The sequence below is a fragment of the Hakea prostrata genome, chromosome 1, assembly GCF_041222555.1.
Source record: "Hakea prostrata isolate BN-2017 chromosome 1, UWA_Hpros_2, whole genome shotgun sequence".
In the NCBI taxonomy this organism is placed as follows: Eukaryota; Viridiplantae; Streptophyta; class Magnoliopsida; order Proteales; family Proteaceae; genus Hakea; species Hakea prostrata.
In genome coordinates this window covers 27,230,821-27,374,999 of record NC_142600.1, presented here as the reverse complement: position 1 = coordinate 27,374,999, position 144,179 = coordinate 27,230,821, and the positions used below count along the sequence as shown (strand labels likewise).

Here is a 144,179-nt window from a genome sequence, read left to right as displayed (position 1 = left end):
GAAAAGAAATGATAAAAGTGTCCCCTTTTCCCAGCTTTTCTGTGTCTTTGTTCTTAGGCCCAAGAAAAATGATCAGAAGAGAGCCCTGATATCACTAACCAACAGAAAATATGCATCTCTAAAAGTAATGGTCGAGCATAATTCAGGTTCTAAATTCACAAAATGAGAGCCAGTAACATTTCAAACATTTCAATGCTAAAAAGAAATATAAATTGGAAATTTAAGACACATAAGTTCCCTTGCAACCATCAGCTTTAAGGTTCAAAACATGGAAATAACCTCTCCATGAAGCAGCGGTAAGACTGCATTTATTGCCCCTCCCAAACCCTGCAGTACCAGGAGCCTCATGCACTGAGATATTCCTTATTGAGTATCCAGCCTTTAGATCACCTCAAGGCAACACTTGCAGGAAGTAAGGGACCATGTTCTTCAAAAAGTACTCCAAAAGAACATTATCCTCCATAATTCCATACCAAAACAGTACTTGATATAATTAAGGGCAGCAGCTTCCTGCTTCTATAAGTAAAGCTGAACCCAGTTTTCCCTCTATAATAAACCGCCAAAACTGCTCCTAAAGTAAAGAGGCAAAACCTTAATTCAAATGCAACAATCCCAATCTAATCCAACACAATATGCCAAGATGGTAAGCAGCCTCTCAAAAGTTTTTATACCTTCTAGTTAAACTTTAAAGAGAGGCAAGCGCTGTTGCATAGTAAATGGTGATTGTTACCCAGTGTACGGTATGAGGCAAAACAAGGAACTGGAGAATCACTAATCAATCTATGCCATCTCTTGGTCAATCGCAAAGTCTAAATGTCCTATTTGTTTGTAATCTTGGACACGAACTATTCAGAAACAGGCAGAACCGAAGCAGATTCAATTGGACTAACTGGACCAAGTTATACAATCCAACTGGTCTTTTGGAAGGACCAAAAAGAGGGCAAAACACAGTCCACATGGAATTCAATATGAAATTGAAAGTTTTCAATTCAACCAAAAAGTATATGGAGAAACCTAACACATTGTTATCCAAATGATTCATCGTGACAAAAACAAATAGCTTCAATATTTCAGGAAGGGCATTATATAAAAATGGCTACTAGAGAACCTCATAATGGATGCTTCTTGACTAGACAAGCCATTGATTCAAGCACAAGTCATTACCATAACTATCAGATACATTTGCTTGACCAGCACCTTACTATGCATAGCATCACTGGAGACCTATTTTTAAAAATCAGTTATTTGGTTAACATGGTCACAATCAGTATTAAGGGGCATCTTCCTCCATGCAGCAGCCAGCAATCTTCCATACACATTTTGTCAACTGCTGCCCATAAGGGTCTGGGCTGTGTGACTGTGTTTCAGTCCCAGTGTGGCTGATCATCCTACCAGGCCATGACTTAACACGACTCAAACATGTAGCTTCCACATTGATAGGGTAGTGCTCTAACCGACTGAAATACAATCCCAACGATTTGAGGAGTACAACATACATATCCATATGATTTTATCCAAACCACTCCTATTTATAATTGCAGTCTTGTAAGATATACATGATCAATATATAGATATCCACATAAATATAGACTGAGGAGGACACCAACAGCAACATCAACTCAGCCTTATCCCAACTAAATGCGGTTGGCTACAGGGATCCTATCAAAACAAAATTGGGAAGCAAAAGGGAAAGGAAAGTAAGCAGAATAAAGAAACAAGATAAGAAAAGTAAGAAATGGAAATTGAAAAACAAAGATTTAATCCTTGACTACTGGTCAATCAATTAGAGCAATTATGATCTGGACACCAATTTGGCAAGTGTTCGGATCTATTATAAAAATGCCCTATGACACATTGGACCTACTATAACGTAGGTCAGCAATGCTAACGGACCCTTTTAATCTTGTAAAACCCTTTCTCAGCAGCGGCAAGTGGAAGAGCCATAACTAAATTATCAAAATTACTCCAGGTATAACACACTGATCTTACCCAATAGTTCACATTAACAGGAAAGTTTGGTGCCTAAACTTTGGCTCTTTGCCAACTGGAGATTTAGTATAGCATGTTCCAAGGGGCTGTTCATCCACTAAAGCAGTACAGAAGCTGAGTTTGAATATCGTGAGATAGTTTGGCCATATCCAGTGTATGCATTAAACCATTGAGAGGACCATCCCAGAGCAGAGAGGAGCAGTTCCAATATATTCAAAAGGCAACCTTTTTCCTCAGTAACCATTATTTCCATTTTTGGAATCCCATTGGCCATCTTTGGGTGAACCTTGAGAAATCCCTCCTGTTCTTGGCAGTCTCTCCAACTCTACTAGGGCGGCGGCCTCTCTCCTCCAGCTCACGGGCTCGTCCCCTGTCTCCTTCCTGATTAAGTACCATGGGTTGCCCCTCATCCCTAGTAGGTTCACCAATCATCACTACTCCCCTATGCTTGACCAAATTCACAAAATCCTGCAATTCTAGAAAGATAAGCGTCTATCCCTTTCTAGAAAGACTGCCCTCATCAAATCAATCTTCCAATCTTCCTACCTTTCCCTTCCCAAAGCTGCAATCTGTGCCAAAGAAGGCCTGTTCTAAGCTTTTTTGTGGAAAGGCCAACAATCCTCTCAGTTCCTTCACCCCATCAACTGGTCCTCTATTTGCCTTCCCAAATTTGAGGGTGTTCTGGGATTTCACAGAATCTGAAACTATAACATTGCCAACTTGATGAAACTCATCTCTAAGATATCCTCTAAGCATCCATCTGGGTTGACTGGGTGTATTACTCCTATCTTATGAGTTTTGATTCCCTCTGGACAGCCCCCACTAGTTTTATTACTTGGTTTAATCATGTCTGCCTAAGTCTGGTTACAAGGACAAATTACTGACTGCTTATGGTTTATTTCAGTCAAATAGGAGTCCATGTCCAAAAGGTTTTTAAGTTCCCTTTCTTTAAGAAGTTTATTTCCTATTTCTATTATGACTTGTAAGACTGTTTAGCACTATTTATACCCCCTGGAGGGAAGAATAAAGATAGTTAAGAAGATGATCAATTCTTCCTTATGTTTTGAATATTAATATGGTGTCTTGCTGCTCAAGTCAGTTTTCCATAATTTGGCCAGAGAAAAGTTCATGATTGAGGAAACCTTAAGGTTCTAGCTAAGATCAAGCCTAGAACCTTGCTGTGTTGGCTGAACTGACAGCTTCAGAACTCAATTATCAGTCGCTCCAAAGCATCTACAAGTCTTCCCATCTAGGTACCAGGAAGCCTACGCCCCCATCACTCTTTCCTCCCACCTTTCCTTTATTTTCTTGAACTCACAGACTCTCTGAGAAACCCAAAATTCAATTTTTTTTTTTTTTTTTGGGGGGGTTTTTTAACCATTCGGTTGGTCCCAGCGCGACCATCATCCCCATGCACCATCCTCTACCTTCAAAAATCAAAACCAAGCTCTAACCGCTCATCATCCCCATGCACCATCCTCTACCTTCAAAACCAAGCTACAACCTATGCCCTAAAACCCTAAAAACCAGTCACTACTCCTAAAACCCTAAAAACAAAGAATCCCCATATATTAAAGCTTATCCCTTCAAACCCAATCATACTTGGAGGATCATGTATCCCTATATCCTTTCCTAAGCCGCCTCCAAATGTCAGCCCGAACTAGAAAGCCATAAACTAGATCTAACAGTTCAATGATTTGAAACCCTAATTTCTCCCTCCAAGATCAAGAAAATCTATAACTCTGTTTTGGCCCACTGAAACCCTTCAAACTTTGGAAGAATTACCTACCCTATAATCCTCATCAGGTTTCACAAGGATCTGAAACCTAGAAACCCCCATCTACGCCATATAGAGATATCTCATTTCTCCCCATTTCAAGAAAGCACCCTTGGCCTTCAAACCTGACCTATCTCTTTGAAGTCTAACCTACCCATCCCACTTGAGATCTCCAAGCCAATATATTTTAAACACCTCCAATAGGTGATGTAGCCCAAGATTGAAGAGGATCAACTAGAGCCCAACTTTCCAAGATCTTAAAAAAGTTAGGGTTGAGGGTTTTCTAGGACTCTGGGACAGTTTCTTGGGATACACAACAAAATAGGTTATAGTGGTTGGAAGAGGTTGAAACTTGGAGAGAAGTTAGGGAAATGGTCCATAAGGATGATCCTTAATGTTTAGGACGGTTCTAATGATCATTTTGGTGTGGATCTTGAAATTTGAATATTTTTGGAGAGTACAAAAATAGAAAGAACCCCCCCCCCCCCCCCAAAAAAAAAAAAAAAAAAAAAAAGGAATTCAAGATTGGGGATTTTAAAAGGTTAGAAGAAGAATCCCGGGGATGCGGTGAGTCAACTAACAACTGATTTGAAATAGCTAGTGGGATGCTTGAAGAGACCATGATTTCTGAAAATTTCGAGCCAGCAAATGGAGAAAAATCTCATAAAAAATGAGGGAGAAGGGGAGAAAAGATGAAGATTCAATTCATCAATTCATGACCCAATTGAGCAATTACATCTACATTTACAGCCATATTGACTGACACAATTCCAAACTCAATTTGGGAGTCAAAATTAGAAACTCCAAAAATAGACTCCTTTGTGAAAATTTCGAGCCATCAGATGGAGAAATATCTCATAAAAAATGAGGGAGAAGGGGAGAGAAGATGAAGATTCAGATTCATCAATTCATGACCCAATTGAGCAATTACATCTACATTTACAGCCATATTGGCTGACACAATTCCAAACTCAATTTGGGAGTCAAAATTAGAAACTCCAAAATACATTCCTATACAAAAGAAGGGTCAAACCCAAGCATTAACCTGTTAGGTGACCTAAATAACTAAGAAACTGAAATTTAAAGGAAATAGATTTACAATAGGTACCTAGCAAAAGTGATGAAATAAATCTCGCTTTCCTACTTTCTACCCATATTTCGGGCCCATCAAATTGGCTTATTACTAATTAACCAATTTTACCAAAAAAAAGAAAAACAAATTAAACCATGGAATAAGCCAAAATACACATATGACCCAATCCTAGATTATTTCTGAAGAAAGAAGCCTTTGGGGATGATTCTGCATCATCAGTAGTCATAGAAGACATCCCATTCTAGCCCAAATCACAAAACCTTACCTATTATATCCAACAAGTTTGTTTGGATCAAGATTTTGGGGGAATTGGCTCTTATTGATCATCTATCAACTAGGACCACATAAAGTCCAGTTACCATAAGATGGAGTATTAAACATTCAGGGCTCATCAAATCAATGCTATACCCCCTCTTTCTGTAAATGATGAGGAAAACAAGGATTTTATGCAAGTGAAAAAGTAAACTGATATATACCATAATCACTCAAGAGTTGCCTCTTGAAATCTTAAAAGTATTTTTAATTGAGTCATATGAATACCTTAGTTGGGTTATCTCCATAGTTTGCAACTGCAAGTGGTACAGCTTCTCGACTGAGTCCTGATGCAATGTATTTGCTCACAACTGGATCTGGGATGGATGAGCCCTTTTGGGGATGGGGGGAAAAAGAAAATAAAATAAAATAAAATTATGCCCATTCCATTTTGAAATTAGCAGACGGTCACATGAAGTGATCCTACTTAATGAAATCATTAGTTTTACATCCACATGAAAGCATTTCATCATCAGGTCAACAAATAGCCTGACATATCTATGTGGCCCCATAAGTACAGTTAAGGTTGAGGAAGTTATGGCTAAGTAGCTACTTAAGAACAAAATTTTCACTTAAAGATTTAATCAAAGATGAACTATTATTGTCACAAGGTTCTATTACTCATCCAACAAGAAATGTATTCATCCACATGAACAGATGATGTGTCCATTCTGACTGCTAGATAGAGAGGATAGCCATGTTTTGAATTTCCTAGTCTAATTTAATCAAATTATCTCCATGTCTTAGGATTCATGTAATGCATATATGGCAGTGCTCCAGACACAATTGTGTACTCTCCCAATTCTGAGAGGGAGCAGTTTGTCACAAGCCCGTTCCATCATAGGCCAACAGGTCTAGTTTGGAAGGGCCATACATGGGCTAGTCCAAAGAAGAGTTACAAATGGGCTAAGCTTAGCCCACATTCTAGAATGTCCTACACAAGGGGAGACCTAGAAGAATCCAAGTCCTTGTAAATATCTTGTATCTAGAACTCTCCTAGAAGGTTCTCCACCGTTAGATGGAGGACATGTGTAAATAACCCTCACCATTCGTTGTACACTAGTTCACCTATAAATAGAGGAGTCTCACTTGTATAAATCATCAAGCAACCAAGCAAGTGAGGTGTAAGCTTGTAAGCAAGGTTTTAAGCAATACAAGTCATTCTTTCTCTTAAGTCTCTCTTCAAGTTCTCTCCTACTCACTCACTTAAGGGATTAAAGGCTGAATTAGTCCTAGTCATGTGCTAAGAGCTGGAACAGTTGGCTTAGTCGAATACCAAGGCTGTGATAATTTTGTTTCAGAGCTTCAGTTGCAAGTAGCCAAGCTTGTGGAGAAACACCATGGCTAGCAAGTTTGAGGTTCTAAATAGCAAGCAAGTCCGCATAGGGGTGTAAATGGATAACCAAAATCCGCTCCCAAATTCACATCCATATCCGTTTAGGGGTATCCAAATCCGTTCAATTACTAATAGAATGCGGATATGGTAATACCTTTCCCACTGATTATTTTCCATCCGATAAAATTACCTGATTAAGTTACTTATTTGCATTTATTTTCTTATTTTTATAAATTTTTTACTTGAGATATGTGAATAATTTTGTACATTTTCTACTAAAATAAATACCAAAATTGTTAAATTCCTAAATGCCAAACCTAACCCTCAAAAATAAAATGGTAAAGATGTCAATGGATTGCGGAAAACTTGTATTCAATCTTATCCTTACCCGTTTAGAAGAATCTACTTAAAAAAATAATTATCCGACTATCATCCGAATTCACCGAATTCGTCCAAAAATCAATAGGATATTATTCGAATCCATCCGAATATAATAGGATGCAGATGTGGTATTAACACTATCTGATCCTAATCCGATCCGTTTACACCCCTAAGTCCATGGGAGGGGGCCCCACGCAAACAAGGAGAAGCAAAGTAAGGAGGAGCTCGATGAACAAGTCGATGAGATCAAGGAGTCCTTCTTGGGTGCTCTCAATGCTATTGCACACCACCAACAACAACAACTTGAGGCCCTCCAAGCTCGAGTGTTGAAGAGGGTGGCCTAAGTGGAAACTCATGTTGAGGAGTTGAGTGGGGAATTGGCGACATGCAAGAGGGCGATGGTTGAAGGGACCATATGACGAGAGGCGCCAAAGGCAAAAGTGCCAAGGCATTTAAGGGAAAGGGAGGCCCAAGAGGTCAATAACTTCTTATGGCACATGGAGAGTTACTTTTGAGGCAATGGCGACTAAGGAAAAGCCCTAATAAGATAAGGACCTTGACACTCTACCTCATTGAGACAACTACTCTATGGTGGCAGAGAAGGCATGGCGGCATGCCACGAGGTACTTATCACCATAGATGCATAGGACTCCTCAAGAAGAAAACTGAGGCAAATTTACCCGAGAATGTGGCCTTTTTGGCTAGGAGGAATATCAAGCTATTAAAACACATGGGGTCTATTTAGGACTATGTCAAGGAGTTCTCTACACTAATGTTGGAGGTCCCGAGTATGACCAAAGAGGAACTTCTCTTCAACTTCATGGATGGTCTCCAAGGTTGGGCCTCGTAATAGCTACAATATCGTGGCATGCAAGACCTTGCAACGGTTTATAGCAACAGCGGACTCATTGGTGCAGTTCAAGAGAGACGAAAACCCTAAAAGCCAAGAAGAGTATGGTGGCAAAGGTGGGGGAGACAAAAGGGTCCAAGGCTGATCACTCCAAGGAAGGCACAAGCAAGCCCTCCTTAAGCAAGAAAGGTAAACGAGACAAGAAGAAGTTCACACATAAGGATAAGCGTTTCCTATGTGATGTCCACATTGGGCAAGGGATTGCCCAACAGGAAAGAGTCTCAACACACTGCTCAAAGACAACGGTGCGGATGACACACACATGGGGTCATTACAACAATTAGGTGCGATCAAGGCCAAGGCAACATAAGTCAAGGCCCCTACCTCACCAAAGGGGTCAATGTACATGGAGGCAAGTGTCAATGGTAAGACGATGAGAGCCATGGTTGACACAAGAGTTACACACAATTTTGTCTCGACAGAGAAGGCAAAGAGATTGAGACTAGAGATGTCCAAGGAAGATGGCTCAAAGCCATTAACTCGCGAGCTCGCCCTATCAACATTGTTGCTCAAGGGGTTGAGATGACCATTGGGGCATGGGAAGGGTGCTGTAGACTTGTCGATGGTGCCCATGGATGGCTTTCAAGTGGTGTTGGGCATAGACTTCCTAAAGCAAGTCAAGGCCATACCGATGCCTTTCACTAACACAGTGTGCATTATGGGGGGAATGAGCACCATGTATGATCCCAATGGTGCAAGGATCAAAGGTAGGACCAAAGCTCCTATCCACCATACAGTTGGAGAAAGGAGTCAAGAAGGGGGGGGTCACCTACTTAGCAACGCCACTGGATGACAAGGAGGATGTTCCTAAGGAGGTTTTGCCTAAGGAGTTGTGAAGACTTTAAGGAGTTCAAGGATGTGATGCCCCTGAAGCTATCTACGAGGCTACCACCTAGGAGGGAGGCGGACCATGCAATCAAGGAAGCAACTCAAGGAGCTATTCAATGCAGGCTTCATTCAACCTACAAAATCTCCCTACGACGCACCAGTGTTGCTCCAAAGGAAGCATGATGGGTCGCTATGGCCATGCATTGATTATAGGGTGTTAAATAAGGTAACAATCAATAACAAATGCCCCATTCCTTTGTTTAAATATTTGTTTGATAAGCTTGGAGGTGCAAGGTATTTCACCAAATTAAACTTGCGGTCTGGACATTATCAAGTCCGTATTGCAGAGGGAAATGAGCCGAAGACCGCTTGTGTGACTTGGTATAGAGCATATGAGCTCCTTGTCATGCCCTTTGGCCTCACCAATGCACCAGCCACATGTTGTACTTGGATGACATTGTCATCTATAGTAACACACTAGAAGAGCATGCTTAACATCTAAGGTTTGTTATCCAAACACTAAAGGAGAACCGACTATATGTCAAGAAGGAGAGGTGCTCGTTTACGCAAGAAGAGGTAACCTTTTTGGGCCACAATGTAGGGGTAGAACGCTAGGATGGAAGAGAGCAAGGTGCAAGCTATTCAAGAATGGGAAGCGCCCACCAAGGTTAGTGAGTTGAGGTTAGTGAGTTGAGGTCATTTCTTGGCCTTGTGAATTACTATTGGCAATTTATAGTAGGGTATTCCAAGAGGGCAGCCTCAGTGATGGGCCTCTTAAAGAAGAAGGCGTGGAAATGGTCTAACTTATGCCGAGACGCCTTTGATGACTTGAAGAAGGCAATGATGGAGGAAGCGTAGCTTCCCTTGCCAAACAATGGCAAGCCATTCGAGGTGCATACTGATGCATTTGACTTTGCCATTGGAGGGGTGTTGATGCAAGAGAGGCATCACATTGCCTATGAGCACCGCAAGCTCAATGACACAGGTGGCGTTACACCATCGACAAGAAGGAGATGACCGCAATGGTACTTACCTAAGGACATGGTGTCACTATCTATTAGGGATGAGGTTCGTGGTGAAGACTCACAACATTGCCACTAGTTACTTCCAAAACCCATAAGAAGTTGAATTCGAGGCAAGCTAGGTAGCAAGACTTCTTGGCGGAATTTGACTTTGTCTTCGAGTACAAGCCAGGTAGAGCCAATAACATGGTAGATACACTAAGTAGAAAAGCAGAGTTAACTTCTCTTAGCCAGTTGGAAGAAGAACTATTGAGCTTGATCAAAGAGGGTCTTAAGCACGATCTTGTGACTAAGTACTTGCCCTAGCCAAAGAGGGAAAGACAAGGAAGTTTGGGGAGAAAAACGGGGTGATATACCCCAAGAAGAGGAGAATGTATGTTCCTAAGTGAACAACCAAAGGAAGGATCTCATTTGGGAATGCCACGACACCAAGCGGACCCGACATCCAAGGCAATGGTGCACTCGCACACTATTGGAGGCGGTATACCATTGGCCTCAGATGAAGGATGACATTAAAGCCTATGTAAGAACGTGTCTTGTGTGACAACAAGAAAAGGTGGAGCAACAACCACCAAGGGGGTTATTAGAGCCATTACCTACACACACCCGAGCATGGGAGAGTGTATCTATTGACTTCATGAACACTCTACCCAAGTTCGAAGGTTGTGGGTCAATTATGATGATTATGGAGAGATTTTCCAACTATGGTATAGTTGTGGTGGCACCAAGGGATTGCACGATGGAAGAGGCGCCAAGGCTATTGTCAAGAATGTCATCAAGTATTAGGGTGTGCCAGCAATCATAAGTACTCGTGACCCGCACTTCAGGAGGAAGTTTTGCAGGGAGTTGTTCAAGTTGTTGGGCACAACAGTACAACACCTGACAAGCTTCCACTTGTAAACGGATGGGAAAATGGAGTGTCAATTGTACTAGAGTTATATTTGCAGCATTTTGTGAGTGCCAACAGTGGGATTGGGCCAAGGTGCTCAATGCAACTTAATTCTCCTACAATCTTCAAAGGAGCGAGGCAACTAATCAAAGTCCATTTGAGATCACCACAAGGCAACAACCATTGATGCCGCACGTGATGATGATGGGTTACATGAGAAAGAACCCTTCAACATACAAATTTGCCAAGCAGTGGCAAGAGAAGGTGGATGTGGGCCATGTGGCTAAGTCGTACTTAAACAAAGCTACCAAGAAGATGAAGAAGTGGGCCAACAAAGATAGACGAAAGTTTCGAGGATGGGGACTTAGTCATGGTGAAGCTACTGCCTAAACAACTCAAGTCCCTAAGAAAGGTGCACAAGGGGCTAGTCTGTTAGTATGAAGGCCCGTTCAAGATCAAGAAGAAGATGGGGAAGGTTTCCCATCAATTGAGCTTACCAACTAAGCTAGAGATACACCCAATCTTCCATGCAAGCATGCTCAAGCCATATCATGGAGACATGGAGGACCCAAGTCGTGGAACTTCAATGAGAGCACTAATGAGTGTGACCAAATCCTATGAAAAGGAGGCCAAGTACATGATTGTGGATAGAGTTATGCGGAAGTGAGGAGTACCTACTAGTCGAGAGTATATGGTGAAGTGGAAGGGACTCTCAATGGCAGTTCCAATATCAAATAAATAAGATTTCGTGAGAAAGACTCGACAAGGACGTTGATGGATTAGGCAGGGGAGAATCTCGCAGCCTGTTCCATCATAGGCCCATAGGTCTAGTTTGAGAGGGCTACACGTGGCTTAGTGCAAAGAAGGGCTACTAATGAAGCCAAACCTAACCTGCATTCTAGAAGATCCTACACAAGAGGAGAAATTTAGAAGAATTCAAGTCCTTGTAAATATCTTGTATCCAGAATTCTCCTAGAAGGTTCTCCATCGTTGGCTTTATGGAGGACACGTGTAAATAATCCTGGCCGTTTGTTGTACACTAGTTCACCTATAATTAGGGATGAGTCTCAATTGTAGAAATCATCAAGCAACCAAGCAAGTGAGATGTAAGCTTGTAAGCAAGGTTCTAAGCAATATAAATCATTCTTTCTCTCAAGTCTCTCTTCAAGTTCTCTCCTACTCACTCACTTAAGGGTTAAAGGCTGACTTAGTACAAGTCATGTGCTAATTGCCGACACGGTTGGCTTAGTTGAATGTTGAGGCCATAACAAGATGGTTTAGATAAAAAAATAAAACGTGTACAAAAATAGAGTTTAGAGAAATCTAGTAATTCCTAGAAACATTACATTCCTCTGTTACATGGATGAGTATCCTTTAAAAATTAAAGAGTGAACCGGCTGCTTCATTGACTGCCCCCCAGTTGATCTCCTTCAACCTACAGCTACAGCAATTTGTATGCAAAGTAACTAGAAGCAAAACTATACAAACCAAAACTCGAAAATAGAGGCTCACCAAGCAACAATAAGCACTAAGATCTCGAGTAATTAGGATGGTAAGGTCATTTATTTCTACTTGAATGAGCTTTTTGTTTCCACCACTATTGGGAATAATGTGTACACAGTGCAGCTTTTGGACCCCTCTTTCCACCTGATAAGTGTGCTATCAGTATGTTATCTTCTTATATCCCAGTCATTTAAGCTCATCAGTTGTTCCATTCAAGTGGTACTTGGTTTTTTTCCCCTCTTTTGATCTATTCAGATTGTCAATCAAAGAATGGTTGGGGGATGAAGGTAGGGAGCAGGTCAGCTATGGAAAGTACAGAATCCATATTCATCAAGCTAGACCATAGTTGTTTAGTGATATTGAGAACAACCATGGCTCACAACCTCCCACAAAGGCTAGTTAAGATATTACAAGTAAAGACACCAAGAGTAATATAAGTTTCATATTCATCAAATCAGAACATATTTGTTTAGCGATACTGGAAACACCATGACTCACAGCCTCGCTCTAATTAAGGTACTATAAGTAAAGACACATAAGGTAGCTGTCAATGATGACGAAATGCATCATAGTATAGCTACTTCATCTATAAATGCACCTCAAACTGCAATTAGTCTTTCTCTCTATACTAGGAAAAAAAACAACAATAAGGAAATACCATACCAAAGATGGAGTTGATGGAATTGACTCCGCAGGTTTAGATGAGATGTGTTCCATCACGAGTCTGCTCCAATTAGGGTTCTCCTTCTCTGCTTCAGCAAGTACTCGTTTTTCAAGGTCAAAGTCAAACTGAAATGTGCTCCGCGGAACATCTCGGACTTGAGACAACTGGGGCTGTGGGTGCATTTTGACATGCAAACAAAATCCAATGAATAATCATATGCAACCATTCAAAATAAAGGTTAAATATTTCAGCTTGAATTTCTATCAGCTCATAAGTTCTCTTCCTATTCCAAGTGAATGGAAGACCACCTAAGGACACAAATAACAGATTCTGAGTATTCACATATGCTTATACCAATTGTTTCTATCTATCAAACGAGAAAACAAATGAATCATAGTGTAGATGGAAGCACTCACTGGGGGAGTAATTCGGTACTCGGGTTTTATTTGAACCCTAATGCCAAATCCAGCTGTAGAGCAAAAAGATTAGAATTTAGCGAAACCAAGTCAATTTTTGTCCAAGAACGAAGAACTTTCCACCACAGTGGAACCCTAATATTCATAAATTGGTCGTCAATCGAAGTCTCATGTTACGGATTAATTGAACAATCTTCTTTGGGAAATTATACATCGAAAACAAAATAACTGCAAGAAGTATATGACAATTATGGGGAAAAAACGGAACTGATACAAGGAAGGAGAAGCGTTCAACTTACATGAAGCGGATGAGGGTGCAGAAGAGTGGTTATAAGAACCGGCCCGGGCTGCCGGAGGAATAACGGGAGGGCCACCGGACTGACTAACTCTGGGATAGAGAGAAGAAGAACCATATTGCGAATGGTTCGATGAAGTGCTCGTGTTAGATGATGATGATGCTGCTCTGTACATTGGGACGTGTGTATCGTATGCTGAACCCCTCTCTTCTGGTAATCGCTATCCAAAATTGGAACACAGTATTTAGAAGGGTAATCACATAAACAGATTGCAGAACGCAAATGGGTCAAGAGAAAGAGAAGTTACATCGACACGGATATCTGTGGAGCTTCGACGAAAGAACTCTGGTCAAGCAACCGACGTCACGTCACGTCACGTCACGTCACTCCTCGAGTCGTCGAAGAAATACAGGGAGACCAGCATGGATTATTGGACCAAAGGATAAAAACCCGGAATCTGTTTTAATTGGTCCGGCCGATCTGATTCTAATCAATTTAATCCTTGATCCAGGAAAACAAGGCTTAAAGTATCCCATGATACGTTGCCATACTGGCCGATATGTATCTATATTGGATATTACCGATACAATACAAATTGATGTCTTTCTATTGGATCGAACTAAAATCATTGGCCATTACGACACAATACTTGATAAAGATAATATATCACTTAAAATCACATGACTAATATGATACTCGATACCAATACTTTAAACCTTACTGAAAAATATTGTATTCGGTTCTATCCAATAGTTTGTCCTCATATTTGAAGATTTCAACACCACATTGGAACCACCCTCCTATTAAAAAAAGAATTTCTGATTGCAATAATTTCATGAGAAGCTTTCCAAAAGAAATGTTTTATTTTTGGGAGAGTGGGAATCAGCCAAATTTGTTTCCAAAAATTAGAAGAGGAGGAAGAACAGGCACTATTTCCATGTGCATCCACGGTAGCCAAACACTGATAGTAAGCAAATCTCCAAAAAAATTTTACCATGAGTGCTCTTTTCCCAATCCATGAACCAAAAGTATCTTCGGAAAGAATTGGTATAGTGGGAATGGCCTCTATTTCCATAGGAGAGAAAAGAGAAGTAAGAAGTTGGAGATTCCATTATGACTATTGCCATATAGTCAAATCTTGAACCCAAATTGGACCATAGACAGTAGGAGGTGAGCTGATACATTTGAAAGGACGGGATGGAAGCCAAGGATCCTTGTAGATCTGTATATTTGCCCCATTTCCCACTTGTCTAAGGATACCAAATTTCAATACATCCCTTCCAGCAAGGACACTTCTTCATCCCCAAGAGCATCCCCTAGGTAGAGTACATTCACTGAAAGGAGCATCCTTAATGTATTAAGCATACATTACCTGTGCCCATAGAGAGTTAGGGCTGGTAAGCAGTCTCCAGCTCTATTTTGCTAGAAAAGCTTTGTTGAAACAATGAACATCCCTAAATCCAAACCCCTCCTATTCTTACTTTTGCATAATGTATCCCAATTAACCCAGTGTATTGCTCTCCTTTGATCATTTTTCCACGAAAATTGTCTAATTTTTGTATTCATTTTAGAACACAATTCATTTGGGATAAGGAAACATGACATGGCATATATTGGCAATGCAAAAGCAACAACCTTAATGAGAATTTCCTTGCATGCTTGGGACAATAGTTTCCCTTTCCAATTGAAGAGTTTGGAGTCTAGTCTATTTAGGATGAAAGAAAAAGTTTTTAGATTTGGATTTTTCTTATAAAAGAAGGAAGACCAAGATAGACTCCATGGGATTGAACCTCTTTAATGTCAAAAGTTGAGACAATATCATCCTAATAGGTTGGGGGTTTTGTTTGCTAAACATCACAACTGATTTATCAGTATTGAAGTGCAATCCTGACACCAACTCATAATCCTGTAGCAAGGCATTAATTCAGGATGCATCGGAAATTGAGTCAAGGGAGAAAAGCATGCAATCATCCGCAAAGAACAAATGATTTATTTTAAGGGCATTTCGGGAGATCTTGATACCAAGCAATCTAGGAATCCCTAAGTTGGAGGTAAGTCTCTAGGATAAAGTTTCCTGACAAAGAATGAAGATATATGGACTCAATGGGCACCCCTTGTCTTATACCTTTGTTGGGGTAGATTTTCTTGAAGAGAACACTATTTATTTTGATATGGTATTCCACAATGGTAATACACTGCATAACCCATTGTACCCATTGTGGTGCAAAACCCAGGTGTCTTAAGGTTTTCAATGTATGACCACTCCAATTTGTCATAGGCTTTGCACAGATCCAATTTAAGAACCATATAACCAGATGATGATCTAGATTTTTTTTAAGAAAATGAAGATATTCATGTGCAAAGTAGATATTATCTGAAATGGCTCAGCCTGGAACAAATGCACTTTGATTTTGACTAATAATAGACCTAAGAATAGGTTTGAGTCTATTAGCCAATAATTTTGCAATGACTTTGTAAGGAATGGTGCATAAATTGATCAGCCTAAAGTGAGATACCTCCTGAGATGGGCTCTCCTAAAAATGAGGGAAATAATTGTTCTATTAAGACTTCTAAGCATGTAACCCTATTGAAAAAATGTTGGATCCCTTGGGTCAGATCTGAGCCAATTACCTCCCAATGTCTCTGGAAAAATCTTGCTGGGAGTCCATCAATTCCTAGGGCCTTTGTTCCCTTCATTTGGAAAAGGGTCTTTTTTATTTCTTTAGACGAGGAGGGAACAAAGAGAGATATTATCTAAAGTTGATATGCATGGAGGAGTGCTATTAAGAAACTTATGATCAGGTTGGGGAGAGGAGGTTGTGAAAAGAGAAGAGAAGTGTGAGCAAATCTCAGCATGAATTTGGGAATCCTCATTTAACTCGAGGCCATTACTATCTTTCAATTTATTTATGGTATTCTCTTGTCTTCTTTGGGTTGTGGAAGCATGGAAGAATTTTGTGTTCGGTCCCCTTCTTTTAACCATAGGACTCTGGACCTCAGACACCATAATTTTTCCTCAGCCAATAATTGTTTTTCAATTTCTCTCTTTAGGTCTAACTCTTCCCTAGCGAAGGCCTCTGATGGTGATTTTGTTGACATACTTCCAACAAATGGATAAGTTTTTGAATTTCAATGGAAGAATTTTGGAAAGTGGCCTTACTCCAACTCCTTAAAACTTTTGTACAAATTTTTTATTTTATTATGGAGTTTATAACAAGGGGAACCTAGATTAGGGCCTTTCCTCAAGATTTACTTGAGTCAACAGGTCTGGATGATCCTCCCATTTAGTCTCATAATGAAATCTCATAGTTCTTTTGTTTGCAGGAAACTAATAAACCTCCATTGGAGTATGATCAAAACCTACCATAGCATGTCTATGACCTTGAACACTATCAAATAGGTCGAGAAAATCAAGATTTATAAAGGCCCTATCTAAGCACTCTTTAACAAGATCCCTCCCTTGTCTTTTATTTGACTATGAAAATTTAGGGCCTGTACATTTGATTTTCAAAAGATTACAGTCCTCAATAACTGTTCTAAATCTATCCATTTGGCCTTGTGGTCTTGGGATTCCTCAATCTTGTCTTCATTAGAAATAATTTCATTAAAATCACCAAGGACAAGCCAAAGGGTACTTATCGATTCACCCAAATTTGAAAGATCATACCATATTTTATCTCCATTCTTTGCTTGAGGATGCACATAAACCAAAGTCACTCTGAACTCTACATTAAGAGAGGGAGCTAGAATTAGCAAATCAACCATATGAGAGGAGGAAAATAACACAGTGACAGAGATGTGACCATTCCAAAAGATGCTTATACCACATGATAAACCTATGGGATTAACAAAAAAGTAACCACTGTAGTTTATTTTTCTGGCAACTCTAAACATTTCACTATCTCTCTATTTTGTTTCCATTAGTATTACCAAACTTGGTTTTCCTTTCCTGAACAATTTATGTTGGTAATGTTGAGTCAGGGGAGGGCCAATCCCCTGACAATTTCAAAATAAGAACTTCATTGCTCCTCGGAAGGCTGATCAAGGCAATCTGCCTAACCCTGTCCAAAAGAAGTGCGCCATATCCATGAGCTCTCATGAAATGTCGACGTCGACCTACAAATCTCACACCAAATCCACAGGCTAAAGCATTTAGCCCAAAATCCCTCTGCTCTAAACAAGCAATATATGCGTTTTCTTCCTCAATCCTTAGTCTTTTAAGCATCTTGGTTACCTGTTCAGAAGAAGCAGCTCTTTTCCTACTACTATTCTGTCCCAAGTCCCCTTGTTCCTACCCTGCTTCCAATATCTCCTCAATATGTGCTCTCGGTCCATGATTAGGAACTATGGTTGATGCTGTACATATAGTTGTGTCACTGTGAGAGCTGAACATGAAGCTTCAATAGGATCCACCATCGCCTCAGATATCTGAATGTTAATTATGCTATCGCTGTTATAAACTCCCAGATTACTCACTTGTAACTGCATTTGTTCCTCACTAACTTCATCCACATTATTTTGTATAGTTGGGAATTAGAAGGTGATGCAATTTGGAGTACCGGGTCCTCAAAGGTTTGATTTGGTATATGACTTTGTTGTTGTGAAGGAATTCATGTCCCAGAATAAATTGCAGCTTGAGACCTCTCTGTTGTTTGTGCCTGCGAATGGGCTATTTCTTGAAAGTCCTGTGAATGATTTATTTGATGGGTTTGGCCCATAATTGATGAATTCCCAGAGTATTGCATTTGAGGTAATTGAGTATATTTGTTGGGCCAAGCTTGTTGATGCAAATTAGTGAGAGTAGGACGTACCTGGGTTTCCATTAAGAATGGGCCAGAAGAGCTTACATTCAAGCCCATATTGGATATAGAATTGTGTAAGTGGGCTAATCCAATTGTTCTAAGCCGGTTCTGAATTGGTTCATTTCCTAATCAGTTTCTTAGGTTAACTAATTTATTTCTAAAATACCCAAATTGCACTCTATCTCTTTGATTTGCAAAGCTATCGGTGTCGTCAAGAAAGGAGGAAGAGCAGTCTCTATATTGGCGAATTTGATTGCAGGATTAACTAAATCCATTATATAGCCTTTGATTTGTGTGGGCAGCTCAATCTGTTGTTCTCCCAACTGATTTGGAGAAAGGAGGTGTGCTCGATTAAAGTGATTTTAGCAAGAAGAAACTTGACAGTCCAGTTGGAAGGTCGCAACATTGAGCTTCCTGCACAAATCCAATCCCCAAATACTGAAGCACATATTTCACCACAAACAGGTTCTTTTAGTCCAGCGAAAATAGGAACCCCATCTCTATCAATTCTTGCTTTGATTGCACAACTTCTTTGATCACGGCCAAAAAAACCACAGTAATAGCAAAGAGATGGAAATTTTTTATACTACAAATCGTCGAAAGATTCTAACACCAGGCTTTAGAGGAGCTCTAATTGATTTGTAGAATCGGATTGAAAGGGATCTTCCAAAATCACTCAAATTATTATGAGGTTTAACCTCCATAAATTCACCCAGATTTCCCCCAATTAGAGTGGCTCCCTCCGTGTTGTACACTGACGGTGGAAGATGCATAGCAAAAACCCATATGGCAAAAGTATTAAAGCTAACTCTATCCACTGGGACATTTGATTCCATTTTTTAAGCATTAGCAGGTGATTTCTTACAAGCCATGGACTATTGTTGAGAGCAATATTCATTTCTTCTTGGTTCACAAGTTGAATAAAAAAACAATGCCGCCCAACCTGTTTAACTTCTAAATCCCTGGGAAGACTCCAAACATATGCTAAGGTGAAAGATATTGTTGAAGCACTGATGTGTTTGTTTGATACAATCTACCCAATAATTACAAATTCTTTGTTTGGATTATTTATTTGTAGCAAGGAGGTTAAGTCTAGTGGTTCTTCTTCAGGTAAGATAATATCCGAAGAGAAAGGCACCGCATCTGGAGGTGGGTCATGGTCAAGGGCATTTCTACCCAGCGAGGTCTCCATCTAAAACTGTAGAATAAACAAACTCCTGATGTCGAAATTGTGATTGCAGATTCAAGAATAAAAAACACACTAGAACAAAGAATAGGGTTAGTAGTTCAAAGAGCTGAATATTTTATTTTATAGAAGTACTAAAACACACAATGGAAATGGGAATGGGAATTTGAAAAGCAAGGAGACAAAACTTTAATGGAGACTTCAATATTCACCTACCACAGGAACAAAGAAAAAGACACCCAAAAAAAAAAAAGACAGAAAAAGCTACCCCTCACAAGAGTGATAAACCTCAGATTTTCTAGGAAAAAGAAACGAAAAATAAGGTTAAAAAGTCAAGCCTCAATCTGGATAAACCAGAACATCAAAAACTTTCTGGCGAAAGTTCAAAATGTCTCCAATGAAAGATGCTATAAAACCCTACTTAGAGGGTATGCACAGAGGACTTCAGGGCCTCTCTAAGGCTATACCAAACTCTTCACATGCTAGACTAGTGGGGTGAGTCCTATTGCTCCACTAGCTTCTTATGCTGCTGCTTCTCAGGCATCTTATTTTTCGCTCTCTTCCCCCCCCCCCTTTCGTTCTTTGGCTTTTGCACTTTGATGTAATTGGTACTTTGTATCCCAAGGGCTTCTCTTTTAAATGAATAAAGCTCTTCACCAAAAAAAAAAGTCCTATTGCTCCACCAATACCCCTACTTATAATTGAATAAAAATGCATTAACGCCCACTTAGAGGGGTGGCAATCTCAATCCTAAGCTAGTCAAATTGACCTGTTGATTCTAATCAATCAGCCGAATCAAATCAAACTCTCTGTAGTGGTTTTACTTATGGCACATTGGTGGCAACCTCCTGTTATAGAGGCAGCAAGTCCAAGAAGGTCTTAGGTTCAAACTTCAGTCCCTCCACAACTTCAATCCTTGTGACTAGTTACATGATGACAAAAGAAAATCATCTCTCTATTATTATATAAAAGATATAATCACATTGGATTCTTATGATGCAACATAACAATTTATGTTTAGAAGGAATGGTGTAGAGTAGTTCAATTGTACCATTACAAGGAAAGTTACAAGTTGCAACCCCCCATTTTGTCTATGAGAGTTGAGTTTCACTCAACAAGAAAACTCCCTTAGAAGTTATAATACAATTACCAGCATCCAAAAAAACTAATAGATACAAAATCTACAATATACCCCAAGAAATTTTGTATAGTCTATCCATCAATGCTATTACAAAGATTTTTTTAAGTTTTTTGTCCTCAAGGTGGAACCATTGTAGTTCAGAAGCTAATCTTTGTCTCTGTTCATTTTTTTTTTTTTTTCCTTCTTCAAAATTAATCTAGTTTGTACTTAAGAAAAAAAATCAACTCAACTTGAGAATTCATATCTAAGGTCTCTTTTTGTTGAAGAATGAAAAAGGAAGAAAGACGAATAAAAATTTATATGGCTTAGCCTCCAATTTAGAGAACCTATATCCACGGTATGAAAGCCTTCATCTCATCAATTTACTGATGATGGTGTTTAATTATCTTTATATAGCCATTACAATTTGGAAATAACTTAGAGTTAGAATCTAATGCAATCATATTTATTTTGTTCCTTATTGAATTAGGAAGTTGAGTTTTAATAGAACTCTTTCAAATAACAATTTCTCCAATACTCAAAGGGCGAAGATATCCTCTAAGGCCAACTTGGACAAAGATGAAAACTTGTTGTAACACATGAAAGCTCAAATCGAATCTGTATCAGAGTAGTTCCGTGGTCTGACAGATGATATAGGGATGCAAGCTAATCTTTTTTGAGAAACTGGAGACAGTGGTGGTTCCATAACAAAATGAACAACTATAGAGACAAATTCCATGTTAAATTGGTTGTAATCAAAATGACCATTGTTCATAGTCTCCCCTGAATCTTAACCTTAGAAAAACACACGTGAGCTTCATCAAAGGAAACATCATGAGAAATAAGTAATTCATTGTTGACAGGTTTATAACATTTATAGCCTTCTTAGCAATAGAGTAACCCCAAAAACACGCATTTGTAGACATGAGAATCAAAATTGCCACCCCTACTTGGTTGAGATAGAATGTGGCAAGTGCTACCAAAAATTAGAAGATGGGAGGTTAATTGGTCTACCAAGTAAGACCTCTATAGGCGATTTAAAATCAAACACTTTATCAGGAACTCTATTAATCAAATAGCTACTTGTAAGGACTGCATCATCCCAATAAGTGGTGGGAGCATTGGCAGAAAGCAAGAGTGTATGGGTGACTTCAGGTGTATGACAATTCTTCCATTCAACAACTCCACATGATGATTGGTGAAAGATGCTTTGGGCCTTAAGAAATTCTAGAAATGGTCTGCTATACTAAAATTCATATATATGAGGCTCTATAGAGTTAAAAATTAATGTTATCACCATGTTATCACTGGCCTTCCACTCCTCAATTTTAGAATCTTTAGTTGAGGGGGGTTAGATAGTTCCATTAATATGACCAACTATTGATTGATCTTTAAGGACCAATGTGACTGCTCTAGCCCATAATAAAAAAACAAAATTACAGTTAAAAACAATAGTAGTAAGCCGATTATTTCTTAGCAACAACTTTACTTAAATTGGAAGCCATAATAGAATGAAGCTAACAAGATTTTAATAGCTCAACTAGTTAACAAGCCCTTAATATATCTTTTTATCTCTTTCAAATACCAAGGTTCAAACCACCGAACCCCCTTTTTCCTTAACAGCAAAAACCAACACAGAATGCCTCCTCTTTTCCTTTTTTCAAAACGTTTCCCTTTTTCTCTTTTTATTTGGAAAAAAAGTCAAACCTATCAATGCAACTTTCTTCAACTTTTGTTTTTGTTTTTGTTTATTTTTTTTCCCTCCACCAAACATATTGAAAGTGCCCGAAAGCAAAATAGAACTTATCTAAGCCCGAAGAGGTGAAACCCAGCCCTAACCTTGACCCGGAAAAACCCTGTTGTTTGTAGGACCGATAACTCGAAGTAAAGCAAGAAGTCAGCTTTGGGCCATCCCAGTGGAGGACTTGGTGTCTGGCTTTGAATCCATGAGTGTTGATGACAATGTGTTATTTATGGAAACTGAATCTTGATGAAGATCGGATTAGTTGATGGACTTGGAGTATTCTCTATCATGGTTTGAAGGCATTTCTACCTATTAGGTAAGTCACTTGGTGTGTGTGCAAAACCCCTTTATGTTTGGATTTGTTCTGAGCCTTCAATTCCCTGTTTTGAACTTGTTGGACTAATTGGTGGACTCATTGGTCGACTGGACCAGTCAACCAATCCACTCGACCAATGGGTTCTGTCTTTGGTAATTAGGTCTTGCTTGCTCTATTTAAGTCCAATCTCGAGTCTACTTCGTATTTTCTGCCTCCAAACTCTTTGGAACGAACCAAAGACCTCTGCAAGTCATCTCCCTTGCACTCTTGGTGTTTATCTTGATGGATCTTCGTCAAAACTTGTGTTCTTATACAAAAAGGTATGTTTACACTCTCTTCTTCTTCATCATCCTTGTTTTCTTTCCTTTTTGAGTTGAGACAGAAGAGGAGATGCTGCATTCTCTGTTGCAAACATCTCTGAACTTATCTCTCATGATCTTCCTAAGGATTAATGGCTAAAGCAATGTCTGTAATCATTGATCATTGCAAGCTTTTGAAGGAATCATGATCTAAATCATGATCTTGTCTTCGTTTGTCTTTGATTTAAATTCTGATCTTCTTAGATCTATTTTATTGACCATATTAGTAGTCAATCGCTGTGTTTTCCTTACATGATCCATGATCTATCAATCTCTAGTTGTTTCTCCTCTATCATACCATGCTTTCTTCAAGTATCATGACTGATACATCTATGGTAAGTTTTGTTTCCTTATTTAGATTCGAGTTCTTAGATCTATTTCTTGAAGACCTATGTATGCCTTCTATGATATCTTTATCAAAATCAATGATTCATTCTCCTATTGTTCGTGTCTATGATTTGTATTTTTAATTCTTCAAGAACCATGATTAATCTAATTATGGTAACTTTTATTTCCTAATTTGTAACTCTAAAACTTGATTCGATTGATGTTTTGAAGTCCTCTTTATGTTAGGATACTACCAATGTAGTTTACCCCTTGTTTAGTACCCTTTTGAACCACCAAATTCGGTTCTTTATTCTTAAAACTCCGATTTTGTAGGCCACTTGTCTCGTTGGTCGATCGATTGGTCGATCGACAGACCAATCCAATCGACCAATGAGTACAACAACTCCGCATTTGGTCTGTTTTGGATGTTTTGATATCTTTTCTTTTAGGGATCTTTCCTAATATGTTGTATACACTTGTCTAGGACCTTCTTCTCAAGTTTTTCAAGGTCTTACTTGAATTCTTAAGATTCCTTTGCAAGTTATAAAAGGTAAGGATGGTTACTTCCTTAACAACATAAATTGTATATCTTAGTTTCTATATTTGGATCTTGTTAGTTTATTTCATTAATTAGATTCTTACAATGTTATACTACTGTTGTACTGTCTTGGTATCAGTAGCATTACTTGTTTATATTAAATAGATTGATGTATGATTTACTTACCAGTTTTATACAAGTTGAATGTTATTGTTGAATTCTTTCCATATATGAAGTTACCATATATGTGAGGTTATGGATTGATGCTTGTGTATGCTTAAGTATGGTTCGGGAAGGAGAGGTGTCCTCTTGACACTTCTGTCCTAGGACTACTACGGGAATATTATGGGACGTTTCCGGAGATGCCCTTTGGACACCTTCCTAAACTGTTGGATGACATATTTAGGACTTTGTCTAGTAGTGTTTGGCTAGGATGTCCCGTTATGTCGACCCTAATCGGAGGGGTATTGAGACCGAACGACCCGTGGTAACAATGGGGATTCATGGGCGCTCAAGACCGGTAACCAACCCGTGAGAGGACAAGAATCACATTGTGAGGACCATTTATCGATAGGGTTGCATATGGTTAGACTTGGGCTCACGGGCGCTTAAGACTGGTAACCAATCCGTGAGGGGACGTGAGAGCTTCCCGTTTACCATATGTGGATAACCAATAGGGTTGATGAGTCCGTAGTCAGGGACTATGAGGACTCTAGTGTGAAGGATACCGGAAAGGATCGCCAGGGGCGAGGAATGGACGTATCTGGATCTGACTTGATATGACTAAGTAGAAGACTTGCATTTGGCTAGGCTTTACCCTGACATGCGCCAGTACTTAGACCAATGGTGCTGTGAGAGAGCGGTGACCTATACCCCCAGCCATGGAATGTCCCGAGGGATGCCGGACCCACTACCAAAAGGCGTTGTGTGATGAGACCTCCCAAAGAAGTATGGTGCTATGACTTAAAGCATGTCTGCCAATAGAGACCAGCATACATAGAGTTAGATTCATACATTCATTGCTTGTCTCATACCATATTGCATTTATGTTTGCTTTGAAATCCTGCCATTTATGTTATTACGGTTTAACTGCCTTACTGAGTTTCTTTGAAACTCATTCATTTTGTACAATGTTTTGTTAGATTATTCTACAGGTTCTGAGTATCATGACTGCTCGTATGAAGAAGCACAAGGAGAAGAGGCATATCTCCAGGAAGGTGATTGCGGTTACGACAATTACACTGAAGATTCCGCGGGTGGTTATGCTCCGTACAATGCTTAGTCCGACCATAGAATGGAAGCGCCCTTGTGCCATTTATGAGATTTATACTTATAGAAACGTTGTCTATAAGATTGAGAACAATTTAGTTACCTATTGTACCTGCTATTGGGATTATATTTTATCTTGTTCCTTTTCTTTTAGAACTACTTTTCCGCTGGTTGTAGAGTGGGATTCCGCCTCACTTTACTTATTGATTTAGACATTTTGATTATCTTTCGTACTCTGATCATATACATGGTGTATTCTTTCCTTATTTGGATCTTTGGTTTATCTGTTGCACATCGATTATTATTGTTCATGATTATGTTATTGTTTATGTGGGAGGTTGATTACTCGATACCTGATCTTTGGGGCTGTGGATCACACTCTCGGGTATGCCAGTTAGGGTACCGGCTGGGAGGATGTGACACAAGATATAAGGAAGTAGGATTGTCAGTCACTGGAACAAAGCAGTGATGCAGCAATTGCAGAGGCGATAGGCTATTTTTTCCCTTCTTTTTCTTAGTACAAATAGATGGTGCAATCGGCTGGACAAAGACATTAGACTACAACGTTGAAACAAGTTGTTCATTGAAATATTTTGCAACCCCTTTTCTCTACCCTTTTTTTCTAATCTGTTAGTGAAAGAAAGACTTTGGAGACAAATCAATTAGTGGCCCCTCACGTAGTTCCAAACTCTTAAAAGTCAAATTAATCAATTCCCATTTTTCTCGTTCTATCTTAGAGTACCCATTCACTCAAAACTCATTTGCTTCCATTTCTACTTTCCGTAGGCACGCCTATGCTTTTTCCAACCATTCAATGACCCCCTCACGTAGCTCTTCTAAATTTCAAATAGTACTCAAGATTGCCTCCTCTTTTCCTTTTTTCAAAATATTTCCCATTTGCTCTTTTTATTTGAAAAAAACCAAACCTATCAATGCAACTTTTTTCTTTTTTTCACCAAACAAACAAAATGTACCAGAAAGCATAATAGAACTCATATGAGCGTTGAGGTATACGAAAGCAGGATTGTAGGTTGTTGGAATAGAGCAACGATGAAGTAATTACAAAGGTGATATGCTTTTTTTTCCTAATAAAAATAGACGGTGCAGTCGGCACGATAAAGACAATGGAATGCAGTACTGAAATAAGTTGTTCGCTAGAACGTTCTGCAACCCCTTTACTCTACCATTTTTCTACAAATCTATCGATGGAAGAGAGACTTTGGAGATGAATCAATTAATGGCGAAAGGACATCAAAAGTTTTCAGGAGGTGGGCTCTGATACCATATTGAAATTCCTTCTCTCCACAATCAAGGACATGACAGGAAAAAATAAAGAAAGACAAACAAGAATTTACATGGTTTAGCCTCTAATATAGAGAATCTACATCCACAGTATGAAAACCATTATTTCATCAAGTTACCGATGAGGGTGTTTAATTATTTTTATATAACCATTACAATTGAGAGATAACTCAGAGTTAGAGTCCAATGCAATCATATTTGTTTTGTTCCTCATTGAATTAAGAAATTGAGTTTTAATAAAATTCTCTTGAAGTTTCTCCAACACCTTTCATGAGTTTTGAATAAAAGTGACAATAGTTGTAGGTTTCATGTAAAAAGGATTTGAGCCTTTTTTACAGGGTCGTCTGTTGACCTAATGCACCAACCATCTTTTACCGTATGTATAACATCAAAGTTGATTCTGTGAAGTTTTCTTTTTGTGGTGGGAATAGAACTGCAACTTGGAATATTAGAGATCCCACAACTACTTGTAAGGGTCCAAAGTGAAATGTTATTGGGTTACACACTTGAGTTGGTGTTTAGCCTTCTACAAAGATACAAGTTTTTTGCCCAATCTAATATTTAATTCCAATATATATATTGGATAATATATATATTGGATATATATAAAGCCAGCCCATTTATATAAACCCTATAAATATTGGAATTAAATATTAGACTGGGCGAAAAACTTGTATTTTTGTAGAAGGCTAAACACCAACTCAAGTGTGTAATAGAGAGTTAATTTGGGGTGTGTTAAGATTTTCGAACTAGTCATGTTAAAAAATGGGTCATGCTTGGGCTTGACTCCAATGCTAAATAGATTTTCCAAATAATTTAGTTTATCAATCTTTTTAGAAAGTTCATCTCTAAAGATGTACATATCATGAATGCATACCAAATGCAACATACCATGAACGCATACCAAATGCAACATACCATGAACGCATACAAAATGCAACATAAACTAGTTCAAAGTGCAGATTGAGTTAGAGCCGAATTGAAATCTATCCCAGTTTGAGTTTAAACAATGGGTATGCATTGTTTAGTATCTATAAATTTAACTTAAAAGGGGTGGTGAATAGGTTACTACTAGTGGATTAGTCTAATTTTTTGGTTAATTGACAATTTAAGATTACTTTGACAAGTGAAAAAATTGTGCAACTTACAATCAACCATAACACAATGATTTTACTATAGTATTTCAACATTGTAAGTCTACATTCACTCTTCTCTTGGCCTCTAGAGATAATCTACTAATAGTTCTTTTTCAATATGGTAGGCAAAAATCAAACTAATATTTGTTCACTAGGGAAGAGTATAATTTTCAATTTTTGTTCACCGACAAAAGTACCTTTACAATTCTAGTTTAACTTAAATTAAAATTATAATAATAAATAAAAATAAAAATATAGGATATTACTTATCTAGAGGTGTGACACCTTATCTATTAAGTGACTGTGATGCAAGTGAGTGAATGCACAAATGAGAATGATCTTGCAGCAACACTTGGGGATTGATGATCCCAAAAAGCCTGCTATCATCGTAGCGTTGATCAACAAGTTGAAGGCTTCACTTTATGGAATGATAGCTCATTGTACACCCAAGGGTGGGAGGCTAGAACTCTTGAATTGGTGAGAATATTTAGCTTTGATCACTTAGGAGTTTGGAGGTTATAAGCGCTTGGTCAATTGAAGGTTTTGGATATATATATAATGTCCTAAAAACCCTTTTGGCCTAAGTCCCAACAAATAGAAAACAGTAAAAATTTTACTGAAACATTGAGCCTTTTGGTACAAATGGCTTGCTGTTTGAGGAATATAGCTGTTGCAATATAACCATTAAACTCAAACAGCTAGTCATTTGTCCCCTTTTACCAAACGGATCCAATCTATTTTACAAAAGCGAGCTATTTATTTTAAAAGGCTCACTGCATCCAAACAGCTAGTTGTTTCTTAATATACAATATGCCATTTAGGATAGCAGAGCCTTGGTTTTTTCTAGGGTTTGTCCTCGTAACTAACCCTATGTCCAAGTTAACTCTACCTAGCATGTCGTTGATTTGTCTCGTAATACAATGATCATTATAATGATGAGTGCAATTACAGAAGGTCTTTATTCTTGGTGTCCTTATTCTTGATTCTTCAATTCCTCACATGGTTTTCATCGAGTACGCATGCCTTGGTCCTGCTCATGTCATTTGGGATTAACCTTTACCCATGTCTTGAGTCCTTTCACTTGTGTCTTGATCAATCTTGCCTAGGTTCCATTTGCTTGATTTTGTTCATTTGGCTCGATCTATTTAGATACATCTTAATCAAGATATTAATACATTGTATTTATAATCATCAAAATTAATTAGAGGTTGATGTGGTGTTCTATATCCACTGGGGAATGCCACATCAACCTCTAATTTATTTTGATGACAACAAACATAAAACATTGATGTCTTAAATTGCTTAAGATGTGTTTGATTAGATCAGGCAAATGAACTACATCAATAAAATGGAACTAAGGTAAGGAGGATTGACCTGGAATACGTAAAAGTTAACGCACTAATGCATCATTTTCATGCTATTGTTAGATTGACCTGGAACATGTTAGGGATGATTGATTTAAACTTAGTATTAGTTAGGAGGACCAAAAACCAAAGAAAAATCAAGTAGTGTGCTACTGAACTAAACAACATGCCTTTTATCTAGAAATGGCTAGCCATTTAGAAACAACAAGTTGTTTATTGCATATTATTTTCTAATAAATTTTTATACACTTGTCACAAATAGAAAGCAATCCGTCTGGCAAAAGGCAAGCCATTTGAATCCAATGATTATATTGCAACAGTCATATTGCTGAAACGGTTGTTTGTTCTAAATAGCAAGCCTTTCAACAAAATTTTGATTGTTAGGGAGCTGTTGGGACTTAAACTCGAGGGGATTTTTGCACCTTATAAATACCCAAAACCTCTTGGAATTAAGAACTCTACCACGTGTCAATATTACATACTTTTCTAAGTGATTAAAGCTTACTTTCACACTATATTCAAGTATTGCAGCCTTTCACCCTTGTGCACACCTTAAAGCATCATTGGAATCAAGCATATCAAGATTGATGAAGGCTAAGGTGATTGAAGGCTAGCTGGGACTTGGGAGTTCAAGCAATCCCAACATGGTACATACATTGTATTTGTGCATTCATATCCACATTGCATCACATTCATTCAATGGGTAAGCTGTCACACTCCTTAATAGGTAACATTCTAAATTTGTAATTTTTGTTCTTGTTGTAATTCTAATTCAAGGTTGAATTAAGAATTGTAAAGGATACTCTTGCCCATCAAGAAAAACTGTAAGTGGTGCTATTGCCCCAGGAAACAAAGAGTTATAAGAATTTGATTTTCTACTCACCATATTGAAAGTACATCACGAGTGAATAGCCTCTTGAGGCCAAGAGAGGAATGGACGTAGACTTTTTAAGTCAAACCACTATAAAATCTTGTACTGTAGGTGCTTTTGAATTTGCATATATTAAAAATGGGGCCAATCCACTAGTAGTATCCTATTCATCCCTCCCTTTAGGTTACATTTATGGTATCATATTATATCGTGTGATACTCTAAACCATGGGTAGAAGGGTAATGCTAGTGATGGAGTGTAGCAGTAATGACACAATGACGGTAAAATCGAAGTTGTTGCAACATTGATGGTAGCAATAGTGGCAATAGGCTCATTAGGAGACGAAAGATAGTATTCTGATCAAAATCAAATGAGAAGACACACTGTTGAGACAAAAATCAAAACCAAAACAGGCTTTAATACATGCAAAAATGGTTCCTATGATGATACCAAGAAACACCTAAAAACTTGAACAATGATCCTAGACCAGCCTTTATTTTAAGGGTTATTTTCTTTTGTAAAATAGTCTTTCATTGAGAAAAGCAAGGAGAACACAAGGCATAAGACTTGCAAATAGCAAAGGAGTGGAGTTTGGCCAAGTTGTCTTTCTTGCAGCAGACGAGGCCTTCAAAATCAAGTGGTCAACCACATTGTTACCATTTTTGGAAATAAAAGAAAATTACATCTAGAGAATGAGAATGGAGTTCTATAATGTCAAAAAGTGCTTCATTAATGGTCGAGGGAGCTACCCTCTTTTAGAGAAAAACATCAGTACGACATGGTGGGTATAGAGGGATAGGTAAAAATTAACAAAATGGTCCATCAAATCCATGTCAACCAAGCATGGTTAGGTGACTTAGGTCTATCTACCACATTTGAAATATTATGGTATGAATCAATGGAAATGCACATGCATCAAAGCAATGCCCTTTGAAATTTGGTAGAGAAACACATGGGTTTTACATCCCAAAGAAAAAATGGCCATATAAGCAGTAAATTAGGTCTTTGGAGAGATAAAAGTAAGGCACGCAAGATTCTTTGTTCTTAAAAGTTAGGTATTTGATAACCAACATGTACAATTCATTTGCTAACAGGTAAATTTCTGGATAAGTCAACTAGGTCATGTGAGAGATAATAGTGATTCATGTGACTAAGGTTCCCCCCCCTCCTCCCCCAACCTCAAAAAAGGGAGAAAAAATCATGGTTGAATTTTTGTTCGAAAGTTCGTAATTTGGTATTCCCATTGGTTCGAATCAACAAAAAATATTCGTTAATTAAGAAGAAAATGTATCTTTGAGATTTTCTTTTCATCTTTTTTTTGCAGAGATCAGAGTTTGTGATAAGGCAAGAGTCTCATCGCTTGTTTAAATCATTTGTGATTAGGCATTCTTCTCTACGACCACTTCTACTTAGAGGTGGCTTTATATACTATATAAACAGCAGGTTTTGCCTTTAGCTTAAAGGGATTCAAATTGGCCTTAATCTATTTACCCATAAGCATATCGATTAACTAATTAATTACTGATTATGATTTTGGAATCCCTCATTAATCTATGGCAGATATGACACTTACAAGCAGGAAAGACAGCTTTAATTGTATGGATAAGCACTAAGCTGGTTTGTCTTAATAATTAATTATGATTAGTGTACTTGTAATTGAAAGTTTAACTAGCAATAATTTAAGAGATAAGTCCAAACAGCGAACAAGGCAAGAAAGTATAAAATTTTTTCCAACAAAAGAATGCACGCTTAGCACCAGTGAACGTCATTAGCGCCTTAGAAATAAGATTATTAGGGTGGGAAAGTTGAATATTAAGTTGTGTTGGTCCCCCAAAAAGAGAAGAAAAGGGGGGAATAGTAATGTGGATTGGGGATTTTAGAGGTGAGGGTGGGGGCCCATGGGCCATCATTGTTTTAACTTTTTACCAAGTACCCCGGGGAAGGTTGGGCGTGGGGGTGGATTAATCAATAAGTCCATTCACTCTTTTCTCTTTGAAAATTTTTAATTTGATAAAACTCAATATATAATCATAATTTCAACCCAAAGAAAATGAATAACTATACTTTGTCGTTCAATAGTGAAACATGTGCCATACACATTTCCCTTACATTTAAAATGATTTTTATCTCCTGAAATGATATGTTTTCATTGACACTATTTTGGTGCTGATGTGGATAAAATATTATTGAACCCGGTTGAACCTGGGTCTACCTTCGGTTCAGTCTTTAACCCCGGTTGAAGACGGCCCGACCCCACGGTCGGGCTCAAACATCCGATCAAATCATTATAGCGTGATGAGGAAGGAACCATAGGGTTCCAAAGATAAGCACGACCCCGAGGAATTCGAAAAACGTGATTGAGTTATAAATGGAGTACACAATCGTGTTATACATGGAAACTACCACTGATAAGGGGAAGAGATTGTATCTCATAAGGAAATTGCTTCCACCCCAAGAAAAGGAGTAAAACCCTTCAATTGAACGGCCACCAAGAAGGATCATGAATGAATCCAACGACTGAGAACAAGAGGTAAAACCTATATAAACAAGTAACCTACGCACATATGAGATCTGAATCGTTTACCTTACTATCATATTCAATTTCTGCTATGCAATTAGCCAGAGCTTTATGATCAATTCCTTAATCGACCTAGTCTTCGGAGGTGGCCTCCCGACCCCAGGATCCGGCCACGTCTAACATTGTTTTACGGTTCATCTTCAGGAATATCAAGGCTGCATAGATTTTGAATGCAACAGATACTATTTTTTTTTTTTTTAATGGTTATTAATGTTGAGGAGTGTGAAAATCCAATAAGCAGTTATCCAAGGATTGCTCAATCAATAATGAATGGCATTTCTTAGTAAAGAAGTCACAGGTTTTTTTGTATATATAATTGTTCGCATCCCATAATAAACAGTTATTAATACCTAAAAAAAATGAAAACTCATAAGTATCCGATGGTTGATATATCAATTAAACATCTCAAGACACGCACAAGAATATCTAGACCGCACGCCGTTGGACGCTTTTTTGAATTCTTGCACTCGAAAGAAAGAAGCCAAGACAAATATTGACTAAGCTTTCTTAAAAGAACATTACATTATTTCCCAGCTTAATTCAAAGACATAAGAACAAAATCATAATAATGTATTTATGATGTCATGTGCAAATATTGTTTTTTTCCATATAATTGAATTAACTTGGCAATGAAACATTAGGAGATGGTTCACTGATTCCATTCCTGCCCCCTTCCTCATTTGGATTTGTCACCTCAAAGTAAGGGTGTCAATGGCTTTCTGGACTTGTCCTCTTTGGTTTTTTTTTTTTAAATGAATTGTGAAGTTATACGGTATCTATTAGTCTTAGGGGTGTCAATATTCAACCCGAACCGCTGAAACCGGATTGAACTAGCCCATTATAATCCGAACCGAACCTCAATGGATTGTGTTTGGGTGGGGGACCCTCAGCTCGAACGGTTTTAGGCTGGGCCGGGCTAGCTCGTGTGCAGCTCGCTAGCCCGAACCACAGCCCGTTAACCTGTTAGTATAAATTAAAATTAAAATATTAAATGAAGTAATGAACCATTGTATTTGAAAAATAATAACCCTTACGGTTCACTGGTTCAACGTTTCACATTCTTCAAATTTCAAGTTTTCATTTAATTTAAGTTTTATCGAACCAGCAAACCCTTTATTTCATTTATACCAAACCGGCAAACCCTTTATTTTCATTCAATGATTCAATTTTAAGTTTTACGCCTTAATGGTTTCACCGTTTCTTCTTCCTCTTTCTCTTTTATAGTTTTGTGTGTGATAAGCTAGGACTTGGAGTTGAGGAAAAACAAAAATAAATTGGGTAAATATCACTTACCTCCCCTCTTAGCTGGACAAATAGCACTTACACCCCCTCTTAGTTGGATAATATCACTTACCTCCCCTTTTACCTAGTAAATATATCAAACACCTCCCCTCTGTTAACTTTTTCTGTTAAATTTAACTTTTACCGTTAAATATTTTTTTAAAACCCAAAACTACCCTTGGCTAAAAATATATATTTTTTATGTTAAATCCTAAATTATCTAATCACCTTAATAGTTAAAATACTAATTACCCTCAATTAAAATAATTATTAAAAACCAAAACACTATAGTTAAAATCAAATTATCTTTAATTATTAAAAACCCAACATACCTTTTTTTTTTTTAAATTTTATCAAACTTTTTGGAAAAAAAAACACGTACTAGTATCAAGTAAAATTAAAAATACAATAAAAAAAGGTATGTTGATAAAATTAAAAATGTGGGTTTTTTAATTGTTTGATAAATTATTTAAAAAAAAGGTATGTTGGAATTTTAATAATTAAAGATAATTTGGGTTTTAACTATGATGTTTTAATTTTTAATAATTATTTTAATTGAGAGTAATTTAGTAGTTTAATTACTATGGTGATTACGGTAATTTAGGATTTAAAATAAAAAATATTTTTAGCCAAGGGTAATTTGGGATTTTAGGAAAATATTTAACGGTAAAAGTTAAATTTAACCGAGAAAGTTAACAGAGGGGAGGTGTTTGATATATTTGCTAGGTAAGAGGGGAGAGTAAGTGATATTATCCAACTAAGAGGGGGTGTAAGTGCTATTTGTCCAACTAAGAGGTGAGATAAGTGGTATTTACCCAAATAAATTTCAATTTAGTTCAAACTATTAGTCCAAACCGCTATTCAACCTGAACCCAAACAACATCAAAGCTAAACTGCACCAAAACCTATTATCTTTTAAATGGACTATGTTTGGGCTGAGGGGTTTTCAGCCTGAAACCGTTTTAAACCACACCGTTGACATCCCTAACTAGCCTCAATAAAATTTGAACTTTAACCTCCTATTTGGAATTATTGATTTTTTTTTTCAAACCACACCAAACCCTGATTCTAAAATTTAAAACAATGGTAGTATGCATTTTATATATATATATTTACTTTTATATTAAAATCTAAATTTTGGTAGCATATATATATATTTAAATGATTTTATCTCGGATAATAAGAAGAGGTGATGGTGCAAGTGATGATGAGTGCCGTTTATCTTTGGGGAGGAGAATATGATGATGATGCCCACCGCACGCCTCTCTCTCTCTCTCTCTCAAACCAAGAAATCAATTCAAGAATCTCTCAAGTGTGAAAATGCAGAGTTTCCCCAAAACATGAAAAAGGAAGTGAAAAGAAAATCCAAAATGGAGCAATGCGCGCGTATTTTAGCAACCATCATCATCATATTTTATCGTTTATTATCACTGCACCTTAATCTTCCGACCATGAATGCCTCCATTATAATTCATGGACATTGGACATGCTCATCATCATCATCATCGTTTTTAGATTCTCCTCCATCTTTCTACATCATAACAACTTCCCTCGTCTGCCATTTTTATCCACCATTACTCAACTCTACTTTAGGGCTTACTAGAAACTCTTAAGCACAATCATGACAGTGGTTTATTTTTTTATTTATTAAATAATTTATTTTTCAATATAAGGTTTATTCGGATTAGCTTGCACACACCACGATTACATCCTCAGGGGAACTTTTATATAATTAATATAGAAAGGGGTTCGCCCCTGGCTCCAAGGAGATTCAAACTCTGACTCTCATGTGGAAGCGTTAGTCTTTTGCTAATTGAGCCACCCCTCGGGGTTAATCATTAGGTTTTCTTTTTGGTCACTAGCATGGTTTAAAATATCTCAACATAGGATATGTTATTAATCAATACATTTCTATATTAGATACAATCGATACCATATATCTCACGTATTTAGTTGCACCCAATATGTATTGGTGATCAACCAGTACAACAAAATATTCAATACAAAACAATATGTCTCTTAAATTCACTAGACCGATATAATACTTGATACCAATACTTTGAATCTCAACTCATCAGTATGTGCTGACACTAGACGGCTAAAGGGTAAATTAGTCAGAAAATTAATTCACTTATGAGTAAATTTATCTAATACCACTAAACTCACCGGAGGGGCCATGGCCCCTCCCCCGGATTTTTTTGAAAATTTAAATGCCTACATATTTTCCTAAGTTTTCTCACTTTATGTGTGAAATACCACTATTTGGCCCCCTCCAAAAATTAAAAATAAAAATTTAAGATATAGATGATGGGTACAAATGTCATTCTTAATCATAATCAAATGGTTATCATTAAACCCCTAGTTTTAAGGAATAAATGTTAAATTCAAATTAAAAACTAACTCATGATCCATGAATTTCTCATATATTCTCTCTCATATTTTCATTCCTATTTATTCTCTCATGAATCTCCTCTTTTATTCATATTTCTTCTCTCTTTTTTTTTTTCTCACACGTCTCACAAAATATTGGAGTAGTTAACAGACATTGGAATTTTCCACTCTCTCTTTCTCAAATTATTCCTCTGTCTCGCAATTTTTCTAGTATTCATTTCATAAAGTATAATATTATTATTTTTATTTAGTTGTTCTTTCTTTCTCATAAACTTTGATTCTACTAATAGCAATTTGAATCTCGTTAGAATTCAGCCATTGATTTTATCAGATCTAATCATAATTATTGATTTTTTTTCCTAAAATTTCATTCCTATTAATGGAAATTCAAATCTCGCTTAAAATTTCAGCTTAATTTACCTAAATTTTTAATGTAGGCCCCACACGTCAAAATATAAATTTTTTTATGAGATGGGACCCATAGTGAGTCCTGCGTTGGCCTAGGTATATTCGCCACCCCCCAATGTTCAATCTTGGCTCCGCCCCTGACTAAACTATTAGAACTCTTGAACCATTGTAATTTCTAAGAGTACAAGTTTGGCCTTCATGGCTTAAATCTTATATTTGTCTACTAGAATAAGGTATAAGTTCAAAATTCTAGCATTAAGATGATTCAAGTTGGTCCTAGAACTAGGATTAATATTGGATTGAGGTTGAATGTTAGACGTGATGCAGGCCATCCTACCTTTTTGCAACAGAAAAAGAAAAAAAATCTAGAGAGACCAAGAATGTACTGTTGCGACATGACTCAGAAGGCTGGGAGAAAAATGAGTGGCAGAGATAAGGGAAAATGTGAGACACCAAGACTGCTTTTGTTTGCAAAGGTGGGGTGGAAAAAATGGATGGAAAAAAAAATGTGGGACCCATGTGTATGGGGTGAGGGAGAAGAAAAGGAAAAGAAATGATTTTGTGGAAAAGTGATAGTGGTGAGTCCCACTTTTTACTTTTTTCAACTTTCTCACAAAGTCCCATCAAATATGTGGGGTTTTAAAATGGTTTGGAGATGAAAAATTGTATTGCTACATCACCAGAAGGCAGAAAGGTTTCATTGTCTCTCATTTTCCCGCCTCCAAGCAATTAAACAATTTATCATTATGGGATTTAAGGGAAAAGTAAGAAATCTACACTTTTTTCAAGAATTTTCTCACCCCACCTTTATTCTAAAAAATAAACTCAACCTGAGAGTAAATGAGAAACTTGGGTGAAAAATCAATATAAAGAACCAAGAATGAGATGGATTTGAACCATCAAATCCTGGAGCCCCTGATTTTAATCATGTCCATCATAATCATCATGCCATATGTTTGGTCTGAAATGCAGATCATGAAAATCAAAAAAGAGATTGACAGAATGAGTTTAATACCCAAAAAAAAGTGAAAACAAACTCCAGAAGTAAACAAATAAATTAATGGATTTGACTCAGTTATAAACCCTAAATCCCATGTAAAGGTTGTGATGGTAGTGGCCAACTAGCCTCGAAAGTGCTACAGTTTGTAGCCTTGAACTGGTTACAGTGGAAGCATGCTTCAAAGGGCTAAGCTAGGGCAGTGTTTGTTGTTTCTTAATAACAAATGATTGTCGATGATGCTTCCTTCCTTACTACAGGGTACAAAGGAGAGAGAGAGAAGAATGAGGAAGAGCAGCAGGTGCAGCAGATAATGAGAACCAGTCATCATCAGTATCACCAACCTCTAAATACAAATCCACACCAGTAAAGAGTAAACATCTTCCACCACTCTCTCCCTGTTATCCTTTTTGGGGTTGGAGAATATCCAAGTGAATTTTTGATTTCCCAGCCACCACCTCTACTTATATTCTGCACGCCATCCCTTAACTCTCCATTACCCACAACACCCCAAATCTTTCTCTTTGAGTGCATCTCTCTTTCCCCCACTCCTCTGTGATTTGAACTTGGAGAAGTGCGAGGCATGGGTGATATTTCTTCTGGTTCCAATGGAAATGGAGTTCGATTCACCTAGCTGCAGTACTTAGAATTGAGAGTTGAAGATTTGAGATGATTGGATGATTTTATGTATTTATATAATGAATTGTAGACTTTAAATGATTTGGTTTATATGAGTTTTCAGATTTCTAGTTTTGTAGTTTTCGCCTAGAACATGGGTCGATTAAGAACATTAGTTTAGGTGATGTTTTATGTCAAAATAACACTCCCAATGTGTTTATTAGCTTCAAATTAAGTTCCACGTCAAATTTCAGGCTAAAATGACTCCAAATGCCCTCTCGAAACAAGAGGTCGATTTTTCATCGAATCCTCTCAAAAAGTTGTCCGTAATTTCAACCGGTGTCGCCAGCCACCAACACGGTACACCAGCCAAAATTTCAAACATTGGTTTTATGTGATGAGGTGAAGTTATCTAGTCATTCCTGTTGGTTGAGCCAAATACTCAAAATATGGGAAGTATTGGCATAGGTAAACTATTTATGCAGTCGAAATCACCCTGTTAAAAAAAGGATCCATGAGGGATTAGTTGCACCCTCCTTCCTTGAATTAGTCAGTCATTTTGTTATCATTCAAGCCTTGGAGGCAAAATTTCAATGCATGATGCAGATGTTTTGAAAACTATTGATATTGATATGTAACCATTACCATATCGATGGAATAATATAAATAAAAATTAAAATACAAGATAACACCATTTTTAAGTAAAATCAAAGAAAAATGTTTATATCAGTTTTTTTTTTCCAAAAAAAAAAAAAAAATCATTGAGTTTTGATGATGATGGCGTATATAATCCATTGGAAAAGAAAAAGAAGAAAATTAGAGCGACCAAGAATGCACTGTTGTGACAAGACGCACAAGATTGAGAAAAATGAATAGCGCAGATAAGGGAGAATGTGAGAGTAAATGAAAATGTTGTGTGAGAAATCAATATAAAGAAGGTAATTTTAATCTCGACCGCTGAGGTTTGGTCTATGCTATTTTTAGTCTAAAAAAAATTAAGACTTTGCATCTCCCTCTCTTGTGCTATTGAAAAAGTCAATTTAAAGACAATTATCACATTTATAACTAATTTGCCCTTAATATTATTTTTAAGTAATTTTCATTTTGACCCCCTAAAGTTTGGTCTATGTCATTTTTAGTTTTAAAAAACTAAGATTTTGCATATGTTTGCCTTTTGCTATAGAAAAAGTCAATTTAAGGACAAATTATCACTTTTATGACCAATTTGCTCTAATTATTTTTTTAATATAAATTTTTACATACACAGCCCCACCTGCCATGAAACTCGTGACTCCCATTTTAGTCAAAAAGTTACATAAAAATTATGGAATTCAAATAAATTTCAAAATATGACTAAAATACCCTTATAAGGGTATAGACTAAGGGTGTCAATTGCGTACCAAAACTGTTTAATTGTACTAGACCGCACCGTCTAAAACTGTACGTACCATACCATTCAAAATTCGGTATGGTACGTACCAAACTGAATTTCTTCGTACGGTTCCGGTTTTAGGTACTTATATCGTTGATATGTACCAAATTAAGGGACATAAATTGTAATTTTATAATTAAAACACTTTACCTTTACCCTATTTCAGTTTTTTGTTTTGTCATTCACTCCTCTTCTTAAATTTACTTGTTTTATCTCTGTTAATTTCAAATTCTATTGATTGGTGGATCACAATTTCATTAGGATCTTAATGAACTAATAACAAAAGTGGCATAAGTTCATTCGTACCAAAATGGTACCGCACTAGATACCGTGTTTAAACCGTCTTCCTGTACCGATTTAATACCAAAACTATACCTAACCGTTTTTGTAAATACCGAACCGTACCGTACTGTTTAAATTATGTACAGTACAGATCTGGTTCACGGTTTCGGTATTCAAAGTTGGTACCGTACCAAAACTGTACCAAAGTACCGAAACCATACCGATTGACACTCTTAGTATATAGATTAGAGGCACTTGAGTTATTTTAATATATAATGATATTTTGGTCATATTTTAAAATTTATTTGAATTCTAAAACTATTCTGTAATTTTTGGACTAAATGGGAGCCATGAGTTTTATGGCTGGTGGGAGTGTGTATGTAAAAAATTAAAATTAAAAAATAAAGGGGCAAATTAATCATAAAAGTGATAATTTGTTCTTAAATTGATTTTTTTCTATAATATGGGAGAGATGGATGTAAAATTTTAGTTTTTTTTGATTAAAAATGACATAGACCAAATCTCACGGAGTTCAAATGAAAATTACCAAAAAAAATGGACAAATTGATCATAAAGTGAAAATTTATCTTTAAATTGATTTTCTCTATAGCACTCGAGAGGCAAATGCAAAGCCTCAATGTTTTTTGAACTAAAAATATAATAGACTAAACCTCAAGGTCCGGATGAAAATTAATGAAAATTACCAAGAATGGGACCGATTTGAACCATCAAATCCTGGAGCCCCTGATTTTAGTCATGTCCATCATAATCATCATGCCATATGTTTGGTCTGAAATGCCGATCATGAAAATCACAAAAGAGATTGACAGAATGAATTTAATACCCAAAAGGTTAAAACAAACTCCAAAAATAAGCAAATAAATAAATGAATTTGACTCGGTTATAAACTTAGAAACTCTAAATCCCATGTAAATATTACTGTCAAGGTGATGATGGCAGTGGCCTACTAGCCTCGAAAATGCTACAGTTTGTAGCCTTGAACTGGTTACAGGGGAAGCATGCTTCAAGGGCTAAGCTAGCCCAGTGTTTGTTGTTGTTTCTTAATAACAAATGATTGTTGTTGATGATGCTTCCTTCCTTACTGCAGGGTGCAAAGGTCCCCCCATTTCTGGGCCTGGGCCAGGGCCACACTACTAGCTCCCACAGAGCAGCAGGTGCAGCAGATAATGAGAACCAGTCATCATCAGTGTCACCAACCTCTAAATCCACGCCAGTAAACATCTTCCACCTCTCTCTCTCTCTCTTCTCTCCCTGTTATCCTTATTGGGTTTGGAGAATATCCAAGTGATTTTTTTTTTCTTTCTTTTTTGCACAATTTGGATTTCCCAGCCACCACCTCTACTTATATTCTGCACGCCATCCCCCTAACTCTCCATTACCCACAACACTCCATCTCTTTCTCCTTTGAGTGCATCTCTCTTTCTCTGTTTTGTGTCTGTTCTTCTCCACTCCTCTGTGATTTGAACTTGGGAGAAGTGCAAGAAATGGGTGATATTTCTTCTGGTTCCAATGGAAATGGCAATAGCAATGGCAATGGTGTTCATGGAAATGGCCATCATGCATGGCAGGGTGGCATTAGGAAGAGTTGTTGGTATGAAGAAGAGATTGAGCAGGACTTGAGATGGTGTTTTTCTCTCAAAAGGTATATACATGTATGTTTTTGCACATTTTAGTTCCTCATGTATAATGCTTCTTCCAGTTCCTTTCTTCTTCTTCTTCTCTTTCTTTCAATATTCTCCATTAGAATAATCACTTCTCAAGAACCCAAACATTATTTGTTTCCCTTCCTGTTCATTGACAACTTCCCGCATAGAGCTTCTACTTTGGAGATCATGGTCTGTAGCTATCAGTGTTGATGGGTTAGAAGAAGAAAGAACGAGAATTTGTTTATTTATTTAAAAAAAAAAAAGAGACTTGTTAGTTTCTCTGAGACAAATCATGGAGAAGCTTCAAGAAGGACAAAGAGAACAAACACCTTTTCAAGTGTTCAAATTGAGACAAAACTGAGTGGGAGCTTTCCGCAATCCTGTTATCAGTAACTAGTTTTCTCATCAACCCATCTCCTAAGAAGGGATTGAAGGAACTCAAAAGCAACTTTTGGTTGTTTTGGGTAATTACTTTATTCAATAGTGTGGTCAGGTAAAAGGTAGACACGATTCATAGGAATAAGATATTTAGGTACTAATACTTTTTTAGGTACAAGTTCTAACTCGTAATCTTTTGTTCCAACTTCCAACCGACCAGCATATTGCATACAGGGGCTAGTCAGTACCAGGACATAGCACTTTTGGATACAAAGCCCTTTGGAAAGGTTTCATCTACTTTGTTGTCTTAAGTAGTTTCTTCTAATTTTTATTCATTTTCTGATTGAATATTTCTCTTAATTTCTGCTGTAGGCTCTGGTTATCGATGGAAAGCTTCAGAGTACAGAGTTGGATGAATTCATCTACCATGAATCACTTGTTCATCCTGCACTTCTTCACCATCCCAAGTACTATCTCCCTCCTTCAACTTCTCTTTGAACTTAAATATCTAAATGAAATTTAAAGAATCTGGTTTTCTGTTCTCAGTCCAAGAAGCATATTTATTATGGGAGGAGGTGAAGGCTCCACTGCAAGAGAGATCCTGAGGCATAAATATGTTGAGAAAGTGGTCATGTGTGACATAGATGAGGTAACCCTCCTAATTTCTCTCCATAGGGTGAGATTCACTTCTTACTTTCTCTCACATTTTAGGGTTTGTATAAGTCTACTTTGACTTTAATTCCTATGCTTTTGCTTGCTTAATTGTGGATTAGGAAGTAGTGGATTTCTGCAAGTCATACCTGGCTGTCAATAGGGAAGCTTTCTGTGATTCAAGACTCCAACTTGTTATCAATGATGCCAGGTTCATAAATTTCTTTGTTAATCTTCATTTCTGGTACAATCTATCTTGTAATACTGGTGGTTGTTGAGATAAACTCTTCTTGCACACTTGTAACAGGGCTGAGCTTGAGAAAAGAGAAGATTACTTTGATGTGATCATAGGAGACCTGGCAGACCCAATAGAGGGAGGTCCTTGCTACCAACTCTACACTAAATCCTTCTATGAAACCACTGTCAAACCTAGACTCAACGATGGCGGAATTTTCGTTACTCAGGTCTGTATTGCCAGCACCAGAAACAGAGGAGTCTCTCAGAAAACAGAGCTTGGAAATTAACTTGCTTCATAATCTCTGTTTCTGCAGGCAGGGCCAGCTGGTGTGTTTAGCCATACTGAGGTTTTCTCTTGCATTTACAACACCTTAAGACAGGTTTTCAAATGTTAGTAACATCAAAGACCAATTCCTTTTCATACTAACCAATGGTTTCTCAGTCACAAATTAAATGAGTCTTCATGTCTGACAAATTGAATGGTTCTACTTGCAGATGTTGTGCCATACTCAGCTCATATTCCTTCCTATGCTGATACCTGGGGATGGGTCATGGTATATCAGAAAATGATCTCTTCTTCCTTTGTTTTTCGTTCTCTTCTCTGCAATATGTACTAGGGAACTGCAGCACCATAGTCCAATTTTAAATTCAGAACTGCATTAGTAATAATTTAGTAATCACTGAACTTGGTATCTGGTGGTTGGGGGAGTTGCAGGCATCGGATTTACCATTTACAGCAGATGCTGAAGAGTTAGATGCTAGAACCAAGCAGAGGATTAAGGGGGAGAACAGATATCTTGATGGGAACACATTCATGTCAGCTTCAATCTTAAGCAAAGCTGTTAGAAAAACGTGAGTCTCCTATTTCTTTGTTTCTGAGCTTCTGCAACTGTAGTTCTTCCTCCCTTCTATTGTCTGCTAAGACATGTGATTGATCAATGTATTGACAGATTGGCTAAGGAGACTCAAATATACACAGAAGGAACGGCAAGGTTCATCTATGGCCACGGCACTGCTCACAAATCCAATCACCATGCTTAGAAGAGATTGAAGGAAAACCCAACAGAAGCGAACAACCCAAAATTATTGAAATTACCCTTCTTGCTTTATCATCCTTCACCTTCCTCCCCACTTTCAAATTTTTGTGCTGTTTAAACTTGAATGGAGAGATACAATGGCAGGGCCAAATTATATAAGTTTTGGCATTTTACACAATAGTACACTGTCAATGGCTTGTTTCTGTTGAAACTCCTAGATAATTACTGAACCCAACTACAGATAAAAAGAACTTGCAAGCATGAGAAAGCCATAACAATCGCACATAAACGATCTACTAGATTCACTCTAGGAAAGAGGATTTTTAAAATGAACTTGATCAGTAACAGATTAACAGTTTGCTGCAGCCCAGTTTACAGCTTCCTACTTCCAACACACAATTTCTACAAATTTCAGTGAATCTTAGAAACCAATTGAACTGACTTACCCAAGAAATTCCTTTTTCCGATAGGTTCATACCCTAGCTCTGTTTTTGTAAATCTGACTGAAGAGATGTTTCTTAGACTAATCTAAGTGGAACCAATAAGGGAAAGTAGCCATCACATTCTGCTCTGCCATGCCTACCACGTATGAATGGATTTGTTTCGGTTCAGCGCCATCAATATGCGGAAGTTTATGTTATATCACTCTGAACTGAAGCAAAATCCCATAGGAATCCAATCTTTTTTGACCTTAGAAACTGTTGACAGACTATATTCTGGAGGAAACATCAAGAACTTTGTGAGTGCCAGCGCCAAATCAGAGTAGCAAGCAAGAATAAAGCAGTTGAAATATCTAATAACAGACAAGGAAATTATCATATGGTAATCTATCTTTTAGAACCGTGACATGCATGGGTATGCTTATGAAGATGCGCATGCATTGCCAACTACTTTTGTTACTGCAAGGGATGGTAGATCCACATCATTTGATAACCATAATGTCACCATCTAGACTGGATGTAACCCACAAAGAAGCCAAAGTCAGATATGATATAACCCAAAAAGAAGCCAAAAGCCAGATCTGCCTCCAACAAATGGATAGGCCGGGATAGATTAAGTTAAATTGGTGGTTAGGGTTCGACAAAATCTAGGGGGTTTGAGGCTAGGTTTAGGTAGGAGTTGTTGGGAAAAATACTGAAAGAGAGTTCACTATTTTTCTCCTGGGTAGAAGATCGACAGAGATAAGTAAAAAAAAAAGTGATTCGTGAATAGTGCCTGTGTGGGGCCCACATGAATAGTACTTGTACGTGACCCATGTGAAAGATAATAAAATAAATAATCACAAAAGAAATACAGACACAAAAATATGTGGTTTGACTTTGCCTACATTCACGAATGTAATAAAACTTTTCACTGTAGAAAGTAGAAATACAACACTTGTACAGTACTTCAATAGCAGCAGAGCACTTCGCTCTTCATCAACATAGCAGATCAAAAAAGGAGTTCAAAAGTATCAAATGGAGAGCTCCTTCATTGAATTTCATTAAAATCAATGTTGATGGAGCTGCAATCAGCAAGGGTTCCAACAACTTCCAGTCTGGATTTGGTGGTATTGCTCGTGATCACTTGGGTCACACTCTCTTCACTTTCTATTGTAAAGGAGAAAACTCAAAAGCCATTCAAATGGAAGCTGCTGCGATACGAGAAGGAATGAAGCTAGCTATCTCCCTTAATTTAAAGAAAGTCATTATTGAAAGGGACAATGAAGCTGTTGTTAGTCTGATTAACAACAAATTAGAGACTCCACCTTGGATGATCAGCCATTACATACATGATATCTTCAATCTTTCCAATCAGTTTGATGTACTAATTGTGAATCATACACATAGAGAAGGAAACTTTGTAGCTGACAGATTAGCTTCTTATGCTGTAGCTTCTCAGGCTTCTTCTTTTTCTTTCTCTCCCCCCTTTTGTTCTTTGGCTGTTGCATTTTGATGTAATTGGTACTTTGTATTCCAGGGGCTTTTCTTTTAAATAAATTTAGTTTCTTCACAAAAAAAAAAAAAAAAAAAAAAACACTTGTACAGTACTTGGATTTATAATTAAATCCAACTCTGTATCCAAAACTGGATACCCTTGTAGATCTTCTCTCAACTCACACTCTCAACCCTTGAAGAGTTTCAAACTACTACTCCAACACATAAAGTACCTCACTCAAACCCCCCAGAACTCTTGCCTTAATGAGTTTTCTCGTGAGTTCTCTTACTCACTCCTCCACTTTAGGCAAACACTCATCTATTTATAGATGGGGAGGTGACCGATGAGAGAGAAACAAAACCTCTCACATTAATTGCATTTGTCTTCATGCAATTAATAACATTTTGATATTTACATCTTTGTATTTAGAAGGAGATAAGGAGAGAAGAAAACTCTCTTCTTTAACTTCTTTTAACATATGATTTTTCTCTTTGTCAACAAAGAGAGTTTGGTTTGTCCTCTTGTGAGGCAAAATATGCTTGGGTTGTCTACTCACTATTACTTTAGAGATGATCTTGAAGCCCACATTGTATGTTTATAGGTCCGAAGTCCCCAACAGATTTTGGATTTTCTGTTTTTAAGGTATGATTAATCATGGTTGAGAAAGAACCCAAGGTGAAAAAGTCTTTGAGCATGTTGCAAACATCCGATATATGTTCCCATGAGAATTGGTAGAATAGCGTTGGAAATCCATCAGGGCCTGGAGATTTGAGCCCATTTTGCCTAAACACTGCTGTATGAATCTCTGGGGTAGGTTTAGGTAAGACAGTTTTGTCTTCACCCAAGACCCTATCTTTGATTAGTGAGAAGTAATCAGAATTCAAATGAGGATGAGAAGAAGTGTAAAATTTGTTTAAAATGACTCGAAAAAGCTGCTGCTAGTTGTGATTGTTCTATTAAAAAGAGATCTTGAAAGTTAATGCCTCTGATTTTATTTCCAAACTCTTTTGTCCATGGTTGTTTGGTTAAAAGAATCTAATGTTTCTATCTCCCTTGAGTGTCCATAACAATCTCAATTTTGTTGGTTTTTACGGTTAGCCAAGAAAGCTAGCATTTGCAGAAGAGCACAGTGACCCACATACAGGTCTCAAACCAAGCTTTCAGGGCCCATCAACAATACTAGGGATCGATGTCGAGTGGAGTAGCTAAACCAACTGAGCAAGAAAAAATGGACACTGTACCATGTTCTTGTTTGACAGAATTTGCTATCTTTTCTTGTTTGAGAGGGAATATAGGAAACATTTACTATTTATTCTTGTCTGAGATACAACTGGATCAATAGTTCAAAACATTCATTATCTACTATGATTAAGACACTCCCCAGATTAACTTTTTTATTGCTTCTAACAAACAGATCTAGGTGTTCATTCATCATGAACACATAGTTTCCCACAATCGAAGTCGGCCTTTCTTAATAGCAACTTGGGAAGGAAGTGTGACAACAATTTATTTCTCAAGAAGGTTATTATTTTCCCATTACTCTGTTGTATAAAACCCACTGCATAAGCTGTACTGATGAGTTCAAAGCTCCTCCATTTTCTTTCAGTTGAAAACCTTTCCAAAGCCTTCTTGATGTTGTTGTATTCTTCTTCTTCAGCCTCCACATTGATTTCTACTTTTGGTTTGGTTGACCAGGCTTCTGCAAGACACCTTGCTAAAACAATACCATCTTCCAATGCTGAACATCCACCTTGACCGAGGTCTGGAGTCATAGGGTGGAGAGCATCACCAGCCACACACACATTTTCTTTGCATACATTTCCCCATAGCACATTAAATGGCAATCTGAACCTTAAAGGAGAGGAGATGATGCTTTCCAAGTCAGTCTTCTCTACTACCTCCTTCACATCTTTAGGTACTTTCCCAAGGCTGCTCAGCACAAACTGCTTCATTTTTGTGGGATTCTCTTCTTTGTCATCGTCTACAACCATCCAAATGAAGTTATGTGAGGATGCAATCCTTCAAATCCAAATGCATATTTGCTTATGACCACATAGAGATGAAACCACAAAATATGAATGGCTTACATTGGCCTGATGAAGATGTCCAAGTAAAAAACCAGTAAATGGATTTTTGGTCGCCAGGAAGGAAACCAGATCGAAAGCCGTTTCCAATGAATTGCAAGAATTTAGGTTCAAAGCCATGGCCATCTGGGAACTCTACAAATCCCCTTGTCGACCATCGGTTGGCCAAGGTTGGCCTCTGAAGACCCAACCATTGTGCCACCACCGAGTTCACACCATCACAACCAATCAACACCTGAAATTTAATAACATAGAAGTTGTCAAAGCAAACATCAAGAAATACCGGAGATTCTCTATTTACAACAATAACAAGAAGCCTTGTCTCAACTAAATGTAGTCCGCTACATGAAATCTTACCTTTCAATACACTCTATTTGAGGCCAATACTATATGAAACACCTAAGCTATGCATATTTTTTATTACCATTTCTCTTAAGGGTATCTCGTTGAATAGAGATTCTAAATTACTATAGGAACTAGATCTCCGTATTAAGAAGACGAATTTATTGATTTACCTTTGTCTTGATGATGGATCCATCTTCCAAGTGCACCAGTTTTGAATAACCTGCTTCTTCAATGGAAACAATCTTTGAGGAGAACCTGATGGTACCAGGTGGTAACTCCCTTGCAAGGGCTTCAAGTAGAACTTTCCTTCGCACACACCGAACTTCATGGTCTCCGCTACACTCAGAAAAAAGTTTTCGCCAAAGTTATGGCAGAAAGTAATAAAGGACGAGAGACGAAGCCTCAGAGAACAGTGCTATCAGAAATAGCTAAGTTATTAAAGACTCACTGTTTCCCTCGAGCATCATAAGAAACCTGAGAAACTGGAAGTCCTGAAACTGAAGAAAATGCAACAGACCTACACTTGCAATTTCGTGTTAGTATCTAATGTTTCGAACTAAAACCGAAGGAACCAAACTCGAAGATTCAAATGCCGAATCCTCTTACCCTTGAATCCTGTGATGCTGTTGGCGGATGGAATCACCGATGCCCAAGGCATCCAAGGCCTTCCAAGCATTAGTCCATGTTAAAAATGAAAACCCACTGACCCTCAGACAGTCCCATGATTCTAGAACCAAGCTTCGCGATCCCAACCTATATATCGAACTCGGGGTTAGTATTTCTGTCTGAGATAAAGGATCCATAATTGAAAATAAGATAAAATAAAAGATGGTCTCCAGAGAGAGATTGCCTGTGGAGTCCAAGGGAGGTGGTGAGACCTGCAATTCCAGCACCCACAATGACAATGTCTTCAACAACCTCCATGTCGTTGGGCTTCGATTCAGTTGTTGCACAAGTAGTGACTTCAAATACGTAGAGAGATAGAGATTTAAAGGAAGATGAGAAGGCCATTGAGGTCAGCAATTATGTCACTTAAGCTCGATGTTGTGATTCCAAATTCCTAACCCTTTACAGAAGATTCACAAAAGTCGCCCAATTGAGGTCAGTAATTATGTCACTATAGATCTAGTTGTCAAACGTACATATAGTTCCACATTATAAACAAAACGGCGGCCGAAGTTAGATTTATACTACAGAGATCTTTATGCGAGAGTTCTACGACCACTGTACGTCAGGAGTAATTTCAAAATGAAGCTCTTAGAAAAGGTGACCCATTTGTATATTATTTTCTTTCATACAGGCAATCTTATATACGGATGAGTTATTACATGATTGGCAGGGCTACCTCTAAGTTTCGAGGAAATTCGGACTTTAATCTCTTATTTAAAATTTTCAACTTTTCCCTAATTGAGCCACCTTTTGAAGTTAACCCATTTATTATTTTCATAAAAAAATATATTTTTTAATTTATTTTTTCTTGAGTAGAACTGTAGAACATGAGAAAAAGTTTAGAATGTCGCCTATAGTTTTAGTCATGGTATCAAATCAAATATTGTGTTATCTAGAAAGGCACTTGCAGTTCGTCATGCTTTGAAGGATGCCATAGAACAAGGTTATCTTACCTGTGTGTTACTACTAGTAATCAATCTATAGCTTCATATTTAGTTTGATAGTGAAGGATTCGTCCTGTAGAAGATGTGTTTCATGTACGTCAGAATGTCAATGGGTTGGCAGATTCCCTAGCAAGGAAGGCTAATCTCTTTTAGGGGAGACAGTTTGGCCGTCATCCAGCCCTAGTTGTGTAGTGTCTAGTCAAGTCCGATGTTTGTTCTACTAAAAATTCATTATGTAGTACACATCTGATGTCAAAACTAATCTAATGGTCGGTCTAGTTGATTCACTAGCTATTCTTCTTTTTTTTTTTTTTTTTTTAATAAAGGAAATTTATTTGAAAGAAAAGCCTCAAGGGAAGTAATTCCCAGAGGCGTCAAAGTACAAAAACCAGTGAATGAGAGGGGGGGGGGGGAGGAGGGGGGATGAGGGACTGGGAATTGGCAGCATAATAGGCGAGGCTATCAGCTACAAAATTCCCCTCCCTAAGAGTGTGGATGAAGGAAATAGAGTCAAAATCTACAATATGGAACTTGATATCATCTAAAATGTGTTTAATCTTCCAAGGCACTGAAGGACATGGCTGATTGAGCAGGTTAATGATAACTTCATTGTCCCTTCAAATATCACTTTCTTGAAACCGTTGGCTTTGGCAAGATGTATGGCTTTTTTTAAGGCTTCAACTTCAGCTTGTAATGTGGAAATGTTGCCACACGGGGAGGCAAAGCTGAGGAGGTGATGACCAAGATAGTTTCGAGCAACTCCTCCAATGCCAGATTTGAATCTGCTGGAGGTATCCAACAAAGAAGAGCCATTAATATTAAATTTAATGGAGTCTGAGGGAGGAGGAGACCATTTAAGATTCAAATGCTGCTTCGGTCTCCGATTTCTTCATGACAAAGTTGCAAGAATTTTGAGATTAAAGTCCACGCAAGCCACCAGATCTGTTTATGATTTTTGTTGGGAAGACCATGAGCTGCTTTGTTGAAGTTCGACCATATAATCAAGAGTGTAGTGAGGTGGAGAGATAATGCTTGTTCTTCCTTTGAATGATGTTTGATCTTGGAAATCCAATTCCTAGTTTGATCGCAGATGTCTGCGTTTTGTATCCACCAACATACTTTGAAATTGCTCCAGATCTGTTTGACAAAGGTACATTTCAAGAATATATGATTAAGATCAATCAAAACATCAGAGCAAAGAGGGCATTTATCTGGAATAACGCATCCTCTGTTTCTGAGCAGGGAAGGTGAAGGGAGTTTCTCATGGAGCAGCTTCCAAGTGAAATGTAAAATCCGAGGGTTGAGAGGGAGGTGCCAAAGCTTCTTCCAATGAATGTGAACCTGTTGTTTCTTATGACTGAGAAGTTTGTAGACTGAAGATACTGTGAGGTTCCCTGATTGAGTTTGATCCCAAATGATGTAGTCTTGTTGCTTGATTGAAGGTAAAGGTATTTCCAATATGGATTGTGCAATATCTAGAGGCCACCATTTCTGAACAGTGAGGACATCCCAAGATGATGTAGAATGATTGATGAAATGAGAAACTTTCTTAGGGGCTTCCAATGGGGTTGGGAAAAGCACTTAAAGTTTCTGATTTGGATTAATCCATCTTGTAGACCAAGGATCGATTTTTTCTCCATCTCCCACTTGAAAAAAAAGGTTGTTCTTGATAGCATCTCGGACCTTGATAAGTGATTTCCAACCCCAAGAAGAGCTTCTGTTGGTAGTAGCCTGAAGGAAGCTGCAATTATTGAAGTATTTGCTTTTCATGACTCTGAACCACATTGAATCCTTCTCAGTGATGAGGTCCCATGCTTTCTTTGCTAATAGAGCATAGTTGAAAGACTCAAGATCTTTGAGATTCGCCCCCCTTTTTGGAAGACAAATGGTATTCCAATCAATGGTATGAATGTGATCCTTATCACCATTAGACCAAAAGAATTTCCTGTTGGTTGCATCAATGGTTGCAAGAGTTCTTTTTGGCGGATAGCATGACATGTAATGACTAGGCATGTTTGTGTTCGTTGAATCAAAACAAATTTCCCAGTGCTCGGTGCTTGGCTTTCCAACCTTGAAGTCTTTGTTGACTCTTTGGATGAGTTGTTACAATGTAAATGCTTTATTTTACCACGAGGGGGATACCGTGTGTACAAGTGGGGTCTGTATCAAATTGAATTTTTCCTTGGTTGGTTTCTATTGAGTTGGGGGTGCTCTTGCTGTTGGGCTCTAGTCTTTTGGGAGTTCAAGACTTGGCCGGGCCCGGTGGATGATTTTGTGATTGGCAATCTCTTTGTGGTTGGCTTGGGCAATTAGAATGAGGTTGTCGGCAAATGCTAAATGAGATAGACTTTCTCCACCATTATTGAGTTTAATACCTCTAATTTTCTTCTTCCATCTGGCTTCTTCAATATGAGAAGATAGGACTTCAGCACATAAGGCAAAAATGTAGGAAGAGAGAGGATCTCCTTGTCTAAGGCCTCTTTCAGGCTTAATGTTTTTGGATGGATTGCCATTGATGAGGAAGGACAATTGGGGAGAAGAGATGCAAAACATGATCCATTGAATCCAATTGGGGGGAAACCCATATGCCTTCAGAACTCTCTCAATGAAACACCATTCAAGTCTATCATAAGCCTTACTCATTCGGTTTGATGCCATGATACCTCTCTTTCCTTTTCTTCTTTGGTTGATTTTGTGCATAATCTCATGTCCAATGAGGATGTTGTCTTGTATATGTCTACCTTTTATGAACCCATTTTGGTTAAAGGAGATGATTGATGGGAGGATGAGTTTGATTCTGTTGACCATGATTTTGGTGATGATTTTGTAGCTGACATTACATAAGCTGATTGGCCTGAAGTCATTAACGGATGAGGGAATGTCAACTTTGGGAATGAGAGTGATGTAGGTGTGATTGATGGGAGAGGAGAAGGTTGATGATTTGAAAAAGTTATGAACATGGTCAATGATGTCTTTTTCGATTTCCCATGAAATTGATAGAAACCACTAGAGAAACCATCGGGGCCAGGGGCTTTTGATCCGGGATCTCTGAAGAGTGTATTTCTGATTTCACTTTCAGTGATGGGAGAGTTTAGAATGTTAAGATGATCATCAATGATCTTGTTTTTAATGGGATCAAGGTAGGACTCCTCAAAGCTCGGTTTAGTTGAGGTGAAGATAGATTTGAAGTGGGAGATGAATGCAGCCTCAATCTGATTGGAATCTTCACAGCAAATGCCATTATAGTTGATAAATCTAATTCTATTTCTGGCTCTTCTCTTCATGGTTGTTGTGTGATAAAATTTGGTATTTCTATCTCCCATTTGAACCCATTGTGTTCTTGATTTTTGGAGCCATTTTTGATCAATCTGATTGAGGGTGAGTCTAAGTGAGGCAAGGAGTTGGTTCTCTTTGATTTCCCAATGTGAATCTCTGAGATTAGTAGGACATTTCATGTGATTGTCAATGTCCAACCTAACATGAGATTGTTTTTTATGTAGGTCACCAATATAGGACCAATTCCATTTCTTGAGTTTTTGTTGGAGTAATTGGAGCTTGGATGAAAGGATGTGTGAAGAGGATCCTTTGAACTGACAAGACCAAGTTTGGTGAACAATGTGTAAGAAGGATGGTTCAAGTAACCAGAAATTTTCAAATCTGAAGGGTTTTTTGGTATTCGGTGAGGGGGGATCTAAATGAAGTAGAATGGCACAGTGATTTGATTTTGTAACAGTTAGATGTTTAACAAAGGCTTCAGGAAAGATATTAAGCCAGAGTGTGTTAGCCAAGTATCTATCAAGTACAGAATCGACCCTCTTTTTCCCCTTCTGTTTGTTACACCAGGTATATTTGTTCCCATGGGCTTGTAAAGGAACAAGGTTAGCATCAAAAGTGAATTTTTGAAAATTTTAAGTGCGATGCTGTTTAAGGGTTAAACCTCCAAGTTTATCATTTCCAGAAAGGTAAGAGTTCCAGTCACCACATAAAAGCCATGCATTATCAACAAATTGTGCAAGATTGTGAAGTGTTAACCATTGGTATTTCCTAATGTTACTATAGGAACTCAAATAAATGAAAGTCATAGTCCATTGAGTGAAATTATAAGATACATAAGTATGGATACACCATTCAAAGGACCATAAAACATGAAGACTAACTGCAGCAGACCAACATAAGAGAAGACCTCCACTACTATGAAGGGGGGGGGGGGGGGATAACAAAATGAGAATCAAAACCTAATTTCTTAGAGAAAATACTAGGACAAATAGTAGAACTTTTGATTTCAGATAGAAAAACAAGTTGAGGCCTCAGTTTATGGATGTTAACTTTGATTTCCCTTTGTGCAGAGGGTTGGCCAAGCCCTCGGCAATTCAAGCAGTAGGCCATCATGGCTCCCTTGATGGCAATTGACGGTTTGCCATCGACACCTCAGATTCAGCAGTCTTTTGCTTCTTTAAGAGAGAATCAGGGTCCTGAGAACCTTCCCCAATTTCTTTGATGGTGCATTTTCTCTTATAGGAGGGGAGGGTAGGTTTGTGGGGGGGGGGGGGGGGGAAGGAGAGGACCACCCCTTGGTGCATGAGTGATTGAGATTTCCAGCTAATGGGATGTTGCTCTGCTGGCCAGATGGAATTGTTGGAAAATTTTGATTTTGAACTTGTTGGATCATCCATTGGAAATGTTGGAAGAGTGGGGTGATGGGAGAGTGGCTGGTGCTTTGATTTACCATAGGTTGTGGGTCAATTGGGGTTGCTAGAGATAGCTTTGTTAGGGATTGGGGGCTGGGATCAGTTGGAGGAGTAATCGTAAATTCCATATTTTCAAATTCAGTGGGGGATTCATCAGGCTGCTGATCTCTATCCTTCAATGGTCTAATGATGTTGATGGGGATGTGATCATTCACGGTCAAATACCTCGGGATTTCAAGGTTGAGTGAGTGAGCAATCCATAGAAAGGATTTCAGAATACAAAGTTGTCTATCCTTAGTGTATGGAGCTTCGATGGGAGGGTTAGGGATACCATTTAGATCAGTAGGGTTAAAGGGAATTGATCTAAGAAAAAGATCATCATAGATCCTACTGACATCAACAAGTGAACTTGCTCTTCTTGCAGGTATGGCAGCTGTGGGGAGCTTGAGTTTCAGTTTTTCTGCTGCTCGAGTGGAAGAGATTGATTGGGTGAGTTCCTTTGTGTTCTTGTGTGGACAATCAATGCATTTATAGCCAATTCTGATGCAGTTTGGGCAAATGTTGGATGGAAGATACTCAAAGCTGAAATGGATGATCTGTTTTTTGTTTGGGGTAATTTCAAAGATGACTGAAGTGGTGAGATCAAGCTTTAAAGGGATGGCTATGCGAGCAGCAGGGAGATTGTTTGAGGCAATGGGGCCTTCTGGGTTCTCTAATTCAATATAACATGACCAACAGTAGAGAAAAGGTCAATAAGTATGTTAGGTTTGTGAAGGCTCCAATGAAGGTTAGTAATTTGGACCCACATGATTCCTAATGAAAAGGTAGCAAGACTAGCAGGTATTGATTGGTTCCAGGGTTGCATAAAGGTAACATGGTTTTTGTAGTACCATGGCTAAGAGAACAAAACAACATTCAGATCTCTAGCTCTGTCAAATTTGATGATGAATTTGTCATGAGCTCCTTCGACAAGATGGAAACCATCGACTTTGACTGATTTGGATTTCCAGCCACCTTGTATCATCTTTTGAAGTTCGGAGTAGGTGATGTGAATGCCATCAGGGACCCAACCAATGATGGTATATTTAAGATCCTGCTTGATCTCCTCAAGCAACTGTGAGGACAGGGTAACCTTGCTAATAGGGCGAACAGGGATGTCTATCTTAGCTGCAAAATCCGCAGCTAATCTCTCCTGCAGAAGGATCATTGGGGAGGAAATGAAGATAATCAGCGTGGATATGAGGGACAGAGGAAGAAGAAGATGGATTGGACATGATATCCTTATCAATGAAGGATCTGACCATAGTTTTACTAACACAGAGAGTGTTGAAAATCAGATGTAGATGTTCTAAGTGACAAGGATGACCGAACCATCTCCTCCAATAAATAGATGGGATGAGATGAAGTGGGAGAATGAATGGAGACATAGAGGGTGTCCAAGAAGAGATTAGTAGATAAACATCAAGTTGAGTGGCTACAATAGGTAGCTGAACGCCGGCTGAGACAGTGTAAGGTTTGCCGTCACAAAAGATGCAGGGTCGAAGAAGGATGGGAGGGAAGTGGGGGGTGTGACTAGGTTCATGATGACGCATACTCAGGTATCTTATCGAGCTCCACAAAAATGAAGTTGCAGAAAACAGTGATGATACAACCAAAAAATCATGCATGCAAAGAAAAACCAATAAACCAAGCAATCAAAGCAAAAATGTGCAAATAAAACAACTGTAAAGTGTGAATGGGGAAAAGGGGATCTCGCTCTGTCCTTGATCCATATTGGCTAGCATAGATGAGGTACGTGATAATACCAAGATGTGCCAGAGGGCGATGGCCAAGAAGACGATGCAAGATCCGGTGGAGTAAATGTGCAGGGAAGGTCCTCCTCAAAATCCAAGCAACAGTCCCTTCAAATCGAAAAAACACCGGGCAACGAAATCAATAACTTCGTTCTCGGGAAGCCATGAAATGGGTAAATGCATATGTAATATAGCAAATCAACTCCATAACGGGGAAACAAGACGAGATGTAGAGAAATCAGAGGAAGAGAGTGTAAGAGAAATTAGGGTTTAGTGTTTCGTGGAAGACGAAAAAAAAACCCTAGAGGGAAATGCAGAGCTTCTCTCTCCTTCCCATGAAATCCTAATTTCTAAGGTATGTTTCAACAACATATAGGAATGGAAAGAAGAAGACAACTTGGTTTCTTCTTCTTCTTTCAAGGAATACAAGCTTAAGTCGGTGGACAACACTTAACTATCCACTAGCTATTCTTAACTACATGAACCACACAAAACAATAGAAAACTATGCCGTGGGAATTCCTAAGATGTCCTTACAAACTCCATGGGGCTACCAGCCCTAGGCACGGGAGGACACCAATTGGTGTTATGGGAATCTAACAAGAATTGTGTGGTGAATTTAAATAATAAACAAAATACCCATTAAACCCAGTGAAAAACAGTTTCTTGTGTTTTCTACTTTGAGGAGTAGAAAAATTGATCGAAAACCATTTAATAAAATAATTTGTTTCTGCATAATTTTTACAACATATATTGAAATTTATGAAAATTTTTGCTTCGAAATACACTTTGGACACAACAACTATTTGTTGTTGCGTTTGTTTCTTGAAGCAAAAATTAGACGTGGGTTGAGTTAAAGTGAATAGTTTTAAAAGGGATATTTATAGAATTTGGCACTCTAAAATGGCTACCCTACTAAAATCCTCTCAATACCTTTATACCAAACGGTAATGTGAGAGAGTGGTGATTTATAACCCCAACCATGGCTTGACGGATTATACCCAACTACCGCGGAGAACCCAAAAGACGTGCATCAGAGCCGTGAGAGAAGAGTGATTGAGACCATCCAAAGGAGATTGATGATTTCTTAATGCGTGTCTACGTTAGAGACTTCATAGTAGAGTAAAAAACAACCATACAATATCATATTTTGCCATTTATTTTATTATCATCTTGTGGACATGATGTGGATGTTATGATTGAATGCATGACATGAATGTTAGTTAACTTCATTGAGTTCTGTGGAACTCATTCATTTATTTGTGTATGTTTCTTTAGATTTTTCTATAGATTATGAGGCCCCCTTCCAAGTGGAGGATTCTTCGCAAGGAAGTTTTTTGGAATGTACAAATGAGGAAGAGGTGGAAGCGCATGAAGCTACATGCTCGTGCCTAGACTACTCCTATGGAGCTGGCTTTTAGTGATGGAGACCTTGCCATCCTTAGGAAATCTTTAATATCTTTCATGTCCCTTTTCTATATTTCCACGTTGATTTCTTTTGGGAGAGGCGAGGTTATCTTTTATCAAGACTCTTGAATATTTCCGTTGTAGACATTCTTTCTTTCCTGGAACTCTGATGTTTTAACTTTTAATTTGAAGTTTTGGACGATTATAATTATTATTTTAGATTTGATAACTTTATACTTGAACTTGATTTATTATTGTCATTTTTATTATGCTATATCATATGTTGTGTGGAATTGTCACTGAACCTAGGTCTTGCGGTGTATCACCCCCACGAGTATTTGAGTATTGACTGGATTCGGCTGGGTGGGGTGTGACAATTTGAGTTTCGATGAGTCACTATATGCGAAGTAATCACCAAATTGACCCTCTTGGGTTACTCCTCTCTTAAGTCCACAACACCTCTCTAGTACAAAGAATGTGTTTATGAGGAGTAAGAACATAAAATAGGGTTTTTAAAACCCAAAATTTCAATTTACCACGAATTGGGCAAGGGGTTGTTAAGCCAGCTTGGTCAACCGGCCCTTGAATGCCCCTCATTCGGGTCCGAATTCGATGATTCTTGGTTGGTTTGAAAGGTCTTTCTAGGGTTGGTATAATTACCTTGTAATTTGAATCTTCCTCCATAATTTCCAGACATGTCAAAATATTCTCTTAAAGCCTTCATGACTGACCTTTTCTCTCCTCTTGTATTCTAAGAGAGTGGCTGAGTCATCTATAGTGTCATCCACTACCATGGGGTCCATTTCTGAACCTCCCGACTCGACTTGAGTGGTCCACAGTTGTCGTTTACTTGAGCTCCAAGTTCGTCGTCCTGAAACTGTACATGGGTTAAAGGGTCAGAAATTCGGGGATTTCACATAGGCCAAATTTGATTCAGATGCTAGATGACCGGAAAAGGCCTCGTCGGGTTGAAAAGGGAGGCAAACCAGTGAAGGAGGAGTCCACTTGGAGAAAATAGGTGGAGGTCGCTGGGTTTGCTGCAATAGCCCTTGAGGTGTCTCCAACGCCTCGAATATTCTTTTTTTACTTCGGTCAATCCCATAGAGATCTAACCAAATGATTTGGTTTTACATGGATTTCACCAAAATTGAACTCTTTTTAAACACATAAATCATGTGATAAAAAAGGTAAACTACATCAGACAACTTATACAACTAATATGTTCATATGACTGCTTATTTTTTACCAAGCTAATGTATTTTTTGGTAAGATCACTAAGCTAATGTTATTTAGATACAACAGTGATGTGTTTGTTGAACAAGATTGTACTTTGCATTCAACAATTGATTAATTTGGACCCATTGCAGCTTTGCATATTAACTTTGAGAATGAGATAACAGGATTCTCTTTTGTAAATTGTACGATTAATGGGACTGAGATTGTCTACTTGGAAAGTGCTTGTTGTTGATATCCAAAAGTATATCTTCCTATTGTGCTTTAAATGGCATTATAAATCCTCTGGGATGGGATTCATTGGAAAGATGCATTAAGGAGAAGGTAAGAACACATTATTTTCCTTCTGAAACAAACTCACCGTATGATTTTCTACTTGATCATACAAAGCTCATGTGCTAATACGGTTACCGGCCACTAAAAACAACATTGTTTTTGGTCATTGTGATAAGACTATTGCTAATTTTAATGAAATACATTTACATTATCTTGTAATCCCTTCTTTTGGTTTGATTGGTAGCAACTGAAAATCACTCTAATCAACCTTACCTCTTCGGAAGTGTAGAAAAGCAAATCACATTAGTACTTGGAAATTGTGCTAGAATGTTGCAGCCTTCTATGTAAGTATTTTACCATGTAACAATGGAACCTAGCCATGTTTGAAAATTTTCATACATAACATTAATTTAATTCGGTTGTCATCTACATAACATCAATCAAGTTGCTAGCTAGCTCCACTTATAGGGTTTCCTAAAACAATACAAAGAGCAATATATACTAGTTAGAATATTTATGTGCAAATGCATGTGGACTTTCTGTAGAGTACAATTTTCTAGTGATAAGCATGATTTTGCCTAAATATATACAAATTTATATAGAAATTCTATAGCAATTGAATAACAAATAAAGATGATTGGGCTAGGAATGCACTCCGAGAACAACCACCTCTTGAAATATCAAACCGTAAAGTTTGGCTCAACACGGATAACCCATTAAATTATCAGAATAATTTAAAATACAAAATGCGAGAATTTCAGGGGAGAAGGGGAGAGCCGGAGAGAGGTGATTAAGATGTTCTGAAAAGCTAATATCTATCAATTATCAAACTATGACACCGAGTGAAATGGGGCTTTCGAAATGATAAAAACACTAAAATAGGCTTGTCTAATACTAAAATTGTTGTTGCACAATCCTGTTCGTCCCTTCAGCCGGTTCAACCTGCAATAATGTGAGCTCGACCGTGGAGGTCGAGTTTTCACCTCCGACGATCTAGTTAGGAATCCGACTAAGGAAGACAAGAAAGTAATGAACAATAAGAATTCGAATAGTGATAGTTCTATTCAGCGTACCTTTCTCTTGTGCTCCCTTACATTTTTATAGGTTTTCTACGTATGAGTTTGTCTCGAACTAAAACATTACTTGGACTGCAATACGAACTTTAGTGATTGAGTCCTACTCAAATATGAGTTATTGAGTCCCGGTCGAATACTTTGTCTTCGGTTATCAATCTACTAGGATTCACTTTGTTATCCTGTCTTTACGCTTGTATAACCGGCCTTGACTTGGTTTGTTCAACCAGGGTGTATCCGTACTGGTTCGACCTGAGTTTATCCGACCTGGTCCGACCTGGGTTTATCCGAACTGGTTCGAACCATTTTATTTATTCTATATAAAAAATGTTTCAGAATTTGTTAGCTAAATAATGCCATTGCATGTGCTTTAACCTACATAGACCTCATGCGCTAAATATTATTTCTGACTTTCCCTCTTTGGCTTCTTATTTCACTCCTCTTCACCTCTTGACCTACAAAGAATTGAGAAGTTGACATTAAAATATCTGATAGGATACACTCCTCTGAGAATCAACTTACTCCATTTCCTAACTTAATAAGAATATCATGAATGTCGCAATCCTTCGTTTCATCAGTCTCACATAGCACAATCCAAACAAGCTTCAAATATGTTTAACATTGTATGCCATTTGTGGGTTGAATCAAAGTATCAATCCTTCCCAAGTATGCAGTGAAGACAAGTAGCTAACCAATTCATTGTAGACCCCCCCCTATTAGTCAATCAGTGCTGGAGGTTGATGAGATATAGATTGTAATAACCCCCAAAATCCTAACTTGAAATCCGTATTGCAGGTTTAAGTACTTGAAGCTCTAGCCGAAAGAAGCTGTGGGCTATCCGGATTGAGGCCCATGTTTTGGCCCCAAAGCCCCTGGATTTGGATTTGGTTGGTGAAGAACTTGTCTTATTGGGTATCGGAAGAAAATCCCGCCGGAACCCAGATGGATTGGACATGTGGATTTCCAATTTGAGAAAGGTCGAGCCGAAAGATGTCTGCCAACAAGGTAAGACCCCTCCACATGTTGGTTAAGGTTACATTAGTGTTAGGGATCAACCAGGTAAGCAAAGCACCCAAGTACTGAAAAAAACTAGGGGGTGGTTGCTTAAGGCGGTTGATTGACCTAATCAACTGCCTCAAACAACTTGCTAGTCGGACTTGGGGAATAAAACCTTGATTTGCCCCCGACACCCTATTTAAAGTGATCCACTACCTAACTACACATTATTTTATTCATAGAGGCTGCTGTGGATTGAGTAAAGGTAGAACACACGAGGTTGGTGGAGAAGAAACCTCTATTAGTGAAAAATTCTTGGATTTTACTTTGACTTTCAGATCCAATTGAGGTTAGTTGATCATTCTCTTATTCTATTTAAACTTTATACTGTTAGAGAGTAGTTTTCTTTCTCTAAAATTATGTAGTGATGAATTTGAGTAGTTTAAACCTTTTCCATCGATGGTCTCAATTGGATTATGTCGGAAGATAGATTCTTATATTTGAATCAAGGGCTGATATTGTCGAGGAAGATGACGTGGATTTAGATTATTCTTCTTCTGCAATCTTTAGCCTAGTGACCTCTTTGGTATGGAGTCCTAAGAACGAAGTTCGGACTTGAATCAGTCCAAAACTAGATCAAGGATGGGCAATCAAAAATTTGAATTTCGGACTTGGAATTATGCCCGAGTTTAGGGCGGTTGATTGATCCAACCAATCGCCTCAACTGACTAGATGGGTCACAATGGCTATGTTGATGGTTATTTTGCTCAGTTTGATCTCAAACTCTAATATAACTTTATCATCTTAATCTAGGGGTTTTCTGGATCTATTAGTATATTTTCTTGGGAGATCTATCACATTTTCCAATACTTTTTCCTCTAAGATAGGTAAGGACACAATTGCATGTCTAATTGATTTGATGTTATGATGATCTGCTTACTTTTTTTGTACATGTCAATAGTCTTATAACTTGCTATAGTTATTGTATGCATGTTTACTTGTTAATGAAGTGTCATGATTGATGATTAATGCATTTTACTTCTTTTCTTGGTGTGGAATGATGTGTTTGGTGCGACTATGATTGGGGAATATCTACCTTGGTGCTCCTAGCTTGGGATATTAGGGGCTGTGGTATGGGACACTATCCTATGATGCCCCTAGCACTCTCATGATTGTTGCCCCACATAACTAGGGGTCTAGATTGCATGGTTTGGTACCCCCACATGCTAATACTATTTCGGTAGGGGTATTGAAGCCGAGTAACCCGTTATGGCAGTGATATGACTCTGTGTCATCCAAAAGAGGTAACCAGTCCATGAGGAGACTTAGTGGTCTACTATTTGTCATGCATTGGTAGGGTTGCATATGTTAGGGTTGGGCTCGTGAGCATCCAAAAGGCGGTCTAGGTGTCGTGAGGGGACATGATAGCATCTGCCCCAACAATATGTGGATGACCATAAGGTTAAGGAATTGAATCCAACAGAGGTAATTAGTCCATAAGGATTCACATTCCTAAGTGGAGAATGATATCGGACTAATAATGCACTAGGTATGAGAAAAGGTATCTAGACCACATGTAATGTATTACCATAGGACCTTGCATTGGGTTTATAATCCATGACTTACGCCAGTACTCAAGCCAATGGTTGTGGTGAGAGATTGTGGACCTATACCCCAACCATAGTTGATGATGAGGACCATACCCCTTACTCGGGATCCTAATTCCTAACAGAGGTAGCTAGTCCGTGGGGATCAGAGTCACAACACCTACCCAGAGGATGGCTGGTGTTACATCTTAAAGCATATCTGCCTAAATAAAAACTCCCATAGTTAGATTACTAGATGTATTTCATAATTTTGCATCTCATAATTTCATATGCTGTTTACTACTTGATTTTGGTACGTATATCGAATTGTTGCCTTATTGAGTTCGTTCGAACTCATCCTTGTGGATTATTTATGTTCTTAAGATGTCTATATAGAAACATGAGAAATTCCCCATGTGTGGGAGAACACCTCTAAAAAGGTACTAAAGGCGTCAATGGGATTGGCTTTGATCAACACGAAGCTTTTTGCGGGTGCATGGAATGCTCTTATGACACCTATTGACAGGAAGAGAGCCCAATTGTCTACCTCTTGGACAAGTCTATGAAGGCAGGTCTCATGACTCCGTGGATTAAGAAATAAGAGATAGAGTACCCTAAGAAGTTGTAGGACTTTAATAAAACATGATGAAACATGCTTTGGATAATTCTTGCTTTCGTGTTACATATTTTGTTACCTAACTTTGTTATACTCCTTTGCGACATTCTTTTGATATTATTCAGTGTTATTTCCTTGGATTTTGGAACCATATATTCCTTAACCTATTATTGAATTGTTCTTTGCTCTTGATTATGACATTTTGTGTATTTATTATTATTGATGATGTAACTGAGGATCTTGTGGTTGCCGATCACACCCATAGGTTGTCGGACGGGTTTGATATGGCGGGTGGGGGCGTGACAACGTCCACTCACCTGTCAATGACAAGAATGTTCTCTAAGAGTCCAAGTAACCCACAAATGAAGGATGCTAACAAGCTACAAGAACCCTAGAAAGCATATAGATTAAATTAGGTTTAAGTTGAAGACCAAACCACACATAAATCGGATCAAACTTGCACACCTGTATAGGGGCTGCAAGTCAAAGCTCACTAGGGCCTGTCGATGGCCTTGACCAGCTGCCCCCTAGGTGCAAATCAAAAAGCCTAATCTCAAGCCCATTTCGAAATCCTAACTTTTGGGGACTTTTAGGGCATCAATGGAACGTAGTAATGTCCCAAAAATACCTTCTAAACACTTAAAAAAATCTCAAATAAAAAAGCCTCAATTTGGTTCTCAAAGGGTTGCCACATGTGTTTTTGAGATGATGAATCGGTCTTAAATGGAAGGGATAGCATGATCCATTACTGAAAGAGGTTGGGAAACACAATGGGGAACCTAAACAACTAATCAATTCATACCCATTACCACAACCACCACCATTATTGCATCAACCATCTCAAGTAACATAAAGGAATAGTTGTAAAAAGGGGTTTTTGGAGTCTTTTTACCTCAACACACGATTACTTTTGTGGTTTGTACTTCGACACTGCCATACATGCAAAGATTCCACCCAACTCCAAGCTTTTCTCCTTTCCCAAGCTCTCAGCCTCCAAAGAACATAAACAATTCGTTTATGAGGTTAGAGATAAATAAAACAAGGTTTCTAAACTTGAAAACCCGAAGATGCCCTTTTATGGGTAGGGGTGGTCATTAGTTTGATCAACCGTCCTCGACCAACTGCCCCTATAACTTCTTCATATGAATCCTCTAAACGTGCTTGATTCAATGGTATACTTTACCTTGCCATTGGGGGTCCTATTGCATTGGTTTCCATGCATGCCAAAATCTCTTTTTTAAGCTTTCTGAGTTGATTTTCTCCCTCCTCTTAAAATCAATTAAGGTGGTCGGGTCATCATCTATCTCGTCCAAGTCCATAAGTTCACTTCCCAAACTCTTGGGCTCAACTTGATGGTCCAAAATTGCCTTCTACTAGCACTAAGGGTACGCAGACTTGAAACGATGGGTAATCGGGTTAGGATTTTAGGGAATTTCACAATGGGTGGACAACTTAGGGTTAAACCCAACTCCAGATTTGTTGAGATCGAAGGTGATGAGATGCTCCTCTAGCTGATGCGACCCAATTGTAGGCTCTTCCTTTAAAGTGTCGCCAGCATCCACGAATAATAGGCAGGCCACACTGGGGCATATTTCTTGTACGCTACTATGGAAGAAGAGGGGGAACTTTTTGGTAGCATGAGTAAGGTGGGGAGATGCATGGGTGAAAATGGGCTTAAGGTGGTGCCATCCTAACAAAGATGAAATGGGGTTGTGGGCTGGACTTTTTTCCTGACGGTAGCTTTCTCAAACTAAAGAAGTAATTTACAAAAGATACCCGTTTGAACTTGACTTTAAGTGTCGACAATAGCTTGGCTAGTTCATCGAGCAAATCGATGTTGTTGCTGCTGTTGATTCCTTGTTCGACAAAGATTGTATTTACTCCGAAGTATAAATCGATAGATGGAGGAGATGGGAATGGAGCATGGTAAGGGTACATCATACGGTGGAAGTTGTCCCAATGCTAGAATACTAGGTTTTGAAGAACAAAAAGATGTGCTTGGGAGGTAGAGGGTGAAGTGATTTTTGACTTAAGACTGAGAAGGAGGAGAATTGGGTTGTTAGGGAGGGTGCCAGTTTGGACAAACTCAACATTCCCCTAGAGCCAACATGTTGGGAAATAACCAGCGAGTTCAGAGCCTACCTAACTATAAGTGGTAGAAGAACCAGGGTCCATGAGATTGGGTACAAGTATATTACCTTTGGAAGGAGTGACTTAATGTGTGAGATCACTTGGGGAAGAGGATTCTCCAGTGATGGTGTTCATCGGTTTGCCGAGGTAGGGGAAGTGCTCAAAAGCACCACGGTGAGATGCAATTGGGTCTAGGATGACCATCTGTGGGTAGCGAGTGTCAGCAAACAGCAAAAACATCACTTATCTTGGGACCCAAAACGCTTTTCACCAAAAATATCTTTGAAATTCTCCAATTAATTAACTACAAAAATCAGGCACCTTCATTCTAAATCTTTCATCTAAGTTGTATGTATGAAGAGACAAATTAATCACAAAGATTCCTCTTCATGATTAGTGTTGCTTAATTACCAATCATCCTAATTATTGTGGAATCACAGAGTACAAAATTACTATTAAATTTCAACCTTGACTGTTAGCAGTACATTGCTGCGCATTAAATGCAGAGGATACTAGGATACTGAGGTTAAGAATATAAAGAGGACAAAGGGCAAAAGCCCAGGCAATTCAAAGTAGGACCACTTTTCAAAAAACAAAAAAAAACACCTAATGGAATAATATCACAGAAAAGCCAATCTCTGATTAATGCAGCTAGCTTACCAACTTATCTGCTTCTTCCCACAGACATCTTGCATCTAATGAAGACATTCTTCCTCCTTTTCTCTTTTTTACCATTTGCAACTCTATACAGGTTTGAGCAACACGAGTTACAAAAGAATTGGAATATCATTTTCCAACAACTCAAAACTTAACAGTATGAATCCTACCAAGCTCCCCACACTCATTCTCAGCGCACTCTACCACATTTTCCAGTTTCTCCTGATTAATGACATGAGAATCCTCACATTCTAGGAACCATTTGATGCAGAGCCAAAGTCGTTTGACATACACTCCGACATTTGTTCACATTTTCACTGTTAAAACCCTTAAAAGTTGAGCTACCTGGAAATCAAGTTTCTTCCCTTTCATCCTCTCATCGAGAAGGGGTTCTACTTCCTCTAGATGAACTCAATTCTAGCACAGTGACAGCCAGCAGTACAAGCTGGATCGCAGACTGTAGCAAGATCTTGACCTTCATTCAGTACAGGGAAGACCTGCCGCAGACCACCGCTGACAGGTGCGACCCTTTTTAATAACACAAGACTATTACCAACAGAGAATAATATCATTGAATAACAACCAATACAAGAATTTAAAGGATGTCCCCACCCCCTTATAGCCAACCTCATTAACCACAAAAGCAAGTATTACGCATCACATATGTATATTCATAAGAATGTAAAATCCAACAGCAGAAATCAAAACCTGTTAGAATTTTAGCACCTGTAATCAACCTAAGGACTGAGAGAAAATTTAGAAAGAGCAAGAAGAATAGAAGAAGATTGAAGAAGAAGAGAGAGAGAGAGAGAGAGAGCATGTATGTGTTTTTGACTCCTTCCTGAAACTTTATTTGTAATGTAAAATCAAAACATAGTTCAAGAAAGTTTCCTAAACTGAGTTACAACAAAAAAAGAAAATTACATATTGCATAAAATTTCACAAATCTACTAAAAAGGAAAATATCATAGGGAGCTTACTTGTCAATCAATCAATACAAATAATAGAAAGTAACTAAAAAATAGAAACAAAAGGAAAATAGAAAGCATTCACAAAAGAAACTCTAGGCTGCTACTTCAAAACTACTGCACCAAGGCAACAACTCCAAGACTTCTCTGCGACACTAAATGTAGTGATCACCACCACACCCTCTTTCAATCCCAATCTGCACTATCCAATGACTTCTCTCTGATTGGATTCACTAATAGCACAGGGATCAAAGGCTTAAAAGGTGGATTGATGATTTTCTCACAAAAATCTTTCCTGGTCTGTCTTGTACATGCTGACAACCATCTACTGGTTATCTCGGGGATCCTACCCTCCCCCTGGACTGCAGTTTTTGTCTACGCACCACCTAAATACACGGAAAGGGTTATCTTTTGGGAGAATTTGGACAACTATCTTGACTCGATCACCAACTCCGTTCTTCATTGCTGGAGATTTCAATAAAGTAATCTTCGCTGATAACAAACTGGGGGGCAACTTCAAGATCACCCCCGCTTTGCAATCATTCCTAAAATTGGTGGACTCTCACTCCCTGTTGGAGGTGAATGCCCCAGGATCCTATTTTACCTGGACCAACCGTCAAAAACCTCCCAAACTCATCAAGGAGAAACTGGATCACGTCTTCCTCATCCCGAACTGGCTTGGCCTTTTCCCGACTACTCATACCCGAAGACTCCCTGCTTCTTGCTCTGACCATAACCCAATTCTCATCTCTGTGAGGAACCATAAGCGAATGGGGAAAAAACTCTTTCACTAACAAATAGCGTGGCACCTCCACCCCAGTTTCTCAAAAGCTGTTTCCTCGAACTGGGATGCTAATAGAAGTGAACCTTTGATAGGCAAACTTGCTAACCTCTCTAGATTCCTCTCTGCTTGGATTACTTTATCTTTTGGAAATGTAAATGAACTTTTTCACCGTCTTACCTGTGAAATCGACTTTCTGGAATCCACTGATTTCCCTGACTACCCGTTGATAAAAGAAAAAAAAGATCTCCTTTCTTGGGCCCTAGATGAGGAAGAATTCTTTTGGTTTCAAAAATCTAGAACCCAATACATCTCCGCAGGTGATAGAAATACTAGATTTTATCACCTCAACTCCAAAATCAACAATCATAGAAGGAAAATCGAGTCCGTTGTTCATCAGGGAACGACTCTTACAGAACCCCACCATATTGCCTTTGCTTTCTCCCAACACATGAAAGAGTTGTTCTCCACGTCTAACCCTTTGGACACTTCATTCATTCAAAACCTTTTCTCCCCTCTGAATGGACTTGAGAACCCGGAGTTGTTAACATCTATACCAACCATAGAGGAAATTAAATTGGTTGTCTTCTCGTTGGGACCTTACAAAGCACCGGGAAGTGACGGAATCAATGCTTTTATCTTTCAAAAACATTGAGATATAGTTAGCATTGATATCATGAACTTTGTGGAATCCTTCTTCACCCAAGGTACCTACCCTGGGGAACAAACCATACCCTTCTTTGCTTCGTACCAAAAAAGGATAATGCCCGGGCAGTGACAGATTTCAGACCCATAAGCCTTTGTAACGTCACTTACAAAATCATTGCCAAAACCCTTGTCCTACGGCTTAAGCCTTTCCTCAAACATATAATCTCTCCCCTACAAGGAGCCTTTGTTCCTAAGCGGCAAATCACTGAGAATATCTTCCTTGCACATGAAATCTTCCACTTCTTGAACAAAACAAAAAGCAAAGGAGGATATGTTGCTCTAAAACTCGACATGTCCAAAGCTTATGATCGAGTCGAGTGGAAGGCAATCACTGATTTGCTCTCGTTCCTGGGTTTTAGTCAAACTTGGTGCAACTTGGTCTCTCAGCTAATTAGTTCGGCTACTTACTCAGTCAAAATAAATGGTAGCCCCTTTCAGTGGTTTACAGGATCTAGGGGAATTCGTCAAGGGTGCCCTTTAAGCCCGTACCTTTTTCTACTCATCATGGAAGTCTTGTCCAGGATCCTCAATGAGTATAGGAGGCTCAACATGTTCAAAGGAATCAAAATTGCAAAAGACGCCCCGGAAGTATCTCACCTCTTCTTTGCGGATGATACGTTCCTCTTTTGTAGAGCGGAAAAGGAGGACATTCTCACAATCAAGGCAGCCTTGGAGCTTTTCACGGACATCACCGGCCAACAAATTAGCTTCAAAAAAAGTGGGGCGTTTTTCAGCAGAAATGTTGTCACAACCACAAAACCCAAATCCTGTCGATTCTGGGAATCTCGGAGATGAAAAAAGATGCCCTCTACCATGGAACCAACCTTTTCCCAGGAAAATCCAAAACAAGAAATCTCAATTTCATCCTGGATAAGATTAGAAACCGGTTTGCATCATGGAAAGCCTCCAGCCTCTCCTTTGCAGGAAGAGAGGTACTCATAAAATCTGTCCTTCAACCATTATCCCTCTATCATATGCAATGCCTCAGATTTCCAAAACTATCTGCAAACAGATTGACTCCCTCTGCCAAAGATTCTGGCTAGGCAACCCAACAAAAACAAAAACCCGACTCTAATCTCTTGGGACAAGTGTTGCAAACCAAAACCTCTGGGAGGTCTAGGCTTCAAAAAAATGGAGGACATCAACAAAGCTTTGCTTCTCAAGCAAGGATGGAAGCTGTTGAATGAACCTACATCTCTGTGGGCAAACATCTTAAAGGCTAAATATTTCCCTAAATCCACCCTGTTCAATCCCAAAGTAAGATATAAAAGCGGTTCTTGGCCGTGGCAGAGCTTGCATAGTATCACAACCGACCTCCAAAAAATGCTGAGCAGAAATGTAGGGGACGGTTCCAACACTTCATTCTGGTACGACCCCTGGCTACCAGGAGCAAAAGTGTCAAAGAACTGTTTCCAGCACACAATATCTGGATGCATGATACAACAGTTGCTCAAATGTCACAATACATAGCCACCAACAGGGAGTATCTTTTGAACTTCAATCTCCCATCTTTCCCACTCTCACTATTCAATCTTAATCTATCACAGGACTCATGGCAATCCCGCATCTCAACAAATGGAGACTTCTCTGCCAAATTGGCTGGTAAGGCGCTGACGAAACAAAGGTATGAAACAATGACAAACGAGTTTGCAACATGGTGGAGAACTTTCTGGAAGATGTGAATACACCCCAAACTCAAATCCTTCTTTTGGCGCTTACTAAATGAAGGGCTACCAACAAAAGCAGTGGTTTCCCAATGGAAGATGATAAATGACAGATGCGAACTATGCAACAATAAGACAGAAACAACCTGGCACATCTTCATCTCATGCGAATGGACGAAGAGAATCTGGGCAGCAGGACCCCTAGGCTTGCGAACAGAACAACTAGCACAACAATCAATCCTACATCTGTGCAATCATCTGCTAATTGGTCTCCAACCAGACATGCAAAAAATAGAGTGGTTCTTCTCAGTTTTTGTGACCACGTGTTACTTCATCTGGAAAGAAAGAAATAATGCAATCTTTGGAACAACCAAACCCAACCCCTACAAAATTTTGCAAAACATAACAAAATGGCTTCTAGACATAAAGTGCTCACCATGCATAAATGATGATACAAATAGCAATATCCAGGAACAGACAACAAATTGTAGTATAATTACTAATGAAACCATTTTGCTTTGTGCAGGGGTTCATAACAAATCACTAGACATTAGCGGCTGGAGTGCGGGGATTATGGAACGAGGAAAAATCGTATGGACAAGTGTAGGAAGCATGGCAAAAAGCAATTCAATGGAGGCAATAGTGAAGGCGATGAAGGAAGGGCTGAAATACTCCAATCAAATTCAAGAAGTCTGGATCAATGACGGAGCAATCACCCCTAGCTTCTTTAGCCCTCCCAAAAACAACTGGCCTATCCATCAAATAACTGACTTGGTAGATATTAAATCCAAATTAACCCATGCAATTTTTTGTAATTATAAATCCCCGACACTACTCAACTTTTTTGATACATTGGCTACAAGGAATATTGGTAGCAACAGCTGGAACCTAACCCTCAACCATAATGAGGCACATGTATCTTGTTTTAATCAGTAATGATAGATTGGTTTTTTTCTTTGATAAAAAAAAAAAAAAAAACTCCAAGACTTGCGCACCAAGGCAACATCTCCATAACTTGCGCAAATCTCAACACTCTACTTAACTAGAGTATACACAAAAAAAGCTCCAGTTTAGACAACTAATAATAAATTTTAAAGGCAACACCCATTTTGGAATAACAAGAACATATATTAAAGGTCCATCATCTCAAACACAAGTAGCAATAGCAAGCACCGATGAACACTACGAGAACTTCACTCACAAGATAATCAACATCAACTTTTTAAAATAACAAAAAAAAAAAAAAAAAAAAAAAAATCCTTTAATTCCTTATGTTAAATGAACCATCCAATAATGAGAACAATTAACAATATTGAAGACGAACAAAATCCATATGTATTGCAGCATCAAAGGCACTATCTAAATAATGCCAGTAATAAGGAGGAATCTTTACACTAATAGATAAAAATTGTAGCTCCAATGTATTAAAATCTATTGATACAACCTTTTGCAAGACGACAAAACCAATAGGTAAATGTATGGGTAGGTAAATATATTATTGATTACTGTAGACCACGTAGGTAGGTAAAAGGCAGTATATGTTACTGTGAACCAAGTAGGTAATGTAGTATAGGTTACTACAGACCAAATATATATAGGTAAAGGAAGTATAAGTTACTACGACGAAGTAGATAGGTAAAGGTAGTATAGGTTACTACGGACCGAGTATTTAAGTAAAAGTAGTATAGGTTACTATGGACCAAGTAGATAGGTAAATATAGTATATGCTACTACATACCAAGTAGGCAGGTAAAGGTAGTCATGTAGATAGATGTTATTGTAGAATACCATCTTAGGAATATAAAATATATTCAAAAATAATACTCTTCAAAAAACTTGAGTAGATATAAACTAAGACTCCAATCTCTGCCTCACGTATAACATTACATGTGGACAAATAATGATGGCAAATTACCAATATTTCAAAATCTCAGTTGAGGAACCACTTGGGTACTTTTAAGGAATCATTATAATAGAAAATTAAAAACCAACAACATCAACTCAAATAGGATAGCAGCAAAAATAGTAAACCACTTAGCAATAAGGGAAGACCAACCAATATTAGAGGAAGAGCGATAACCAATAGAATGTCCCAGAGACCCAAAAATTAGCAAATTAACTCAAAAGGAAATTATTGCAAAACATCATTAATATAATATTCCATCTTCCAGAAGAATAACACCATTGCAAGTCGATTCTAGTAGACAGAGAAGAAAGAAAAAATGGGGCTTTAGTAGATTCAGCTAAGTAGGGCAACAATAAAATGTCAAAAGAATTTTCAAACAAGTAGCTGTTATCACTCGAAACAAACAATGGCAGCAGTAAAATGTCAAAAGAATTTTCTCAAGTAGCTATTATCACTCGAAACAAACAATGGCAGCAATACGGTATCAATATATTCCCCCCCCCTTTTTTCCATACCATAAACTCTCAATGAAACAGTGGTAGCAGCATATAACTTGCAACCTAATTCAATACACCACAATACACCATCAACATAACTTTTCAGAGTACAAAAACTCAATAAAACAGGGGAACCAGTACTATATCTTGCACCAAAATGACATACGGCATTGGCAGTTCTTCAAACATAAAACCAATTGAAGAGCCGTAGTAGTTGAAGAAATCACATGAAACAAATTTCATATGCGCAATAGAGGCAATCCAGAGAAGTAAAACATAATTGATTGAAAGCAAAATAGATGTTCAGGTTTGCAACGAGGTGTATCAGATTAATAGGTCTACTTGTGTCTAGAAAACTTCACTAATTTCTAGATTTTGCAGTAACGGTAATAGCAGGCATATAAATCACTTTATGAATTGTAAAGAAGTATCTAATATATCATTAATGCAACAAGAGGTGGTTGCGCACCAGATTGAAAGGAAAAAACAAAGAATATTGAGAGAGAAGTAGCAGTCCCTAAGCTGATTAAACTGATTCTGATACCATGTTAGAATTTTAGCACCTATAATCAGCCTAGGGATTGAATGAAAATTTAGAAAGAGGAAGAAGAATAAAAGAAGAGTAAAGAGGAGAGGTGTTAAATCAAATGTGTTTTGCCTCCCCCCTAGTACTTTGTTTATAATGTAAAATCAAATCTTAATTTATGAAATTTTCCTAAACTGAATTATAACAAAAAAGAATATTATATATTGCATTAAATCTCCCAAACCTACTAAAAATGAAACTATCTTAGGGAGATTACTCGTTAATAGAAAATAACTAAAATAGAAAGTATCCAAAAAGGAACTCCAGGTTGGAGCTCCAAAACTTGTGTGCCAAGGCAACGATTTCAAGACTTGCGTGCCAAGGCAACATCTCCATAGCTTGCACAAATCTCAACAAAACCATACACTAGCACCCAAAAATTTATATATAGGAATTTAAAGCCAATAAAGATGGGCCAATATTGATGTGAAGAATGGGAGAAAGACCACCACTTGCCACATGCACCCTGCAAAAACAGATTGCTTTGAAATTCCTTCTCCCCCTACAAAATAAAAATGCCGCTAATTAATGCCTCCACATCCTTTAATTTGACTCGCAAGAACCATACAACTGAGTAATATAACCTTCGTGGCAGAATAGAGAAAGAATCAAACCCTTTAACCAAGCTTTTTCAAATAGACCGTTTAATTATTGGATCTCAAATGCTAATGCCTTCCTTAATGATTCTACATAAAATCAAAAGCACCAAGTTTACAATCATGCTCATTTGAATGTGTTCTTTTTTATCCTCCAAAAATACATTATAGTACTATAATCCTATAACCAGGAATCAAGGTTTGACAAGGCCAGCAGAGGACCAAGTTCATGCATTTCCTTGATGCAAAAATCACTAAAAGCGTGACAATTTTTAGATATTCTAGTAGCTTGCGACTTTAATAAGGCAAGAAAATAGAGACAAACGAAAAAAGTAAAATAAAATAAATGAAGAAAAAGCAAAGAGGGAGAAGAAAGTAAAAAGGAGAATATACTAGAGGGTAGGAAAGCTCAATAGAGAGTAGAGGGGGCAGGGGTGTAGAGTTGGGCAGGATAAGCACAGCCTTCACTCAACTAGGACACATCCAAATTTTGCAAGGGGGTTGTATTGAAATATATTCTCCAATTCCAATAGTCCACGAATACTCTTTAAGCCCATATTGTTTCCCCTTCCAATCACACTACAAACATGAAAGGGTTAAGCTCTAACATATAAGAATTCTAATTATGAATTGTAAATAGAATAGAAACTTAAACATAATAAATGGAAAATCGAAAATGGAAAAAAAAAATTAATAATAAAAAAAATTAAAAAAAAAAAAGAAAGAAAAGAAAGAAACTTTTGTTTTAGAATTATTTCAATTGAGGCAACTTAGGGTTTCATTGTGCCAAGTGTGTTTGTGGGACCCTAAATCTACTTTTATTTTTGAAATTGAGACCATATTTTTCAAGTTATTGAAGAGTCCTAATTAGGTTGGAATTCCCAAGTAACAAGGGGTTCCCTTAGTTACAGTCAACTTCCTATAAGGATTCTGTAACTACTTCTATTTTTAAATTTGAATCTTTCTAGAATAAAATAGGATAAGAGTATTTGTGATGTAAACTATTTCAGGGGCATTAGAGGGCCTAGGATTACCTTTCTCAGACCCTATATCCCCTAATCATACCAGCAGTATTTAGGTCATTTTTGTGGAGTCGACGGTTAGGGTGACATTGGGTCCAACTTGTTATTGGGACACTAGATCTAGTTTCATTTTAAAATTTGAGTTAATATATTGTGAGATATTGATACCATACCCCTTGATTCCTAGGTTGGGTGGGAATCCCCAAGTTTCAGCTTTGCTTCCCATTAAGATTCCATAGCTACTCTTTGATTCCTTCCCTTGAATCTGCAAGATGAAGGTAGAAAAAGGAGTCTAGAGAGTTCAGTCCCAAAGTAGTCTAGTCTTAGCCCTACGCCCTAAATTGAAGGACCCACTACAAAAGTTCAACCTGAAGTCAAGCCCCTTCCAATCCAAGAAGAATTAAAGCCAAAAGACCAATAAGTTCTACAAATAGAGGGCAGCTAACTATACAGGTCAGACCGAGCCTCCTCACCTAGATAGAAGGTCATCCTCATCCAGTTAGAAGCTTCCTCCAGAGTGTGCTAGAAAAGATTGACAAAGTTACCCTCGGGAGTAAAAGATCAATTAGCCAAGGTGTCCCATCCAAGAAGGGGAGTTCCCCAACTTTCACCCACCAACTTCTGATCAAGAAAACCCATAGCCACCACCAAAGGCAAACCCAGGAGATGCCAACAAGAAGCTAGCCTTCTTGGACCAATATCAATGTCCTAGAGAGATTACAAAAGTATAGCTGATATCCATGACTCCTACAACTACTTTAAAAGAGTCCAATGGTGACCCTAAGGTTAGAATAGTGAGGACCAAAAGGAGACTCTAGTCCTTGAAGTCCAAAATATGATAATCTACAAAGGTGCCCTCACAGAATGACAAAGCATGGTCAATTCAGCAAGACAAATTAAGAGTTTTAAGGAAGTCCCCACCCTATTGGAGAATCCTCATGTCTTTAGTACCATAGAGAAGACAATGTTGCCCCCATACATCAGGGCTCTACCAACCCCTATTCCTTGCAAGACAGGCCCTTCTTTGGGTCTAAAAATATGTCTTAGAATAGATGTTACCAGGATTTTCCAAGTTCTAGCTACTATACTAATAGAGGTGGTGCCATTTCACTAACTTTCATCTTTCCTCCTTAGGCTTTTGATTAAAAGGCCCCTACCCCATCCGCACTAGTTCTAATATACCAAAGTTCTGCCTTGAAGTAGTATTCTTTTATGTTAAAACATCAAAAGACATTAAGATAGACAGTTACATAGTTCGTTCATGCGACAGGTTGTTGCAAAGTTTTTCTAAGTAGGGGGGATTTAAATATAGCAACATCAGCTTTAATACAAACCGATAACTGTAGCAAAATGGGGATAAGATTAACATGCCAATTTTAAATCTTTAGTTGAGGAAAATTTTGAAATATGCTAATGAAAACCTAATAATATTTCCCAAAAATTCATACAAGAATGCAAGAAATAACAAGATAACACTGGTTTTTATGGTGCCAGTCACCCCCCACACCTCACGGTGTTCCCTCAGCCTACGGCTGCCCACAAGAACTCTCCAAAATTCGATGATCTTCCTTCCCTCTTTCCCTCTATTTATTATTTCAAATAACCCTAACCAACCCTCATTCCACAAGGCCTCTCATCCTAGGGTCCTAACACTACCGACCCCTTGAAAATCACCTTGTCCTCAAGGTGATGGAATTGTTGAAGTTTAGTCGTGTGATGGTGCCGCATAACCATAAGTAAATCAAAATCATCCTCCTAGGCTGAATAACACACCCACTGCTCAAAATCAGACTTGGAGCGTTTTTTTTTTTTTTTTTGCCTGCAACGAAATTAATCCCCATCGCACCACTGCATCTCAAGGAGCCTGCGTGCAGCTGTTGGAAGAAGATGGATTTTCTTCAACCGCTGCAGCCCCAACCTTGCCGCCTCCCTTTCTATTATGAAGTTCAGAGGTTGAAGACGATGGTTCCCCAACTTGTTGGTTCGGTTGGACCATTTTCTGGCAAGTTCTTGGTTCAGGCTTGGTTTGGGTTTGGGTTTTGACCCGTTTGAGTTATTTGGGTTTAAAGTAACGCTGAAAAGGCTTGGATTTTGGGTATACGAAATGGGCCAGGCCCATGAGTGATGATGAAAAGGAGTAAGGTCCAAATACTTAAACCCATGGGTGAAGAGTAATGAGCTGATCGTTGGTTTAATTGTAGGGATTAGGTTTTGGGTTATGAAACTGTAATGGGCCCAAAATAATTCTATTAAATGGGCTAGACATGAACACTTAAAATCATGGGTTAACAAATATGGGTTGGATATTGAGTTAATGAAATACGATGGGCTGGGGATTAATGGAATGGGCTGGGCCCAAGGGGGTTTCTTAGGAAAACGTACGGCCCAATCTTTGAACTTGGATCTCTTGGGCTCTAAATCTGATTCTAAGCATACCTGAATTGGGCCCGAATTAGAAGCTCCTTGGCCCTTAATGTTTGAACCAAACTGATTGAGCGATTTGGGTTGAGCCGAACCAACCTAAAAAACCCTAAAACTCCACCGTCTTCTTCCTTTCCTGCGAATAGAATTTTTGGCCGCCTGCAACTTGCCATCGATTGTACCTAGCCTCCTTCTATGCTTCTTCACTTCACTGCATCTCGATTTTATAGCAGAATATTGCTCCTCCACTCTGGTTTGGTAGGTATCTTCACTCAATCCTATCTTCATCTTTTTGCTCCACGTTTGGTGATGCGTGACTTCCGTAGCCGGCAGTACTTCATCCTTCATTCGATACTTCTCAACCTAGTTGTTGTCTATCTCCAAATTTGATGTCTGTTGTCTCCCGTCACTAAACTCACACCTCAGTGCTTCTTTGAATCATGTCGAAGAAAATGCCGTCCAATTCTTGTGATAGATCCAGTCAAGTGTCTCTCCTTCCAGATGTTGGATCGCTACCCCCAACCACTGCTCTTCCTCGATCTGGTTCTCCCAGCAGAAGAGAAGAACCTCTAAAATCCATCTCTGAATTCCTCCTTCACCAGAAAACGAAGGCAATGATCACCTCCTTGGATCGTTACAGCTCTGATGCCAATTGATGAAACCCTAATAATATTTCCCAAAAATTCATACAAGAATGCAAGAAATAACAAGATAACACTGGTTTCTATGGTATCAGTCACCCCCCACACCTCACGGTGTTCCCTCAGCCTACGGCTGCCCACAAGACTCTCCAAAATTCGATGATCTTCCTTCCCTCTTTCCCTCTATTTATTATTTCAAATAACCCTAACTAACCCTCATTTCACAAGGCCTCTCATCCTAGGGTCCTAACATATGCCTTCATCATTATAGTATATTTCCTCTAGTTGAACTCTTGCTTGAGTAGCAAAATGGACTCCTTGTTGCATTCCATAAACAGTAGCTTGTAATCTTGTCCCTTGTTGATTAAACCCTTTGATAAAGTATTGTATTTTGGCATCCAAAATTACTGCCACACTCCAAGCTACTCTGTCTAAATCTGCCTTGGATCCTGCTTGAGTAGCAAAATGGACTCCTTGTTGTATTCAATAGATAGTAGCATGCAATCTTGTCCTTTTGTTGATAAACCCTTCGTTAAGGTACTATATTTTTCCATCCAAAATTACCCTCCACATCCAAGCACTCCAAGTTGTTTTGCCTAGATTTGTGTTATGTACCCTTCTGGCAGCCACACATCAACTGTTAAGGACATTTCCACACCAAAAATTTCCAAAATATCCAACTAGAAGCATTCCAGCACATTCATCAGGAGATGAATGCTTTCAAGAAGGGGAGTATTGATGTGAACATACACTAGCTTTGGTTGAACCCCAAAGTGGGCCCTAAAAACACCCAAACATGCTAACCAAACTGTATTCCAAGGGTATTTTGGTCATTTTTCAGCCCTTCTATGGCTCAAAAAGGGTCTCGTTGGAACCCCCTCGTTCCAAGGTTATGGAAATTGAAATAAAGAACAATATAATCACATGAAATTTGAAAGGAAAACCACGCTCCCTATTTTAATACCATTGCATGTGTCAATCTAATACTCCAACAAATATCTTAAGATTCCAAACTTGACCTGAAGAGAGAACAAATTTAATAGGTCAACACTAACTTCAGCGCTCAGAATTTTAAACTTAAATAGATATCAAGATAAAGTTTTAAGAAAGAGGCACAAACATGATTTAACAAACAAGAAACCCCTCTAGTCCCATACCCGCATGCTCAATAATTATTTACTATGCTTTATTGTCTCTAAATGCACCAGTCTGCGCATCTGGGAATCGTAATGCAAACAATTCAAACAAATGAAAAGTCGTATTTTTAAGAAATAAGAAACCACAAAAACGAAAAACGAAAAAAAAAATACTTTAGTCCATAGATGTTGAGATTGAGATCTGTTTAAACAATGTACATAAGCCCATATGCCACCAAAAAAGGGGTATTCAGTGCACTGTAACTCCCACCATTGCTAGGGCTAGAGACGGTCAAAACAAATTTGGCATTCCCATGCTATCCCAAATAGGTTGTGTAACTAACAAGGCAACAAAAGATTATATTTACAGATTCAATAAACTATCACATAGATACATATAATTATCCTATGCAAAATAGATCCACTCAAAATCATGTCCTTAATTCACACACAAACTTGAACTAAATTCAGTTAAAATCTGAACACAAATAATTAGACAAATATTATTGAACTGATACTCACTAAAATAGAGGAAAATCAAATCAACTCACATAATGCTGCAATAGATATGCATACTCACTCTCTACAGCTGGGGATATCATGTCCTTGATACACAATCAATCATTAACAATAAATAAATGCAACAAAGAAGTGCTCATTTAAAAACCATTAAACTAATTGAAAACCAAAAGCAAATCACTTAATAAATTAACAATCATTAAGTATGGGATACACACAATTTATGAAGTTTGGGAGAAAGATCACGATCTTTCCACTAAAACTGATCACTCGTAGATTCCTTTCTCCCCACAATATGAAAAATACCCCCAGTTAATGCCATGCACATCCTTTAAATTCACTCATAAGAATCATGCAACCAAATAGCATCTATATAGGTATGAAGTAAGACTTTTATATCTCAAAAATAGATAAAGAATAAACCCCTTTGACAAAGCTTTACAAATCAATAGTAGACTTAGGTTAATGCAACAACTAGACAAGTGGTTAGAAACTAAGAGGAGTGGACAATGCAAGACGATATAAGGTTAAATCATGACACCATACCTACTTTGTGGTGTATATCCTATGATTTTAGACAACAACAATAATTTCAACAATAGCACATTCAATAACATAAAATTTCATAAGGCTAACAAAAAAAAAAAAATCCAATCCTTAATGATATCAAAACACATGACTATTTCATTCTCTTAAACATATGATGTATGAATACCAACTTTGAGATTCATCATAGTGGCAAATACTTATGATACCTAACCTAGAGAGAAACCGTATATGACCAAATCGAACAAAAACATCTATGACTCATTCTAAACTTGTTACCTAAATCCAAAATATATCCAAACGTAGAACACAAATAAGTTTCACGTCTTTGAGATTAACCATAATCCACCCTAATAGCACAGAGCAACCACAAACTAATAGACACATTGCTCACATCCACATCATAATAAAAAAATAAGGACAACAAAAGATTATAAAAAACCATCATATAAATACATATACTCATCTTTTGCAAAACGCATCCACTCAAAATCACGTCCATGATTCACGCACAAACATGAAGAGAATAATCCAGTGCAAGTCTTCACATAACTGACCTACTGACCACTAAACTAATGGAAGAACATATCGACTTGTATAATGTCACAATAGGAACACGTAACACACTCCCTGTTTCCAATACTATTGCACAAGTTAATCTAGAATACTTTAACAATAGATACTTAAGATTTAAAATGACTTGAAGAGGAAACAAATTCAATAGTTCAACACCAACATCAGCATTGTAAATATCAAAGTGAAGAAATATTAGGACATAATTTTACCAAAGAAGGAGAGACATGATTATTCGAACAAGAAGCTCCTCTAGTCCCATAACCACAAACTCATTAATTATTTACTATACAATAGTATCTCTAAATGCATAAGCCTACAAACGCCCATAATCATAATACAGCAATTGGGCATTTCGAACAATTAAATGAAAACATGTATTTCAATAAATAAGGAACCAAATAAATAGACAGAGAAAGATACTCTAGGCCATAGATGAGTTGAAATGAAGAATACACCAGAGATATATGTTAGAAAACCAAACAAATAGCTCGGAAAAAAAAATACTCTAGTCCGAAAATGAATTAGAATAAAGAAGACACTAGAGATATAAGTACCTAAACCCACATGCCATTATTGCTTGCGCAACAATTCAAAAGCCAACATGCCTACACAAAAATTCAAAAACTACACCAGCAAGAGTCCATGAAGTATAGTATCAAGGACAACATGACTTCATTAGTCAAATAAAGAAAACATATAACTACACACACTTTAAAAGGAAAACCACACTTTAGAATATTTCAACAATAGATATCTAAGATTCTAAATTTAACCTGAAGAATAAACAAAATCAATAGTTTAGCACCAACTTCAATGCTCTAAATATCAAATTTAAACAAAAAAGGATAAAATTTTAGGAGAGGAGGAAAAACATGTTTATCATAAGAAGAGCTCCTATATTGCCAAAAACCACATACTCATTGATTATTTACTATGGTTAATATCTCCTAATGCACTAGTCTACAAACACCAATAAATGCAATGCAAACAATTAGGTTTCTTATAGAACAAAGAAACCCCAGAATTAATAACCTCGACCCAATCACAAATAACCAACTTGCCTACACAACAATTCAAAAACTACACCAGCGAGAGTCCACGAAGTATAGTACCAAGGACATCATGACTTCAGTAGTCAAATAAAGAACACATGACTACACAAACTTTAAAAGGAAAACCACACACTATAATATTCCAATGACAGATATCTAAGATTCCAAATTTGACCTGAAGAATAAACAAAATCAATAGTTTAGCACCAAGTTCCAAAGCTCTAAATACAAAAAAAGGATAAAATTTTAGGAAAGGAGGAGAAACATGATTATCACAACAAAAGCTCCTCTATTGCCAAAACCACATACTCATTGATTATTTACTATAGTTAATATCTCCTAATGCACGAGTCTACAAACACCATGAAATGCAATGCAAACAATTAGGTCTATTATTGAACAAAGAAACGAGAACTCATAATTCAAGAAATAAGAAACCAAATAAATAGAGGGAAAATAAATACTCTTCTCCATAGATGAGTTGAGATGGAGCCAATAAAGATATTTATTAAAAAAATGTACATAAACCCACATACCACCTAAAAAAAGAGGAGTATTCAGTGGACTGCAACTCCCATCATTTCAAGGGCTAGGGAGGTTTAAAATAACCTATGCCTTCTCATGCTATCTCCAATAGGCTGTGTACAAATTAATACCATCAAAAGATTATTATACAAATAAATACATATACTTATCCTCCAAAAAATAGATGCTCTCATAATTATTTCCTTGATTCACACACAAACCTAAAGAAGAAAATATGATGCAAGTCTAAAGACCAAGAGCTAAATGAAAATTACCAAACTAAAGTAAACATCACTAAAATAAAGGAAAATCATATCGATTTGTATGGTGCAGCAATAGATATGCACATTCATTCTCTCGCAGTAGGGGATATCGTGTCCTTAATACACAAACAATCCTAATAAGAAGCAAATTCAACCAGAAAAGAATGCCTTTATAAAACCATTAAACCATTCAAAAACAATAAAGGATATCTTTTAATGAACTAATGATCGTTAAAATGGGATAAACCAAATTTATGAAGTTAGGTCCAAAGATCACTCACTACCCGGCCACATGCACCAGCCACAAAAATAAATCACCCAGAGAGTCCTTTTACTCTCTCTCTCTCTCTCTCTCTCTCTCTATATATATATATATATATATATATATATATATATATATAAATTAAAAAAAAAAACTAATTAATTCCCCTGCACATCCTTTGCTTTCGCACACAAGAATCATGCAACCATAAAGCACCCATAGTAATATGAAGTATAACTACAAGTCTGCAATGCAACTCAAAAATGGATAAAGAATAAAACCCTTTCCCAAAGCTTTACAAACCAATAGCGTACTTCAGGAGACACATCTACAATGCCAACGTGCTAGAACCATGTTTTATCTTGAAGTCAAACCATCTTGAAAGAAAATTGCAATTAATTAGTGTGTATAGATTGTCCACAACAACCAACGCTTTTGGAAGTACCTTGAACCAATACCACAACTCCTATTATTGCGATGGCAAGGGACAACCAAAATAAATTAGCATTCCCACGCTTTCTCGAATAGGCTATGTAATGAAGAAGGCAACAAAATTTTATATTTACAAATAAAATGTACAATTATATCAATAAATATACTTATCCTCTGCAAAAAAAGATCAACTCAAAATCATGTCCTTGATTCACGCACAAACCTAAAGACCTAAATTCAATGAAAATCTAAACACAAATAACTAGATGAAAATCACATTACTGAATCAATGATCACTAGAATAGCGAAAAATCAAATAGGCAAGCAAAAAGCACAATAGATATGCATACTCATTCTTTGCAGGAGGGGATACCATGTGCATGACACAACCAATCTTGAACAATAAGCACTCATTCAAAGACCATTGAACCATTTAAGAACCAAAAGAGAATCACTTAATAAATTAACGATCATTAAATATAAGATAAACAAAATTTATGAAGGTTGGCAGAAAGATCACGGCTTGGTCAGATGCACCCTTCACAAAAACAGATCTCTCAATAATTCATTTCTCCCTACAAAATGAAAAATACCCCTAGTTAATGCCCTACACAACCTTTAATTAGCATCCATACTAATATGAAGCATGACTGCCATTAACTAAAAAACAGATAAAAAATAAAACCCTTTGACAAAGCCTATTAAATCAACAATGTATTTAGGAGCCACAATTGCAATGCTAATGGGATAGAGCAATCATTAGTCCATATGTTGTCCACCACAAGCAATTCTTTTGGAACCAACTTGATCCAACAACTAGAAAAATGGATAAAAACTGATAAGGATGTATAACGTAAGATGATATAAGGTTAAATCAAGACGTCATACCTACTTTTTTATGTATATTCCTATGATTTCAGTAACAATTTTAATAACATGAAATTTTATAAGGCTACCAAGGAAAACATCCAATCATTAATGACATCAAAACACATGACCATTTCATATATGATGTACAAATATCAACTTTAAGATTCATCATAGTGGTAGATACCCGCGATTCCTAACCCAACGAGAAACCATATTCAATTAAATCAAACAGAAACATCCATGACTCATTCTGAATTTGTTACCTAAATACAAAATACATTCGAACGTAGAAACCAAAAAAAAGTTCCATGCCCTTGAAAATGATCATAATCCACTCCATATAAATAATTTACGCACCTTCAACCATTAGTACAGAGCAACCACAAACTAATAGACACCTTGGGCACATCCAAATCATAGTAACAAATAAGGACAGCAAAAGATTACGTTTACATAATAAAAAACCATCATATAAATACGTACTCATCTTTCGCAGAACGCATCCACTCAAAATCACGTCCATGATTCATGCACAAACCTGAAGAGAATAATCTAGTGCAAGTCTTCACATAACTGAACTAATGACCACTAAAATAATAGAAGATCATATCAACTTGCATAATGTCACAACAGGAACATATAAACCACTCCCTGTTTCAAATACTATTGTATAGGTCAATCTAGAATACTTCAACAATAGATATCTAAGATTCAAATTTTAACCTGAAGAGGCTCAACATCAACACTGTAAACATTAAAGTTAAAATATTAAGATAAAATTTTAAGAAAGAAGAGAAATGATTATCCAACCAAGAACCTCCTCTAGTCACATAACCACAAACTCATTAATTATTAACTATGAGATAATCTCTCTAAATGCATTAGCTTGCAAACACCAGGAACCGTAATACAACAACTAGGCTTATTAACGAACAAAGAAATGAAAAAAAAAAGTATTTTAAGAAATAAGAAACCAAATAAATAGACAAAAAAAGATACTCTAGTCCATAGATGAGTTCAACCGAAAAAGACACTAGAGATATACGTTAGCAAACCAAATAAATTGACGGAAAAAAGATATCCTCTAGTTCATAAATGAGTTGAAATGAATTACACTAGAGATATATGTTAGCAAAATTAACCTAAATCAACATCCCACCTAAAAAAGGGCATTCTATAGCAGCTCCCATTGTTGCTTGGGCTAGAAGGTTAAAAATAACTATGCCCTCCCCATGCTATCTCGAATACGCTATTTAATCAACAACGAAAGCAAAAGATTATAAATACACAAACAATACTAAACAAGAAGTAAATTCAATGGAAAAAAAGTCATTTTCATTTAAAATACATTAATCCCTGCAAAAAGCCAAAAGAAACTATCATAATGATTCAACGATCAATAAATGTGGCTTTAAGAAAAGGAGACTTCTTTTAAGAAATCCTTGTACCCAAGCCATTCCTAATCCGAGAATTAATAACCTCCACCCAATCATAAATAACCCACATGCCTAAGCATCAATTCAAATACCACATCAGTGAGTCCACGAATAGTAAGGACAGCATGACGGCAGTAGTCAAATAAAGAAAAACAACACAAACCTTAGAAGGAAAACCACACTCCCTGTTTCAAGTACTTTTCCACAAGTCAATTAGGAATATTCCAACAATCATATCTAAGATTCCAAACTTAAGCTGAAGAAGAAACAAATCAATAGTTCAGCACCAAATTCAACGCTCTAAATACTAAATTTAAATAGAAAACAGAAAAAAAAAATTTAGGAAAGGACAAACATGATTACCACAACAAGAGCTCCATTGTGCGCAAAACCACATACTCATTCATTATTTATTATGTGTTAATGTCTCCTAATGCATGAGTCTACAAACACCAAGAAAAGTGATGTAAACAATTAGGCTCATTACTGAACAAAGAAATGAAAACTCATATTTCTAGAAATAAAAAACCAAATAAACAAACAAATTAGAAATAATTCTCTCCATAGAAGAGTTGAGATGGAGCAGTCAAAAAAGAAATCTATTAAAAAAATTGTACAGAAACCTACATGCCACCTAAACAAGAAAGTATTCAGTGCACCGCAGCTCCCATCATTACTAGGGCTAGGGAGATTTAAAATAACATTTGCCTTCTCATGCTATCTCGAATATGCTCTAGATGATACATCAAAATAGATGGTATTCCAAATTGTATCTATAGATCGAGATTTGGAAGTCCATCTACGAAGGTTGCGCTCCCATCAAAGATGATGAATCAAGGCACAAAACACTAGCTTACCGATCCGATCGCAAATGGAGGTACCTGAAAAGTTTCTCAAAATCCAAGTCCAATCTCGCTCAAACCCAAAGGAACGCCTCGAACATGGCCATATGGAGGCAATGGCTCCCCAGATAGATCCTGGAGAAAGGGCAAGAGAATAAAAGATGCTTAAGGTTCTCCCTTCCTGACCAACAAAAGAAGCAGTTAGGATTTACAGGGATGTGGCGTCTAATGAGGAAGGATTGAGTATCAAATAGTAAGCAGTTAGGAAGGATATGTATATAAATAGATGTGGCGGCTTATTAGATATACATATCCCCAAAAAAATAGATACTCCCATAATAATGTCCTTGATTCACACACAGACCTAAAGAAGAAAATTTGATGGAAGTTTAAACACCAAGAAACTAGACAAAATTTACCGAACTGAATTAATTATCACTAAAATAATGGAAAATCAAATTGATATATATGGTGCGGCAACAAATATGCATATTCATTCTCCCGCAGCAGGGGATACAAACGATCCTAAAAAAAAGTAAATTAAACCAGAAAAAAAGCCCATTTAAAACCACTAAACCATTCAAAAACACAAAAGGAAATCTCTTAATGACTTATTAATCATTAAATATGGAATAAACCAAATTTATGAAGGTTGGTACAAAGATCACTGCCTGGTCACATGCAACAGCCACAAAAATAAATCACCCGAAAAATCCTTTCTACACTATAATATAAAAAATAAACCCCTAGTGCCCATGCACATCTTTGCTTTCACTCACAAAAATAATGCAACCAAATTGCACCCTTAGTAATATGAAGTATAATTGTTATATAACTAAAAAATAGATGAAAAATAAACCCTTTCACAAAGTTGTACAAGCCCACAGGGCACTTAAGGAGATAAAACCACAATGCCAATGTGCTAAAACCACGACTCATCATGAAGTCAATAGAGATATTTGTTAAAATAATGGAGTGTATACTCATAGACAAGTCGAAATGGAGACAATAGAGATATCTGTTAAAAAAATGCACATAAGCCCACATGTCACCAAAAAAAAAAGAAAAAGGTGTATTTGGTGCACCGCAACTCCCATTATTGCTAATGTTAGGGACACTCAAAATAAATTTAGCATTCCCATGCTATCTCAAATAGGTAGTGCAATGAAGAAGACCACAAAATCTTATACTTACAGACATGTACCATTGTATAGATACACATACTTATCCTCCGCAAAAAAGATCAACTCAAAATCATGTCTCGATTCATGCACAAACCTGAAGACCTAAATTAAATGAAAATCTAAACACAAATAACCAGATGAAAATCACAATACTCAATTAATAATCATTAAAATAGACAAAAATCAAATAGGCATGCATAAAGCGCCATAGATATACATACTCATTTTCCGTAGGAAAGGATATCATGTCCTTGATACATATACGATCTTGAACAATTAAGTAAATTCAACAAAAAAGTGCTCATTTGAAAACCATTTTTAATCCAAAAAAGAATCACTTAATAAATTAACAATCATTAAATATGGAAAAAACAAAAATTATAAAGGTCGGGAGAAAGATCACGACCGGGTAAGATGCACCCTCCAAAAAAAAAAAACCCCTAATTACTTAGAAATTCCTTTCTGCTCTACAAAATGAAAAATACCCCTAATTAATGTCATGCACAACCATTAGTTTCACTCATAAGAATCATTAAACCAATTAGCAACCATATTGATATGAAGTATAACATATATAACTCAAAAATAGATAAAGAATAAAACCCTTTGAAAAGCTTTACAAATTGATGGTGTACTTAGAAGACACAGCTATAATGCTAATGTGCTATAATAATCATTAGCGTGTACAATGTCCACTACAAGCAATTCTTTTAGAAACAGTTTGATCAAACAACTTTCAAGTGGTTAAAAACTAATAAGGGTGGACAATGCAAGATGATAAAGGGTTAAATCAAAACATCATACCTGCTTGGTGTATATCTTATGATTCTAGAGCAACAACAACAATTTCAACAATATGAAATTTTATAAGGCTACCAAGGAAAACAATCAATCATTAATGACATCAACACACTTACACACATGACCATTTCATACTCTTAAACATAAGATATACAAATATTAACTTTGACATTCACCATAGCGCTAGATAACCACGATACCCATACCAACAAGAAATCATAAATGACCAAATTGAACAGAAACATCTATGATTTGTTTTGAATTGTTACCTAAATCCAAAATATATTCGAACGCAGAACAAAAGTAAGTTCCATGTTCCTTGAGAATAATCATAATCCACCCCATATAAATAATTTATGACCTTCAACTATTTTAGCACCAAGCAACCACAAACTAATAGAAATCTTGCGCACAGTCAAATCATAGTAACAAATAAGGACAACAAAATATTATATTTATATTTATATAATAAAAAACCATCATATAAATACATCTCATCTTTGCAAAACCATGATTCAAGCATAAGCCTAAAGAGAATAATACAGTACAAGTCATCACATAACTAAACTAACAATAACTAAAATAACAAAAGATCAAATCGACTTGCATAATGTCACAATAAGAACACAAAAACCACACTCCCTGCTTCAAATACTATTACACAGGTCAATATAGAATACTTCAACAATAGACCAACTCTAACCTGAAGAGGAAACAAATTCAATAGTTTAGCATCAACATCAGCATTGAAAACATCAAAATTAAAATATTAAGATATAATTATAAGAAAGAATGGAGAGACATGATTATCCAAACAAGAACATCGTATAGTCCCAAAACCAAAAACTCATTAATTATTTACTAGGCTATAATATCTCTAAATGCATTAGATTGCAAATGCCAAGAAACGAAATAGAATAATTAGGTTTATTATCAAACAAAAAACGAAAACATGCAGTTCATCATGAAATAAGAAAGCAAATAAATAGATGGAAAAAGATATTCCAGTCCACAGATGAGTTGAACTGAATAAGACACTAGAGAAATATATAACCAAACAAACAAATTGACCAAAAAATAAAAATTTAGTCCACAAATGAGCTGAAATGAATTAGACAAAAGAGCTATATGTTAGCAAAATGTACTTAAACCCACATGCCACAAAAAAAAAACCGTATTCAATGTACAACAGCCCCCATTATTGCTTGGACTGGGAGCAAAATAACTATGCATTCCCATGCCATCTCAAATACGCCATTTAACAAACGACAACAAAAGTTTATACATACACAAACAATGCTGAACAAGATGTAAATTTAATTTAAAAAAAAAATACATTAATCCCATAAAAAAGTAAAATAAAATATCATAATGATTTTTTTTTTGGGTAGACATATCATAATGATTCAACATATCATCAAATATGGTTTTAATAAAACATAGACTTCTTTTGAGAAATCATTGTACCCAAGCTATTCCTAATCCAAGAAATAGTAACCTCTGACTCAATCACAAATAACCAACATGCCTAAACAACAATTCAAAAACTACACCAGTAAGAGTCCACGAAGTATAGTATCAAGGATAGCATGACTTGAATAGTCAAAGAAAGAACACATATAACCACACAAGCTTTAAAAGGAAAACCACACTCCTCGATTCAAGTACTATTGCACAGGTCAATCTAGAATATTTAAACGACAGATATCTAAGATTCCAAACTCAAATGAAGAAGAACAAAATCTATAGTTCAACACCAACTTTAATGCTCTAAATATCAAATTTGAGAAGAAAAAAAAAAAGGATAATATTTTATGAAAGGAGGAGAAATACGATTATCACAACAAGAGCTCCTCTATTCCCAAATCCATATACTCATTGATTATTTACCATACATTATTATCTCCTAATGCACAAGCCTGCAAACAACAGGAAGTGTAATTTAAACACTTAAGCTTATTATTGAACAAAGAAATGAGAACTCATATTTTAAGAAATAAGCAACCAAATAAATAGACGGAGAAGAAATGCCCTTCTCCATAGATGAGTTAGGATGGACAAGTCAATAAATATATATATCTATTAAAAAACGTAAATAAACCCACATGCCACCTAAAAAAAAATAGTATTCAGTGCTCCACAACTCCCATTAATGCTAGGGTTAATAAGGTTTAAAATAACTTTCCCCTTCTCATGCTATCTTGAATAGGCTATGCACATGAAAAAAACAGCAAGAGATTATTATACAAATAGATATATATACTCATCCTCCAAAAAACAGATACTCCCATAGTGATGTCCTTGATTCATGCACAAACCTAAAGATGAAAATCTGAAGGAAATCTAAAGACAAAGAAACTAAATGAAAATTAATGAAATAAATTAATGATCATTAAAATACAGGAAAATCGAATCGATTTATTCTCCTACAGCAGGGGATATCATGTCCTTGATACACAAAGAATCCTAATAAGAAGTACATTCAACCAAAAAAAAGAAGTGCCCATTCAAAACCACTAAACCATTCAAAAACAAAAAAGAATATCTCTTAATGAACTAACGATAATCAAATATGGGATCAACCAAATATATGAAGGTTGGTACAAAAATCACTGCCTGGTCATATGCACCAGCCATTAAAGATAAAAACAGCTAGAGAGTCCATCCACGCTTTAAAATAAAAAAAATAAATGCCCCAGTTAATGCCCCTGCATCCTTCACTTTCACTCACAAGAATCATGCAACTAAAAGCACTCGTGGTAGCATTTAAATATAACTGCTATATCACTAAAAAATAGATAAAAGAATAAAACCCCCTAGTTTTTTTTTTTTTTTTTTTAATAGAAATAAAACCCCCTAGTTAGTATGAAGTATAACTACTGTATAATTAAAAAATAGATAAAGAATAAAACATTTTCACAAAGCTTTACAAATTGATAGAGTACTAGAGACACGTACAATACTAATGTGTCAGAACCATAATTCATCATGAAGTCAAACCATCATGAGAAAAATTAGTGACTAGCTAGCGTGTATATCTGTCCACAACAACGAATGCTTTTGGAAGCACCTTGAACCAAAAGGAGAAAAGTAAATAAAAACTAAGCATGGACAAAAGCAAGAAGATATAAAGTGAAAACAAGGCATCATACCTGCTCGGTAGCATATACCCAATAGACAAGTTGAAATGGAGACAACAGAGATAAATGTTAAAAATATGTACATAAGGCCACAAATAAAAAAAAAGGAATATTCGCTGCAACGCAACTCCTATTGTTGCGATGGCAAAGGACAATCAAAATATATTTAACATTCCCACACTTTCTTGAATATGCTATATAATGAAGAAGGCAGCAAAATATTATATTTACAGATATAATATACCATCATCTAGATAAATTTACTTATCCTCTGCAAAAAATATCAACTCAAAATCACGTCCTTGATTCACGCACAAACCTAAAGACCTAAACTCAATAAAAATCTAAACACAAATAACCAAACAAAAATCACATTACTAAATCTATAATCACCAAAATAGAGGAAAATCAAATAGGCAAAGCATAAAGCACAATAGATACGCATACTCATTCTCTACAAAAGGGGATATCATGCCCATTACACACAAACAATCCGAAAAATTAAGTAAATTAAACAACAAAGCGCACATTCAAAGACTTTTAAACCATTTAAGGACCAAAAGAGAATCACTTAATAAATTAACAATCATTAAATATGGGATAAACAAAATTTATGAAGGTTAGCAAAAAGATCACAACCTGGTCAGATGCACCCTCCACAAAAACAAATCACTCAATAATTCCTTTATCCCCTACAAAATGAAAAATACCCCCTAGTTAATGCCCAGCACAACCTTTAATTTCACTCATCAAAATCATGCAACCAATTAGCATTTGTATTGATATGAAGTATGACTGCTATGAATACAAAACAGATAAAGAATAAAACCTTTTGGCAAAGCTTTATATATCAAAGTGCACGTAGGAGCCACAGTTACAATGATAATGTAATAGAGCAATCATTAGCATTTATATTGTCCACTAAAATAATTCTTTTGAACCACTTTGATCCAACAACTAGAAAAGTGGTTAAAAATGAATAGGGGTGGGCAATGCAAGACAATGTTAAGTCAAATCAAGACATCATACCTGCTTTGTGGTGTATATCCTATGATTTTAGAGCAACAACAATAATTTCTGCACATTCAATAACATAAAATTTTATAAGGCTACCAAGGAAAACATCCCTTAAAGACATCAAAATACATGACCATTTTATACTCATAACATATAATGTACGAATATCACTTTGAGATTCATCATAGTGGTAGATACCCACAATACCTAACCCAACAAGAAACCATATACGACCAAATCGAATAGAAATATCTATGACACATTCTGAATTTGTCACCAATGTCCAAAATATATTCTAACATAAAACAAAAAAAAATTCTAGGTCCTTGAATCATAATACACCTAATATAAATAATTTATGCACCTTCAACCATTTTAGCAAAGAGCAACCACAAACTAATAACACTTTGCACACAGCCAAATCTTAGTAACAAAAAAGGATTGCAAAAGATTATATTTACATGATAAAAAAAAACCATTATATAAATACATATACTCATCTTTCGCAGAATCCATCCACACCAAATCATGTCCATGCACAAAGCTGAAGAGAATAATCTAGTGCAAGTCTTTACATAACTGAACTAATGACCACTAAAATAATAGAAGAACATATCGACTTGCATAATGTCACAATGGAAACACAGAAACCACACTCTGTGTTTCAAATACCGTCACACAGGTCGATCTAGAATACTTCAACAATATATATCTAAGATTCCAAGTTTGACCAGAAGAGGAGACAAATTCAATAGTTCAACACCAACATCGACAACGTAAACATCAAAGTTGAAATATTACAATATAATTTCAAGAGAGGACAGACATGATTATCCAAACAAGAACCGCCTCTAGCCCCATAACCACAAACTCATTAATTATTTACTCTATAATAATATCCCAAAATGCTTTAGCCTGCACACACCAAGAAATTTAATACAACAATTAGGCTTATTATCGAACAAAGAAATGAAAACATGTATTTCAAGAAATAAGAAACCAAATAAATAGACGGACAAAGATACTCTACTCCACATATGAGTTGAATTGAAGAAGACACTAAAAATATATGTTAGCAGACCAAATAAATTAACGGAAGAAAATACTCTACTCCATAGAGGAATTGACATGAATTAGACACTAGAGATATATGCTAGCAAAACGAACCTAAACCCACATGCCACCCTAAAAAAAAGGTATTCAGTGTATCGCAACACCAATTATAACTTTGGGCTGGGAGGGAAATAAAGATGGCAAAATCCCATGCTATCTCAAATACATTGTTCAATGAATAATGATAGCAAAAGATTATACATACACAAACAATATTGAACAAGAAGTAAATTCAATTAAAAAAAAGTCATTGTCATTTCAAATACATCAATCCAGTAAAAAACCACGAGAAAATATCATAACGATTCAATGATCATTAATGTGGGTTTAACAAAATATAGACTTCTTTTGAGAAATCCTTGTACCCAAGCTATTCCTAATCTGATAACTAATAACCTCTATCCAATCACAATTAACCAAAATGCCTAAGCAACAACTCAAAAACTACACTAGTTAGAGTCCATGAAGTATAGTATTAGGGATAGCATGACTTTAGTATTCAAATAAATAACACAAACTTTAAATGGAAAACCACACTCCTCGTTTCAAGTATTGTTGCACAGGTCAATCTAGAATATTCCAACTTCAGATATTTTAGATTTTAAAGTTACCCTAAAGAAGAAACAAAATCAATAGTTCAGCACCAACTTCAATGCTCTAAATATCAAATTTAAACAAAAAAAGGATAAAATTTTAGGAAAGAAATGAAACATGATTATCACAACAAGAGCTCCTCTATTGCCAAACCCACATACTCACTGATTATTTGTTATCCGTTAATATCTCCTAATGCATGAGTCTGCAAACACCAGGAAACATAATGCAAACAATTAGGCATATTATTAAACAAAGAAAGCAGAACTTATAATTCAAGGAATAAGAAACCAAACAAATAGACGGAAAATAAATACTCCTCCATAGATGAGTTGAGATGGAGGAGTTAATAAAGATATCTACTAAAAAAATGTACATAAACCCACATGCCACCTAAAAAAAAGAGTATTTAGTGCACTACAACTCCCATCATTGCTAGGGCTAAGGAGGCTTAAAATAACCTTCGCCCTCTCACGCTCTGTTGAATGGATTGTGTACAGAACAAAAGCAGCAAAAGATTATTATACAAATAGATACATATACTTACCCTCCAAATAATGGATACTCTCATAATCATGTCCATGATTCACGCACAAACCTAAAGCAGAAAATCTGATACAAGTCTAAAGACCAAGAAACTAAACGAAAATTACCGAACTACATTAGTTCACTAAAATAGAGGAAAATTAGATATTTTTGTATAGTGTGGGAATCGATATGTGCATATTCATTCTCCCGCAGCAGCGGATATCATGTCCTTGATACACATGATTCTAATAAGAAGAATATTCAACAAAAAAAAGAAAATGCCCATTTAAAACCACTAAACCATTCAAAAACAAAACGGGATATCTCTTAATGAACTAATGATCATTAAATATGGGATAAACCAAATTTATTAAAGTTGGTACAAATATGACTGCTCGGTCACATGCACCAGCCACAAAAATAAATCACCACGAGAGCCCTTTTACGCTATAAAATAAAAGATAAACCACCTAATTAATGCCCCTGCCCATCCTTTACTTTCACTCATAAGACTCATGCAACCAAAAGCACTCGTGGTAGTATGAAGTATAACTGTTTTATAACCCAAAGATAGATAAAAAAAATAAATCCCTTTAACAAAGCTTTACAAACTGATAAGAGTACTTAAGAAGGCACAACTACGATGCCAATGTGCTGGAAACACGATTCCTCATGAAGTCAAACCATCTTGCGAAAAATTAGCGACTAATTAGCATGTATATCTATCCACAACAACCAATGATTTTGGAAGCACCTTGAACCAATACCTAGAAAAGTAAAGAAAAACTAAGCATGGACAAAGCAAAAAGATATAAAGTGGAAACAAGGCATCATACCTACTTTATAGTGTATACCCCGTAGACGAATTAAAATGGAGAGGTATCAGTAAAAATAAAAAAAAATAAAAATAATAATAAATAAATAAATAAATAAAGAAAAGTAAATAAGCCCACATGCTACCAAACAAAAGGCGTATTCATCACACCACAGCTACCATAATTGCTAGGGATAGGGACGGTAGAAATAAATTTAGCACTCCCATGCTATCTCGAATAGGCTATGTAATGAAGAAGGCAGCAAAATATTATATTTATAGACAAAATATACCATTATATAGTGACATATACTTATCCTCCGCAAAATAGATCAATTCAAAATCACATCCTTGATTCATGCACAAACCTGAAGTCCTAAATTTAATGAAAATCTAAACACAAATAACCAGACGAAAATCAAAGCTCTAAATTAATGATCACTAAAATAGAGGAAAATTAAATAGGCGTTCATAAAGCGCAATAGATATGCATGCTCATTCTCCGTAAGAGGGGATACCATGCCCTTAACACACAAACAATCCTGAATAGAAAGTAAATTCAACAAAAAAGTGCTCATTTAAAAACCATTAAACCATTTGAAAACCAAAAGAGAATCACATAATAAATTAACGATCAATAAATATGGGAAAAACAAAATTTATAAAAGTTGAGAGAAAGATCCTAGCCTGTTCAGATGCATTCTCCACAAAAATAAATCACTCAAGAAATTCCTTCCTCCGCTAAAAAATGAAAAGTACCCCCTAGTTAATGCCCTGCACAACATTTAATTTCACTCATAAAAATCATGCAACCAATTAGCATCCATTTTGATATGAAGCATGCTGCTAAAACTCAAAAATAGATAAAGAATAAAACTCTTACCGATAGTGCACTTAGGAGTAACAGCTATAATGCTAATATGCTAGAGAAATCATTAGCATGTACAATATCAACTAGAAACAATTCTTTTGGAACAACCCTAATCAAACTAGACAAGCGGTTAAAAACTAATAGGGGTGGAAAATGCAAGACGATATAGGGTTAAATCAAGACATCATACTTGCTTTGCTGTGCATATCCTACAATTTCAAAGCAACAACAATAATTTTAGCAATAGCACATTCAATAACATGAAATTCAATAAGGCTACCAAGGAAAACATCCAATTGTTAATAACATCAAAAAACATGACCATTTCATACTTCCAGACATAGGATGTGCAGATATCAACTTTTTGAATCATTATAGTGGGAGATACCCACGAAACCTAACCCAACAAGAAACCATATATGAACAAATCAAACAGAAACATCTATGACCCATTCTGAATTGTTACCAAAATCCAAAATATGTTCGAACACAGAACAATAATAAATTCCAAAATTTCAGGTCCTTAAGAATAATCATAATACACCCCATATAAATAATTTATGCACCTTCAACCATTTTAGAACAGAGCAATACAAACTAATAAACACCTAACGCACATTCAAATCATAGTAACAAACAAGGACTGCAAAAAGATTATATTTTTAAACCATCATATAAATACATATACTCATCTTCCACAAAACCCATCCACTCAAAATCACGTCCATGATTCATGCACAAGCCTAAAGAGAATAATCCAGTGCAAGCATTCACATAACTAAACTAATGACCACCGAAATAATGGAAGATCATATTGACTTGCATAATGTCACAACAAGAACATATAAACCAGACTCCCTATTTCAAATACTATTGCACATGTCAATCTAGAATGCTTGCAACAATAGATATCTAAGATTCCAAGTTTGACCTAAACAAAAAACAAATTCAATAATTCATCACCAACATCAGCACTGTAAGCATCAAAGTTAAAATAATAAGATATAATTTTAAGAAAGGAGGAGAGAGATGATTATCCGACAAGAAACTCCTTTAGCCCTATACCCACAAACTCATTAATTATTTACTATGTATCTAAATGCTTTAGCCTGCAAACACCAAGAAACATAATACAACAATTGGGCTTACTATTGAACAAAGAAATAAAAACATGTATTTCAAGAAATAAGAAACCAAATAAATAGACGAAAAAAAAGATACTCTAGTCCACAAATGAGTTGACCTAAAGGAGACAAAAAAGATATACGTTAGCAAACCAAACAAATTGACAGCAAAAAATACTCGTCCGAAGATGAGTTGAAATGAATTAGACACTAGAGATATATGTTAGCAAAATGTACCTAAACCCACACGCCCACTTAAAAAAGGGATTGAATGTACTGCAGCCACATTATTGTTTGGGCTGGGAGGGTCACAATAACCATGAATTTCCCATGCTATCTTGAATACGCTGTTCAAACAAACGATTACAGCAAAGGATTATACATACACAAACAATGCTAAACAAGAAGTAAATTCAATAAAAAAAAATGCCATTGTCATTTAAAATACATTAATGCCATCAAAAACCAAAAGAAAACATCATAATGATTCAACATATCATTAAGTGTGGATTTAATAAAACATAGATTTTTTTATGAAATCCTTGTACCCAAGATATTCCAAACCCAAGAATTAATAACCTCGACCCAATCACAAATAACCAACATGCCTAAGCAACAATTGAAAAACTGGCCATTGAGAGTTCACAAAATATAGTATCAAGGACAGCATGACTTTAGTAGTCAAATAAAGAACACAAATAACCACAAGAACTTTAAAAGAAAAACCACTCCTCGTTTCAAATATTGTTGCATAGATCAATCTAAAATATTCCAACAACAAATATCATGGATTCCAAACTTGACCTGAAGATGAAACAAAATCAATAGTTCAACTTCAATGCTTTAAATATCAAATTTAAACAAAAAGAAGGGTAAATTTTAAGAAAGGATAAACATGATCATCACAACAAGAGCTCCTCTATTGCCAAAGCCAATCTCATTGATCATTTACTATGTGTCAATACCTCCTAATGCACAAGTCTGCAAACACAAGGAAACGTAATGCAAACAATTAGGCGAATGAGAATTTATATTTCAAGAAATAAGAAATTTATGAAAAATAAATACTTTACTCCATAGATGAGTTGAGATGGAGGAGTTAATAAAGATACCTATTGAAAAAAATGTAAATAAACCCACACAAAAAAAAAAAAAAAAAAAAAAAAAAAGAGAGGAGTATTCGGTGCACCATAGCTCCCATCATTGCTAGGGCTAGGGAGGTTTAAAATAACCTTCCCCTTCTCATGCTATCTTGAATAGGCTGTGTACAAAGCAAGAGCAACAAAAAGATTATTATACAAATGGATACATACACTTATCCTTCGTAAAACATATACTCTCATAATCGTGTCCTTGATTCATGCACAAACCTAAAGAAGAAAGTTTGATGATGAGTCTAAGAACCAAGAAACTAAACGAAAATTACCGAACTAAATTATCACTAAAACAGAGGAAAATCATATCAATTTGTATAGGGCGGCAATCGATATGCATATTCATTCTCATGCAACAAGGGATATCATGTCCTTGATACATAAATGATCCTAAAAAGAAGTAAATCCAACAAACAAAAAAAGCCCATTTAAAACCATTAAACCATTCGAAAACAAAAAAAGATATCCCTTAATGATTCAACACCAAATTTATGAAGGTTGGTACAAAGATCACTGCCTGACTACATGCACCAACCACAAAAATAAATCACCCCGAGAGTCCTTTCTGCTCTATAAAATAAAAAATAAAGAAAAATACCCCCTAGTTAATGCCCCCAACACATCCTTTTCTTTCACTCACAAGAATCATGCAGCCACACCCACGGTAGTATGCAGTATAACTGCTATATAACTCAAAAATACAGAAAGAAAAAACCCCCTTCACAAAGCTTTACAAACCGATAGTGTACTTAAGGAGACAACTCCGATACCAATTTGCTAGAACCATGATTCATCAAGAAGTGAAATCATCTTGACAGAAATTAGCAATTAATTAGCGTGTATATCCATCCACAACAGCCAATGCATTTGGAAGCACCTTGAACCAATAATTAGACAAGTAAATACAAACAAAGCATGGACATAGCAAGAAGATATAAGGTGGAGACAAGGCATCATACCTGCTCCATAGGGTAGACCCCATAGACGAGTTGAAATGCAGGCAATAGAGACATCTGCTAAAAAATGTACATAAGCCCTTACATGCCACCCAAAATAAAGGCGTATTTGGTGCACCGCAACTCACATTATTGCTAGGGCTAGGGAGAGTCAATAAATTTAGCATTCCCATGCTATCTCAAATAGGTTGTGTAATGAATAAGGCAGCAAAATATTATATTTATAGATAAAATGTACCATCTATATAGATGCATATACTTCCTCCGCAAAATATATCAATGGAAAATCATTTCCTTAATTCACACACAAACCTGAAAACCTAAATTCAATGAAAATCATAGTTGTCAAAGTATCTGCCTAGGTGGCCACCTTGTCGGCTTGGGCCACTTTTGGGTTAAGGTGCAGTTGGTGACTCCTTTGTCGCCTAGGCAACATCGTGTCACCTTACTTGGTGTCGCATTGGTATTCATTGACCTCTATCGGTCAACATTGCCTTGACAACCATGATGAAAATCTAAACAGAAATATACAGACAAAAAGCACAGTACTAAAGTAATGATCACTAAAATAGAGGAAAATTAAACAGACATTCATAAAGTGCAATAGATATGCATACTCATTCTCCGCGGGAGCAATTATCAAGTCCTTGATACACAAACGATCCTAAACAATAAGTAAATCCAATGAAAAGGTGCTCATTTAAAAACCATTAAACCATTTGAAAACCAAAAGAGAATCACTTAATAAATTAACGACCATTAAATATGGGATAAACAAAATTTATGAATGTTGGCAGAAAGATCAAGGCCTGGTCAGACGCACCCTCTACATAAACAAATCACTCAGAAATAACCCCTAGTTAATGCCCAACGCAACCTTTAATTTTGCTCGTAAGAATCAAGCAATCAATCAACATCCGTATTGGTAAGAAGTATGACTACCATAACTCAAAAATAGATAAAAGAATAAAACCCTTTGACAAAGCTTTACAAACCGAGTGTACTTACAAGTCACAGCTACAATACTAATGTACTAGAGCAATCATTAGCATGTATATTGTCCACTACAAGCACTTCTTTAGGAACTACCTTAATCCAACAAGTAGACAAGCGATTAAAAACAAATAGGGGTGGACACTACAAGATGATATAGGGTTAATTAGACATCATACCTACTTTGTGGTGTATTATAACCTATATGATTCTAGAGTTGACAACAATAATTTCAGCAATAAAACATTCAATAACATGAAGTTCTATAAGCCAACCAACAAAAACATCCAATCGTTAATAACATCAAAACACATGACCATTTCATACTCTTAAACATATGATGTACGAATATCAACTTTAGATACCCACGATACCTAACACAACGAGAAACCACGTATGACTCAATCAAATAGAAAAATCTACAACTTATTCTGAATTTGTTACCTAAATCCAAAATATATTCAAGTATAGAACAAAAAAAAGTTGCATTCCTTGAGAATAATCATAATCTACCCCCATATAAATAATTTATGCACCATCAACCATTTTAGTACAGAGCAACCACAAACTAATAAACACCTTGCGCACATTCAAATCATAGTAACAACTAAGGATAGAAAAAAAAATTATATTTACATAATAAAAAAACCATCATATAAATACATATACTCATCTTCCGCAAACCCCTTCACTTAAAATCACATCTATGATTCACACCCAAACCTAAAGAGAATAATCTAGTACAAGTCTTCACATAACAAAACTAATGATCACTAAAATAACGGAAGGTTATATCAACTTGCATAATGTCACAATAGGAACACAAAACCCAACTCCCTGTTTCCAATACTATTGCATAGGTCAATCCAAAATACTTCAACAATAGATATCTAAGATTCCAAGTTTGACCTGAAGAGGAAATAAATTCAACAATTCAGCAAAACATTAGTGTTGTAAACATCAAAGTTGAAATATTAAGAAATAATTTTAAGAAAGGAGGAGAGACATGATTATCCAAACAACCTCCTCTAATCCCATAACCACAAACTTATTAATTATTTACTATGCAATAATATGTCTAAATGCATTAGCCTGCAAACACCAAGAAACATAATACAATAATTAGGCTTATTATCGAACAAAGAAATGAAAACATGTATTTCAAGAAGATGGAAAAAGATACAATAATGCATAGATGAGCTGAACTAAAGAAGACACTAGAGATATATGTTAACAACCCAAATAAAGAGACGGGAAAAAAAATACTCCAGTCCATAGACGAGTTGAAATGAATAAGACATTAGAGATATGTGTTAGCAAAATGTACCTACACCTACATGCCATCTACCAAAAGCATGGTAGAAGATCTCGCTCTCGAGCAAAATCTTGCCACCTTGAAAAACCAAGATCTCGACCATCCTAGCAGATCTCGGTTGAGATATGCGATTTTTTGGCGTCAACTTGGTGGCCCATCTAGGAGGATTTTAGGGTCCCAATTGGGGTAAAACTTGGTATTTTTCCTATTTAAGGCCTTTTGAATACATTGGTGGCCTTGGATTTGTCAAAAAACAAACCTAAGTATTATTTATAAATCTACCCATAGTGTGATGTAAACCCGAAATGTTGTAGGATTAGGGAATCCAAGGTTATACAACGTCTAATATAGAACCATTACAACATAAAATGAAAAGCAAATGTATCAAATGCATCAAATAACCAAAATGTCATCAAAATTCCATTCATATGGGTATCACAATCTCAAATTTCAATAATAGAATAACAAAATTATACAATCATTAGAAGTTCTATATAAGTCATTAAATCATAAGTTCATAAGACAAGCAGAGAATGATTGATCTTCTTTCGGCGTTGTAGATGTGCTAGAAGTAGTTGCAATTGAAAATCCAACCGAAATTCGCAGAAAAATGACAAAAATTGAGAGTTTCAGCAAGATATGGCGAGATCTAGAACGAGATATTCCAACTCTCTGCTCTCGATCTCCATCTAATCTCGCTTCTATGAAAAAGTGAGATGTCTCGCAAGTGTCTCCCACCATGACCAAAGTGGTATCCAATGTACCACAACTCTCATTATTGCTTAGGCTAGGTGGGTCAAAATAAATGTGGCCTTCCCATGCTCTCTTGAATATGTTGTTTAACAAACGATGACAGCAAAAGATTATACACACACACAACGCTGAACAAGAAGTAAATTCAATTAAAAAAAATGTTAGTCATTTAAAATACATTAATCCCGTAAAAAACCAATAAAAAATATCATAGGGGTTTCAACGATCATTAAATGTGGGTTTAATAAAACATAAACTTCTTTTAAGAAATCCTTGTACCCAAGCTATTCCTAATCCAAAATTAATGACCTCGACCCAATCTCAAATAACCAACATGCCTAAGCAACAATTCAAACTACACCAATGAGAGTCCACGAAATTAAGGACAGCATGACTTCATTAGTCAAATAAAGAACACATTAAACCACACAAACTTTAAAAGGAAAACCACACTCCCCATTTCAAGTATTATTGCACAGGTCAAATCTAAAATATTTCATTGACATATATCTAAGATTCCAAACTTGACCTAAAGAAAAAACAAAACCAATAGTTCATCACCAACTTCAATGCTCGAAATATCAAATTTAAACAAAAAAAGGACAAAATTTTAGGAGAGGAGGAGAAACATGATTATCACAACAAGAACTCCTCTACTGCCAAAACCACACTCATTGATTATTTTCTATGCATTGATATCTCCTAATGCACAAGTCTGCAAACACCAGGAAACATAATGCAAACAATTGGGCTTATTATTAAATAAGGAAATGAGAACTCATATTTCAAAAAATAAGATATCTATTAAAAAAATGTACATAAACCCACATACCACCTTAAAAAAAGGGAGTATTTAGTGCAACTCCCATCATTGCCAAGGATAGGGAGGTTTAAAATAACTTTCTCCTTCTCATGCTATCTCGAATAGGCTGTGTACAAAACAAGAGCAGCAAAAGATTATTATACAAATAGATAAGTAAAATAGATACACATACTTATCCTACAAAAAGCAAATACTCTCATAATCATGTCTTTGATTCATGCACAAACCTAAAGAAGAAAATCTGATGGATGTCCAAAGACTAAGAAACCAAACAAAAGTTACCGAACTAAATTAATGATCACTAAAATAGAGGAAGATCAGATCGATTTGAATGGTGCGGGAATAGATATGCATATTCATTCTCCTACAGCAAGGGATATCATGTCCTTGACACACAAACGAAGAAGTAAATTCACAACAAAAAAAAAAAAAATCCAATTTAAAACCATTAAACCATTCAAAAACAAAAAAGGATATATCTTATTAATTTAATGATCATTAAGTATGGGATAAACCAAATTTATGAAGGTCGGTACAAAAATCACTTTTTGGACACATGCACCAGCCACAAAAATAGATCACCAAGAGAGTCCTTTCTACCATATAAAATAAAAAATATAACCACTAGTTAACGCCCATACACATCCTTTACTTCCACTCACAAGAAACATGCAATCAAATTGCATGCATGGTAGAATGAAGTATAACTCCTATATAAATCAAAAATAGATAAAGAATAAAACTGTTTAACAAAGCTTTGCAAACCGATGGTGTACTTAAAGAGACATAGCTACAATGCCAATGTGCTAGAACCTCGATGCATCATGAAGTCAAACCATCTCGAGAGAAATTAGTGATTAATTACCGTGTATATCCATCCACAACAACCAACGCTTTTGCAAGCACCTTGAACCAATAACTAGAGAAGTAAATAAAAACTAAGCATGGAATGGAAAAAAGGCATCATACATGCTTTATAGTGTATACCCCATAGACAAGTTGAAATGTAGAGAATAGAGATATTTGTTAAGAAAATGCACATAACCCTACATGCCACCCAAAAAAAAGTGTATTCAGTGCACCGCAACTCTATTATTGCTAGGGCTAGGGACAGTCAAAATAAATTTAGCATTCTCATGCTATCTCAAATAGGCTGTGTAATGAAGAAGGCAGCAAAATATTATATTAATGGATAAAATGTACGATTTTATAGATAAATACACCTTATCCTCAGCAAAATAGGTCAACTCAAAATCATGTCCTTGATTCATGCACAAACCTGAAGACCTAAATTCAATGAAAAATCTAAATGCAAATAACCAAACGAAATTCATAGCCCTTAATTAATGATCACTAAAATAAAGGAAAATCAAATACACGTGCATAAAGCGCAATAGACATGCATACTCATTCTCTACAAGAAGGGATATCAAGTCCTTGATACACCAATGATCTTAAACAAATTCAACAAAAAATGCTCATTTAAAACCATTAAGTCATTCAAAAACCAAAGGAGAATTTCTTAATGATTTACAGATCATGAAATATGTGATAAAACCAATTTATGAAGGTTAGGAGAAAGATCGCATCCTGGTCAGATGCACCCTTTAAAAAAACAAATCACTCAGAAATTCCTTTTTGCCCTACAAAATGAAAAATACCCCTGCAGATCCTTTAATTTCACTCATAAGAATCATGCAACTAACTAGCATTCGTGGTTGTATGAAGTATGACTTCTATAACTCGAAAATAGATAAAGAATAAATCCCTTTGACAAAGCTTTACAATCCAACAATATATTTAGGAGTCACAGCTAAAATGTTAATGTGCAAGAGCTACCATTAGCATGTGTATTTGTTCACTACAAGAGATTCTCTTGGAAGCACCTTGACCCAACAACTAGACAAGTGGTTACGAACTAATAGGGTGAACAATCCAAGACGATATAGGGTGAAAGCAAGACATCATACCTGCTTTATGGTGTTTATCCCATGATTCTGGAGCAACAACAATAATTTCAGCAATGGCACATTCAATAATATAAAATATTATAAAGCTACCAAGGAAAACAAAGCACATGACCATTTCATACTCTTAAACATACAATGTATGAATATCAACTTTGAGATTCATCATAATGATGGATACCCATACCTAACCCAGCGAGAAACCATATATCACCAAATCGAACGGAAACATCTATGACTCATTCTAAATTTGTTACCTAACTCCAAAATATATTCAACTAAGTGGGACGAAAATAAGTTTCACATCCTTGAGAAAAATCAAATCCACCCATAAGAATAATTTTCGCACCTTCAACCATTTCAGTGCAGAACATTCACTAACTAATAGACACCTTGTACACATCCATATCATAGTAACAAATAAGAACAACAAATGATCATATTTACATCATATAGATACAAATACTCATCTTCTGCAGAACTAAATTGAATGCAGATCTATAAACAAATAATGAGACAAAAACCACACAATTGAATTAACAATTACCAATCGACTTGCATAATGTTGCAAAAGATACGCATACTCATTCTCTGCAGTAGAGAATATCATGTACTTTGATACACAAATGGTCTAAACAAGAAGTCAATTCAATTAAAATGCACATTTAACAACCATTTACGCAATCAAGAACCGAAAGAAAATATCTTAGCGATTCAACGAACGTTAAATATGGATTAAATAAAAATATTCTTCTTTTCAGAGATTCATGTGTCCAAGCAGTTCATAGTCGAAGAATTAATAACCTACACCCAAAAAAATAACCAACATGCCTAAGCAACAATTCACATACTACACCAGTAAGAGTCCATATAGTATAATATTAAGGACAACATGACTTTAGCAGTCAAACAAAATACACATATAACCATATGAAATTTAAAAGGAAACCACACTTGACCTGAAGAGAGAACAAATTTAGTAGTTCAGCACCAATTTCAGCGCTCTAAATTTAAATTAAATAAATATCAGGATAAACTTGGAAAAACATGATTTTCCGAACTAGAACCTCTTTTAGTCCCATAACCACATACGCATTAATTATCAACTGTGTTAATGTCTTTAAATGCACCAGCCTGCAAACATCAGGAATTGTAATGCAAAAAGATCAAAATAAATGAAAAGTCGTATTAAAAAAAAAAAGAGGACGAATATTGTAGTCCAGAAGAGTTGAATGAAGGAGACAATAGAGATATCTGTTAACAAAATGTACACAAGCACAAATGACACCACAAAAAGGGGTATTCATTGCACTGCACCTCCCACTATTGCTAGGGTTAGGGACAGTCAAAATAAATTTGGCCTTTCCATGCTATCACAAATAGGCTGTGTAACGAAGAAGCCAGCAGAAGATCATATTTATTTATACAGATAAAATGTACCATCATATAGATGCATATACTTACCCTCCGAAAAAAAGATCCACTCAAAATCATATCCTTGATTTATGCACAAACCTAAAGAAATAAATTCAATGAAAATCTGAGCGCAAATAAACAGAAGAAAATAACAGAATTGAATTAATGATCACCAAAATAGAGGAAATGAAACATTAATTTGTGACTAACAATCAATCAATTTACCCAAAAAAAAACGTCTTGGCAAAAGAAATGTTCCTGTAACAAATGCTGATACTCCCCTTGGTTGAGTTTTTTTTCCCCGTGTGCCCGGGCGCCTCGCCTTTGGGTGGGTGGGCGGCGGGGGGCCGGCGATCGTCGCTCCCGGGTTTGGCCCCGGGTCTCCTGCCTTGCTGCTTGTGTGTTTGGTGGTGTTGGGTTGTGTGTTTGTGTAAATAAAAAAATTATTTCTGGGAAGTTGTTATCGGAAAATTTTTTAGCATGCATAATGCCGCAATAAATATGCACTCACTCTCTGCAGGAGGGGATATCACGTCCTTGATAAACCAAAGATCCCGAACAAATTCAACAAAAACTGCTCATTTAAAAACCCATTAAACCATTCAAAAACCAAAAGAGAATATCTTAATGATTTAACGATCATGAAATATGTGATAAACCCAATTTATGAAGGTTGGGAGAAAAGATCGCGGCCTGGTCAGATGCACCATCCACAAAAACAAATCACTCAAAAGTTCCTTTATCCTCTACAAAATGAAAAATACCCCAAGTTAATCAAGCAAATAGCATTCATGGTGGTATGAAATATGACTCCCATAACTCAAAAATAAATAAAGAATTAATGATATTAATCCCTTTGATAAAGCTTTACAAACCAATAGTGGACTTAGGGAGTCATAGCCATAGTGCTAATGCGCTAGAGCATTAGCATGTATATCTATCCACTACAAGCAATTCTTTTGGAAACAGCTTATCCAACAACTAGACAAGCGATTAAAAACAAATATAGATAGACAATGCAGGAAGATATAGGGTGAAATCAAATGATGTGAACTAAAATTCTGCCCCAGGCCGAAACCTACAGTGGGCCCCAAGGCCACTTCAAAGCGGCACACCTAAGGTAGGATGAACCTATTAAAGGGTATTTGGTCAATATAGCACTAATTGAGTTGCAAGTTTTATTCTTCAGAATTTTCTTTTTACTTTTTCATAGTCATGAGTTCTTGAGTCTTTGCATTCCTCTTTAAAGATAAGACTCTTAACAGTCTTTAATATTTAAGTCTTAGGGGGATTCTATATTCAGAGAGATTCCATCAGATCTATGATTATTATTTTGAGAAGTTAAGATTAATTGTAATGGGGATCCTAATCTATAGAGGAATCCAACTTGGGCTTAGAGTCTTTTAGTAAGCTATAAATAGACTATTATTTCTTTGTAATTCTCAGGTTTGATTATTTGAATAAGAAATATTGAGTTGAGGACCAAAGTTCCTGTTTGAGGGGTCCACAGCCAATTTTTAGTCAAGTTTCTTCTTCAAAGATCAGCAACACAGTGTGTCTAGCACTCTCCATCCAGAAATTCCAGCAAGTTTCAAGTAAGCAAGCAACCCCAGCCCCTTTCCTTCACTCTCCTTTCTTCACAGGCATTCCCCACCCATTCCCCTTCGATGGCACCCACCCCCTGCCCCCCCCCCCCAACCTCCCCAAACCCCAGCCAACCCCTCCTTGTTCCGTGCAACCACAACAGCCCCCGCCCCTTGGCAACAGCTTCACTAAGGTCCCACGACACCACCAACCCTTCCCCTGCCCATAGTACCCCCCCCCCCCAAAAAAAAAAAAAAAAAAAAACAAAAAAACTAAACATCTCTGCCCTGCCTCCCCTCTTCTTCCTTGCAGAAAGAACAGAAACAGAAAAAGAGAAAAGAAAAAGAAGACAAGAAAGCAAGAAGATGGGACCTGGGAAGCTGATGGATCTGAAGATAATTCATTTGCCTCACTAGACTAGTGGTTAAAAAACAGAACTGAAACCATTTGTTAATTCATTTACCCTACTTCAGGTTGAAGCTTATCAAGGATAACTGGATCCTCTTAGCAGTCACCATGACTAATATTTGGAACAACATTTTGTGCGAACAGTTCCAATGAAAATTAAATAATGACGGGACCTGGGAATCTGATGGATCTGAAGATTTAAGTTGCAGAAGTTCTACAGAGAACAATATTGATGAGATTTTCAATTATTTCTAACATGTTAGATCGGTTGGTCATTCAAACATACACTGGCATGATAGCATCACTACCTATCAAGGTGGAAGAGGAAAGAGCAAACCTACGTGTAGAATAACATACACATGACAGCAACTGCACATTGCTAATTGATCCTGCAATGGATTATTGAGACCCCTTGGAGAGAGAAGCTTGCAAAGCAGCAACTCTAGCATCCTTATCTCTTCCACGAGAATCAAGCGCATCCTAGTTTTTTTCTTTTTTCTGCCCCTTTTTTTTTTTTTTTTTTTTTTATTTTTTAATTTTTTTAATTTTTTTTTATAAGCAAGTACATCAACAGCAGGAACAAACAAATGGAATAATATCAGAGATAAGACAATCTTTGATTAATGAAGCTAGCTTTACCAACTAATCTGCTTCTTCCTTCATACATTTCCCATCTAAACAAGCATTATTTGCTTTAATTTCTGTAATAATACTACTGGATTCTTCCTCTTGGTTTTTTCATTTGCATCTCTAATCAGGTTTGAGCAACATGAGTACAAAAAATTGGAATACCATCCTCCAACAACTCAAAACTAAATGGTATAAAACCTACCAAGTTCAACACACTCATTCTCAGCACACTGTACCATATTTTTAAGTTTCTCCTGATCAATGACACAGGAATCCTCACATTCTAGGAACCATTTGATCCAGACCCAAAGTTGTTTGACATACTCCGTCATTTGTTCATATTTTCACTGTTAAAACCCAAATAAAAATGTCCACAAATTTCAAATTTTTAGAAGCATACAATAAGGGACGTCAAAAACGGGTAACAAAGCAAGAACAAAAATTCTAGCTACTTTAAAATTAACTTTCTTCCCTTTCAACTTCTCATCGAGAAGGGCTTCTCTTCTGCATCCTCTAAACAGAACCCAATGCTCTGATAGCAGTACTAGCTGTGGATCGCAGACTGTAGCAAGGATCTTGACCTTCAATCAATACAGAGAAAACCTGACGCACAGACTACTGCTGATCAAAGCCACTGCCTTTAATATCACAAGACTATTACCAAAAGAGAATAGTATCACTGAATAACAACCAATACAATAATTCAAAGGGTGTGTCTCCACCCCCTTAGCCAAGCTCATTAACCACAAAATCAAGTATTATGCATCAAACACGTACATACATAAGAATGTAGAATCCAACAACAGATATTAAACCATATACTAACACCCAAAAAATTATATTTGGGAATTTAAGGCCAATAAAACTAGGGCAATATTGATGTGAAGAATGGGAGAAAGACCACCACTCGCCGCATGCTCAGATACAGATTCCTCTGAAATTCCTTCTCCCCCTACAAAGTGAAAAAAAAATGCCCCTAGTTAATGCCTGCACATCCTTCAATTTGACTTCCAAGAACCATACGACCTAAGCAACCTTTGTGGCAAAATAAATAAAGAATCCAACCCTTTGACCAAGCTTTTCAAATAGATCGTATAATTATTGAATCTCAAACGCAAATGCACTTCCTCAATGATTCTACATAAAATTAAAAGCAACCAAGTTCACAATCATGATTATTTGAAAGGGTTCTTTTTTATACAACAATATCCAGCAGAGGACCAAGTCAATGCATTCCCTAATACAAAAATCACTGAAAGCTTGATGATTTCTAGATATTCCAGCAGCCTGCAACTTTAATAAGGCACGAAAACAGAGAAGAATAAACTAAATAACATAGAATAAACGAAGAGAAAAAGAAGAGGGAGCAGAAAAGCAGAATATATTGAAGGGAAGGAAAGCTCAATAGAGAAGAGAGGGGGCAGGGGTGGAGAGGTGGGTGGGAACAAACACAGCCTTCACTCAGCTAGGACACATCTCAACTTCCAAGGGGGTTGTATCAAAACATATTCTTCAATTGCAATAGGGCACCTCAATTAAAAACTAATGTCCATGAATACTCTAAACCTATATTGTTTCTCCTTTCAGTCACACTAACAAGTTCTAACACATAAGCACTCTAATTATTAGCATATTAGACATGTAAATAGAATAGGAACTTAAATTTAATAAATAAAAATGGAAACAACCACCCAAAAAAAAAAACTATTTTTGAATTTTTTTCAGTTGAGACAACTTGGGGTTTCATTGTGTCAAGTGTGTTTGCGGGACCCTATATCTATTGATGTAACCCTGAAATTTAGGGTTAGATTTTCAGGATCTTCTAATTAAGGAACCAGCACTACATTAGAGTTTTTAGGGTAAACTAGGGTTTCTTGAGATTTCAGGTAGTGTTTTAAAGGGGAATAGGCTGTTGGTTCAGTAGGTTATAGGTGCTGTTAGTGGTAAACTGTAAGCTAGGACAGAAATGGAAAGGTGGGGAGAGAGCTTCCAAGGTTTTAGAAAATTCTGAAAAATTCAAAATTCTGCAACTTCTCTGCGAGGAAGATGAAGTGGAGAAAATTTTCAACTCCTAAACCAGGGCTGTTAGAGTGAAACTGAGACTAAATCTTTGTTCAGCAGGCTTCGGTGATCCTATAGAAGGTATAATGGTGTGTTTTGGGGCTGGAATGAGGGAGTCCTAGTCGAGGTGGGGTCTGAAAACGTGGGAAGAAGAAGGAGATGGGGATGGCTTCTAGGGGAACGGGCTGGAATGATGGGCTTTTATGTGGAGAAAGGAAGGCTGTGATTGTTTCTTCAATACAGGAAGAAGAAAAAGAACTTGAAAATTGCAGAAACAAAGCTCAAACCCAGCCGCAGGTCACCCTCCCAGGGATCCCACGACTATACCAAGTCTTTCTTCAAACTCAATCAATTCGTTAATCATCAAATCTAAAAATTACAATGCAGAAAGAGTTTATTTATAGCCTAAAATTAAGAACACCGACTCAAACTGGGATCTCCTTACAGATGAGAACCAATTACAACTCAAACAGGACTCTATCAACACTTCACTACGAGATTACAGCCTGCCCTTAGATTGGAATCTCTTATAGACCCTTATTTATGACTCCACAAAAATAAACTTAAATAGCAACACAAACTTTAATGGATATGACTCTTTCACTGACTCATCAAAAATATATAAAAAATAAAATTGTATATCTGACCCTGGGATCGTGGGGAGCAAAATAAGACCCATAGGCCCAAAAAGAAGGGCTTGAAAAATGACCAAAATACGGTATTCGGCCAGCCTTAGGTGCACCTTTTTGGGTCTGACTGTGGCCCAATTTTCGGGGGGTCCAACCCAAGATACATCATCTACTTTTATTTGATATTCAGACCACATTTTTCAAGTTGTTCAAGAAACCTAATTAGGTTGGAATTCCCAAGTAATCAGGAAATCCCTTAGTTACAATATATTTCCTACAAGGATTTTGTATCTACTTCTTTTTTTTAATTTGACTCCATCTAAAGTAAAATATGAGAGTCCTCGTGATGTAAACTGTTTTCAAGGGCATCATAGAGCCTAGGATTACCATTCCCAAACCTTACGCCACTAATCATACCGGGGGTATTTTGGTCATTTTCATGGAGCCCAGAGTCCAAGCTTAGGGTGACACTAAGTCCAGCTTGCTAATATTAGGACATTAGATCTACTTTTGTTTTGAAGTTTGTGCTAATATGTTGTGAGTTATTTAAAAGTCCTTGTCAGGGTATGATTCCTAGGTTGTGCAGGAATCCCTTGGTTTCAGCTTTCTTCTTGTTAGGATCTCATATCTACTCTTAGATTCCAAATTGGATCCATCTAAAGTAATATATGTTAGAATCCTTGTTTGAGTTAGTCTCATTAGACAAGTAGTCGTACTTGGCATTAAACTATTAGTTTTAAACCAAGTTGGCTTCCTAAGTTGAGTCGTAGTTTGTTTGTTTTTTGGAGGCAATAAATAAAGCCTCCATCGTCTCTATTTGCAAGTTAATTTGACTAACAAAAATGAGAATTGAATTTGAAGGCAAGAGAGGAAGTCATGGGCTGAGGAGGGGGCATGCAGCACTTCAAGACTTGAGTAATTTTCAGCAGTTCCCTTCCATCTACAGCAAGCTTCTTTGACTCCAGCAGCCTTCCCTTATTCCCCAGTATGTACCGCATACCCCAGCCCTTTCCCAGCCCCCTTCTCCATCTTTCCTAGCACCAACAAGCATCCCCAGCCACTTCCCTCTTCCCTACGGCAACAACCTACCTAGTTTTTCATCCCCAACCCCCCCCCTCCCCCTCCCCCTCCCAAAAGTATTGCACCGATCCATACACACCAGCCCTCTTAGTTACACAAAAAGACCTTCATCCATTAGGTTTCAAATCCCTACACTACATCTTCTTCATTAAATGCTGCTATTCATCTTCCTATAGAGCTAAACCCTATTTCAAAACAAACCCTCCACCACACTACAAAACCACATAGAATTAGCAAATCCTGTACCTAATTCACCTCCCCTTAAAAAGTCCTAACCCCAGGTGACTTCCCTAAGAGTCCTACTCCAAGTAGCAAACCTCAAACCGAACACAAACCCTTCCCAATTAAACCTAAATTATAAAATAACAACAGCATTCCCATCCTAACCTAAGCAAAACCCTAAGAACCAAGTTTCGTCGTGCTGCTAGGCGAAGCGGTGAAAGGCCAACCAAGATCGGATATAGCTCTTCAGCAACTAAAACTAAAGCAAACGGCATTACATAGCATCCCGCAAAAACCTGGATACACTCTTCCATACTTCTCCTTAATATAATATAAGCATATCCTAGCTAATTCCTTTCCAGGCAACATTCCTTGCAACAACCAGACCTGTTGTTGTGCCCATGGTGTGGTGCCCCCTAACGGAATCTTGCCACCTATCCTTGCTTCCTTTAGCTGACTCCATCCCTGCATATCCAGCTGGGTCTGATCCCCTGTGCCCCCTCTATCTGCTGCAGAGGGCACCCTACTACCATCTTTCTTGATTCAATCTGTCAAAAAGGCAACAGGTTCAATACTACAGGAAGGGTCCACCAACTATAGAATCAGACAGAATACAAACATTCTTTTAGTTAATCAAGGAAAATACAAATCCAATAAAATTTACTTTCTATTTCAAACTCCGAAACACATGTCCCTTCAGTGATAACTACACCTTAAATATTCAAAGTTACAAACAGAACCTGAAGAAGAACAGATTGAACAATTCAACACCAACTAAGAGACTACAAAATCAGTAAGAAATCAACTCACAACCAAAGAACTAGTGAAAAATTCTAAGGAAAATGAGGTCATCCTAGTGATTTAGTGTAGAACACTTCCACTAATATCATTAACCATGAGCCCATCAAACTTTGTAATGCGTCATCTTTTTATGAGCGTCACTCAAATAACATCATTACCATAACCAATAATTGGATCACTTGTCAAATGGTACAGTCACATCTTACACTGCAAGCAACCAATCAAAGCAAATACAAAAATTACACAAGGATAAACAATGACAAATGGAGCACAGACTGATATCTACATTATATACTGCTTCACACGTCACAACGTTATTAACTCCTAATTGACGGTGAAGGCAAAATTATTTGACACTGCTTTATACACCACCACAAAGAAACGACTTATTCTCAATGCTGTGGAGAAGTCAAAATGCAACTCTAGAAACGCACAAATGAAATTTGAAAAGAATAACACAAACTGAAGATGGATGGTAAGAATAGTGAAGGAACTCGGAAAAGAAAAACCAGACGAAGGTACCCATTCCCTAGGCCATACATTAGCCAATAGTGAAGAAACTCGGAAAAGAAAAACCAGACAAAGGTAACTCATTCCCTAGGCCATACATCAGCCAACGCTACTATATTTCTTGATCTCCCCCCTTCCAAAACCTGCAGCAGTTCAAAGATTGTACCTGTCAGAGTCCACAAAATATGGCATCAGGAATTGATAGCTTCATGTTATGCAATCAACAAAGGAATGCACAAGCACACAACAAAGTAGAGAGGTCAAAGACACTCCCCAGTTCAAATTTTGCTGTATATGTCAGGAAAAACCCAACAATAGATATTCAGGATGCCAAACTTGACCTAAATAGGAAACAGATTCCATAGTTCAGTGCCAACTTTAGCACATAGTGCTTTATCATTCTCTATATGTATCACTCTATCAACACCATTATCATATATCAAAGAGTTGTTTACTTATCCAACAATACAACCATTCTCTATATGCAACACTCTTATCAGCACCATTATCATATATCAAAGACTGCGTTACTTATGCAACGAATACAATCACATCCTACATTGCAAGCAACCAACATAGCAAATACAAAAAATATATAGAGATAGATAACGATAAATGGTATCAACCTTTTGCTTTGCTTCAGCCTAATGCCATTGATTCACAGCTGACCCTAAGGGAAAAAACTCAACAATGATTTATACCAAAACCACGAAACAACTTATTCTCAAAGCTAAAGAGATAAAACTTGAAAATATATTATTTTTTATAATTGCTCTAGTTCAAGAGACCAACAACTCTATCTAAGAAGAACAAATGGAAGTGCAACATTAAAGTCGAAAAACCATTAACAAAAGAATACAAAGGCAAGCACTTAAAAAGACATTCAGTACAAGAGTCTTATCACCTTAAATGGTTGCAGCCTTACTCACGCTTCTAAACATAGCCATCCAAAACCCTCCAAAATTGGGGAATCATGTCTCAATATTATTACCGACATTCTTGCAATTTTCAATCCATTCTGGCATTCTTATCTCAAGGAATTTATCTAATATCCCCCATGGGATGGGTTTATGTATTCTAAGGATCCTAATTATTTGACCACTAACATTAGCCTAACCTTCATAAGACATCACAAAAAATCCCTATATCCCCTAAATCCCAAAACATAGCCGAACCTAACCCTAAAACCCCACAACTAACCCATTCCCTTCAACCACAGAGTAAACTAAACCCTAATTAACTGCTTATTCTAATGAAGAGGATGCTGGAGTGAACCTAACTCTAGGTCAACTGTCAAAATCGTTACAAGGTAAACCACAGAATTTCGTTTACAAGACCTGGACACACAACAGACCCTTTTGTTTGGATTGGTGGTCCCCCCCCCCCTCTTTTTTCTGGGAGGGGGAAGTGTGTGAAGATTTTTAACATCACTTAAACAAGTGTACATATTATCCACATGGGGTAAAATCAACAACACTATACATAAACTCAAATTTCTTTTTGTATATATATTCACTTCTCCGATATCGATGACCAGCAAATATCTATAGAAGCAGACTGGAATGATATACTTAAGCAGAAAAAACCAATAACAAAGAAGTAGAGTACACCTCGCATGCCACCTGAAAATGCGCATTTGGTGCACCAAAGCTCCCATTATTTCTAGGGCTCCACTACATAGGTCACAGTGACTGCAGCCTTTCCAATGCAATTTCATGATCAGAAACTATGACCATTAAGTAGAGGAAGAAAACTAAGTAAAACCATTGACTTGCAACAAGAAATTAGAAACAGAAAAGGGTAAAGAACAGGGGAGAATCATAACGAGAGATAGGGCATGTGTTGAAAGCAAAAGTCAACATGCACTACCATTTTACCAATTCCATCCTTCAGAAAAGCAGCATCCCTCCAAGGATAACCTTATATATTCAAGATTACTAACAAAACCTAAAGAAGAAAACAGATAGAACATTTCAATGGCCACCTAAAAGATAACTAATAAGAAATCAACCCACAAAAAATAAATAAATAAATAATAGTGAAAATTTTAAGGAAAAAGTGACAAGCATACCCTTCAACCAATATCACCAACCATACACTGATACACCCCTCAATCCCACGTAAAGCTTTACAATTCTCTATATGCACCACCACCATTATCATAAATCAATGAGTTAGGTTACTTTATCCAACAATACTACAATCACATGTTACACTGCAAGCAACCAATCACACCAAATACAAATTATATAGAAAATGGATAAAAATACATGGTACCATAGACAGGTATAAACATTTTGCATTGCTTCATGCCTAGCGATGCCATTGACTCATAGCGGAACCTAAAGATAGAACCACTCAACAACAGTTTGTACCTATGCCAAGAAACAACTTGTTCTCAATGCTAAAGAGATAAAACATGAAAATATATAATTTTTTTTAGTCAAAACCAATAAAAACCAATAAAAACCAAACTCGATATTGCACATTGCTCTGATTCAAGATACCAGCATCTCTACAGTAGAAGCACAAGCGACAGTGAAACATTGAAGTTCAAAAATTCACCCTTGATAAACAAATATAAAGCCATGCTCCTTGAAACACATTTATTATCACCATTGATGAGACTGGGAAGATCATAATGATTGCTTACTCACACACTTTTCCAAATAGACAAAATCATAATTCAAACCCAAGACAGTAGAATAGCAAGAAAACTAAGGAACCCACAAAGTTGCAAGACAAAATTGGATACTACGAAAAAAAGTAAGTGGGAAAAGGTACGAAGAAAGTTCTCCTCATTACCATCCTCTAGGAAAGCAGCAATAGATTCGACACTGCACCAGGAAGAAAAGAGTACAAGATGTTTAGAATCACCAATCGATTTCAAACAAGTTTGTAGCCACGATTATGAAACACATGTTCCTTGAAAAAGTAGCTCGACCTCACATATTTAAGATTCCAAACAAAACCTAAAGAAAGGAACAGACCAAACAGTTAAGTGCCAACTATCAAATTACTAAATCAATAACAAATCATCACTTCACCAATAAAAATTTCAAAATTTTGAGGAAACAATGTTGAGTATGATGTTCTAATAACTAGTAGTATTTCTATCCACTCATCACCTCAGTGTTATGCATATCTTTCTTTGTGATGTACTTCACTCTACAAATCAGAAGTTGGATTACGTAATCAACCAATACAACCATGTCATACATTATGAGCAGCCAATCACAACAAATACAACAATTAAACAAAAGAAGAACGATAAATGGTACCACAAACTGGTGTCAACATTTTGCACCGCTTCAGAGCTAACAATGTTGTTAGCTTGTAAGCAACCCTAAAGGGAAAAAAATTATTTAACACGCACACAAATATACAATATAGAAGTTGAAAAAGAGGAAATGAAAACTCAATTTCAATGCACTTACCATGTCAACATGGTAAACTAAAAAAGCTACTACAGACAGAAGTAGGGCAGTTAAAACAGAAAGCACACTAGGAAAAAAGGAACCTGAAGCTAATACGTTCTATAGACCACTGCTATACTTGTTGATTCTATCCATTCCAAAACCAACAGTAATCCAAATACTGCTCTAGTCCATGTCCACAAAGTATGGTATCAAGAATTGATGGCATCAAGTTATATTAGCCAATAAAAGAATAGAAACCACCACTAAAAATTCAAAAGGAACTTCACACTCCAAATTCTGCAGTGCTTCCATCCAGAATACTCCAAGATACTCAAGATTCCAAACTCAACCTAAAGAGGAAATAGATCGAACAGTTCAGTGCCAATTTCAAGATCACTGGTTATTAAAGATACAGATCTTCTTCGTCAGTCTAATAATCATATATTCTTCAACCATTTGCCATAGACACTGATAATTAAGCAAACAATCAAGCCTCCTCTTCAACAAAGCAATGTGTAGTTACTTTGCAAAAATTAAGAAAATAAACGAGTAAAGATAAATGAGATAATGGATATATCAACATTCAATGCCAGGTAAATGAGACAATGGATAGATATCTGCATTCTATGCAACTTGTTAAATGCATGATTTGAACCACCAAGACTCCTCACCAATAGAGACTGCATGAAGACCTAGGGCAGCATCTCTACTTCCCATGATCCCACTGGAGAGCCACACCACTAAAGGGAATTTTGGTGATCATTTTTCATGTTCCCTAACACCATCTTGATTAATCTCAGATCAAATGTTCACCAGGACTCCAGATCTACTCTTACTCCACATCTAAACACTACTAGTCCATCTGGGAGTCTTCATTTGAAAAGAACTGTTACAGTCAAAGCCCTAGTAGTAGTTAGCAATCCTTTTTTATCTTTAATTTGAGAATTTAAATTCAGCTGTAGTTAATAGTGATTAACTCTTATTGGAGTTGGGAGTCCTATTTAGAGTAGGGGTCTTTTAAGTAGTAGGTTTGTTTCAAATAGGACTGACTCGATATTGAGTTTTACTAGGAGTTCTTTTATTTTCACTATAAATTAAAGGCCAGTAATTGTGAACAGTCAGACTTGATTATTAAGTAAAATTTGCAGTACTAAAAGTCTAATGCATTGTGGTTAATGAGATTCGCCATGGGGCTGGAGACATCCCTTAAATTATTGTATCGACTGTTATCAATCTTGGGATTTTTTTTTTTGCGGGGGGGGGGGGACTTGTGAAATTAATGATGCTCTTTTGTTTATAAGTATGCTTAAAATAGAATTATTAAGATCTCATCTGCTGGTTTCTTAAACTACATAAAACTTAAAAGTTCATGAAAATTAGAAGCATTCTAAGATTCTCAAATTAAACCCCTAAACATAAAGAAACAGATTGGAACCCAGAAGCAAACCCTAGCAATAAACCCTAGAAAGTGAAGACCAGACAGACAGAACTAAGGAATAATTTATTAATTCATTTACCTTACTTAAGGCTTTTCAGGGACTACTGCTTCCCTTTAGTAGTCACCATGTCTCATAGTTGGGACAACATTTTGGGAGAACAGTTCCAGTGAAAATTAAACAATGATACGACCTGGGAAGTTGATTGATTTGAAGATTTAAGTTGCAGGAGTTCTAAAGAGAAAAATATTGCTGAGATTTTCAATTATTTCTAAAATGTTAGATCGGTTGGTCAAAAGTACATACATTAGCATGATGACAACACTGTCCATCCAGGTCCTGGAAAAGAATTTTCAGCTTCGTCTGCTATTGAGTATACAAGGAGTAAAGAGCAAAGTTACGTGTAGAATGACATACACATGACAATAACTGCACATTCAACCATAGAGACTTACCTTGAGAGTAGCTAATTGATTCAGCAATGATGATAGTGACCCCTCCGAGAGAGAAGCTTGCACACTTTCAGCAGCAACTCTAGCATCCTTTTCCCTTCCATGAGACTCAAGCACATCTTATGGTTTTTTCTTTTTCTTTTTTTTTCTTTTTTTTTTTTTTTTTTTGAATAAATAAATACATTAAAAGCAAGAACAAACAAATGGAACATTATCAGAGATGAGACAATTTTTTATTAATGTGCAAGCCTTACCAACTAACTGCTTCTTCCTCCATACATCTTGCATCTAAAAAAGCATTATTTGCCCTAAGTTCTGTAATAATATTATTGGATTCTTCCTCTTCTTTTTTCATTTGCATCTCTAAACAGGTTTGAGCAACACGAGTTCAAAAATGAATATTAATCTCCAACAACTCAAAACTAAACGGTATAAAACTACCAAGTTCAGCATACTCCTTCTCAGAGCACTCTACCACATCTTTAAGTTTCTCCTGATCAACAACAGTGGAATCCTCACATTCTAGGAACCATTTGATGCAAAGCCGAAGTTTGCTCGACATACTCCGTCATTTGTTCACAATGTCATTGTTGGAACCCGAAAAAAATTGTACATAAAGTAGAAATTTTCAGTAGCGTACAATGAGAGAAGTCAAAACAGCTATCAAAGCAAAAACAAATATTTGAGCTACTTTGCAGTCAAGTTTCTGCCCTTTCATATTCTCATTGAGAAGGGCTTTTGCATCCTCTAAAGTGAACTCAATGCTACCACACTGACAGACAGCAGTACTAATGGATCGCAAACTGTAGCAAGATCTTGACCCTCATTCTGTACAGAGAAGACCTGACACGCAGACCACTGCTGACTGGTGCCACCATCTTCAATATCACAAGACCATTACCAAAAGAGAATAATATCACTCAATACAATAATGTCACCGCCCCCTTAGCCAACCTCATTAAGTACAGATCTTGACCCTCATTCAGTACAGAGAAGACCTGACACGCAGACCACTGCTGACTGGTGCCACCATCTTCAATATCACAAGACCATTACCAAAAGAGAATAATATCACTCAATACAATAATGTCACCGCCCCCTTAGCCAACCTCATTAACAACGATATCAAGTCTTACGCATCAGATCTGTACATTCTTATGAACGTACAATCCAACAACAAATATCAAACCATATAGTGGCACCTCAAAAATTACATTTACTTCGGAATTAAAGGCCACAATTGATGTGAAGGAACCCAATTGGTATTTCTCGTATCACCACTTTTGGGTACCATATAGGAACCCCTTTGATGTCACGTCCCACAAGGAAATCACATCTTGCACGCATCCGATCCTAATAACAAGTATGAGCAGCAGGACACATCCACCCAAAATCATGTTCTTCGCCTAAAGCTCAATCTTGAAGGAAAAGAAACAAATTATATGACTTACCGTTGATCTAAGACCAAGAAACCAGATGAAAATCACAGTAACTAATTTAGTGATTACTTAAACAGAAGAACATCCAGTCAACTTGTATAATGTCTCAGTAGATATTCATACTAATTCTCTGCAGCAGTTACTCCATCAAACCCATGCCCTCGATACAGAAACGATCCCGAAGAAGAAGCAAATTCAATGATTCAACGCTCATTTAAAGATCATTAAACCAGCCAAAAACCAAATTGATTTAACGATCATTAAATAAGAGATAAGCCCAATCAACTTCTCTTCAGAAATCCTTGTATCAAGCTCTTCCTAATCCAAGAATCAATGATAACCTACACCCAAAAAAATAACCAACATGCCTAAGCAACAATTCATATACTACACCATATAGTATAATATTATAAGGACAGCATGACTTTAGCAGTCAAACAAAATACACATAACCATATGAAATTTAAAAGGAAACCACACTTGACCTGAAGAGAGAACAAATTTAGTAGATCAGCACCAATTTCAGCGCTCTAAATTTTAAATTAAATAAATATCAGGATAAACTTGCACAAACATGATTTTCCGAACAAGAACCTCTTTTAGTCCCATAACCATATACGCATTAATTATCAACTGTGTTAATGTCTCTAAATGCACCAGCCTGCATACACCAGGAATCGTAATGCAAAAAGATCAAAATAAATGAAAAGTCGTATTAAAAAAAAAGAGGACGAATATTGTAGTTCAGAAGAGTTGAATGAAGGAGACAATAGAGATATCTGTTAACAAAATGTACACAAGCACACATGACACCACAAAAAGGGGTATTCATTGCACCGCACCTCCCACTATTGCTAGGGTTAGGGAAAGTCAAAATAAATTTGGCCTTTCCATGCTAATAGGCCGTGTAACGAAGAAGGCAGTAGAAGATCATATTTATTTATACAGATAAAATGTACCATTGTATAGATACATATACTTACCCTCCGAAAAATAGATCCACTCAAAATCATATCCTTGATTCATGCACACACCTAAAGAAATAAATTCAATGAAAATCTGAGCGCAAATAAACAGAAGAAAATAACAGAACTGAATTAATGATCACCAAAATAGAGGAAATGAAAAATAAAATTAGCATGCATAATGCCGCAATAAATATGCACTCACTCTCTGCAGGAGGGGATATCACGTCCTTGATAAACCAAAGATCCCGAACAAATTCAACAAAAACTGCTCATTTAAAAACCCATTAAACCATTCGAAAACCAAAAGAGAATATCTTAATGATTTAACGATCATGAAATATGTGATAAACCCAATTTATGAGGTTGGGAAAAATCGCGGCCTGGTCAGATGCACCATCCACAAAAACAGATCCTCAAAGTTCCTTTATCCTCTACAAAATGAAAAACACCCCAAGTTAATCAGCAAATAGCTTCATGGTGGTATGAATATGACTCCCTAACTCAAAATAGATAGGTTAATGTATTAATCCCTTCGTAAGCTTTCAACCATAGTGGCTTGGGTCTCCTGTGCTATGCGCTGGCTTGCTGTTATCTATCCCTCAGCTTCTTTTGGACGCTTATCCCACTAGCAGCGGTTAACAATAGGTGCATGCGAGTTAGGATGCGGGTTGGGTGTCGTTTTGAACTTTCTGCCCCGGCCGACCTCGTGGGCCCCCAGGCCACTTCGGGCGCACCTGGTGGTGCTTTGGGTTTTGGTCAATATAGCCATTGAGTTGCAGTTTTATTCTGCGTTTTCTTTTACTTTTTATGAGTATGAGTTCTTGGTCTTTGCATTCCCCTTTAGATAAGACTCTTAACAGTCTTTAATATTTAAGTCTTGGGGGATTCTATATTCGAGATTCCATCAGATCTATGATTATTATTTTGAGAGTTAGATTAATTGTAATGGGATCCTAATCTATAGAGAAATCCCACTTGGGCTTAGAGTCTTTTAGTAAGCTATAAATAGACTATTATTTCTTTGTAATTCTCAGGTTTGATTATTTGAATAAGAAATATTGAGTTGAGGGCCAAAGTTCCTGTTTGAGGGTCCACAGCTAATTTTTAGTCAAGTTTCTTCTTCAAAGATCAGCAACACAGTGTGTCTAGCACTCTCCATCCAGAAATTCCAGCAAGTTTCAAGTAAGCAAGCAACCCCAGCCCCTTTCCTTCACTCTCCCCTCTCTTCACGGGTAACAAAGCAAGAACAAAAATTCTAGCTACTTTGAAATTAACTTTCTTCCCTTTCAACTAATCATCGAGAAGGGCTTCTGCATCCTCTAAAGAGAACTCAATGCTCTGATACCAGTACTAGCTGCGGATCGCAGACTGTAGCAAGGATCTTGACCTTCAATCAATACAAGAGAAAACCTGACGCACAGACTATTGCTGATCAAAGCCACTGCCTTTAATATCACAAGACTATTACCAAAAGAGAATAGTATCACTGAATAACAACCAATACAATAATTCAAAGGGTGTGTCTCAACCCCCTTAGCCAAGCTCATTAACCACAAAATCAAGTATTATGCATCAAACACGTACATACATAAGAATGTAGAATCCAGCAACAGATATTAAACCATATACTGTCACCCAAAAAAATAAATTTGGGAATTTAAGGCCAATAAAACTAGGGCAATATTGATGTGAAGAATGGGAGAAAGACCACCACTCGCCGCATGCTCAGATACAGATTCCTCTGAAATTCCTTCTCCCCCTACAAAGTGAAAAAAATGCCCCTAGTTAATGCCTGCACATCCTTTAATTTGACTTGCAAGAACCATACGGCCTAAGCAACCTTTGTGGCAAAATAAATAAAGAATCCAACCCTTTGACCAAGCTTTTCAAATAGATCGTATAATTATTGAATCTCAAACGCAAATACACTTCCTCAATGATTCTACATAAAATTAAAAGCAACCAAGTTCACAATCATGTTTATTTGAAAGGGTTCTTTTTTATACTCCAACAATATCCAGCAGAGGACCAAGTCAATGCATTCCCGAATACAAAAATCACTGAAAGCTTGATGATTTCTAGATATTCCAGCAGCCTGCAATTTTAATAAGGCACAAAAACAGAGAAGAATAAACTAAATAACATAGAATAAATGAAGAGAAAAAGAAGAGGGAGCAGAAAAGCAGAATATATTTAAGGGAAGGAAAGCTCAATAGAGAGGAGAGGGGGCAGGGGTGGAGAGGTGGGTGGGAACAAACACAGCCTTCACTCAGCTAGGACACATCCCAACTTCCAAGGGGATTGTATCAAAACATATTCTTCAATTACAATAGGGCACCTCAATTAAAAACTAATGTCCATGAATACTCTAAACCTATATTGTTTCTCCTTTCAGTCACACTAACAAGTTCTAACACATAAGCATTCTAATTATTAGCATATTAGACATGTAAATAGAATAGGAACTTAAATGTAATAAATAAAAATGGAAACAACCACCCAAAAAACTATTTTTGAATTTTTTTCAGTTGAGACAACTTGGGGTTTCAGTGTGTCAAGTAGGGTTAGATTTTCAGGATTTTCTAATTAAGGAACCAGCACTACATTAGAGTTTTTAGGGTAAACTAGGGTTTCTTGAGGTTTCAGCTAGGGTTTTAAAGGGGAATAGGCTGTTGGTTCAGTAGGTTATAGGTGCTGTTAGTGGTAATCTGTAAGCAAGGACAGAAATGGAAAGGTGGGGAGAGAGAGCTTCCAAGGTTTTAGAAAATTCTGAAAAATCCAAAATTCTGCAACTTCTCTGTGAGGAAGATGAAGTGGAGAAAATTTTCAACTCCTAAACCAGGTCTGTAAGAGTGAAACTGAGACTAAATCTTTGTTCAGCAGGCTTCGGCGATCCTATAGAAGGTATAATGGTGTGTTTTGGGGCTGGAATGAGGTAGTCCTAGTTGTGGTGGGGTCTGAAAACGTGGGAAGGAGATGGGGATGGCTTCTAGGGGAAGGGGCTGGAATGATGGGCTTTTATGTGGAGAAAGGAAGGCTGTGATTGTTTCTTCAATACAGGAAGAAGAAAAAGAACTTGAAAATTGCAGAAACAAAGCTCAAACCCAGCCGCAGGTCACCTTCCCAGGGATCCCATGACTATACCAAGTCTTTCTTCAAACTCAATCAATTTGTTAATCATCAAATCTAAAAATTACAATGCAGAAAGAGTTTATATATAGCCTAAAATTAAGAACACCGACTCAAACTGGGATCTCCTTACAGATGAGAATCAATTACAACTCAAACGGGACTCTATCAACACTTCACTACGAGATTCCAGCCTGCCCTTTGAATGGAATCTCTTATAGACCCTTATTTATGACTCCACAAAACTCAACTTAAATAGCAACACAAACTTTAATGGATATGACTCTTTCACTGACTCATCAAAAATATATAAAATAAATTGTATCTCGACCCGGGATCGTGGGGAGCAATAAGACCCATATTGGGCCCAAAGAGGGCTTGAAAATGACCAAATCGGTATTCGGCCAGCCTTAGGTACACTTTTTGGGTCTGACTGTGGCCCAATTTTCGGGGGGTCCAACCGAAGATACATCCTCTACTTTTATTTGGAATTCCGACAACATTTTTCAAATTGTTCAAGAAACCTAATTAGGTTGGAATTCCCAAGTAATCAGGAAATCCCTTAGTTACAGTCTATTTCCTACAAGGATTTTGTATCTACTTTTATTTTTTTTAATTTGACTCCATCTAAAGTAAAATATGAGAGAGTCCTCGTGATTAAACTATTTTCAGGGGCATCATAGGGCCTAGGATTACCATTCCCAAACCTTACACCACTAATCATACCGGGGGTATTTTGGTCATTTTCATGGAGTCCAGAGTCCAAGCTTAGGGTGACACTGAGTCCAGCTTGCCATTAGGACATTAGATCTACTTTTGTTTTAAAGTTCGTGCTAATATGTTGTGAGTTATTTAAAAGTCCTTGTCAGGGTATGATTCCTAGGTTGTGCAGGAATCCCTTGGTTTCAGCTTTCTTCTTGTTAGAATCTCATATCTACTCTTAGATTCCAAATTAGATCCATCTAAAGTAATATATGTTAGAATCCTTGTTTGAGTTAGCCTCATTAGACAAGTAGTCATACTTGCATTAACCTATTAGTTTTAAACCAAGTTGGCTTCCTAAGTTGAGTCATAGTTTGTTTTCTTTTTGGAGGCAATAAATAAAGCCTCCATCGTCTCTATTTGCAAGTTAATTTGACTAACAAAATTGAGAATTGAATTTGAAGGCAAGAGAGGAAGTCATGGGCTTCAAGAGGGGGCATGCAGCACTTCAAGACTTGAGTAATTTTCAGCAGTTCCCTTCCATCTACAGCAAGCTTCTTTGACTCCAGCAGCCTTCCCTTATTCCCCAGTATGTACCGCATACCCCAGCCCTTTCCCAGCCCCCTTCTGCATCTTTCCAAGCACCCACAAGCATCCCAAGCCACTTCCCTCTTCCCTACAGCGACAAACTACCTAGTTTTTCCCCCCCCCCAATTTAGGAGTTTCCATCGGTTAGTCTGTAACTCTCATGGGTTGTATTGTTTTACCATTGAATGGTTTTGTTTCCTATATACGCTTGTATTGCCTTTTGGTTACTTTGAGGTTCTCCGTTTGCTCCACAACACATCGTCTTCCATCCTCTCCTCTCCTCTCCCCCATTCCTCACCTTTTCTTTCTCAAAATAACATGGTTCGGGCGTGGGTCTTCTTATTCCTTTCGTTCTATAGGAGGAAGTTGTCTGGGGTCTGCTGTTCCTTTCGTTCTGCTTTTGGGCATCTTCTTTGCTGCTGTGTTCTCTTCTTGGAGCTCTTGTGTTGCTTCCTTCGTTCTTTTTTCTCTTGTTGGCTTGCTTCGCTGCTCTTTTTCTGTTTGGTCTTGAGTTTTGGTGGTTTTGGGACTTCGGTGATCCGATTGTTTGAGCTTGCGATCTGGTTTCTTGTTTGGCTTGGTTTCGTGGTTTGGGCTTGATCGGTTAGCGGTGTTTTCTGTTTGGTTTGTTTTGTTTCGTTTTCGGTTTGGTTTGATTTTATTGGTTTATTTATGTTTATGAGTTATCTGTTGGTTATCTGGTTTCTGTTCTGGTTTCGTTGGTTTTTGTTTCGTTGTTTGTTGTTTTTCGGGTTTGTTTAATTGTTTGATATGGGGCTTCATAAATACTATGGTGTTATTTCTTCATCCTCTCATCGGTTGGGTTGGGGGTGGATCAATTTCCCCTGGGGGCTTGTTATTGTTCTTCTGGACGGGGCGTGTCATTTGACTGCTGTCCCTGTGTGTGCTTGGGCTTGTTGTGCCGTCTTGGGCGGTGTTTATTCCTTGGCGATACATTATAGATTTGGTGACTCACCTCCTGTGGGTTATGGGGTTTTGAATGTTTGTTTCTGGTCGAATTCTGCTGTCTCGTTGTCCGGGTTTTATCGGTAGTGGGTGAGATATTACCCATTTTTGCGTTTTGATGTATGAAGAACTAACTCTATTCTACCTATCTCCTCGATGTCAACTTGCAAAATCAGCAATTAGTTGTTTGGGTTTCTTGGGGGTCTTGGAGGGTTTGAGGCGGTTGGCCGGTTCTTGGTAGTGATCTGTACCCACGTTGCCGCACTTTTCAAGGTTCTTCGTGTTGCGGGGTACCTCTCTGCGAATTCAGCTTTGGCCGGTTTCTCGAGGCACCTCGGCGGGTCCTTGGTGGCAAATATGGACGACTGGGATATCTTGGAAAATATCCAGGTTCACACAACTCTCTCGCAGTCCGGACAAGTTAAGACTTGTCATCATTGTGGTCGTCCGGGACATATTCAACGATCTTGTTGGAAGCTTCGTGGGCCCCCACCTGGCGTGCAATTATCACTTCGAATCGGCGCCTACACCCTAAGTTCATCCGGGTGGCTGTGTGGTCGGGGATTTATTCGTTTCACTCGGTTTCGGCCACTCAACCACATCACCCTCCACCCTTGTTCACGGTTGCTACTAGTTGCCTTTCAACCACATCTCACCCATGGTCTTGTTCGGGCTTCGTCTTGGCCGGGGCTCGTTTTTTCCTCTTTTGTTCCATCATCCTCTTTGGTTACACTTGCTGATGGTTCTCATATCATGTTAAGGAGTGGGTACAATTCAACTCACTCCATCCATTACCCTACCCTCGGTTCTTTACATACCTAATTTGCCATTTAACCTATTATCTGTTCAAAATTTACTTCCACTAATCTGTTTGGTGAAATTCTTTCCTGCTATTGTTTATTTCGGGATCTTCGACGGAAGTCTTGGTGGGCCGTTGTCCGGGGTTGTATCTATTCGGGAGATATCCTCTCTGCTTGTTCTAGTTTTCCATCCCCATCAAATACATTGTCGGTTGGGGCATCCCTCTCTGGACCCTATTGGTGTAGTTTTCATTCTCTTTCAAAGTTGGATTGTGAGTCTTGTCATTTGGAAAACTTCATCGTGTGGTTTTCCTCCTCGTATGCACCTCGCCACCCTTTCTCTCTCGTTCATTCGTGTGTGGGACCCTGTCTGTTGTTCTACTTCATTTTCTGCTTTGTTACATTTGTGGATGATTTTTCAGGTCACTTGGCTTTATTTAATGAAAAATCGTTCAGATTATTTGACATATTTTGCAATTTTGTTATTGAATTCGTACTCAATTTGGTGTTCCTATTCGTACTTTTCGTAGTGTTGCCAGTTTTCTCTGATCCGTTTTGTATTTATGGCTTCTTGGGATTCTTCACCAATCTTCCTGTGTTGATACTCCTCGACAAATGGGGTTGCGAGGTGCACTTATTGAGGTCACCCGTTCTCTCTTTTTGAGTGGGTTCCTAAATCCTTTTGGGCTGTGCGGTTTGCTGCTTGTTATCTTATTACGGATGCCTTCATCTGTCTTAGGTGCATTCCTCATTCTCTCTTATTTCCTTCATCTCCCTTATTTACTTTACCTCCTCCGTTTTGGTTGTGTGTGTTACATTCGTAATCATCGCCGGGGATCTCTAAACTTGATCCACGTGCACTTAGTGTATTTTTGTGGGGTACTCTCCTCGGGATATCGTTGTTATTCTTCGACTTCGAAGTTTTTGTTCTGGATGTGTCATTTTTTGAGTCAACTTCTTTTTCACTTGAATCTCATAGTTTAACCGACCTAATGATGATCTTGTATTTTTCAAAGTGTTCTCCACGGTCGTTCCTTCCCCTCCACCTCCCCATCACCAGTGTACATCCCCCAAACCACCAGCTCCCCCTCTGCCCTCGTCTCTACCTCCTGCCGCTTCGTCTGTTGATCCTCCGTTCTCCAATCCCCTTGTTTCCCATTGCTCTTCGGGTCTCGTTCTTGTGTTCGGTATCCCATCTCTAACTTTATTTCATATTCTAATTTATCACCTGGGTTCTCTACTGCTTTATCTACTATCGAGAATTATCCTATTCCTAAGAATGTTCTTGAAGCTTTGTCTAATCCTGATTGGGTCAGTGCAATGAACGAAGAATTACAAGCCTTAGAAGACAATCAAACTTGGGATCTTGTGCCTTTACCCTCAGGAAAGAAAGCTATTGGTTGTAGGTGGATATTCACTGTGAAAGTTAATCCTGATGGTTCGTTAGCTCGCCTGAAAGCTCGTCTCGTTGCCAAGGGCTATGCTCAAGTTTATGGCATAGATTATGTTGATACTTTTACGCTTTGTTGCCAAGCTTACTTCCATCCGTATTTTAATCTCTCTTGCCGCTACATACAAGTGGCCCTTGTTTCGTTGGATGTGAAGAATGCCTTCCTTCATGGAGATCTACATGAAGAAGTGTATATGGAGCAACCACCGGTTTGTTGCTCGGGGGAGAAGAATAAGGTTTGTCGCCTCCGCAAATCATTATATGGTCTCAAGCGAGTCACCTCGAGCATGGTTTGGACGCTTTACTACTGTTGTAATAGAATTTGGGATGACTCGTTGTGAAAGTGATCACTCTCGTATTCTTTAAAAACTCGATGCGGGCAAGATCTTTCTTGTAGTATATGTTGATGATATTGTCATTACGGAGAGATGACACTTCAGGAATTGATAGGTTAAAGACCTACTTACAAGAGAAATTTCAGACCAAAGACTTGGGCAAGTTAAAGTATTTTCTAGGAGTTGAAGTTGCCCAATCAACAAAGGGCATCTTCTTATCTCAACGGAAGTATGTCTGGATTTACTTTCGAAACAGGAATGTTGGGATCAAAACCTATAGACACTCCCATGGAATGTAACTTAAAGTTAATGCCGAAGATGGAACCATTCTTGATGATCCAGAGAAGTCTGAAGGCTTGTTGGGAAGCTGAATTATCGACTGTGACTAGACCGACATTGCCTTTCTGTCGGTGTTGTGAGCCAATTTTTGTCCCCCCACACGAACATCACCTGGGATGCGGTTATACGAATTCGAGGTATCTTAAGAAAGCACCAGGACACGGGCTTCTTTACACTAATCATGGACATAAAAATGTAGAAGGATTCTCCGATGCTGATTGGGCTGGATCACCTATTGATAGAAGATCGACTACAGAGCTCTGCACTTCATTGGAGGAAATCTTGTATCATGGAAGAGTAAGAAACAAACTGTGGTAGCAAGATCAAGCGCAGAATCGAGTATCGTGCTATGGCACAGGTAACATGCGAGATGGTATGGATAAAACAATTACTCCAGGAATTAGGAATTATTGATGACACACCAATGAAGTTATGGTGTGATAATCAAGCTGCGGTTCATATAGCATCAAATCCAGTCTTTCATGAACGTACCAAGCATATTGAAGTAGATTGCCACTTTGTTCGTGAGAAGTTACTGCAAGGCATAATATCCCCCAAGCATGTGAGGACTGGAGAACAACTTGCAGATTTGTTCACCAAAGCTCTAGGGAATACAAGGGTTACCTATATTTGTAACAAGTGGGAATGAGTAATATATATGCTCCAGCGAGGGGGAGTGTTAGAAAAGGGCAATTTAGGAAGGGATTGATCCATCGAGAGTTAGTACTTTGCGCTAACTCTCGATAGGAAAGGGTTGTAGGAATTAAGAGTTTTATACCAATTGAAATAGGTTTATGTTTTCCTATATAGAATAGACTTGTAAATTAGCCTATATATAGAAAAGTTACTTTGAGGAGTTCTCACAAGATTTAAGAGACTCCACAACACAATCGTGGCTTCCATCCTCTCCTCTCCTCTCCCCCATTCCTCACCTTATTCTTTCTCAAAATAACAAGAGCTAAACCCTATTTCAAAACAAACCCTCCACCACACTCCAAAACACTTAGAATTAGCAAATCCTGTACCTAATTCACCTCCCCTTAAAAAGTCCTAACCCAGGTGACTTCCCTAAGAGTCCTACTCCAAGTAGCAAACCTCAAACCGAACACAAACCCTTCCCAATTAAACCTAAATTATAAAATAACAACAGCATTCCCATCCTAACCTAAGCAAAACCCTAAGAACCAAGTTTCGCCGTAACTTATAAATCATGTTCTAAGACTATTTTGTTTACTTCAGCAACTAAAACTAAAGCAAATGGCATTACATAGCATCCCGCAAAAACCTGGATACACTCTTCCGTACTTCTCCTTAATATAATAAAAGCATATCCCAGCTAATTCCTTTCCAGGCAACATTCCTTGCAACAACCAGACCTGTTGTTGTGCCCATGGTGCGGTGCCCCCTAATGGAATCTTGCCAACTATCCTTGCTTCCTTTAGCTGACTCCATCCCTGCATGTCCAGCTGGGTCTGATCCCCTGTGCCCCCTCTATCTGCTGCAGAGGGCACCCTACTACCATTTTTCTTGATTCAATCTGTCAAAAAGGCAACAGGTTCAATACTACAGGAAGGGTCCACCAACTATAGAACAGACAGAATACAAATATTCTTTTAGTTAATCAAGGAAAATACAAATCCAATAAAATTTACTTTCTATTTCAAACTCCAAAACACAAGTCCCTTCAGTGATAACTACACCTTAAATATTCAAGGTTACAAACAGAACCTGAAGAAGAACAAATTGAACAATTCAACACCAACTAAGAGACTACAAAATCAGTAAGAAATCAACTCACAACCAAAGAACTAGTGAAAAATTCTAAGGAAAATGAGGTCATCCTAGTGATTTAGTGTAGAACACTTCCACTAATATCATTAACCATGAGCCCATCAAACTTTGTAATGCGTTATCTTTTTATGAGTGTCACTCAAATAACATCATTACCATAAACAATAATTGGATCACTTGTCAAATGGTACAATCACATCTTACACTGCAAGCAACCAATCAAAGCAAATACAAAAATTACACAAGGATAAACAATGACAAATGGATCATAGACTGATATCTACATTATATACTGCTTCACATGTAACAACGTTATTAACTCCTAATTGACGGTAAATACAAAATTATTTGACACTGCTTTATACACCACCACAAAGAAACGACTTATTCTCAATGCTGTGGAGAAGTCAAAATGCAACTCAAGAAACGCACAAATGAAATTTGAAAAGAATAACACAAACTGAAGATGGATAGTAAGAATAGTGAAGAAACTCGGAAAGGAAAAACCAGACGAAGGTAACCCATTCCCTAGGCCATACATCAGCCAATAGTGAAGAAACTCAGAAAAGAAAAACCAGACAAAGGTAACTCATTCCCTAGGCCATACATCAGCCAACGCTACTATATTTCTTGATCTCCCCCCTTCCAAAACCTGCAGCAGTTCAAAGATTGTACCTGTCAGAGTCCACAAAATATGGCATCAGGAATTGATAGCTTCATGTTATGCAATCAACAAAGGAATGCACAAGCACACAACAAAGTAGAGAGGTCAAAGACACTCCCCAGTTCAAATTTTGCTGTATATGTCAGGAAAAACCCAACAATAGATATTCAGGATGCCAAACTTGACCTAAATAGGAAACAGATTCCATAGTTCAGTGCCAACTTTAGCGCGTAGTGCTTTATCATTCTCTATATGTATCACTCTATCAACACCATTATCATATATCAAAGAGTTGGTTACTTATCCAACAATACAACCATTCTCTATATGTAACACTCTATCAACACCATTATCATATATCAAAGAGTGCGTTACTTATGCAACGATACAATCACATCCTACATTGCAAGCAATCAAGGATAGCAAATACAAAAAACATATAGAGATAGAGAACAATAAATGGTATCAACCTTTTGCATTGATTCAAGCCTAATGCCATTGATTCACAGCTGACCCGAAGGGAAAAAACTCAACAATGATTTATACCAAAACCACGAAACAACTTATTCTCAACACTAAAGAGATAAAACTTGAAAATATAATATTTTTTAAAATTGCTCTAATTCAAGAGACCAACTCTATCTAAGAAGAACAAATGGAAGTGCAACATTAAAGTCGAAAAACCATTAACAAAAGAATACAAAGGCAAGCACCTAAAAAGACATTCGGTACAAGAGTCTTATCACCTTAAATGGTTGCAGCCTTACTCACGCTTTTAAACATAGCCATCCAAAACCCTCCAAAATTGGGGAATCATGTCTCAATATTATTACCGACATTCTTGCAATTTTCAACCCATTCTGGCATTCTTATCCCAAGGAATTTATCTGATATCCCCCATTGGATGGGTTATGTATTCTACGGATCCTAATTATTTGACCACTAACATTAGCCTAACCTTCATAAGACATCACAAAAAATCCCTATATCCCCTAAATCCCAAAACATAGCCGAACCTAACCCTAAAACCCCACAACTAACCCATTCCCTTCAACCACAGAGTAAACTAAACCCTAATTAACTGCTTATTCTAATGAAGAGGATACTGGAGTGAACCTAACTCTAGGTCAACTGTCAACATCGTTACAAGGTAAACCACAGAATTTCGTTTACAAGACCTGGACACACAACAGACCCTTTTGTTTGGATTGGTGGTTCCCCCCCCCCCTCTTTTTTCTGGGAGGGGAAAGTGTGTGAAGATTTTTAACGTCACTTAAACAAGTGTACATATGATCCACATCGGGTAAAATCAACGACACTATACATAAACTCAAATTTCTTTTTGTATATATATTCACTTCTCCGATATCGGTGACCAGCAAATATCTATAGAAGCAGACTGGAATGATATACTTAAGCAGAAAAAACCAATACCAAAGAAGTAGAGTACACCTCGCATGCAACCTGAAAATGCGCATTTGGTGCACCAAAGCTCCCATTATTTCTAGGTCTCCACTACATAGGTCACAGTGACTGCAGCCTTTCCAATGCAATTCCATGATCAGAAACTATGACCATTAAGTAGAGGAAGAAAACTAAGTAAAACCATTGACTTGCAACAAGAAATTAGAAACAGAAAAGGGTAAAGAACAGGGGAGAATCATAATGAGAGATAGGACATGTTTAAAGCAAAAGTCAACATGCACTACCATTCTACCAATTCCATCCTTCAGAAAAGCAGCAATGGATTCAATGCTGTAATGAGCTGAAAGAATGCATAAAATATAGTAGGAAATAAATATGAACAAGTTTGCAATTAATTAAGGGAAGAAAACATCCTATTAAAATATGAAAGTAACTCCCTATTTCAAGCTCTGAAGAAAACATCCCTCCAAGGATAACCTTATATACTCAAGGTTACTAACAAAACCTAAAGAAGAAAACAGATAGAACATTTCAATGGCCACCTAAAAGATAACTAATAAGAAATCAACCCACAAAAAAAAAAATAAATAAATAATAGTGAAAATTTTAAGGAAGAAGTGACAAGCATAACCTTCAATATCACCAACCATACAATGATACACCCCTCAATCCCACATAAAGCTTTACAATTCTCTATATGCACCAACACCATTATCATAAATCAATGAGTTAGGTTACTTTATCCAACAATACTACAATCACATGTTACACTACAAGCAACCAATCACACCAAATACAAATTATATAGAAATGGATAAAAATACATGGTACCATAGACAGGTATAAACATTTTGCATTCCTTCATGCCTAGCGATGCCATTGACTCATACCGGAACCTAAAGATAGAACCATTCAACAATGGTTTGTATATATGCCAAGAAACAACTTGTTCTCAATGCTAAAGAGATAAAACATGAAAATATATAATTTTTTTTAGTCAAAACCAATAAAAACCAAACTCGATATTGCAAATTGCTCTGATTCAAGATACCAGCATCTCTACAGTAGAAGCACAAGCGACAGTGAAACATTTAAGTTCAAAAATACACCCTTGATAAACAAATATAAAGCCATGCTCCTTGAAACACATTTATTTATCACCATTGATGAGACTGGGAAGATCATAATGATTGCTTACTCACACACTTTTCCAGATAGACAAAATCATAAAGACAAAATCATAATTCAAACCCAAGACAGTAGAATAGCAAGAAAACTAAGGAACCCACAAAGTTGCAAGACAAAATTGGATAGTACAAAAAAAAGTAAGTGGGAAAAGGTACGAAGAAAGTTCCCCTCATTACCATCCTCTAGGAAAGCAGCAAAAGATTCGACACTGCACCAGGAAGAAAAGAGTACAAGATGTTTAGAATCACCAATCAATTTCACACAAGTTTGTAGCCAAGATTATGAAACACATGTTCCTTGAAAAAGTAGCTCAACCTCACATATTTAAGATTCCAAACAAAACCTAAATAAAGGAACAGACCAAACAGTTAAGTGCCAACTATCAAATTACTAAATCAATAAGAAATCATCACTTCACCAATAAAATTTTAAAAATTTTGAGGAAACAATGTTGAGTATGATGTTCTAATGCAAGCCCCCTTTGCTAGTAGTATTTCTATCCACTCATCACCTCAGTGTTATGCATATCTTTCTTTGTGATGTACTTCACTCTATAAATGCCATTAACATAAATCAGAAGTTGGATTACATAATCAACCAATACAACCATGTAATACATTATGAGCAGCCACTCACAACAAATACAACAATTAAACAAAGAAGAACAATAAATGGTACCACAAACTGGTGTCAACATTTTGCACCGCTTCAGAGCTAACAATGTTGTTAGCTTGTAAGCAACCCTAAAGGGAAAAAAATTATTTAACACGCACACAAATATACAATATAGAAGTTGAAAAAGAGAAAATGAAAACTCAATTTCAATGCACTTACCATGTCAACATGGTAAACTAAAAAAGCTACTACAGACAGAAGTAGGGCAGTTAAAACAGAAAGCACACTAGGAAAAAAGGAACCTGAAGCTAATACATTCTATAGACCACTGCTATACTTGTTGATTCTATCCATTCCAAAACCAACAGCAATCCAAATACTGCTCTAGTCCATGTCCACAAAGTATGGTATCAAGAATTGATGGCATCAAGTTATATTAGCCAATAAAAGAATAGAAACCACCACTTAAAATTCAAAAGGAACTTCACACTTCAAATTCTGCAGTGCTTCCATCCAGAATACTCCAAGATACTTAAGATTCCAAACTCAACCTAAAGAGGAAATAGATCGAACAGTTCAGTGCCAATTTCAAGATCACTGGTTATTAAAGATACAGATCTTCTTCGTCAGTCTAATAATCATATATTCTTCAACCATTCGCCATAGACACCGATAATTAAGCAAACAATCATGCCTCCTCTTCAACAAAGCAATGTGTAGTTGCATTGCAAAAATTAAGAAAATAGACGAGTAAAGGTAAATGAGATAATGGATATATCCAGAGTCTATGCCAGGTAAATGAGACAATGGATAGATATCCGCATTCTATGCCATTTAACTTGTTAAATGCATGATTTGAACCACCAAGACTCCTCACCAATAGAGACTGCATGAAGACCTAGGGCAGCATCTCTACTTCCCATGATCCCACTGGATAGCTGCACCACTAAAGGGCATTTTGGTGGTCATTTTCCATGTTCCCTAACCCCATCATGATTAATCTCAGATCAAATGTTCACCAGGACTCCAGATCTACTCTTACTCCACATCTAAACACTACTAGTCCATCTGGGAGTCTTCGTTTGAAAAGAACTGTTACAGTCAAAGCCCTAGTAGTAGTTAGCAATCCTTTCTTATCTTTAATTTGAGAATTTAAATTCAGCTGTAGTTATAGTGATTAACTCTTATTTGAGTTGGGAGTCCTATTTAGAGTAGGGGTCTTTTAAGTAGTGGGTTTGTTTCAAATAGGACTGACTCGATATTGAGTTTTACTAGGAGTTCTTTTATTTTCACTATAAATTAAAGGCCAGTGATTGTAAACAGTCAGATTTGATTATTAAGTAAAATTTGCAGTACGAAAAGTCTAATGCATTGTGGTTAATGAGGTTCGCCATGGGGCTGGAGACATCCCTTAAATTATTGTATCAACTGTTATCAATCTTGGGATTTTTTTTTTTTTTTGGGGGGGGGGGGGGGGGACTTGTGAAATTAATGATGCTCTTTTGTTTATAAGTATGCATAAAATAGAATTATTAAGATCTCATCTGCTGGTTTCTTAAACTACATAAAACTTAAAAGTTCATGAAAATTAGAAGCGTTCTAAGATTCTCAAATTAAACCCCTAAACATAAAGAAACAGATTGGAACCCAGAAGCAAACCCTAGCAATAAACCCTAGAAAGTGAAGACCAGACGGACAGAACTAAGGAATAATTTATTAATTCATTTACCTTACTTAAGGCTTTTCAGGGACTACTGCTTCCCTTTAGTAGTCACCATGTCTTAGTTGGGACAACATTTTGGGAGAACATTCCAGTGAAAATTAAACAATGATACGACCTGGGAAGTTGATTGATTTGAAGATTTAAGTTGCAGGAGTTCTAAAGAGAAAAATATTGCTGAGATTTTCAATTATTTCTAAAGTGTTAGATCGGTTGGTCAAAAGTACATACATTAGCATGATGACAACACTGTCCATCCAGGTCCTGGAAAAGAATTTTCAGCTTCGTCTGCTAATTTGTACAAACTTATATGTTGAGTATACAAGGAGGAAAGAGCAAAGTTACGTGTAGAATGACATACACATGACAATAACTGCACATTCAACCATAGAGACTTACCTTGAGAGTAGCTAATTGATCCAGCAATGATGATAGTGACCCCTCCGAGAGAGAAGCTTGCGCACTTTCAGCAGCAACTTTAACATCCTTCCCTTCCATGAGACTCAAGCACATCTTATGGTTTTTTTTTTTTTTTCCATTTTTTTGAATAAATAAATACATCAAAAGCAAGAACAAACAAATGGAACATTATCAGAGATGAGACAATTTTTTATTAATGTAGCAAGCCTTACCAACTAACTGCTTCTTCCTCCATACATCTTGCATCTAAAAAAGCATTATTTGCCCTAAGTTCTGTAATAATATTATTGGATTCTTCCTCCTCTTTTTTCATTTGCATCTCTAAACAGGTTTGAGCAACACGAGTTCAAAAATGAATATTAATCTCCAACAACTCAAAACTAAACGGTATAAAACTACCAAGTTCAGCATACTCATTCTCAGAGCACTCTACCACATCTTTAAGTTTCTCCTGATCAACAACAGTGGAATCCTCACATTCTAGGAACCATTTGATGCAAAGCCGAAGTTTGCTCGACATACTCCGTCATTTGTTCACAATGTCATTGTTGGAACCCGAAAAAAATTGTACATAAAGTAGAAATTTTCAGTAGCGTACAATGAGAGAAGTCAAAACAGCTATCAAAGCAAAAACAAATATTTGAGCTACTTTGCAGTCAAGTTTCTGCCCTTTCATATTCTCATTGAGAAGGGCTTTTGCATCCTCTAAAGTGAACTCAATGCTACCACACTGACAGACAGCAGTACTAATGGATCGCAAACTGTAGCAAGATCTTGACCCTCATTCTGTACAGAGAAGACCTGACACGCAGACCACTGCTGACTGGTGCCACCATCTTCAATATCACAAGACCATTATCAAAAGAGAATAATATCACTCAATACAATAATGTCACCGCCCCCTTAGCCAACCTCATTAACAACAATATCAAGTGTTACGCATCAGATCTGTACATTCTTATGAAGCGTACAATCCAACAACAAATATCAAACCATATAGTGGCACCCCAAAAATTACATTTACTTCGGAATTAAAGGCCACAATTGATGTGAAGGAACCCAATTGGTATTTCTCGCATCACCACTTTTGGGTACCATATAGGAACCCCTTTGTGTCACGTCCCACAAGGAAATCACATCTTGCACGCATCCGATCCTAATAACAAGTATGACCAGCAAGACACATCCACCCAAAATCATGTTCTTCGCCTAAAGCTCAATCTTGAAGGAAAAGAAACAAATTAAATGAGTTACCGTTGATCTAAGACCAAGAAACCAGATGAAAATCACAGTAACTGATTTAGTGATTACTCAAACAGAGAACATCCAGTCGACTTGTATAATGTCTCAATAGATATTCATACTAATTCTCTGCAGCAATTACTCCATCAAACCCATGCCCTCGATACAGAAACGATCCCGAATAAGAAGCAAATTCAATGATTCAACGCTCATTTAAAGATCATTAAACCAGCCAAAAACCAAATTGATTTAACGATCATTAAATAAGAGATAAGCCCAATCAACTTCTCTTCAGAAATCCTTGTATCAAGCTCTTCCTAATCCAAGAATCAATGATCTTGATCCAAACACAAAAGACAACCATGCCTCAGCTCTGTTTTCTGTCGATCTAGCGCATCAAACTAGAAAAAGTAAAAAAAAGAAAAACAAGAAACCATACCCTCAAGATGCATGAAAACCCCCATCAAAGCAAACGCATGAATGTTCCGCACATCACAGCAATCAAAGGAAAAGACAGATGAAGACTATTATTGAACAAAAACACGGCTAATCCACGAACTCACTCCATGGAAGCGATATACCGAAAACCCCAACGGCTGCTATCTATAGTCGGGATACACCCAACAAGCTTCTCTTTAAAAATCCTTGTATCAAGCTTTTCCTAACCCGAAAATCGATAATATTCATCCGAGCACAGCCTCAGCTCTGCTCTCCATCCATCTAGCGCAACGAAGTAGAAAAAATAAACAACAAACCATACTTGCTTAAGATGCATGAAAACCTCACCAAACAGGCGTCCGAATCTAATGCACATCACAGCAATCAAATCAAAAAAGAAAAAACAACACACAGAGATTAAGACACAAAAACACACAGCGAAACACCAACTCTTTTTCCCTTCCCTGACAGAAATAGAATCGACGAATTCACTGCAAACATTTTAAAAGCCCACAGCTGCTATTTATAGTTGAAGCGGGTCTTTCGTTATGGACAGATCAGATTTTAACGGACCGATCCAACGGTTATGTAAATTTTCTATTTCACGCGTGAAAGCAAAGTCGGTGGATATTCCTGTCACCGACAGAACTACGATCTCCCAGAAAATCCGTTAAAATATTTTCATTGAAAAAACGTTTTCAATATAACTAATAAAACTGCACGTGGTACATCTAATAGAAATATAAACTACTAAATGAATCATTTTTAATATATAGATTAATTAATTAATAATTAGAAAGACATTACAAAGTGGGTCCACACAGGAGGCATAGTAGTCAAACTCGGGTGGCATATTTGAATGTATTCTAATTTAGACTTCTTCTGTTTACACCTAGAAGAATAGTACTGTTTTTTAAATGTATATGACCCTCTTAGCCTAATTTCGACGTCTAGAACTTTTATGGTAATCTGTTTTTTTCTTTAAAATCTTTTAGAAGTAAAGAAATTTATTTTTCACTTTTTAATTCGAATTCTTCTAAAATGGAATTAAAAAAATTGTTTGCTTTTGGGGAGAACCATAAAAAATCCCGTTTTCATTCCCCAAATTGTTAAAAAACGGTGGGTTGGTCAATTCATTTTTGTCATTAGAAAGGAACTTAGCCGCCAAATGTGAGCACCATGGCTTTTTCTTTTCTTTTTGAAAATTTGAAGGGTGTCAATTTATAGTTCGAATCGATAAAATCGAACTGCACCTGCCCGTTATAGCCCGAACCGAACCTTAATGGCCCATAATTGGGCTGAGGGTTGTAGAGCCCACACCAACCCAAAACTGAACCGCAACCCTTTATAATCCATTTTGTAATTTTACATTAAATAATATTTGAATCATTATATTACCATTAGAGAAGTTGGTATAAACAATTAAAAAAATTAAGCATGAATTCAAAGATCAAATAGTCATTTTACCACTTAATATCTAGGTTCTTGATTTCTATAGAATGGGTGGATTTTTTTTAATGGAAATTGACCAATAGCAACTTTGCTTTCCATATAATTTTTGTTTTTATTGTAAGATGCTCAATTATTTCTTCTTGTTCTTTTTCTTATACACCATAAACCGTTAGTCAACCCGAATCTAAACCGTTAGTTAACCCAAATCCAAACCGCACCGTTGACACCCCTAGGAAATCTCCATAGCCACTTCTTTTAGAAAGAGCCAAAAAAGAATCGGCGAATGTTTTCATTCCTAGGATGCGAACTCACCACCAATGATTGAGAATTTAAATTTTCCCTTCTTCTAGGGTTATATATTCATTAAGATGTATTATTTTTTATTTTGTTTCATAATTCTAACTAATATAGATGTCAAAAGAGCTTGAACTCTTTGTAGGAGTTTTCTTCTGTTTTCCCGTCTAAAGATAAATATATAAAACAAAATTTCCTTTTCTACATATGAGGTCATTCTGCCATATTATTTTGATGTAAAACATAAATCGTGGCATTGATAATTGTAATGGTTAATTTGTAACTTTAGCTTTGGGCTGAACCAGGAATGAACCGTTTGGTTCAAGTCTTTGTATATATGTTTTACGGTTTGGGTTGAGAGAGTGTTAAGGTCATTTTTGTTGGATTTCATACGGGCTTTGTTCTCTCTCCTCTCTCTTGTGCGATCGTTGCTCTGTCGATGTTGTTGCGGCTGCTAGTGGAGATGGCGTTTTCCAGCAATCAAGATGTGGATTCAGGCGTATGGCAGCATCAGATTGTTCACCATGATTAGCCCTTCTCCTGTGTACATGTTTTCCCAAAATTTGTAAGAGACTTCTACTTCTCATATTGGAATTAGACTCTCTCTTGAGTCTCAGAGACGTAGGCTTAACTTGGCCGAATTTCATGATCATTTATGGTATTTTTTCTTGTTCTCTCCTTAAGATTTTTTAGGTTCATCACGAATAATCACAACATTTGGCATTAGAGCCAGTTTCGGTGCTCTTTGTGATAAACCCGAATTACTTGATTTGGTCTAAAAGACTCAAGAATGGATTATCGATACTAGAGCTACAAAGCATATTTGTGCTGATCGAAATGCCTTGTTCAAATACTTAAGCATTGGAACAGGTGAAAATATATTCTTGGGAAATTGTAGTTAGGGGTGTCAACGGTGCGGTTTCGGGCTGAAAAACACCTAGCCCAAACACGGCCCATTAGCAAAATAACGGTTTTGGGTCGTTTCGGTTTAGTGCGGTTTGGGTTCGGGCTAACGTTTTAGATTCGGGTTGACTAACGGTTTATGGTATGTAAAAAAATGAACAAGAAGAAACAATTGAGCATCCTACAACAAAAGCGAATTTTATATGGAAAGCAAAGTTGCTATTGGTCAATTTCCATTAAAAAAACCCATCCATTCTATAGAAATCAAGAACCTAGATATTAAGTAGTAAAATAACTATTTGATCTTTGAATTCATGCTTAATTTTTTTAATTGTCTATAATGATTCAAATACTATTTAATGTAAAATTACAAAACGGGTTATAACGGGTTGCGGTTCGGTTTCGGGTTGGTGCAGGCTCCACAACCCTCATCTCAATTACGGCCCATCAAGGTTCGGTTCGGGCTGGTTCGGGCTATAACGGGCTGGTTTGGTTCGGTTTTTAACAGTTCGGTCTATAAATTGGCACCCCTAATTGTAGTACTTCACCGGTGTATGGAAAGGGCCAAGTGAATCTGAAACTAACTTCAGGAAAATTCCTTCTCCTAATTGATGTGCTTCATGTTCTCAACATAATGAGAGAAACTTGATTTCGAGGGATCTTTTAATCAAGGTTGGTTTCAAGTTAGCTTTTGAGGCAGACAAGGCAATTATTACTAAGAATAATATCTTTGTAGGAAAATGTTATAATTCCAATGGTTTATTTGTATTAAGTGTTGACAACATTATTAATGGAATTGCTAGTATTTCTTACTTGATTGATTCTTATGCTATTTGGCATGCAATACTAGGACATACTAATTTTTCTTATATTAAGAAGTTACATAATGAAGGTCATATTGAAGGAATCCTCAACCCTCTTCTATGAGATCTCCTATATGTATTAAATCTAAGTTCACTAATTAAATTACCACATCCCATTGTTATAGGAAGACAAAAGTGAATTATTAGACTTGATTCATAGTGATCCAGGAGATTTTAAATCTCATGAATCAAGAAGAGGATAGAGATATTTTATAATCTTTATAGATGATTTCGCTACATACACAAGGGTGTACTTGTTAAGAACTAAAGATGAGGCTGAACAA

The 144,179-nt window shown here is 37.0% G+C and overlaps 3 protein-coding genes and 1 long non-coding RNA gene across 27 annotated transcripts in view; 1 reads left to right on the top strand and 3 right to left on the bottom strand.

The window, feature by feature from the left end:
- Positions 1–13,814, bottom strand: part of LOC149028558 (Ubiquitin-associated/translation elongation factor EF1B protein) — a 14,729-nt gene extending 915 nt beyond the window's left edge. Inside the window, exons 1-5 of one of the 2 annotated variants that reach the window (XM_089137652.1) lie at positions 13,724–13,814; positions 13,420–13,636; positions 13,121–13,173; positions 12,704–12,874; positions 5,400–5,504 (exon numbers count right to left, since the gene is read on the bottom strand). In XM_089137652.1, coding sequence (XP_088993778.1) covers positions 5,400–5,504; positions 12,704–12,874; positions 13,121–13,173; positions 13,420–13,591 — 501 coding nt within the window. In that variant the 5' untranslated portion in view covers positions 13,592–13,636; positions 13,724–13,814. The other variant, XM_089137648.1, reaches the window with a different exon arrangement.
- Positions 13,815–41,124: 27,310 nt separating this feature from the next.
- On the top strand, positions 41,125–43,899 carry LOC149028557 (thermospermine synthase ACL5-like). The gene is made up of 10 exons (XM_089148714.1): positions 41,125–41,400; positions 42,003–42,069; positions 42,155–42,249; positions 42,329–42,431; positions 42,556–42,644; positions 42,741–42,897; positions 42,985–43,060; positions 43,166–43,224; positions 43,386–43,522; positions 43,621–43,899. The coding sequence occupies exons 1-10, from the start codon at positions 41,243–41,245 to the stop codon at positions 43,709–43,711; spliced, it is 1,032 nt and encodes a 343-aa protein (XP_089004840.1). The 5' UTR covers positions 41,125–41,242; the 3' UTR covers positions 43,712–43,899.
- Positions 43,900–47,008: 3,109 nt separating this feature from the next.
- On the bottom strand, positions 47,009–49,277 carry LOC149028556 (monooxygenase 2-like). The gene is made up of 6 exons (XM_089148702.1): positions 48,904–49,277; positions 48,660–48,806; positions 48,502–48,570; positions 48,224–48,401; positions 47,712–47,943; positions 47,009–47,605 (listed from the first exon to the last, which is right to left on the bottom strand). The coding sequence occupies exons 1-6, from the start codon at positions 49,062–49,064 to the stop codon at positions 47,049–47,051; spliced, it is 1,344 nt and encodes a 447-aa protein (XP_089004828.1). The 5' UTR covers positions 49,065–49,277; the 3' UTR covers positions 47,009–47,048.
- Positions 49,278–63,633: 14,356 nt separating this feature from the next.
- LOC149028555 (uncharacterized) lies at positions 63,634–122,925 on the bottom strand. 23 transcript variants are annotated; one of them, XR_016170273.1, is made up of 6 exons: positions 122,774–122,925; positions 122,587–122,637; positions 94,766–106,650; positions 93,313–94,423; positions 92,524–92,571; positions 63,634–92,186 (listed from the first exon to the last, which is right to left on the bottom strand). It is a non-coding gene; the product is annotated as an uncharacterized LOC149028555 (long non-coding RNA). The 23 variants fall into 23 exon arrangements; XR_016170272.1 differs by lacking the exons at positions 122,587–122,637; positions 122,774–122,925 and adding exons at positions 106,981–107,031; positions 107,444–108,577; XR_016170285.1 differs by lacking the exons at positions 122,587–122,637; positions 122,774–122,925 and having other exon boundaries at positions 94,766–97,902; positions 98,521–98,536; positions 98,869–107,118.
- Between the last annotated feature and the right edge of the window lie 21,254 nt (positions 122,926–144,179).

Excerpts from the sequence above, each read along its gene's own strand:
- LOC149028557 (XM_089148714.1), top strand. The coding sequence starts at position 41,243 with ATGGGTGATATTTCTTCTGGTTCCAATGGAAATGGCAATAGCAATGGC. Across the intron at positions 42,645-42,740 it reads CTTGTTATCAATGATGCCAG|GGCTGAGCTTGAGAAAAGAG; the intron begins GTTCATAAATTT and ends CACTTGTAACAG. Across the intron at positions 42,898-42,984 it reads GCGGAATTTTCGTTACTCAG|GCAGGGCCAGCTGGTGTGTT; the intron begins GTCTGTATTGCC and ends CTGTTTCTGCAG.
- LOC149028556 (XM_089148702.1), bottom strand. The coding sequence starts at position 49,064 with ATGGCCTTCTCATCTTCCTTTAAATCTCTATCTCTCTACGTATTTGAA. Across the intron at positions 48,807-48,903 it reads ACCTCCCTTGGACTCCACAG|GTTGGGATCGCGAAGCTTGG; the intron begins GCAATCTCTCTC and ends TTCGATATATAG. Across the intron at positions 47,606-47,711 it reads GACATCTTCATCAGGCCAAT|ACGATGACAAAGAAGAGAAT; the intron begins GTAAGCCATTCA and ends GGATGGTTGTAG.